General features: G+C 43.6%; 1 protein-coding gene across 1 annotated transcript; it reads right to left on the reverse strand.

Moving 5' to 3' along the window:
- Window positions 1–44967: 44967 nt before the first annotated feature.
- LOC141111699 (astacin-like metalloendopeptidase) lies at window positions 44968–89342 on the reverse strand. The gene is made up of 14 exons (XM_073603846.1): window positions 89271–89342; window positions 87276–87300; window positions 84405–84473; window positions 78287–78407; window positions 77814–77992; window positions 74193–74307; window positions 72954–73042; window positions 68842–68923; window positions 66036–66163; window positions 64175–64287; window positions 59541–59754; window positions 58924–59042; window positions 56304–56526; window positions 44968–46722 (listed from the first exon to the last, which is right to left on the reverse strand). Exons 1-14 carry the CDS (start codon window positions 89340–89342, stop codon window positions 46709–46711), a joined length of 1563 nt encoding a protein of 520 aa, XP_073459947.1. The 3' UTR covers window positions 44968–46708.
- Between the last annotated feature and the right edge of the window lie 54837 nt (window positions 89343–144179).

The raw sequence follows: 144179 nt of genomic DNA on the forward strand, positions 1-144179 counted from the left end.
CGCTCTCTGAATGGTCCCATGGTCTTCTGGGACCTGTGTGTCTCTCCCAGAAGGCAGCAGGGGGAAGGAGGAGGGGCCATAAATGACGTCGGTGACCTTACACGGAAGTGGGAGCGGGTACCTGTTTTTGACAGTTATTTGCTACCCCCCAAAAGGTGCCAAATGTGGCACCGGAGGGGTTGGGGGAAGCAGATAAGCTGGACTAGCACTTTTGGGTGGAACTTCGCTTTAAGGGTTACTCGCCACCAGTTGCCCCACCCAACCCTTACCTTGCGTCACCCCTAAACACGCTCTCGTAAATTATCTCATGAAATGACACTATTCAATGTTTTAGGCAGAATTAACTTACAAAAATAAATATTAACAACAACAACAACTTTAACAATATTAACATAAAGTATATTTAATTGATCTGACTGTGATAAATAAAATAAGGATAAAATATGATTGGCTACTAGAAGCACTGTACACATCATTGCTGCCTTGTTAAGTAAATATTTTAATACCTTATTAAATATAGCATTAAAAAAATTAAAACCAATGAATGACACTTTCACTGGTTTAGGATGCAGAGAGACTTACAGCGGAGCACAGCACTGGACAGGGCAGCGGGAGCTGCCAAAGTTAAAGCGGAAGTTCCACCCATTTAAAAGTCAGCCTCCGCGGCACCGGCATTCTAACTGTGGGCGTCCGGCTTTGGCTTCACATCCGGGTGCGCACTGTGCATGCGCAAACCGCGCTGTGCGCTGTGATTGGCCGGGACCTGTGACGTGTCCCAGAAGACTGCAGTAAGGGAGGGGGGAGAGGTGATCTTCCTTCCGGTGCCACGGAGCCCCGGGAGAAAGTGGGAGCAGGGTGCCTGTAAAAACAAGGTACCGGCTCCCCCCCCCCAAAAAAAATGACATGCCAAATGTGGCATGTTAGGGGTCACCAACACTTAAAACGGAAGTTCCATTTTTGGGTGGAACTCCGATTTAACTTTTCCTATTGACAAGCTGGTGATTGGTTGCTAGGCTGTCCAAGCAACCAATCACCAGCTTGTTAATAGAAAAAGTAAACTTTGGCAGCTCCCTTCTAACCCCTCTCCATGCCCCGGCTCCACCTCATCTAGTTCTTTGCCGACTCCCACTGTATGCCAGGCCCTGCTAAGAGAATGACAGGGGGCAGAGGCTGGGAGGAAAATTGGCTCCTGTTCAATGCCGCCTGCTGGTGGCATCAGCCCCCCCCCCCCCCCCCCCACTTCTGATGCAGCTCCACACTCGTCCTCAGCTTATGTCCACTCGCCTAATGCGAGAAGATGAGTGGAAATTTTGCGGGCTGCTTTAAGGTCAACTGCGGCGCAATTATTCTTCCTAAGACATAGACATTATCCAACTGTTTATTATTTGTATGGAAAAGAGATTAGAGAGTAATCTTGACATTACCTTTATTTGCTTGTGCTATTTGATCAGAAATTGTCATGTCACCATCTTTAAAGGAAGTTTTGTGAGCATCTGCTAAAAAAAAAAAAAAAAAAGTAATATTTTTTCCTAAGGATAGCTTTTCTCTCATGTCTGTGGGTATATTTAATATATGAGGGCAAGTTTGTCATTAATCCTTATAACACACCAAACATAAAACGGACTAACAAGATTTAACTGAAAGTGAGCCAAAGACAAGCTTATATAGCCGGTAAAATTCGGGGCTGTTAAAGTGAACCTGTGCCCAGAACATGCAACTAAAATATTCACAAAGCCTGAAAGCAGTAAAAGTATTTTAAAACAAGCCCTCATTCCTCTCTGTATCTATAAGCATTGTGGAGAAATACATTTTCAAAATTCACTACACAGGCATTGAAATATCAGCTCTTTCTCTCTATTACAATTACAGGAAGTTCCAGTCTCAGCTGTTAAATGGAGAAGTCAGCTGTCAATGAACCAGCACATATTGGATGAAAGCACAGCTGTCTGTAATGTAACTAGGAGGGTGACCACATTCCTGAAGAAATGGGAGCTATTAAAGGAGGCTCAAGAGAGAGCAGAATCTGACAAGATCAACAGGTATTTTTTAGATAAAAGGGGACAATATATATAATTTTATCATTTGGATAAACATATACAACATAAACATATACTTTAATCGCCTGCTGACCGTGTACTGTAGATATACGGTGACAAGGTGGCTCTCCTGCACAGGATCCCATACCTAGGACGTGATCCTGCACTTCCGGGTCCGGGGCGCGCGCCGCCGCCAGTCTACTCCCACTGTGATTAGACACAGCAGGAGCTGATTGGTGGGTACGGCGGACTTAATGTCTTCCGGCACCCACGGATGCTTCCATACACAGGCAGATCGGCAGTCTGCCTATGTAAACAAGGCAGATCGCTGTTCTGTCACTACAGAAGACATGGATCCTGTTTTTGCTAAGCAGAGGGACCAATCCATGCCTTCTCTTAGTACAAGCACCTCCCTCACAATAGTAAAGCACTGGCCAGGCACACATTTAAGCTTTTTATCACCCCATAATGTTAAAGTGGTTGTAAACCCTCGTGTTCTTTCACCTTAATGCATCCTATGCATGAAAAAACACCTGGCAGTCACCGGCCCCCCATTTTACTTACCTAAGCCCCTTCATCTCCTCGGCGGAGACGCTCTGTCCCTCTCTCCACGGAGTCCCGGCTCTTGATTGGATAGTATGATAGCAGCGCAGCCATTGGCTCCCGCTGCTGTCAATCAAATCCAATGACGCGGGGGCCAGGGGGCGGTGTCGAGTCCGACATTTGTGTCTGTGGAATGCTAAACTCGGGAGCGCGCCCGCAAGGTAACCCCCCTCGGGAAAGCGCTTCTCCTAGGAGGTTATCTGATGTGAGGAGGAGCCGCAAGAGCCACCGGGGGACACCAGAAGAGGATGTTCGTGGCCACTCTGTGCAAAACGAGCTACACAGTGGAGGTAAGTATGATATGTTTGTTTTTTTAAAAAATAAATAACGATCCTTTACAATCACTTTAACCCCTTCCCTACCAGTGTCACTAGTACAGTGACAGTGCATATTTTTTTAGCAGTGATCCCTGTAGTAGTGTCACTGGTCCCCAAAAAGTATAAAAAGTGTCAAAGTCCCGCTATAAGTTGCTGATCACTGCCATTACTAGTGAACAAAAAAAATATATCCCATAGTTTGTAGACGCCATAACTTTTGCGCAAACCAAACAATATACGCTTTTTGGGATTTTTTTTTTTACTAAAAATATGTAGCAGAATACTTATTGGCCCAAATTGATGAAGAAATTCAATTTTTTACATTTGTTTATTGGATGTGTTTTATAGCAGAAATTAAAAAATAGAGGTCTTTTTTTTCAAAATTGTTGGTCGTTCTTTGTTTATAGCGCAAAAAATGAGGTGATTAAATATCACCAAAAGAAAGCTCTATTTGTGGGGGGGAAAAGGACATAAATATTGTTTAGTTACAGCGCTGCATGACCGCGCAATTGTCAGTTAAAGTAACGCAGTGCCGTATTGCAAAAAATGGCCTGGTCTGGTCATGAAGGGGGGTAAACCTTCCGGAGTTTAAGTGGTTAAGTATGATGCCAATGCCTTACTTGTTTCTTTTTTGGGGGAAAAAGACAGGACTAATAGGAGGAAAACATGCATTCTTAAACCCAGGACCATAGCTCTGTAAGTGCAAACCCAACACTGCCCTACTCAAGTAAAACTATTTAATACATTTTCTGAATTAATATATTTATTATAATTTTTGTTTACAGAACAAAGTTTTTTAAAAGAAATGCCTAAATTCAGTATAAGTATTATAATAGGATATATTCTTGTACTTACCAATGCTGTTATGCGGCTGGACAGTCTGTAAGAAAATCATATGCGTTAGTGTGGACAATGCACCTAAAACATGCAGATGGAAACAAAACCTAATGGTGTCCACACACGCAACAAAATGAATATTAAAACAATCATGCAAACAACAGATCCTCTATTCAATCTAGTGAGCTCTTGATCCATTTTGACTCCGCCAAATTAAATCACCATGACAAAATTTTATTTAACATTTTTGATTGACTGAACAAATATCTGCATGAGAACCAATTAAAAAGCTTGCCGTACACACTGTAGTCTGATTTCACCACCTCTGCATAATGCCATTTAGATATTCTAAAATCATGTACAGTAAAACCTTGGATTGCGAGCATAATTCGTTCCAGAAACATGCTTGTAATCCAAAGCGAGTTTCCCCATAGGAAATAATGGAAACTCAAATGATTCGTTCCACAACCATTTATTCCTAAATCCTTCAGTTTATAGTCCATATAAAAAGATCATAGCAATGTGACCAAGTTGTGTAACCATAAAATGTCCATCCACAAATGGAAGCCTCCACAAGGGGATTAGAAGCAAAATCCAGCCGGAGCTACAGAGTATAAAAGTGAAGGGAGGCGCCTCTAAGTGTGGCAATATGTTGCTAAACGTTTTACCTTCATTAAATGTAACCATATTGCTACACTTAGAGGCGCCTCTCTTCTCTTTTATACTCAGTTGTGACATGACGCTACTTGTATGTCAAGACATCGCTTGCAAAACGCTTTCAAACCAAGTTACTCTTAAACCAAGGTTTTACTCTAATATGAGGATCTACGTAAACTTGCAAATTTGTTTATATACATCCAAGCTGACCCCTATAGTACACTGTGGTTAGTAGATATAAAGGAGCTTGTACATTTAGAATAAAGGGCAAACCATTGTGTGGCACTTACCGGAATCGGCACTGTCAGTCCCAGGGACAAGAACGAAGCGGAGATAAGGAGGAATAAAGTGGTGGGTGCCATGTCTTCTTAGCCTCAGTCACTGGAGGTAAGATAACTGACCATGGGGTGAGACTGGTTTATAAACATCTAGAAGGGCTGAGCTTATCCAATAAGAATACAGTATCTGGATTTTGTTTGGAAATTCCACTCTTGGTTCCACCCCAAAACCACGACAAAGGGAGAGTTCCAGAGGCAAGGATCACTATTGTGGTATTGGGATGCCGCATTTGCATCTGCTAAGGAGAGTAAATAGACAAAATGAATTATAAATGCTGCTGACAACCATTAAAGCAAAATCATTAAGACATTCATGGCTTATACAAAATGAAAAAAAAAAAAATAACATGAATTTTTTTATATTATTTTATATATTTTCATCCTTATTTCAAAATATAGTAACAATTAACAACTGTCATATTTCAAAGCTCTCAATGATTATGTTAGTTTTAAAAGAATTCCCCTCATTCATCCCTATGTATTATTAAAATGTTTAATATTTGTAGATGGGTATTATACTTTTTGGGCATTCCTCAATTTGTGGAAAAATATAGAATATTGGTGCTGTACCGCTGGAGCCATTATGTAATACTCTATAAATGTTATGTTAAATATAATGGAACAGTGCTTAATAGTGCTGATGTATGAAGGTGCAAACAATGGTGATCAAATATTATGCAACTTTACAAATCAATATCTAAAAAAAAAAGCGTAAGAATTCATATAATCACATAACCAATAACACTTTGTAGTGCTGATTAGGGATGAGCTTCCTGTTCGAGTCGAACCCATGTTCGACTCGAACATCGGCTGTTCGATCGTTCGCCGAATTGCGAACGTTATGGGCCGTTCGCGCTAAATTCGTGTGGCGCGTCACGGCCCATAATTCACTGCGGCATCGCAGTGCATTGCTGGCTGATGATTGGCCAAGCATGCACTATGACCCGCATGCTTGGCCAATCACAGCGCCGTCAGTAGAGAGAGCTGTAATTGGCCAAAGCCAGGGTGGCTTTGGCCAATTATGGCTCAGGGGATTTAGTACACACCCCACACTATATAAGGCCGCCTGCACGGCGGCCCTGTGTAGTGTGTGTTCCGGTGTGCTGAGAGATAGAGAGAGAGAGAGACAGTGTCATTTGATTTGAGTTAGATAGATTAGGCAGAACAGTCAGTCAGTTAGCTGCACTTACAGTGTATTGTGTATATATATGCATCCCAGGTGTTGCATATATATATATACACTGTATTCAGTTTAGCTAGATCCGTTCCTGTTATCTTCTATCTAGACTATTTACATTTAATGCAGTGCGTCCTGCTCACAGTGTTCAGCTAGATCCGTTCCTGCTATTTACATTTAGTGCAGTGCGTCCTGCTCACAGTGTTCAGCTAGATCCGTTCCTGTTATCTTCTAGACTATTTACATTTAGTGCAGTGCGTCCTGCTCACAGTGTTCAGCTAGATCCGTTCCTGCAATTTACATTTAGTGCAGTGCGTCCTGCTCACAGTGTTCAGCTAGATCCGTTCCTGCTATTTACATTTAGTGCAGTGCGTCCTGCTCACAGTGTTCAGCTAGATCCGTTCCTGCTATTTACATTTAGTGCAGTGCGTCCTGCTCACAGTGTTCAGCTAGATCCGTTCCTGCTATTTACATTTAGTGCAGTGCGTCCTGCGCACAGTGTTCAGCTAGAGCCGTTCCTGATATTTACATTTAGTGCAGTGCGTCCTGCTCACAGTGTTCAGCTAGATCCGTTCCTGTTATCTTCTAGACTATTTACATTTAGTGCAGTGCGTCCTGCTCACAGTGTTCAGCTAGATCCGTTCCTGCTATTTACATTTAGTGCAGTGCGTCCTGCTCACAGTGTTCAGCTAGATCCGTTCCTGTTATCTTCTAGACTATTTACATTTAGTGCAGTGCGTCCTGCTCACAGTGTTCAGCTAGATCCGTTCCTGTTATCTTCTAGACTATTTACATTTAGTGCAGTGCGTCCTGCTCACAGTGTTCAGCTAGATCCGTTCCTGCTATTTACATTTAGTGCAGTGCGTCCTGCTCACAGTGTTCAGCTAGATCCGTTCCTGTTATCTTCTAGACTATTTACATTTAGTGCAGTGCGTCCTGCTCACAGTGTTCAGCTAGATCCGTTCCTGTTATCTTCTAGACTATTTACATTTAGTGCAGTGCGTCCTGCTCACAGTGTTCAGCTAGATCCGTTCCTGTTAAATTCCTACTGACAGGCAGGCTTGTCTGGTTACAGTATATAAAGCTACCTGAAGAAAATTACAGGTGTTCTATTTGATCCTATTAGTACCACGGTCAGGCAGCTAGACTATTTACATTTAGTACAGTGCGTCCTGCTCACAGTGTACAGCTAGATCCGTTCCTGTTATCTTCCTACTGACAGGCAGGCTTGTCTGGTTACAGTATATAAAGCTACCTGAAGAAAATTACAGGTGTTCTATTTGATCCTATTAGTACCACGGTCAGGCAGCTAGACTATTTACATTTAGTACAGTGCGTCCTGCTCACAGTGTTCAGCTAGATCCGTTCCTGTTATCTTCCTACTGACAGGCAGGCTTGCCTGGTTACAGTATATAAAGCTACTTGAAGAAAATTACAGGTGTTCTATCCCAGCTTAGTGCAGCTACAGGCCATTAGTATGTCTGGAAGGCCAAGAAGGAGAGGCAGACAGTCACAAGCCAATAAGAGAGGGCAAGCAGGCTCTGTGTCTAGTGCTGGTCGTGGAGACGGTGCATCCTCATCAGCACGTGGCCATGGGACACGCTTGGCCTTTTTTTCGGCAGCTGGCCGTGTTGAGCTGCAACATGCGGAAGACTTGGTCGAGTGGATGACCAAGCCGTCCTCATCCTCCTCATCCTCTCTCACCCATGCCCAGGGTGCTTTGTCTGGCAAAGCAGCGGCCTCTTCCCTCAGCTCAATGTCATCAGTGACTCCTTCCCTAGCTCCACCATGTCCTCATGAGGATTCCCTCGAACTGTTTGACCACAGTGTTGGGTACATGCTCCAGGAGGATGCCCAGCGTTTGGAAGGCTCTGATGACGATACTGAGCTCGATGAAGGCAGTAACATGAGCGCGGACAGAGGGGGTGCCCAAGAAGGACAGCAATCTGGCAGTCATGCTCCCCCTGCTGCAGCATACTGCCAGGTTTGCTCCAGTGATGAGGAGGGAGGGGATGATGAGGTCACTGACTCAACGTGGGTGCCTGATAGGAGAGAGGAGGAGGAGGAGGAGGAGGCGGCAGCACATCACCAACGAGGCAGGATGCCCTCCAGGGGCCAGCCTAAGGGCAGCACATTGACTGCATCACACCCCAAAGCTCCACATGTGCAGGGCGCTGCAGTCTCTGCGCGTTATTCAAAAAGTTCTTTGGTGTGGGCCTTTTTTGAGACGAGTGCATCAGATCGCACCGCTGCTATTTGCAACATATGTCTCAAGCGTATCTCGCGTGGCCAAAACATCTCCCGCTTGGGTACCACATGCTTGACCAGACATATGTTGACCTGCCATGCAGTTCGTTGGCAAGCGTATCTAAAAGACCCACACCAAAGAACAAAGAGGATCTCTCCTTGCTCCTCATCAGCTGAGATTTCCAACCCCACTAGACCTTCAGTCCTCTCTGAGACCTGCAGTGAGAGGAATGAAGGTGTAGAATTAGGTGTGTCACAGCCAAGTACTTGTGGGCAATCTGCTTTTGGTACACCGACGTCAGATTGTACCAGGCAAATTTCCCTGCCCCAGCTGCTGCACCGCCGAAAGAAGTTTGCTCCCAGCCATCCACATGCCCAGCGGTTGAATGCTAGCTTGGCAAAATTGCTAGCACTTCAACTGCTGCCTTTTCAGTTGGTAGACTCTGCCCCCTTCCGTGAGTTTGTGGAATGTGCGGTTCCTCAGTGGCAGGTACCCAAACGCCACTTTTTCTCACGGAAGGCGATTCCGGCTCTCTACCGGCATGTGGAAGGCAATGTCCATGCCTCGCTGGACAGGGCGGTCAGCGGTAAGGTGCATATTACCGCTGACTCATGGTCCAGCAGGCATGGACAGGGACGTTACCTAAGTTTCACGGCGCATTGGGTGACTCTGCTGGCAGCTGGGAAGGATGCAGGACAAGGTGCAGTAGTGTTGGAGGTTGTTCCGCCACCACGCCTCCAAAATGCTGATTGTGACACACCTCTCTCCTCCACCCCCTCCTCTTCTTCTTCCTCCATGGCCTCTTCCTCGGAACCAGCGGTGCTCCGTAGGCGTTCAAGGGGCTACGCAAGTACGCAGGCCAAAAGATGCCATGCGGTGCTTGAGCTGGTGTGCTTGGGGGACAGGAGCCACACTGGGGCAGAGGTTCTGTCAGCTCTGCAGGGGCAGGTTCAGAGGTGGTTGACGCCACGCCAACTTAAGGCAGGAATGGTGGTTTGCGACAATGGCACCAACCTCCTCTCTGCCCTCCGACAGGGACAAATGACCCATGTGCCCTGTTTGGCTCACGTCCTTAACTTGGTGGTGCAGCGGTTCTTGGGCAGGTACCCGGGCTTACAGGATGTCCTGAGGCAGGCCAGGAAAGTCTGTGTGCATTTCCGCCGGTCATATAATGCCAGTGCTCGGCTGACGGACCTCCAAAAGGAGTTTAACCTGCCCAAGAACCGCCTAATCTGTGACATGCCCACCAGGTGGAACTCAACGTTGGCCATGCTGCAGCGGCTGCACACGCAGCAGAGGGCCATCAATGAGTACCTGTGCGACTATGGCACCAGGACAGGGTCAGGGGAGCTTGGTTTTTTTTCCCCACGCCAGTGGGCCATGATCAGGGATGCATGCACTGTCCTGTCACCATTCGAGGAGGCCACGAGGATGGTGAGCAGTGACAGTGCATGCATCAGTGACACTGTCCCCCTTGTCCACCTGTTGGAGCACACGCTGCGTGGAATAATGGACAGGGCACTTGAGGCAGAACAGAGGCAGGAAGAGGAGGACTTCCTTAGCTCTCAAGGCCCCCTTTATCCAGACAGTGTTCCTGCGTGCCCGCCGATCACACAGGAAGAGGACGAGGAGGAAGAGGAGGAGGAGGAAGATTGTGTCAGTATGGAGGTGGAGCCTGGCACTCAGCATCAGCAGCAGTCTTTAAGGGATCAGTCCCAAGAAACACATGGACTTGTACGTGGCTGGGAGGAGGTGGCTGCGGACCATGTCATTCTTAGTGACCCAGAGGACTCCGGACCGAATGCCTCAGCAAACCTACGCTGCATGGCCTCCCTGATCCTGCAAAGCCTGCGTAAGGATCCTCGTATTCGTGGTATCAAGGAGAAGGACCAATACTGGCTGGCAACCCTCCTTGATCCACGTTACAAGGGTAAGGTTGCGGACCTTATCTTGCCATCGCAGAGGGAGCAGAGGATGAAACATCTTCGGGAGGCCTTGCAGAAAGGTCTGTGCAACGCGTTCCCAGAGACTGGGAGGTTACAAACTCCTGTTTCTGGACAACGTGTTGCTGAGGCTTCGGTCAGTCAAAGAAGGAGCGGTGGAGAAGGTGGCCGTCTGACCGATGCGTTCAGACAATTTTTTGGTCCGCAGCCCCAAGGTATGATCGGTTCCAGCAACCATCGCCAGCGTCTGTTTTACATGGTGCAGGAATACCTAGGGGCAAGATCAGACTTGGACACCTTTCCCACCGAAAATCCTCTGGGTTACTGGGTCTTGAGGATGGATCACTGGCCAGAGCTTGCACAGTATGCAATTGAGCTACTGGCCTGTCCTGCATCCAGCGTTCTTTCGGAACGCACATTCAGTGCTGCTGGAGGCGTGGTAACCGATCACAGGGTGCGTCTGTCCACCGACTCGGTCGATCGGCTGACCTTCATAAAAATGAATGAGTCTTGGATCACCACCAGCTACCAAGCACCTGATGCTGATGTAACCGAATAATTTTTTTTGAAATCTCAGATCCCTTCAAAGACTGCCTATGCTGATGCTGAGTGACTATCCCTGAGTAATTATCCTCTTCCTCCTCAATCATCACGCTGATAGCTTGTAAGAACATTTTTGGTTCTGGGCGCCACCACCAGTGCCTAAGGCACAATTTTTCAGCCCCTGTTTAACAGGGGCGTGTAATTACAATTTTTGATGTAATACTTTGCAGCAGGGCTCGTTCCTGCATTCCAACTAGAGTGTCTGTGAGGGGTTGCAGTGTTGTGGCACCAGCACCAGTGCCTAGGGCCCAATTTTTCTGCCCCTGTCTAACAGGGGCGTGTAATTACAATTTTTGATGCAATACTTTGCAGCAGGGCTCGTTCCTGCGTTCCAACTAGAGTGTCTGTGAGGGGTTGCAGTGTTGTGGCACCAGCACCAGTGCCTAAGGCCCAATTTTTCTGCCCCTGTCTAACAGGGGCGTGTAATTACAATTTTTGATGCAATACTTTGCAGCAAGGCTCGTTCCTGCGTTCCAACTAGAGTGTCTGTGAGGGGTTGCAGTGTTGTGGCACCAGCACCAGTGCCTAAGGCCCAATTTTTCTGCCCCTGTCTAACAGGGGCGTGTAATTACAATTTTTGATGCAATACTTTGCAGCAGGGCTCGTTCCTGCGTTCCAACTAGAGTGTCTGTGAGGGGTTGCAGTGTTGTGGCACCAGCACCAGTGCCTAAGGCCCAATTTTTCTGCCCCTGTCTAACAGGGGCGTGTAAAAACAATTTTTGAAGCAATAATTTGCAGCAGGGCTCGTTCCTGCGTTCCAACTAGAGTGTCTGTGAGGGGTTGCAGTGTTGTGGCACCAGCACCAGTGCCTAAGGCCTAATTTTTCAGCTCCTGTTCAACAGGGGCATGTAATTACAATTCTTGATCTAATATTTCACAGCAGGGCCCTGTGAGGGCTTACAGTGTTGTGGCCACAGCAACACCTAAGGCCCAAATTTCTGCTGAGTATATAGGGCAGGACCCTACTTTCAAACATCTAACTTACAAACGACTCCTACTTGCAAACGGAAGGAGACAACAGGAAGTGAGATGAAATCTACCCCTAGGAAGGGAAATTCTCTCCTGTAAGAGTTAATATGGGAAAACAAGTTCTCCTTTCCACTGATGCTTTCCAATCCTTGTTCCACAAAAAAACCCAAATTTTCAAAAAACATTTTTCATTGGGACAAAAAAGTGAGGTGAAATCTTCTGAAGAGGAGGAAAGACAGCAAAACAAATGTCACAGGGGTGATAACCCTTCCCTATGTTTTCCAAAAAGCTTAGAAAAGATTTTTTGGCTGGAGCTAAACACGTTAAAAATGTTCAAAATTACAAACAGATTCTACTTAACAACAAACCTACAGTCCCTGTCTTGTTTGCACCGCCTGTATACTGCTGTTCAGAGTATATAGGGCCTGGTGGCCCCACACCTTTCCTTATTTTAATTTGGGTGCGGGGTTCCCCTTAATATCCATACAAGACCCAAAGGGCCTGGTAATGGACTGGGGGGTACCCATGCCGTTTGTCTCACTGATTTTCATCCATATTGCCATGACCCGACATGACATTAAACCCGCAAGCAGTTTTAAATGAGATTTTTTCCTTTAAAAATGACATTTGGTGCAGGGACTGTTCTAAACATGGGAAACACGCGTCACTTTACAGGCATACTATAGACACCCCCCAGGTACGATATTTAAAGGAATATTTCACTTTTTTTTTTTTTACTTTAAGCATCATTAAAATCACTGCTCCCGAAAAAACGGCCGTTTTTAAAAGTTTTTTTTGCATTGATACATGTCCCCTGGGGTAGGACCCGGGTCCCCAAACCCTTTTTAGGACAATACCATGCAAATTAGCCTTTAAAATGAGCACTTTTGATTTCGAACGTTCGAGTCCCATAGACGTCAATGGGGTTCTAACGTTCGTGCGAACTTTCGGTCCGTTCGCGGGTTCTGGTGCGAACCGAACCGGGGGGTGTTCGGCTCATCCCTAGTGCTGATGTATCAGGGTGCAATAGAATAATCAAAAAAAGTGCAAATTCGGCAAATAAATATATAAAAACTTAGGAATTCATCTATCAATATTCAGTGACTGGTGTGAAGACAGCATAAAATTAACAGTAAATTAAAACATGATGAGTCCATGAAAGGAATCGTGAATAATCAAATCAAAATCACAATTAATATTAGTATAAAAAAATATATTTTTTTAAAAATTGTCAATCTTTTTTGTTTATAGCACAAAAAATAAAAACCGCAGAGGTTCACAGATACTACAAAAAGAAAGTTCTACTTGCGTGACAAAAGGGACAAAAATTCTATTTGGGTACAACTTTGCACGACCGCACAATTGTCAGTTAAAATAATGCAGTGCAGCATCGCAAAAAAAAGGCCTGGTCATGAAGGGGGGTAAATCTTCTTGGTCATGAAGGGGGATAAATCTTCTGGAGGTCAAGTGGTTAAGGCTTGTTAACCTAATAAGGTAGTAAGTTTATATATTTACCCCAACCTCAACCAAACAACAATAAATTACCCCGATGTCAGCTGCTCACCTCTAATAAATTATAAAATTGTGTCAAAATAATAGCACTCAGCTGAACAGATACAAAAAAAATGTGCATAACTATACTATATAATATGGAAGAGCCCTGGGGCCATCATAAAAAAATAAACTGAATTCTGACTTTGAAACTCAGAATTCTGAGATTGAAATTCAGAAACTCAGAATTCTGACTTTGAAACTCAGAATTCTGACTTTGAATCTCAGAATTCTGACTTTGAATCTCAGAATTCTGACTTTGAAACTCAGAATTCTGGCATTGAAACTCAGAATTCTGACTTTTAATCTCAGAATTCTGACTTTTAATCTCAGAATTCTGACTTTGAAACTCAGAATTCTTTCTTTTAATCTCAGAATTCTGTAGATTTTTTTTTTTTTAAACTCACGATTCTGACTTTGAATCTCAGAATTCTGACTTTCAAACTCAGAATTCTGACTTTGAATCTCAGAATTCTGACTTTGAATCTCAGAATTCTGACTTTCAAACTCAGAATTCTGACTTTCAAACTCAGAATTCTGTAAAAAAAAAAATTTTTTTTTTGCAAACTCATAATTCTGTATTTTTTTTTTATGATGGCCCCAGGGCTCTTCCATAGGGGTGGAATTACTAACACTGGAGAGTGCAAAATCTGGTGGAGCTCGGCATACAAACCAATCAGTTTCCAGGTTTTTTTTTGTTAAAGCTCAATTGAACAAGCTGAAGTTAGAAGTTGATTGGCTACCATGTACAGCTGCACCAGATTTTGCACTCCCCATGCATAAAAGTGCAAATCAAATATCAATTTATATTCCACAGATTAGTTAAAAAAACATAAAACATTTGACTGTGCAAGTCAAATATCCATGTATATTCTAGCAATGAATGACTTCAATGAAAGAGACCTAGATCTTCCTCATTGCTTTGTGCAGTGGTGTGCAGTCATGTTGGAACAGGAAAGGGGCCATCCCCAAACTGTTCCCACAAAGTTGGGAGCATGAAATTGTCAAAAATGTCTTGGTATGCTGACACCTGGAACTAAAGGGCCAAGCCCAACCCCTGAAAAACAACCCCACACCATAATCCCCCTCCACCTAATGATTTGGACCAGTGCACAAAGCAAGGTCAATAAAGACATGGAGAAGCGAGTTTGGGGTGGAGGAACTTGACTGGCCTGCGCAGCGTCCTGACCTCAACCCGATAGAACATCTTTGGGTTGAATTAGAGCAGAAACAGCGAGCCAGGCCTTCTCATCCAACATCAGTGCCTGACCTCACAAATGCATTTCTGGAAGAATGGTCAAACATTCCCATAGACACACTCCTAAACCTTGTGGACAACCTTCCCAGAAAAGTTGAAGCTGTTATAGCTGCAAAGGGTGGGCCAACTCAATATTGAACCCTACAGACTTATGCCCCGTACACACGGTCGGATTTTCCGACAGAAAATGTGTGATAGGACCTTGTTGTCGGAAATTCCGACTGTGTGTAGGCTCCATCACACATTTTCCATCGGATTTTCTGACACACAAAGTTTGAGAGCAGGATATAAAATTTTCCGACAACAAAATCCGTTGTCGGAAATTCTGATCGTGTGTACACAAATCCGACGCACAAAGTGCCACGCATGCTCAGAATAAATAAAGAGATGAAAGCTATTGGCCACTGCCCCGTTTATAGTCCCGACAGTTTACAGTGGTAAGTGACAAGCTGCATTATCATGAGTTTAATTATTTCAATACATTTTACAATGTAATAATAGAAATAATGTGCTTCAATGATCCTGACACCATATCACCCATGGTGTCGGGATGATTGAAGCGCTAACACCAAATCAAACCACCTTGAACCCTCCTCCCCAGCCCGTGGAAAAATCTTCTTCCACAAATCCAGTCCCTGGGGACCACTGATTTATAGCCTATAGCTTCTACGTCAAATAATTCTGATGAGTGTTGATCCTATAGGTGGAGGGTCACATCACGGTGTAGTGTGGCACACTCTGGGAAAAGATGTCTGTTATAAGGAAGATCGGGATCATTTTCACTGAGGTTACTACATGGTGGAAGATATATAGATATATGACTTAGACCAACTAGGGTTCCTCCAGTGGTTGCTAGGGGTTCCTTGAGCAATGAGCAATTTCCGCCTCTCAGATAAGTTCCCACTGACACCTTTAATTTTTTTTTTAGCTACTGTCTGTAAGAGAGTAATTCTTCCCAATGGCCACAAATGTAAGGAGCATTCTTCCCACTGACCATCACACTAACGTATCATGAGTAGATATAGTAATATTTAGCAGGGGTTCCTTGAGACCAGAAAGTTATTTCAAGGGTTCCTCTGTCTTGAAAAGGTTGAGAAAGGCTGACTTCACCTGTCACTCTTTTTTTTGATAATTCGTGGTATACGTATATATATATATATATATATATATATATGTATATATATATATATATATATATGAACCTCTTTTTTGGACTGTTTTTTCTTTGTTTTCCTTAAAGGGTAAGTTCACCTTTGGGAACATTTTACATGTTCCACTTAGGGTGGAACATGTAACATGTTCCCCATCCTGCAGCTGCTCGGCAATCCCCCCACACCGTGACATCAGTACGAAGAGAAGTTCCCTGTACTAGCTGTCACTTTTTTGAAAACAGCGCGTCCGTGCATGGCTCTGCCCACTTTATTTTCGTTTTCGTTGCGACAACAGTTCGATATAGATAGGAGATTCGACATGACGCTGACAATAGCGATCTGTGTCCATCGAACCTGTGGTCGAATGTGCCTAACCTTAGCTCTATTAGTCCAAGATTATTCGACATAGAGAGAAAAGATTCGACATGAAGATTCGACAAAGCAGTCGCCACGAGTGGACATTTATGGTCAAATGCTCCGCCCATAGGCTATAGAAGAATTCTAATGTTGGTTGACTAGTAGTGATAATTAATAAATATAATTATTACTAGTATCATACAACATTACAATTCCACTATAGCTTGTAGGCGGTACATTCGACCGGAAATGTACGATTGTGGCGTCGTACAGTTTAGCTTCTCCGTCGAATCTTCTTAGAACATTCGACAAACACCATAAGCCTTCAATGACAGATTCGACCTTAATTATTTTGGATTTTCGGACGAATGCATTTTTTAACGAAACAAAATAAATAAAAACGAATTTCGGGAGTAACTAAATAAATGTATTTTTCGGACGAAAACGAAATTCCGAAACAAAATATTCCAGTGTGCACATGTCTAATTCCTGGTGCAATGCTTTACAGCGCAAAAAATGTGCATTTATTATTTATTTTTTTAAAGTGAGCTTATCCTTTAAGTTTTTTTTTTTTTTTTTTTTACATTATCACTATATAGTTATACACAACATTTTGTTTGATTGATCGCTACCAAAATTAGCTATTATTTTGTCACCACTTATAATTTATTTATAATTTATTTATCAAAGGTAAGCTGCTAACACCAGGGTCATTTATTGTTTGTTGGAGGCTTATCAGTCTAACAAGCCTTACAAGTAGGATTGAATGAGCGCCCAAAGATTAGCAATGCAAAACCAAAATACTAAAACCCTAATGCCATTATTAAATTTATGTCATTGTACTGATGCTAATTTTGGATGGTCAGGGTTCCGTTTTTCTGTTTTTTCTGCATCCATCACGAATAGACCAAAACTCTGCAGCATGAAACTGAAAGGTGTCCATTCACTCAATAAAGAAAATGCTAAAATATTCCTGCTTGCACATGACTGGATGATAAAAGCCAATAGAGTTTCACCTCATTCACTAAGTGAAGGTAAAATTCCCTTATAAAGTAAAAATTCACTTTGCTAAGTGAGCAGCCTATGTGTAAATCAACCTCATTGTCCTCAAGAATCTAGTAAACACAAGCGAAAACATACAAAAATTTGCAACAAAATTAGGCTGCCTCTCAGTTCGCAAAGTCAATGCGACAAACAGGTTTATTTTTAATTGGCACCAACCGAATGACACGTTTTGTTGAATGTACTGTATGCAATGACAAATAAAGCATCTTTCTTTATCTTATCCTTATCAAATAAACTGGACTTAAGCTGAGTGAAATTAAAAGTTGATAGAGAGATCACACAGATATAACTCGACCTATGGATACGCAATGATAGCACCTATTGGGATGCCTACCTTTACACGCACATATACTGTAATGGCATCCCAGTCCTAGTCCGTAGGGTTCAATATTGAGTTGGCCCTCCCTTTACAGCTATAACAGCCTCAACTCTTCTGGGAAGTCTGTCCACAAAGTTTAGGAGTGTGTCTATGGGAATGTTTGACCATTCTTCCAGAAGTGCATTTGTGGGGTCAGGCACTGATGTTGAATGAGAAGGCCTGGCTCGCAGTCTCCGCTCTAATTCATCCAAAAGGTTTTCTATCGGGTTGAGGTTAGGACTCTGTGCAGGCCAGTCACGTTCCTCTACCTCAAACTCGCTCATCCATGTCTTTATGGAACTTGCTTTGTGCACTGGTCTAAATAATTTAGTGGAGGGGGGATTATGATGTGGGGTCATTTTTCAAGGGTTGGGCTTGGCCCCTTAGTTCCAATGAAGGGAACTCTTAAGGCGTCAGCATACCAAGACATTTTGGACAATTTCATGCTCCCAGATTTGTGGGAACAGTTTGGGGATGGCCCCTTCTTGTTCCAACATGACTGCGCACCAGTGCACAAAGCAAGGTCCATAAAGACATGGATGAGTGAGTTTGGGGTGGAGGAACTTGACTGGTCTACATAGAGTCCTGACCTCAACCCGATAGAACACCTTTGGGATGAATTAGAGTGGAGGCCTTCTCATCCAACATCAGTGCCTGAGGGTGGTGTATGTACCGAGGGTTCTGTACCTGGGTGGGTCAAAAGTGAGCATAAGGGTCCATCTGTACTGAAGGGTCTGTGCTGGGGTGGGTCTTTCTGGGCACAGTTTGTACTGAGGGATTTGTGCTGGGGGGGTCTGTACTGAGGAGTCTGTGCTGGAGAGGGGTCTGTACTATAGGGTCTGTGCTACGGTGGGTTTCTACTGAGGGGATTGTGTTGGGGGGGTCCATCTGTACTGAGGGGTTTGTGTTGGGGGGTCCATCTGTACTGAGGGGTTTGTGTTGGGGGGTCCATCTGTACTGAGGGGTTTGTGTTGGGGGGTCCATCTGTACTGAGGGGTTTGTGTTGGGGGGTCCATCTGTACTGAGGGGTTTGTGTTGGGGGGTCCATCTGTACTGGGGGGTTTGTGTTGGGGATTAGTTTGTGCTGGAAGAGGAGTCTGTACTGAGGGCTTTGTGCTGTGAGGGTCTGGGCTGGAAGAGGGGATTTAGGAAAGTTAGAAAATCAAAGCAAAAATTCAAAATGAACTGCAGATTGCAAAAGAGAGTAGGACAAACCCCCCAAAAATCTTCAAATATATTCATACTAAAAAGATCAGGTCTGAGCATGTAGGTCCTTCACAAAATAATCTAAAGTGGGTGACTGCGGACAAAGAGAAGGCAAATGTATTAACCACTTCAATATAGGTCACTTATACCCCCTTCCTGCCTAGGCTAATTTTCAGCTTTCAGTGCTGTCGCATTTTGAATGACAATTGCGTGGTCATGCAACACTGTACCCAAACAACATTTTTTTAAAATTGTCCCCACAAATAGAGCTTTCTTTTGGTGGTATTTGATCACCACTGGTGTTTTTTTTTTTTTGCTAAACAAATAAAAAAGACCGAAAATTTTGAAAAAAAAAGTTTTTCTTTGTTTCTGTTGTAAAATTTTGTAAATAAGTAAGTTTTCACCTTCACTGACGGGCACTGATGAGGCTGCACTGATGGGTACTGATGATGAGGCACTAATATGCAACATTGATGGGCACTGATAGGCAGCACTGATATGCAGCACTGATAGGTGACGTTGATATGCCTCAATGATGGGCACTGATAGGCACTTATAGGTGGCACTGATGGGCACCTATAGGTGGCGCTAATGGGCACTGATAGGTGGCACTGATAGATGGCACTTATAGGCATTGCTGATGGGCACTGATTGGCATCTCTAATGGGCACTGATAAGCATCCTTGATGGGCACTAATTTGCATTTCTGGTGGAAATCCCTGGTGGGCTGCACTGATAATCAAAGAGATGATTATCAGCACAGTCCCCCCTTTCAGGAAAGCCACTGATCAGTTCTCCTCTACCCGCGCCTTGTCAGCGCAAATAGAGGAAAAGCCGATAAACTGCACTTCCTGGTTACGATGTGACCAGCTGTGATTGTACACAGCTGATCACATGGTAAACAGCCTACGTCATAAGCTCTTTACCAAGATCAGAGATACGGTTTGTCAGAGTGACACACCGCACCACCGTACGCCACGCTGCGCGCCCCTCGCAGGCAACTTATCCTGCTGGACATCATATGACGCCCAGTCAGGATAACTTAACCACTTTGCAGCCGTCTTTCTGCTACATGGCGGGCGGGAAGTGGTTAAATATCTTCTTCAGCTCTGTGTATACAAAGGAGCATAGGGGAGCTCATGTACATAATGAGGATGATATTGATAAAGCCCCAAATTAACCGCTATGGCTCAAAATTGATATGGTCCAGAAATATTTAGACAGAATAAAGGTGAAAAAAGCACCTGGACCAGATGGCATCCACCCATGGATACTAAAAGAATTGTACTCTGTTAAAGCCATTGTTTCTCATTTCTAGGGACTTTGTTGACTGGAATAGTACCACTGGAATGGCGTAAGGCCAATGTTGTGCCTATATTTAAAAAGGGGTCAAAATCTTTGGCAATTACATTTTTGTTAGTTTAACTTCTATAGTTGGGAAGATACTGGAGAGTTTAATAAAAGATCATATAGATGAGTTCTTGCTGAAAAAAATATTTTAAGTAACAGACAGAATGGATTCATGAGGAGGTAAGTAAAACCTTGGACAGAGGGGTGGCGGTGGACGTGGTATACTTGGATTTTGCAAAAGCATTTGTCAAAGTTCCCCACACACGGCTCATGTGTAAGGTAAAGTCTACAGGCCTGGACAATCAGTTTGTAAATGGATAGAAAACTGGCTAAAAGACATTATTCAGAGAGTAGTGGTTAATGATTCTTACTCTGAATGGTCTAAGGCAGTGGTCTCCAAACTATGGCACAGGGGGCCAGATGCGGCCCATTGCTTGCTTTTATCTGGCCCTTGGGGCACTATTTCATCCACTAATACCAACAATGGTAAATATAACTGAGACCAGTGAGGGGGCACAATTCCTCATGACGACACCAAAGATCGGGCAATACCACCCAATGACACCAACAATTGGGCCCAATGACATCAATAATGGGGCACAATGCCTCCCACTGACACCAAAGATGGGGCATTGTTTTTCCCTCTGACCTTTTCTACTCCCAAAGGTCACAGTCCGGCCCCTCTAAAGTCTGAAGGACAGTAAGCTGCCCCCCTGTTTAGAAAGTTTGGAGACCCCCGGTCTAAGGTTATCAGTGTTGGGACCCTTACTTTTTAATACCTTTATAAATGATATAGGGTCTGGGATTAAAAGCAACATTTCTGTCTTTGCAGATAACACCAAGCTATGAAGTGGAATAACGTCCTTACAGGATGTCTCCAACTTACAAACTGACCTCAATGCACTGTTTAATTGGGCGACTAAGTGGCAAATGAAGTTTAACGTTAATAAATGTAAGGTTATGCACTTGGGGGCTAAGAAGATGCATGCATCATATATACTAGGGGGAGTACAACTGGGGGAATCCATTGTGGAAAAGGATCTGGGTGTTCTGGTAGATCATAAGCTTAATATTGGCATGCAATTTTAAGCTACGTTTTCCAAAGCGAGCAGAATGTGTTTTGGGGCGTAATGGCCTATAGCAGATGGACGACCGGGTGGGACTCTCCTCCTTCCTGGTGGATGTCATATGATGTCCTCCCAGTCACGCTGCTCATGCACGCCCCCAGGGGCACGCAGTGATCAAGGGTGAGCCATGTGAGCCATCTCCCTTAGATACATTTCATCACCGATAAGGATAAAGAGACAATTACATTGGCTCTTTATCATGTGATCAGCTGTGCCCAATCACAGCTGATCCCATATAAACAAATGCCGGTTATCACCATTTCCTTTCTTCCCTTTCTGATAACCAGTTTTCCTGTGACAGCAGACATTACACTGATTATCAGTGCAGCCCCATCAGTGTCCATCAGTGCAGCATATCAGTGCCCATCAGTGCCACCTTACCTCTGCAGCCTCATTCACCAGTGCCCATTAGTGCAGCTTATTAGGGCTGCCTCATCAGTACCCATCAGTGCAGCCTCATCAGTGTCATATCATCAGTGCCCATCATTGCAGCCTCACCAGTGTCACCTCATCAGTGCCCATCAAGGCAGCCTCATCGGTGCCCATCAATGCAGCCTCATCAGTGCAGCCTCACCAACACACATCAGTGAAGAATTTTTATTCAATGAAAAATTTCATAACAGAAACGAAGAAAACTTTTTTTTCTCAAAATTTATGTACGTTTTTCGTTTGCTTAACCACTTGACGACCGCCTCACGCCGATGTACGTCGGCAAGGTGGCACGGACAGGCAAAATCACGTACATATACGTGATTTGCCTAACGCGGGTGGGGGGTCCAATCGGACCCCCCCCGGTGCCCGAGGCGGTCGTCTTTTGTCCCACGGCGATCGGAGATGAGGGGGAGGCCACCTGTTCGTGGCCCCCCCCTCGCGATCGCCGTTGGCCAATCGAATCATTCCTTTGCTGCTGTATGCTAAACAGCAGCAAAGGAAATGATGTCATCTCTCCTCGGCTCGGTAATTTCCGTTCCGGCCCGAGGAGAGAAGACAGGTATGTGAGTGCACAACACTACACACACACAGTAGAACATGCCAGGCACACAAAACACCCCGATCCCCCCCCAATCACCCCCCCCCCCGTCACAAACTGACACCAGCAGTTTTGTTTTGTTTTTTTTGTTTTTTTTTCTGATTACTGCATTGGTGTCAGTTTGTGACAGTTACAGTGTTGGGACAGTTAGTATTACCCCCCTGTAGGTCTAGGATACCCCCCTAACCCCCCCTAATAAAGTTTTAACCCCTTGATCACCCCCTGTCACCAGTGTCGCTAAGGGATCATTTTTCTGATCGCTGTATTAGTGTCACTGGTGACGCTAGTTAGGGAGGTAAATATTTAGGTTCGTCGTCAGCGTTTTATAGCGTCCCCCATATACTACCTAATAAATGTTTTAACCCCTTGATGGCCCCCTAGTTAACCCTTTCACCACTGATCACCGTATAACTGTTACGGGTGACGCTGGTTAGTTTGTTTATTTTTTATAGTGTCAGGGCACCCGCCGTTTATTACCGAATAAAGGTTTAGCCTCCTGATCGCCCGGCGGTGATATGCGTCGCCCCAGGCAGCGTCAGATTAGCGCCAGTACCGCTAACACCCACGCACGCAGCATACGCCTCCCTTAGTGGTATAGTATCTGAACGGATCAATATCTGATCCGATCAGATCTATACTAGCGTCCCCAGCAGTTTAGGGTTCCCAAAAACGCAGTGTTAGCGGGATCAGCCCAGATACCTGCTAGCACCTGCGTTTTGCCCCTCCGCCCAGCCCACCCAAGTGCAGTATCGATCGATCACTGTCACTTACAAAACACTAAACACATAACTGCAGCGTTCGCAGAGTCAGGCCTGATCCCTGCGATCGCTAACAGTTTTTTTGGTAGCATTTTGGTGAACTGGCAAGCACCAGCCCCAGGCAGCATCAGGTTAGCGCCAGTAGCGCTAACACCCACGCACGCACCGTACAGCTCCCTTAGTGGTATAGTATCTGAACGGATCAATATCTGGTCCGATCAGATCTATACTAGCGTCCCCAGCAGTTTAGGGTTCCCAAAAACGCAGTGTTAGCGGGATCAGCCCAGATACCTGCTAGCACCTGCGTTTTGCCCCTCCGCCCGGCCCAGCCCAGCCCACCCAAGTGCAGTATTGATCGATCACTGTCACTTACAAAACACTAAATGCATAACTGCAGCGTTCGCAGAGTCAGGCCTGATCCCTGCGATCGCTAACAGTTTTTTTGGTAGTATTTTGGTGAACTGGCAAGCACCAGCCCCAAGCAGCGTCAGGTTAGCGCCAGTACCGCTAACACCCACGCACGCAGCATACACCTCCCTTAGTGGTATAGTATCTGAACGGATCAATATCTGATTCGATCAGATCTATACTAGCGTCCCCAGCAGTTTAGGGTTCCCAAAAACGCAGTGTTAGCGGGATCAGCCCAGATACCTGCTAGCACCTGCATTTTGCCCCTCCGCCCGGCCCAGCCCACCCAAGTGCAGTATTGATCGATCACTGTCACTTACAAAACACTTAACGCATAACTGCAGCGTTCGCAGAGTCAGGCCTGATCCCTGCGATCGCTAACAGTTTTTTTTGTAGCTTTTTATTGAACTGGCAAGCGCCAGCGGCCTAGTACACCCCGGTCGTAGTCAAACCAGCACTGCAGTAACACTTGGTGACGTGGCGAGTCCCATAAGTGCAGTTCAAGCTGGTGAGATGGCAAGCACAAGTAGTGTCCCGCTGCCACCAAGAAGACAAACACAGGCCTGTCGTGCCCATAATGCCCTTCCTGCTGCATTCGCCAATCCTAATTGGGAACCCACCGCTTCTGCAGCTCCCGTACTTCCCCCATTCACATCCCCAACCAAATGCAGTCGGCTGCATGAGAGGCATTTTCTTTATGTCCTCCCGAGTACCCCTACCCAACGAACCCCCCCAAAAAAGATGTTGTGTCTGCAGCAAGCGCGGATATAGGCGTGACACCCGCTATTATTGTCCCTCCTGTCCTGACAATCCTGGTCTTTGCATTGGTGAATGTTTTGAACGCTACCATTCATTAGTTGAGTATTAGCGTAGGGTACAGCATTGCACAGACTAGGCACACTTTCACAGGGTCTCCCAAGATGCCATCACATTTTGAGAGACCCGAACCTGGAACCGGTTACCGTTATAAAAGTTAGTTACAAAAAAAGTGTAAAAAAAAAGAAAATATATAAAATAAAAAAAATTAGTTGTCGTTTCATTGTTCTCTCTCTCTCTATTCTCTCTCTCTATTGTTCTGCTCTTTTTTACTGTATTCTATTCTGCAATGTTTTATTGTTATTATGTTTTATCATGTTTGCTTTTCAGGTATGCAATTTTTTTATACTTTACCGTTTACTGTGCTTTATTGTTAACCATTTTTTTGTCTTCAGGTACGCCATTCACGACTTTGAATGGTTATACCAGAATGATGCCTGCAGGTTTAGGTATCATCTTGGTATCATTCTTTTCAGCCAGCGGTCGGCTTTCATGTAAAAGCAATCCTAGTGGCTAATTAGCCTCTAGACTGCTTTTACAAGCCGTGGGAGGGAATGCCCCCCCCCCCCCACCGTCTTCCGTGTTTTTCTCTGGCTCTCCTGTCTCAACAGGGAACCTGAGAATGCAGCCGGTGATTCAGCCAGCTGACCATAGAGCTGATCAGAGACCAGAGTGGCTCCAAACATCTCTATGGCCTAAGAAACCGGAAGCTACGAGCATTTTATGACTTAGATTTCGCCGGATGTAAATAGCGCCATTGGGAAATTGGGGAAGCATTTTATCACACCGATCTTGGTGTCGTCAGATGCTTTGAGGGCAGAGGAGAGATCTAGGGTCTAATAGACCCCAATTTTTTCAAAAAAGAGTACCTGTCACTACCTATTGCTATCATAGGGGATATTTACATTCCCCGAGATAACAATAAAAATGATTAAAAAAAAAAAAATGAAAGGAACAGTTTAAAAATAAGATAAAAAAGCAAAAAAATAATAAAGAAAAAAAAAAAAAAAAAAAAAGCACCCCTGTCGCCCCCTGCTCTCGCGCTAAGGTGAACGCAAGCGGCGGTCTGTCGTTAAACGTAAACAGCAATTGCACCATGCATGTGAGGTATCGCCGCGAAGGTCAGATCGAGGGCAGTAATTTTTGCAGTAGACCTCCTCTGTAAATCTAAAGTGGTAACCTGTAAAGGCTTTTAAAGGCTTTTAAAAATGTATTTATTTTGTTGCCACTGCACGTTTGTGCGCAATTTTAAAGCATGTCATGTTTGGTATCCATGTACTCGGCCTAAGATCATCTTTTTTATTTCATCAAACATTTGGGCAATATAGTGTGTTTTAGTGCATTAAAATTTAAAAAAGTGTGTTTTTTCCCCCAAAAATGCGTTTGAAAAATCGCTGCGCAAATACTTTGTGAAAAAAAAAAATGAAACACCCACCATTTTAATCTGTAGGGCATTTGCTTTAAAAAAATATATAATGTTTGGGGGTTCAAAGTAATTTTTTTGCAAAAAAAAATAACTTTTTCATGTAAACAATGAGTGTCAGAAAGGGCTTTGTCTTCAAGTGGTTAGAAGAGTGAGTGATGTGTGACATAAGCTTCTAAATGTTGTGCATAAAATGCCAGGACAGTTCAACCCCCCCCAAATGACCCCATTTTGGAAAGTAGACACCCCAAGCTATTTGCTGAGAGGCATGTCGAGTCCATGGAATATTTTATATTGCGACACAAGTTGCGGGAAAGACAATTTTTTTTTTTTTTTTTTTTTTGCACAAAGTTGTCACTAAATGATATATTGCTCAAACATGCCATGGGAATATGTGAAATTACACCCCAAAATACATTCTGCTGCTTCTCCTGAGTACGGGGATACCACATGTGTGAGACTTTTTGGGAGCCTAGCCGCGTACGGGACCCCGAAAACCAATCACCGCCTTCAGGATTTCTAAGGGCGTGAATTTTTGATTTCACTCTTCACTGCCTATCACAGTTTCGGAGGCCATGGAAAGCCCAGGTGGCACAAAACCCCCCCAAATGACCCCATTTTGGAAAGTAGACACCCAAAGCTATTTGCTGAGAGGCATATTGAGTCCATGGAATATTTTATATTTTGACACAAGTTGCGGGAAAGTGACACTTTTTTTTTTAATGTATTTTGGGGTGCAATTCCACATAGGTCCATGGCCTGTGTGAGCAATATATCATTTAGTGACAACTTTTTGTAAATATTTATTTATTTATTTTTTTTTTGTCATTATTCAATCACTTGGGACAAAAAAAATAAATATTCAATGAGTTCAACATGCCTCTCAGCAATTTCCTTGGGGTGTCTACTTTCCAAAATGGGGTCATTTGGGGGGGAGTTGTACTGCCCTGCCATTTTAGCACCTCAAGAAATGAGATAGGCAGTCATAAACTAAAAGCTGTGTAAATTCCAGAAAATGTACCCTAGTTTGTAGACGCTATAACTTTTACGCAAACCAATAAATATACACTTATTGACATTTTTTTTACCAAAGACATGTGGCCGAATACATTTTGGCCTAAATGTATGACTAAAATTTAGTTTATTGGATTTTTTTTATAACAAAAAGTAGAAAATATCATTTTTTTTCAAAATTTTCGGTATTTTTCCGTTTATAGCGCAAAAAATAAAAACTGCAGAGGTGATCAAATACCATCAAAAGAAAGCTCTATTTGTGGGAAGAAAAGGACGCAAATTTCGTTTGGGTACAGCATTGCATGACCGCGCAATTAGCAGTTAAAGCGACGCAGTGCCAAATTGAAAAAGACCTCTGGTCCTTAGGCAGCATAATGGTCCGGGGCTCAAGTGGTTAAATAAAAAAATAAAATAAACCCAGTGGCGATTAAGTACCACCAAAAGAAAGCTCTATTTGTCTAAAAAAAATGCTAACAATTTCATATGGGTACAGTGTAGCATGACACAGTATTCATTCAATGTGCTGAAAGCTGTAAATTGGTCCGGGCAGGTTTGGGGTAAAAGTGCACAGTAGACAAGTGGTTAATTGACAACATTGTGTATAAAAAAAAAAAAAAAAAAAAAATTTTTCTTTTTGTTTCTGCATTTTCCAAAAATGGCAAAAAATTACATTTTCAAAAGACTCATTATGTCACTTGAAAAATACCTTAGTTTGTGGTTGTTTCTACTGCCCTGGGGCTCCATGGTCTCCAAAATTGTGATAGGCAGTAAGGAAATTAGATGCTTAAAGCGGTAGTAAAACGCAGCAAAAAAAAAACTGGGCCCCTGGTAGTTTAAGTCAAAATGTGCTCCTCCCTCCCTCCCTGGTCTGGGTGGAAAGGGGGTATAACAATCTGGTCTTGAAGGGATTAAAGGGTCAGCTCATTCAAAATATACATTTTTGATTTTGCAGAGGGAAATAATTTTATTTTTCTACAAATGTACCCAAGGTTGGCCTTTAGGCCTCATGCACACTGGATGTTTTTACGGGTGCTGTTTTTGGCTTCAGGCATTTTTTTTGGAAGCCAGTAAACTCCCCAGCATGTTATCCTATGTGTCCATGCAAAACAAATGTGTTTTTCAGCTGTAGAAACACTCTAAAGCCCCGTACACACGATCGGACTTTCAGACGGGAAATGTTCGATGACAGGCTGTTGTCGGTAAATCCGACCATATGTACGCTCCATCGGACAATTGTTGGCTAGCAGGTTTTCTAACTTTCCGCGGACAAATTCGTGTTGTCGGATTTTCCGAGCATGTGTACACAAGTCCGTCGGACAAAAGTCCAAAGTACAAATACGTATGCTCGGAAGCAAGGACAAGCCAGAAGCGGTCGGTCTTATAAACCAGCATTCGTAATGGAGATTTAACATTCGTGACGTGGCAAATTATGAAATCTTGAAATGCAGCGCACAATTCTCTTCTTTAATGGAATAATAATGAAGCTGCTTTGCTGGTGATACTGATGGAATTATTACAAACACATTTTCAAAGGCTTTTTTTTTCTAGTGATATCAAGAATAATATTATTATGCCTTTTTTATTTTTTTTATTTGGGCAAGTTACCACAACACCATTATCCCGTAGTTTTTAAGAACAAAGATACAACTATGTTGGTGTCCCTTGTCAATTTTACATTGTATTTTTTAAAATTATAACTGCCTATTCCCAAAATGTAATTTGAAGTAAAACACATAGCCAAGTATTATTCTCCACAATTTTTTTATTGTGCAAGAATAATATTATTATGCTTTTTTTTTTTTTTTTTTTATTTGGGCAAGTTACCACAACACCATTATCCCGTAGTTTTTAAGATCAAAGTTACAACTATGTTAGTGTCCCTTGTCAATTTTACATTGTATTTTTTAAAATGTAACTAACTGCCTACTCCCAAACTGTCATTTGAAGTAAAAAACATAGCCAAGTATTATTCTCCACAAATTTTTTATTGTGCATTAAAAAACAAATAAAATTAGACATGCTATCTGCCAATAGAACTTAACCAAAAAGTGCATTCTATGCATCCAAAAATATAGAAAATATAACAAATCAAATCATTATTCAACCAAAAAAATTATGTCAAAGCAATAACTCCAAGGCCAATAATAAATAACACGTTATCTCCTCCGATTCCGCAACATGTATGGTTGACGAACGGCCGTTCAGAAACGAACTGAAAAGTGCGTAATGAAAAGTGCGATTTGAATAGCGCAAAATGAAAAGCGCGAAATGAAAAGCGCAAATCAACACTCACCAAACTTCTACTAACACGCAATTAGCAGAAGGAGCCCAAAGGATGGCACAAAAGAGCTGAAAAACCACCTAGTTCGTCTAGTACGTCACTACATTCGTAATTGTTGGCCAACAATTGTGTGGCCGTGTGTATGCAAGACAAGTTTGAGCCAACGCCCTTCAGACAAAATTCCACAGTTTTGGCGAACAATCCGAGGCTTAACTCTATTCCTCACAAGGTTCATAAAGACATGGATGAGAGAGTTTGATGGAACTTGACTAGCCTGCACAGAGTCCTGACCTCATCTTGATAGAACGCCTTTGGGATGAATTAGAGCGCAGACTACGAGCCAGGCCTTCTCGTCCAATACACTTCTGAAAGAATGGTTGAAGATTTCCATAGACACACTCCTAAACCTTGTGGACAGCCTTCTCAGAAGAGTTTGAAGCTGTTATACCTACAAAGGGTGGGCCAACTCAATATTGAACCCTACGGACTACGACTGGGATGCCATTAAAGTTCATGTGTGTGTAAATGTGCGTCCTAATACTTTTGGTAATATAGTGTATATCTGGAAATTGATCAACCCTGACGTGCTGAGGGTCCAGGCAATGAGAGGGGGTCCAGAGGTAGAGATAGTCAGCGCAGAACATAGTTCAGAGGGTAGTATTGAGGGCATTAGTGGTAAGTTGACTAAAGCACATTACCCAAGGTAAGTTCAGTATCAAGTCCTAGTTGCAATCTCGGAACACCCAATAAGAGGATAGTATGCGACCGGTCTAAACTACGTGGCATGTTCACCAATGCCAGGAGTAGGGATGAGCTTCGAGTTCGACTTGAACATCGGCTGTTTGCTAGTTCGCCGAACAGCGAACAATTTGGGGTGTTCGCGGCAAATTCAAAAGCTGCGGAACACCCTTTAAAAGTCTATGGGAGAAATCAAAAGTGCTAATTTTAAAGACTTATATGCATGGTATTGTCATAAAAAGTGTTTGGGGACCTGGGTCCTGCCCCAGGGGACATGGATCAATGCAAAAAAAAGTTTTAAAAACGGCTTTTTCAGTAGCAGTGATTTTAATAATGCTTAAAGTGAAACAATAAAAGTGTAATATTCCTTTAAATTTCGTACCTGGGGGGTGTCTATAGTATGCCTGTAAAGGGGCGCATGTTTCCCGTGTTTAGAACAGTCTGACAGCAAAATTACATTTCAAAGGAAAAAAAGTCATTTAAAACTACTCGCGGCTATTAATGAATTGCCGGTCCGACAATACACATAGAAGTTCATTGATAAAAACGGCATGGGAATTCCCTACAGGGGAACGCCAAACCAAAATTTTAAAAAAAAATGGCGTGGAGGTCCCCCTAAATTCCATACCAGGCCCTTCAGGTCTGGTATGGATTTTAAGGGGAACCCCGCGCCAAAATTTTAAAAAAAAAAGGCGTGGGGTCCCCCCAAAACTCCATACCAGACCCTTATCCGAGCACGCAACCTGGCAGGCTGCAGGAAAAGAGGGGGGGTGAGAGAGCGCCCCCCCTCCTGAACTGTACCAGGCCACATGCCCTCAACATTGGGAGGGTGCTTTGGGGTAGCCCCCCAAAGCACCTTGTCCCCATGTTGATGGGGACAAGGGCCTCATCCCCACAACCCTTGCCTGGTGGTTGTGAGGGTCTGCAGGCGGGGGGCTTATCGGAATCTGGAAGCCCCCTTTAACAAGGGGACCCCCAGATCCCGCCCCCCCCGTGCGAAATGGTAAGGGGGTACTTTTGTACCCCTACCATTTCACCAAAAAAGTGTCAAAAATGTTAAAAATGACAAGAGACAGTTTTTGACAATTCCTTTAATTAAATGCTTCTTCTTTCTTCTATCTTCTTTCTTCTATCCTCCTTCGGTTTCTTCCTCCGTCTTCTTCTTCTTCTGGTTCTTCGTCCGGTGTTCTCGTCCCGGCATATTCCTCCTCGGCGTCTTCTTCCCTTCTTCTTTTCGGGACCTCTGCATCCATGATGGGAGGCTCCCGCTGTGTGATGCTTCTCGTCTTCTGACGGTTCTTAAATAACAGAGGGCGGGGCCACCTGGTGACCTCGCCCCCCTCTGACACACGGGGACTTGACGAGGGCTTCCCTGTGGCAGGTGATCCTGCCCCCTCTGACGTCACAGGGAATGCCACAGGGAAGTCCCCGTCAAGTCCCCGTGCATCAGAGGGGGGCGGGGTCACCTAACCAAAACAGCAGTCCTTATCCTCATGACACATCACAGGAAGCACCCTCACCCTCATGGCTAACAGAGGACTGAATTAGAATTATACCTGGGAAACTTAACATTAATAACCCACGGGACCAGGCTTGCACCCGAGGGTACTTAGGGAACTCAGTCAAGTAATTGTCAGACCATTGTTCCTAATTTTTATTGACAAACTACTGACTGGAATGGTACCAGCGGATTGGAGAAAAGCCAATATAGCACCAATATTTAAAAAGGGCCCAAAATACATCCCTGGGAATTACAGACCAGTTAGCCCAACATCAATATTATGCAAGCTCTTATGCCCTGTACACACGGTCGGATTTTCAGACAGAAAATGTGTGATAGGACCTTGTTGTCGGAAATTCCGACCGTGTGTGGGCTCCATCACACATTTTCCATCGGAATTTCTGACACACAAAGTTTGAGAGCAGACTATAAAATTTTCCAACAACAAAATCCGTTGTCGGAAATTCCGATCGTGTGTACACAAATCCGACGCACAATGTGCCACGCATGCTCAGAATAAATTAAGAGACGAAAGCTATTGGCTACTGCCCCGTTTATAGTCCCGATGTACGTGTTTTACGTCACCGCGTTCAGAACGATCGGATTTTCCGACAACTTTGTGCGACCGTGTGTATGCAAGACAAGTTTGAGCCAACATCTGTTGAAAAAAATCCATGGATTTTGTTGTCGGAATGTCCGATCAATGTCCGACCGTGTGTACGGGGCATTAGAGGGGATGATAAGGGACTTTATACAAGATTTTAGTAATGAAAACGGTATCATTAGTAGTAATCAGCATGGATTCATGGAGAGTCGTTCTTGCCAAACCAATCTATTAACCTTCTATGAGGAGGTGAGTTGCCATCTAGATAAAGCAAGGCCTGTAGACGTGGTGTATCTGGATTTTGCAAAAGCATTTGACACAGTTCCCCATAAACGTTTACAGTACAAAATAAGGTCCGTTGGCATGGACCATAGGGTGAGTACATGGATTGAAGACTGGCTACAAGGGCGAGTTCAGAGGGTGGCAAAAATATGAATGCAATCTATACACTAGGGGGAGAACCTCTGGGGGAATCTACGATGGAAAAGGACCTGGGGGTCCTAGTAGATGATAGGCTCAGCAATGGCATGCAATGCCAAGCTGCGGCTAACAAAGCAAACAGAATATTGGCATGCATAAAGCGATAAATCTCCCACTCTACAAACTCTGGTCCGGCCGCACCTGGAGTATGCTGTCCAGTTCTGGGCACCAGTCCTCAGGAAGGATGTACTGGAAATGGAGCGAGCACAAAGAAGGGCAACAAAGCTAATAAAGGGTCTGGAGGATATTAGTTATGAGGAAAGGTTGTGAGCACTGAAATTATTCTCTCTGAAGTAGAGACGCTTGAGAGGGGATATGATTTCAATTTACAAATAACGTACCGGTGACCCCACAATAGGAATAAAACTTCTTTTTAAGGTAGTTTAATAAGACACGTGGAAAATTAGAAGAAAAGAGATTTAACCTTAAACTACGTAGAGGGTTCTTTACTGTAAGAGCGGCAAGGATGTGGAATTCCCTTCCACAGGCGGTGGTCTCAGCGGGGAGCATCGATAGTTTCAAAAAACGATTAGATAAGCACCTGAACGACCACAACATACAGGAGTATACAAGGTAATACTGACATATAATCACACACATAGGTTGGACTTGATGGACTTTTTTCAACCTCACCTACTATGTACTGACAGCCTATCTCATTTCTTGAGGCCTGAAAATGCCAGGACACATATCCCCCTAATGATCCCTTTTTACAAAGTAGACAGTCCAAGGTATTTAGTAAGATGCACGGCAAGCTTTTTGAAGTTGTCATTTTTTTGTCACAATTTTGTGGAAAATGAAGAAAATCAAAAAATATGTTTTTACAAACTAAAAACCTTTTTTACAAACTGTCATCAGCGCAGTACAGTGTCATATAACTGGTGTGGCTGTGATCAGGGACACTGACTGGTGATGATATGTTAAAAAAAAAAAATAATAATAATAATTTTTTTTTTATGTTTTTTTTTTTTTTTTTACATACAGTGACCCGAACAATACATTGTTACCATTAGGATGGTGATCGGGATTTTTTACATTTTTTTACACCATATGATTGCTTATAAGCTATTTTGTTAGTGTGTAAGCGTTTATAGTATTGTCAGTCTTATGGCTTGTATTACTGGAAAACAGCTTATGCTTTAGGGGTGGTGGTATATGATATACCCAAGTGGTATTTTTTCTACTGGTTGAGGATGCTTCACTGGACACTGGGCAGTACCCCACACTACAGGAGCTCTCCCTTTACTGTCCCTTATCATTGGAAATCTAGGTTTCATAGCCAGCATGTACCTGTCTCTGACCACACTATATATATATATATATATATATATATATATATATATATATATATATATATACAGTATCTCACAAAAGTGAGTACACCCCTCACATTTTTGTATATATTTTATTATATCTTTTCATGTGACAACACTGAAGAAATGACACTTTGCTACAATGTAAAGTAGTGAGTGTACAGCTTGTATAACAGTGTAAATTTGCTGTCCCCTCAAAATAATTTAACACACAGCCAATAATGTCTAAACCGCTGGCAACAAAAGTGAGTACACCCCTAAGTGAAAATGTCCAAATTGAGTCCAAAGTCTCAATATTTTGTGTGGCCACCACTATTTTCCAGCACTGCCTTAACCCTCTTGGGCATGGAGTTCACCAGAGCTTCACAGGTTGCCACTGGAGTCCTCTTCCACTCCTCCATGACAACATCACGGAGCTGGTGGATGTTAGAGACCTTGCGCTCCTCCACCTTCCATTTGAGGATTCTCCACAGATGTTCAATAGGGTTTAGGTCTGGAGACATGCTTGACCAGTCCATCACCTTTACCCTCAGCTTCTTTAGCAAGGCAGTGGTCATCTTGGAGGTGTGTTTGGGGTTATTATCATGTTGAAATACTGCCCTGCGGTCTAGTCTCTGAATGGAGGGGATCATGCTCTGCTTCAGTATGTCACAGTACTTGTTGGCATTCATGGTTCCCTCAATGAACTGTAGCTCCTAGAGTGCCGACAGCACTCATGCAGCCCCAGACCATGACACTCCCACCACCATGCTTGACTGTAGGCAAGACACACTTGTCTTTGTACTCCTCACCTGGTTGCCACCACACACGCTTGACACCATCTGAACCAAATAAGTTTATCTTGGTCTCATCAGACCACAGGACATGGTTCCAGTAATCCATGTCCTTAGTCTGCTTGTCTTCAGCAAACTGTTTGCAGACTTTCTTGTGCATCATCTTTAGAAGAGGCTTTCTTCTGGGACGATAGCCATGCAGACCAATTTGATGCAGTGTGCGGCGTATGGTCTGAGCACTGACAGGCTGACCCCCAACCCTTCAACCTCTGCAGCAATGCTGGCAGCACTCATACGTCTATTTCCCAAAGACAACCTCTGGATATGACGCTGAGCACGTGCACTCACCTTCTTGGTCGACCATGGTGAGGCCTGTTCTGAGTGAAACCTGTCCTGTTAAACCTCTGTATAGTCTTGGCCACCGTGCTGCAGCTCAGTTTCAGGGTCTTGGCAATCTTCTTATAGTCTAGGCCATCTTTATGTAGAGCAACAATTCTTTGTTTTAGATCCTCAGAGTTTTTTGCCATGAGGTGCCATGTTGAACTTCCAGTGACCAGTTTGAGAGCGTGAGAGCGATAACACCAAATTTAACACACCTGCTCCACATTCACACCTGAGATCTTGTAACACTAATGGGTCACATGACTCAAGGGAGGGAAAATGGCTAATTGGGCCCAATTTGGATATTTCCACTTAGGGGTGTACTCATTTTTGTTGTCAACGGTTTAGACATTAATGGCTGTGTGTTGAGTTATTTTGAGGGGACAGCAAATTTACACTGTTATACAAGCTGTACGCTCACTACTTTACATTGTAGCAAAGTGTCATTTCTTCAGTGTTGTCACATGAAAAGATATAATAAAATATTAACAAAAATGTGAGGGGTATATTCACTTTTATGAGATACTGTATCTATATATATATATATATAGAGAGAGAGAGAGAGAGAGAGATCTATCTCTATATATAGAGATAGATCTATATCTATATATGTATATCTATATACTATATATATATATTTACACAGCTCTTTACAATGTATATTGGGGACAACACAATTACAGTACAGTTCAATACAAAAAGGTACAGGAGGGCCCTGCTTGTAGAGCTTACATTCTAAAGGGAGGGGGTGGTGGTACAAAAGGTAATAGCTGCAGAGAATAATTTGATGGGGATATATATATATATATATATATATATATATATATATATATATATATAGTCCCTCGCCAAGATGGCTGACTGAGATCTCAAAAAATTTCAGTGTCCAATCAGACAACTGTCCTCCCTAAGAAGACTGATGGAGTTTATAAGGAGACAACTCCCTTAAAGTGGTACTTTACACACTCAGTCAATATTAAAGGAGAAGTACAGCCAAAGCTGGTTTGGCTGTACTTCTCCTGTGACCCATTTTCAGCTGACAGCGGGCTGAAGTCCTCTGGCTGCTGGCGTCACAGAGCCGGTCCAGGCTCGGGCAAGATCGTGACAATGAAGTCAGGATCCACGCACATGCCTGGACCGAGCCGCTGGGCGCCTGAGCTCGCCCCTTCCACAGCCCAATGCTCCAGTGAGTGAGGAGGGGCGAAGCAGACAGCGGTGACTGACAGTCAGCAGCTCTCTGCTCCAGTGAGCTCTGAGAATGGAGCGATCTGTGGTGCTTGATCGCTCGGTTATGTTCCTAAATACACCACTTAGGTTATACCAAAGAGTGAATAAATATTATAAGACAGTGAAAAATTATCATAAGTGCAATATGCCAGTGCCTCCTCAAATCATTATATGATACACCAAAATAACATCACTTAAGCCTCCAATCAATGTGGGAAGAATAACTCAAATCAGTAAAGAAGAAAATATATAAAATATCTATAATACATATTAATAATAAATCAATCAGTGTACAGTGTTGCTGCTGGTTTAAATGTGCCAGCTAATTAATTAATCCCGCTGCAATCTCTCCACTGTGAGTGAACTATTCCTGTGCACTTTTATCCTACATCCGTGATTTCATGTGACTGATCCATCAATTTAGTGACAACACCACCACCACATGGATTGGCCACTCACCAGATATTGGTATAAACACGCCTTTGGTTCATTAAAAGGGATAACCACTCCGCTCATGGTCTTGGTCTATGCTGCTCCCAGTAAAATAGGTACAAGAGGTATCCGTCCTCATAAAAAATAAACAGTAATCATTGCGCAGTATATATGTACCATTTATTTTATAAAAGGGTTAAAAAGGACTATAAAACACACATTTTCATGTGCCCATAAGTCGGCACCAAACTTGTCCAGTGGTTTAGATGGGTGACGGTATCGCCGTGTATCTCCTATGCCGGTGTGCATCTCAAGCCTCGCTATCACCCGGTAGGAAGTGACGTAGTATTTTTCCCAGCAGCCTCTAGGCGTTTCACAAATAAAATTGCATCATCAGGAAGCTTCAGGAATTTTTCTAATTCTTGTGGGTTTTCTCCTTTAAGTAAATGTTTGCTATGCCTAAAGTCGCCACCGGGGGGGGCTGTCAAGAGCACGTACCTGTTCCATGCTGGTCAGTCTTGCTTAGTGTAACAAGCTGCACACTTCCTTCGGGCCCAAGCTCTAGGTAGGATGTGGGAAAGGTTTTTTTTTCTGTTTAGGAATGTCCCTCCACAGCTTCTCCTCCCGGTTAGAGGGCATGGGGCAGTTGGCGGTATGCTGCACCGCTCCCGCCGCAATTACGTCGGCTCTCCATCCACCTGCCCTCTTCTCTCCTCCACCCCAGCCCCCCCCCCCTCCACGTGCGATCCAGTTGGATCGGAGCCCCTGCTCGCGCGGGAAAGTGGTCTTTTTTTGAAAAAAGATGAGGGGGGGCGGAAGGGGTGGTCAGAGGAGGGGGGGCAGGGCATTAACACAGCGTCGGCGTGGTTCAATGCCCAGAAGCGCGGGCCATGCTTAGCTATAAAGGTGCGCTTTTTGTAGGTGCACACAGCTAAAAGGAGGGACACAGAGCAGATTGATTGCATGTGAGAGTGGTTGACACAGGCATTCCCTCTACAACACCCTGAAAAACCTGGGGAGGCTGGTCAGAGTGAGCCGTCTGGGTTTGGGGTTCTGGCATTTCAGCCCCTCTATATATTTTACTCAGGAGGTTTTTTTTCTCAGCCATGAGTGGATTAGAGGAAAGATTAGTGACCTTAATCGCATCTTCACAAGTAGAAAAAAACGCATTAAGGCCCCTTCTATCACCCAGGACCCTCAAACAGAGAAACTCTGGGAGAAGGAAGATGATCCTCCTAAGAGGACCAGGAAGAGACTGATGACTCCTCTTCTGAGGAATCAAGTGGGGAAGGACCCTCTTCAGCCTCACAGGCTGAGAAATTGCTAGTGCAATCTCTTACTGAAATGGTCGCTCCACATTTAAGTTACCTGTAACTGAGTCAATTGAAAAGCCCACTTCTGGTTTGGGTTCACTGAAGCCTCCTCAAGATGTGCATGCCTTTCCTGTTCATTCATTGCTGGGAAAGCTTATTTATTCTGAGTGGGATCACCCAGATAAGCATTCTTTCCCTCCTAAAAAAGTTTTCGACACTTTATCCTATGGAGGAAAAAAATTACTAAGAGGTGGAGTATACCGGCACTTGACGCTGCTATTTCCTCGGTAAATTAAAATTTGACTTGTCAAGTTGACAATGTTCAAATGCTTAGGAATCCATCTGATGAAAAATTGTAATTCCTGTTAAAAAATATTTTCTCTTTGGCAGGTTCAGCAGCTCAACCTGCAGTGGCGGCAATTGGGGTATGTCAGTCCTGGAGAGACCATTTAAGACATGTGCTCAAGGTTTTCCCTAAACAGCTAGCCGAAGATTTAGCCAAGCTCCCAGAGGCTTGGTATTTTGCAATTGACGCAATCAGAGATTCTAGTCTGCAAAACTCTCGCTTTACACTTGGGGCATATCCGTAGAATCTTATGGTTGAAAAGTGGTCAGCCGAAGCGCCATGCAAATCTCCTGGCTGTTTTTTTTCCTTTCTGCAGTGAAAGGCTGTTGGGGATGGGAAAAGATACCCTTTTGCCAGTTAAGAAAAGGAGTAAAACGTTCTTCATTTAAATGGGCTCTTTTCTCCAGTGCCAGGGGTGTCGCGATGGCCTCCACCGTCAGGTTCAAGAGGACCTCAGGGTCAACCCCAGGAACAAAAGAGGTCCTGGGGGGGGGGACCTACAAAACAGAACAATAAAGCCTCTTATGAAGGGGCGCCCCCGCTCGCTCGAGTGGGGGGGAAGACTTCTGCAGTTCTCAAGGATCTGGCAGGTGGAGTTTCGAGACAGATGGATGGTCTTCATAATAGCTCTATTCTACAAACTAGAGTTCCGAGATTTCCCGTCTCCTCTTTTTCCTCAGGGCAAAGGTCCATAGATCCAGAGAAAAAAAAGGCTCCTTTTTTCAAGCATTAGTCCGACTTTTGTCTCAAAAAAGGTCATGGCGGTCCCCACGATGGAGAGGGGGTTGGGGTTTTTTTCAAACCTTTTTACAGTGCCAAAGACCAAATTGGGATGTCAGACCCATGCTAGGTCTTAAGGATCTAAATCGGTTCCTGAAATATCCACTTTTTCCACATGGAATCAATCTAATCTGTTGTCTCCATCCTAAAAGGCGGAGAACTTCTGGCATCAGTCGACATCAAGGATGCATGCCTGCATGTGCCTATTTTTCCCCGCTCATCAAAAAATATCTGCGTTTTGAAGTAGAAAAACTTCACTTTCAGTTGTAGCATTGCCTTTTTCGGTCTAGCTACTGCACCTCGGGTGGGTACAAAATTTCTGGCCCTTGCTTTGGCCAGATTAAAGACTCAAGGTATAACAATTGTAGCATACCTAGATGACCTGCTCTGAATAAACAGGTCGGTAGCCCGCTTAGACCAAAGCATGGTCTCCACAATCGGCTACCTGGAATACCTAGGTTGGGTCATCAACCTAGAGAGGTCTTCTTTAAAACCATTAAGAAGTCTAAGAATGCTTGGGTCTGGTTATAGATGCAGCCGAGAAGAGGGTGGCTTTTACCCCAGGCAAAGATCAGTTCCGTAAAGGAGCTGGTTCAGGTTGTCAGGGCAAAGAAGGGTCCTTCTATCCACCTTTGCATAAGGTTGTTGGGAAAGATGGTGGCTTCATTCAAAGCGATTCCCTATGCTCAGTCTCATTCAAGACTGCTGCAAAACAGTATCCTGTCTACCTGGAACAAGAAGGTCCAAGCGCTAGATTTCCACAGAGTCAGCCTCAGTTGGTGGAAGATATCCAAGAATCTGCAGAAGGGGAAATCCTTCTTACCAGTTACCTGGAAGATGGTAACAACAGCTGCCAGCCTTTCAGGTTGGGGAGCAGTCCTGGAAGAGGCGACTGTCCAAGGGAAATGGTCCAGAATTGAAAGGAACTTGCCCATCAACATTCTAAAGATTTGGGCAGCACACCTAGCCCTAAGGGCCTGGACATTCAGGTTGCCGATTTGCCCTGTCAGGATTCAATCCGACAATGCCACAGCAGTGGCTTATGTCAATCACCAAGGGGGTACCAGAAGTCATGCAGCCCAGGGAGAGGTAAACCATATCCTAGCCTGGGCAGAAAAGCAGGTGCCGCAGGTATCGGCAATCTTCATTCCAGGGGTATAGAATTGGCAGGCAGACTACTTGAGTCGCCAGCAGTTGTTCCCAGGGGAGTGGTCCCTTCACCCCGAAATCTTTCTGCCTATATGCCAAAGATGGGGGACTGTGGACGTAGGCCTGTTTGCGTCCAGGTTCAACAAAAAAGTAGCCAACTTTGTGTCAAAAACAAGGGATCCACTCGCATATGGAACAGATGCGTTGATGACCCCGTTGGATCAGTTCTCATTGATTTATGCATTCCCTCCTATTTTGCTACTACCACGACTTCTTCGCAGGATCAAGCAGGAAAAGAAGTTGGTGGTTCTTGTGGCCCCATCTTGGTATGCAGAGATCGTAAAGATTGCAGTAGGGGAACCATAGACCCTACCACCATGTCCAGACCTGTTCTCGCAGGGACCAGTATTCCATCCTATCTTACAAACGCTATATTTAACGGTTTGGCTATTGAAACCCACATTCTGAAGAATTGTGGGCTTTCAGGCTCAGTGATATCTACCTTGGTTAATACAAGGAAGCCAGCTTCCAGAGTCATTTATTATAGAGTCTGGAAGGCATATGTCCTGGTGTGAGTCCAGGGGTTGGCATCCTAGAAGGTATATTCCTTGCCTTTCTGTAATAGGATTAGAAATGAAGCTGGCATCAAGGGCCAGGTGTCGGCCTAATCAGTATTATTCCAACAACCACTTGCTTCGCATTCCCGGTGACACAGCTTAATCCGCCGGTTAGGTCACCCTTAAAACCTTGGGACTTGAATTTGGTTTTGTCAGGTTTACAAAGACAGCCTTTTGGGCCGATACGACATACTCCCTTGATCCTTGTGACAAGGAAGTTGGTTTTTCTGGTTGCCATATCTTCTGCAAGAAGGGTATTAGAATTGGCTGCTCTTTCTTGTAAAGAGCCATATTTAATTATTCACAAGGATAAGGTGGTATTGCTTCCTTATCCTAGATTTCTGCCGAAGGTGGTTTCAGGTTTTCATTAGACGTGCATTCATTTTCGTCCGAATGCATTTTCATCCAAATTTCAGGTATTTTCGTTATCGTTTTAACAAACGATAACGAACGTGCAGAATCCGAAAACCGCAAGATCCGACATAAACAAATGCTTTATTTTCGTTTTCGTTGCGACAACAGTTTGATATAGATAGGAGATTCGACATGAGGCTGACAATAGCGATCATTGTCCATCGAACCTGTGGTTGAATGTGCCTAACCTTAGCTCTATTAGTCCAAGATTATTCTACTAGAGAAAAAAGATTCGACATAGAGAGAAAAGATTCGACATTATAGAGACAATAGCAAAAAAGGTTGAATGTGCCTAACTTAACTCTATTAGTCCAAGATTATTCAACAGAGAGAAAAGATTTGACATGAAGATTCGACGAAGCAGTCACCGCGAGTGGACATTTACAGTAAAATGCTCCGCCCATAGGCTATAGAAGAATTCTAATGTTGGTTGACTAGTAATAATAATTAATAAATATAATTATTACTAGTGTCATACAACATTAGAATTCTACTATAGCTTGTAGGCGGAACATTCGACCGGAAATGTATGATTGCGCCGTCGTACAGTCTAGCTGCTCCGTCGAATCTTCTTAGAACATTCGACAGAAACCATAAGCCTTCAATGACATATTTGACCTTAATTATTTCAGATTTTCAGACGAATGCATTTTTTAATGAAACAAAATAAATAAAAACAAATTTCGGGAGTAGCTAAATTTATTTTTCGGACGAAAACGAAATTCCGAAATGAAATATTTCAGTGTACACATGTCTAGTTTTCATCTAAACCAGGATATTGTTCTACCTTCATTTTTTTCCAAAACCCTGTTCTAATGGAAAAAAGGTCGTTACATTCTCTTGATGTAGTGAGAGCAGTCAAAGTCTGAATTTGAAGACCACTACTCAGATTTGAAAAAAAAAAATCGGATGTTTTTGTTTGTGTTGCTTGAAGGTCCTAGAAAAGGACAGGCAGAGTCGAAATCTACTATTTCTAAGTGGATCCGGCAAGTAATTATTCAAGCTTATGGTTTGAAGGGAAGGTTCCACCTTTTCAAATCAAAGTGCACTCCACCAGGGCTGTTAGTGCTTCATGGGCAGTGCATCACAAAGCCTCCATGGCTCAAATCTGAAAGGCCGCAACTTGGTCTTCAATCCATACATTCACCAGATTCTATCAGGTGGATGTAAGAAGGCATGAGGCTATCGCCTTTGGGCGCAGTGTACTGCAGGCAGCAGTATAGGTCCTCAGGCCTGAAGGCACCCTACTTTTGTTTATGTCTCCCTCCCCTCAGTTGGCATTGCGCTGGGACATCCCACATAGTAACTACTATGGCTCTGTGTCCCGTGATGTACGATTAAGAAAATAGGATTTTTATAACAGCTTACCTGTAAAATCATTTTCTTTGAAGTACATCATGGGACAAAGAGGTCCCACCCCTCTTTTTGGGTATACACGTGTATTGCTTTGCTACAAAACTGAGGTACTCTCTGTAGGGGGAAGGGTCATATAGGGAGTTGAACTTCCTGTTTAGGGTGTGCCAGTTTCCATCACCTAAAGGTGGCCTATATAACCCACATAGTAACTACTATGGCTCTGTGTCACGTGATGTACTTAAAAGAAAATGATTTTACAGGTAAGCTGTTATAAAAATCCTATTTTTAAACCTTAAACCAGTAGAGCTCACCCATACACAATTCCGCTTACTTATCCAACTTATCACTGTGACCAAACAAACTACAGGCATACCCCACTTTTAAGTACACAATAGGGTTTATTTACTAAAGCTGGAAAGTGCAAAATCAGGCTCACTTCTGCATAGAAACCAATGAGCTTCTAACCTCGGCTTGTTCAATTAAGCTTGGGTAATAAAACCTGGAAGCTCATAGGTTTCTATGCAGAAGTGAGCCTGATTTTGCGCTTTCTAACTTTAGTAAATAAACCCCATTGTGTATTTAAAAGTGGGGTATGCCTGTATAGCCAAAGCATGGAAATCTCAGACCTTAGTTGTGGCTGAAGCCAAACATAGGATGAATTGAGCCCTTATCTTTGCTAAAATGACAGCCATTGAAACCGATACAGTGAAGAAATTTGAAAAAGTATGGCAACCTTGGGTTAAGCACTGCCTAATCCCTGACTTCAACAAGTCCTTACTGTTGCCTTGGTAATTTTTCTACACCTTTACCTGATTAGAAAGTTTCCTGTTTGAGGGCCGTGCCACCGTGTTGAGAGACCTCCCCCCTTTCCCACTTTCTCTACCCCCTCTCACTCTCTTTAAGTCTGACACACCCACAGCGGGATGTATACGGAGGAATCCTGTGCCTCTATCCTTTAGTGGTACCCTAAACTGGCACTCACCCGCTTTTCCCTCTTTCACACCACCCCCCATTTTCCTACTCTATCCTCAATCCTGCAGTGCATTTTTTATGGGATAGCCTTTCACTCCCAAGTTATTAACCGTTAATGAGGTTGGACACCTACTGATTCACCTTATGTGATCAATTGATACTTTTACACCCTAAACCGTTACATACTGATATGTGATTGTACTTGTGGCATGCCTGCCCAAACCTTTGCATCTTGACCCACACTTGTCGTTTGCAAGTCCGTTTATATGATTGTTCCGTTAGACACTTGCTTTGTGTGGGTTCCCTGTTAACTCTGTAGCCAAATGAAAAAGAGTCGCACACTGGAAGTCCAAAATCTTGCTTGAATATATTATTTATTGTCAAAACTTTGTCAGACAAATACAGGGATTGCTGTTGACACAGTTCACAAGCAAGTAGCTTGCTTGTTCACAACAACGTTGTTGTGAACAAGCAAGCTGCACGCTTGTGAAATGCGTCAACAGCAATCCCTGTATTTGGCAAATTTTTGACAATAAAGAATATATTCAAGCAAGATTCTGGACTTCCAGTGTGCGACTATTTTTCATTTATTATCCATTGTGGATGGTGGTGGAGGTCTGCACCTGGTACCTATCTTTGTACCCCAAGTTAGCCTAGAAGCGGTGTGTCTTTTCCTGACTTTCCTTAACTCTGTACCCACGTGCCTCTTGTGCCACACTTGCATTTTTAGACTAGTCCTGAATCGTAACTTGTCGGAGGTGCCCCTACCCATCCACAGTTTGTTCCCAGTAGGGGATGGTCAGGTGGAGGCATAGTCGACATTTCTTATGGACTATTGGAATCCCTCTGTTCTAGTAGTTTTGAGATCCAACTGTAGGGATGAGCTTCGAGTTCGAGTCGAACTCATGTTCGACTCGAACATCGGCTGTTCGCCAGTTCGCCGAACAGCGAACAATTTGGGGTGTTCGCGGCAAATTCGAAAGCCGCGGAACACCCTTTAAAAGTCTATGGGAGAAATCAAAATTGGTAATTTTAAAGACTTATATGCATGGTATTGTCATAAAAAGTGTTTGGGGACCTGGGTCCTGCCCCAGGGGACATCTATCAATGCAAAAAGAAGTTTTAAAAGCGGCTGTTTTTTTGGGAGCAGTGATTTTAATAATGCTTAAAGTGAAACAATAAAAGTGTAATATTCCTTTAAATTTCTTATCTGGGGGGTGTCTATAGTAGGCCTGTAAAGTGGCGCATGTTTCCTGTGTTTAGAACAGTCTGACAGCAAAATGACATTTCTAGACATTTCTAAAGGAATAAAAGTTATTTAAAACTCGCGGCTATAATGAATTGTCGGTCCGGCAATACACATAAAAGTTCATTGATAAAAATAGCATGGGATTCCCCCACAGGGGAACCCCGAACCAATAATAGGCCCTTCAGGTCTGATATGGATATTAAGGGGAACCCCGCACCAAAATTTTAAAAAAAAATGGCGTGGGGGTCCCCCTCAAAATCCATACCAGACCCTTCAGGTACGAAATTTAAAGGAATATTACACTTTTATTGTTTCACTTTAAGCATTATTAAAATCACTGCTCCCGAAAAAACGGCTGTCTTTAAAACTTTTTTTTGCATTGATACATGTCCCCTGGGGCAGGACCCGGGTCCCCAAACACTTTTTATGACAATAACTTGCATATAAGCCTTTAAAATTAGCATTTTTGATTATTCATGTTTGAGTCACATAGACTTTAATGGTGTTCGCGTGTTTGAACAAATTTTTTGCCTGTTCGCATGTTCTGGTGCGAACCGAACAGGGGGGTGTTTGGCTCATCACTATCCAACTGTATCAACCCATTATTGATAGTTTTGTTCAAGTTCAACCAATTGTACATAATCTTTCCTTTATTAATGTTCATTATGTACTTATCCCATTTGAATTATTGTATACATACTGTCATAATCCTGAAAATTTCAATAAAAACATTAAACAAAAGATACAATGCACCACAAAAAAGTAAATAGACCAATGTCACAAGCATTCGCCTAGCTCTCACAAATTTTGTCCGTATTTTGCCTAATATATTTCTTTCCTATGACCATCAGCTCCATCTAGTGGTCATTTGCCTAACTGAGGTATTTTAGGTAATTATCTATTGCAGACTTTCTCAACCCTTTTTTTTTTTTAACATGGAGGAACCCTTCAAATAACTTTCTCAAAGAAACCCTGGTAATAATTACCCCATCTATCGCTCACTGTACATTAGTGTGATAGTCAGCGGGAAGAATTATCCTCACAATTGTAGTCAGAGGGAAGAACCCCCCTTACAGAACCCTAAAAAGATCATTAGTGCCATTGGCAACATAGAAATTGGTCATTGATCAAGGAACCCCTAGAAACCCCCGAAGGAACCCTGGTTGAGAAAGGCTGATCTATAGTATGGTCACTGAGGATCAAAGGAAATCAATATATTAGGCAAATATGACTAGAATTTGTGAGGGCTAGGAGAATACATGTGCCATTTTTTTTATACATATTCATCTTTCCTGACAGCTGTAAAGTATTTCCAAAGCCAAAACTGTTTTTTGTATAGAGCAGGTAATAGTTTAAACCCCAAACGGTGTATTACTGATGCACAGCAATCAAGAAATTAGAAAAGTTGATTGAGATATATATGTGAACTTTTGTACATTCTATTTATTATGGACATTTATTGATTATGTTTTTACTGTGTTTAGATTTAGGTTTATTTATTTGAATAATCACATGAGAGCGAGCAGCGCTGCACTATTTATACAATAAATATTTTAGTTGGTGGAGTGATACACTGGAAGTGTTCAGCAGCTGTAGAAATTTAGTTTAATTTATATTGATTGTACACTTGCATAACAGTTTTTATTGTATACTTATTTATTTAGCACATAGCACTTTGTGTGGCGCTGATTGACTTTTTCACAATAATAAATTAAACCCCATCAGGTTTTTTTGTTGCCATCTATGTTGTAGTGAGAAGATGCCCCTTTGCTTCCTTCTCCTGTAGCCTATGACCATCAGCTCACACCAGGAAGTGAGAATTGTCAATGCAATATGGGTCTCCAATGGAATATTTTCATTCTATTCCTGATCTAGTGCCAATCAAAAATTTTGGATTTTCCTCTTCCCTTTTTTCTCTAGTGATAATGATCACCAGGACAAATAGAAAGATGAATCCCCCCAATGGGGACACAGACAGCAATAAGAACCTGACAGGGATTCTAATCTTAGCCTACTCTTTCCAAAGCTAATAGAAAAGTTTTAGGGTTTAGCTATATTATGAAGGACTGACAGTGGAAATGGAGTTATCAGTGATGCGTCACTCTACATTTGTGTAGACCAAGAAATGGGAATCTGCATTAACTGCTGCGGCTGTCCAGTTCCCTTTGTTCAGTTGGACACTTCACCTCGAGGACACTGAAATAAGAATTGTAAAATACATTTTTAGATGTGCTGGAAAGACAGGAAATTGTAGAAGAAAATGGAGGTGACATTACATAAAGATAAGATTGAATATAAAATATATTTTATAAATTAAGGCTTTACAATTGATTGGAACTTTATACACATTTGTAATTCCAAAGTACATGTAAACCCAACTTATTAAAATCTCTTAAACTCAACATGCTATTATAAATTCAAAAAAAAATTTCAATACTTTCCAATGTGCAGCTTTCATTAACCACTCCCCGCCCACCGGCCGTCAAATGACGGCTGGGCGGTAAGGCTCTCGTTCTGGGTGGACGTCATTTGACGGCCCTCCAGAATGACCACTCTCGCGCGCCTGTGGGGCACCGCAGTGATTGGGGGTGCGGGGTGTCAGTCTGACACACCGCTACACCGATCCCTGTAAAGAGTCTCTGACGGAGGCTCTTTACCATGTGATCAGCCGTGTCCAATCACGGCTGATCACGATGTAAACAGGAAGAGCCATTGATCGGCTTTTCCTCACTCGCGTCTGACAGACATGAGTAGAGGAGAGCCCATTGGCTGCTCTTCTGAGAGGGGGGTCTGTGCTGATTGTTTATCAGTGCAGCCTCCCCTCGGATGCCGACCCAGGACCACCAGGATGCCGCCAGGACCACCAGGTATGCCACCCTAGACCACCAATCAGTGCCCATCCCCAATGCCTGCCAGTGCCATCAGTGATGCCTATCAATGTCATCTATAAGTGCTGCATATCAGTGCTGCCCACCAGTGCCCATCAGTGCCGCCTCATCAGTGCCCATCAGTGAAGGAGAAAACTTACTTATTTACAAAATTTTATAACAGAAACATAAGAAAACCTTTTTTTTTTCTTCAAAATTTTAGGTCTTTTTTTATTTGTTCAGCAAAAAATAAAAAAAGCAGTGGTGATCAAATACCACCAAAAGAAAGCTCTATTTGTGGGAACAAAATGATAAAAATTCTGTTTGGGTACAGTGTAGCATGACTGCGAAATTGTCATTTAAACAGTGCTGAAAGCTGAAAATTTGCTTGGGCAGGAAGAGGGTGTAAGAGCCTGGTATTGAAGTAGTTAAAATAAATATCTGGTTATCCTGCCATGAAAGTCCCCATTCAGGCACTTCCTGATATAGGGTGACAACATTCTACCCCTGCCTCCAAAATCTGCTCTTTCTTTGTCACGCAGGCTTCCAATGGAGACTACAAGTGATCATTTCAACACACATTATGAAGACGTGGGGGTTCATTTACTAAAACTGGAGCGTGCAAAATTTTGTGCAGCTCTGTATAGTATCGAATCAGCTTCCAGATTTTTTGTCAAAGCTTAACTGAATAAGCCAAAGATAGGAGCTGATTGGCTACCATGGACAGCTGCACCAAGTTTTTACTCTCCAGTTATAGTAAATCAACCCCTCGGTCTATCGTTTTCACCATCTAAAAAGCCATGTAGACAGGGCAATAACTTCTCATGACAGTAATACTTGTGATGACTTGTGATACATGAGATAATAAAATAATGGGGTGGGCAACTACATGGCAAATTAAGTTTAATGTTTAAAAATGTAAAGTAATGCTCTTGAGGGACTAAGATTCTGAATGCAAGTTACTCACTGAGGGGAGAACCTCTGGGGGAATACAGGATGGAAAATGATCTGGTGGTCCTAGTAGATGACAGGCTCAGTAATGGCATGCAATGCCAAGCTGCAGCAAGTAAAGCCAGCAGAATATTAGCATGCATTAACAAAGGGTATTTACACAACAGATAAAACAATAATCATGCCACTTTATAAAACTCTAGTTTGGCCACATCTGGATTATGCCATCCAGTTCTGGTCTCCAATCTTCAGGAAGAATGTGCTAGAACAGGAGAGAGTCCAGAGAAGGGCAATACAGTTAATAAGGGGTCTGGAGGACCTCAGATATGAGGACCAAGTACAAACATTACACTTATTCTCTCTGGAGAGGAGATGCTTGAGAGGAGATATGATAGCAATATACAAATATCTCAATGGTGATTCTAGCATAGGGAATAAACTATTCAGTCTCAGGATTATAAGACACGGGGCCACTCAATGAAACTGGAGGAAAAGTGGTGTAATCTTACATTGCATAGGGAGTTTTTCACTGTCAGAGCGATAAAAATGTGGAACTCACTTCCACAATCGTTGGTGTCAGCAGAAAGTATTGATAGTTTTAAAAAACTCTTAGATGGATATCTTAGTGAGCACAATATGCAGGGATATGGGATATGATTTTATCTTTTTTTTTACATTAACACACACAGTTTGAACTGATGGACTGGTGTTTTTTTTCAACCTTAACTATGTACCTATGTAACTATGACATTGCTGGGATTCAAGCAGAGGGGAAGGGAATGCGAACCCATAACAAAAAGTGAAAAAGGGTTTTGACATACTTTAAGTTTGAATAAAAATTAAAAAATATAAGGCTGGCCATTACACCAGTAGAATTTTGGTCAACAATTTTAGTTGGCAAAACATTTTCTTGATTCTTTAATAGTTAGTGGGGTCAATTTTTTTTTTTTTAATTAACAAAGGTTTTTATTAGGTAAAAATGATGCATACAAATATACCGCATTATTAGTATACATAGATTGCATAATAAATTCCATAAAACAAATGGAGTATTCAATACAGATATAGTCAGTATTAGAAAGAACATATGCTTATGTGTTTCTAGGTAAATGCATCCATGAAGTACTGCTAGTATAGTGATTGATTGCCCATTTATGTGTCTTTTTTCCTCCCCCCCATTGAACATAGGTTTTATTTGAATACAGATGATGTGTATATGAAAAGTGTAGCGTTTACATACATAACGCGCATATTAAGGTCCATGAGATGAATATTACATTCAATACAGGTATAACCATTATTATGAAATGGCATATGCTGCTTTATATTTTGATCTGTGCATTCACTATACATATCAGGTATAAAGACTTAATTAAGAGGATCTAAGTTTTGTATTACTGAGCAGGCTCATAATTAACTGCAAGTTTCTGGTTCCTTTAACCAACGTTCCCAAATCTGATTGTATTTGGCCGAGCAGCCTCTATTAATGTATATATATTTTTTGTACGGTAAGGTTGCGTTGACTTCTGTCTTCCATTCAGTAAAGCTAGGAGGAGATGTTCTCATCCACTTTCTTGCAATTATTTTCCTGACGGAAAAGAGAGTCTCGTGAAGGAATACTTTAGTAAATTTATCTACTGTATCTGAGAATATCCCTAGAAGACATTGTTTTGGTTCTAGCGCTATGGGGGAACCCATGGTGTCGTGCAAGAAGGTTACAACCTGTTTCCAGATTTGTTGAATTTTAGTGCAGGTCCATATTAAATGGTAGAACGTGCCCGTTTCTTGTCCACATAGTAGACAAAGGGTGGACTGGTTGCGCTTATATCTGGCTACCCGAATAGGAGTGAGGTATGTTCTGTGTGTTATATAAATCTGGGACAGTCTATCTGAAAGTCTTGGTGATACCGCTTTACATGTCTCAAGAGCCTCCTCCCACTCTTCATTCTCCATGGGGCCCACTTCTCTTTCCCAACGTGGCTTCAGGTCAAATGATATTTTAGACGAGGTGGGGACCAAAAGCATGTTATAGAATGCGGATATTAGGCCACATGGGTCTGTGTTCTTCACTATAGCCATGATGGGATGGAGCATGGGTGGTGTGTGAGCCTGTGGAAATTGCACTTGGGCCGCATGTCTCACTTGTAGGTATCTGAAAAACATGCAGTTTTGGAGTGAGAATTCCTCTTTAAGCGTGTTATAAGTTTTGAGGGTTCCATCGGAGAACAAGTGATGTAGATAGTATACACCCTTAGATTCCCACAACTCTGAATCTGGGATATGTAAAAATTCTGTTATATCTCTATTGTGCCATATTGGCGTGTGGTCGTTGTATCGGGGTATTCCTAATTTAGTGGAGGCAAGGTCCCAGATGCGTCTGTAATGATACACCAGGGACTTCGCATCCCCCCTCAGCTCAGTATTCCTGGAGTCCGCCGATATTGCATATAGTGAGTCACCGGTAAGCTGCACTCTTTTTGAGCAGTAAGTAGGATCTGAAAACGTAGGTTATCTGTCTTGTCTATGTGGAATAATTGTGACAGTTGAGATGCAATATAAAAAGATTCAAATCTGGTAGGGCCGTTCCCCCCATATCTGTTGGATTTTTAAGCGCCTGCCAGGCGATTTTATGTCTGCTGGTCCCCCAGACAAAGGGTTTAAGAAGGGCTCAAGAGATTTAAAGTATTTTAATGGAAGGTAAATTGGGGTGTGCCATAATACATAAAGGATTTTGGGGAGAAGGACCATTTTTATCAAATTTATACAACCCCATATCCCCAAAGGTAGGCGGGCCCATACGCGTATTTTGGCTCTGACTAGTGAAAAGAGGGGTTCAATATTGAGGGAGATGTACTCGGCCGGGTTCCTAGATATGTAAATTCCTAGATACTTGATGGTGTCTACTCTTTGAAGCAGGGTCTCCGTCCGGGATTCTGATGGTGGGAAACTATCAATTGGAAGAATTTGGGACTTTCCCCAATTGATCTTTAATCCAGAAAATGTTCCGAAACGTTCAATCAACTGGAGTGCAGCCTGGAGGGAGGGGCCTGAGTCAGCAAGATACAATAAGGTATCGTCTGCGTATAGGCTAATTTTTTCAATTAGGGGTCCCATTTGTAGACCCACGATCTCAGGACTTGCACGGATGGACACGGCCAAGGGTTCTGCGGCTAGGGCATATAGAAGTGGGGAAAGGGGACAGCCTTGCCTCGTGCCTCTGCTGAGGCTAAATTCTTGAGATGGCCATCCATTCACCACCACTTTAGCTGTAGGGGCTTGGTAGAGTAACTTAACCCACTTGAGGAACCTGGGGCCAAAACCATAGCTTTCCAGGCATCTCCACAGATAGCCCCACTCCACAGAGTCAAACGCCTGTGTCCAGCGTCACAATCACCCGGGATCCTACATTTTCATGCGAGGCCTGTAAATTAATAAATAATTTTCGCAAACTGAACGAGGTATTTCGACCCGGCATGAACCCTGCTTGGTCCGTGTGGATCAGTGAGAGTATAACTTGATTGAGTCGGATAGAAAGTACTTTGGCTAGTATTTTGACATCCACCTGCAGTAGGGAGATGGGGCGATAAGATTCGGGATATCCAGGATCTTTCCCTGGTTTGGGTATGAGGACTATTGTCGCCTCTCTCATAGAGGCAGGGAGTGTGAATGTCTCGAATAGATGGTTATATAAGGCTAAAAGTTTAGGAATCAGAGTTTCCCTGAATTGGGAGTAGAGTTCTATAGGTAGGCCGTCTGAGCCTGGGGACTTGGATCTGGCAAATCCGGCAATAGCCGCTGCTATTTCCTCCTCGGTGAGAGGTGCCTCAAGGTGGTTGACCTGGTCTTTTGTCAATTGGGGAAGTACTGTCTCCTCCAGAAAGGAGTTCATTGAGCCCATGTCCTCAGGACTTTTAGATGTATAAAGGTCAATGAAGAAGTCTCTAAACATAGAGGTCACTGTGCGAGGATTGGTAATATATTGACCATCAGGGCCATGCAGGAAAATTACCACTGGGGGTCTATCCTCGCAATGGACCAGGTATGCCAAGAGCTTGCCAGCCTTTTCCCCATGCTCAAACAATTTTTGTTTGGCAAAGAACATTTTTTGCCTCGCTTTCCCGTATTGAAGTTGGTTCACCACTCTAGTCTGGAGCTTAAGTGTGCTTGCGTTTGTGGGAGAGGGGTCATCCACATAATTTTGTTCTGTGAGGGACAGTTCTGTCACTGCTCTGTCTCTAGCAAAGTCTAGTTTGATTTTGTTAATGCGAGATGTGAGTATCATGCGAACATGTGATTTAAAAGACTCCCAGATTGTCGCCGTGGGGGCAGATCGGTCATTGTCACTGAAGAACAGCTTCCATTCATTAGTAAGTTCATCGTCCTCAGGGAGCAACGAGAGCCAGAACGGGTTTAATCTCCACTTCCGCATTGGTTTGTCAGTGGGCACGCTTAAGGTGAACCAGTAAGGGCTATGGTCAGACAGCAACCTTGGGGAGAAAGCTGTCTCTAGTAGTCGTGGTGTAAGACTTTGTGATATTAGTATGAGATTGATTCTAGACATAGAGTTATAAGCAGAGGAGAAACAAGAGTATGCTCGCCTGTGGGGGAAATTATGCCTCCAAGAATCCACAAGGTGGAAGGGGGAAATCAGTTTGGAGAATTTGGTATCTTTGTCGGCTCCCGATTGTAGATTCGAGAGCTGAAGCCTATCTAGCGAAGGGTTTAGTGTGGTATTAAAATCCCCCAGCCAAACTGCTTGGCCTGTGGGATATTTTGCCATAAACGTAAATCCCTCTAGAATTATGGGTATAGAGAATGGGGGGGAATCTAGAAAGCCAAGATAAGAAAAGGTTCCCCATATAATTTAGCAGATAGGAAGACATATTGCCCCCGTGGGTCCGTGGAAACCTCATTGAGTTCAAATTGTACAGTTTTGGCCACCAGTACGGATACCCCTCGTGCGTGGGACGTGTATGTCAAGTGGAATGCCCATCCAACCCAGGGACGACGAAGGATCATCTGTAATCTCCCCTCCACATGAGTCTCTACTGAGACTATGATATCAGCGTGTTGTTTTTTGAGGAATGTGAGAGCTGCCGAGCGTTTTATCTTCTCACGCAGACCTCGCACATTCCAGGTGAGGAATTTCAAGGACACCATGGGCTCTCCTCCATACAATAACTTGCTCTGGCTACGTTATGTCTGTCAGCTCCCTTGGTTAGTGTTCTCAGGGATCTATGCAATATAGTCAGCATACACAATATTAAGTAGAACATGGCAATTAATACCTGAGTCATCGCTAATGTACTTTGCTTTGTATGTGGTCGAAATACACCATTTGCAAATCTGTTCAACGGGTGAATTATCCCCCCCGCCACCCCCCACCCCCCCCTACAACCTCTCCAACTGTTGCGGGCATCATCCCCAAACCAATTGAAAATCCCCAACAAGAGAAAAAAGAACTTAACATGGTGTAACCAAGAACGAGTGAATATTTGGGGCCACTGCACTGGAGAACAGTGTCGGAGTAGGCTCCGCATTATGTAAGTGGCACAGGTTTGTTCATTGTAGTGGTGCCCAACCTCACAACCATATTCTCTGGTGTCAGGTGGGGGAAGGTCTCGCTGCACTTTGCGATTAGGGGGTAGGACTGTGTCAATTTTGGGGCTCCGTCCATCAAGAAAGCATAGTGAGCCACTTAGGACCACAGGAGAAAACAAGTAAAAATAAGGGGAAAAAAAAAAAAGGGGAAAAAATACACAAGCCCTCTCAAACTGTTGACATTAAAGTCCCAACTTGACTCTCGTCGCAAATTATTTGTATCTGGGCTCCTTATCTGCTCCATCTTCAGGCATGATCAACAAAGCAATGGGCTAGTATGAGAGGCATTTAAATCAGAAATTTGGTTCTGTGTATGCCCACTTCAGTGCTCAATACGAGGCGTATAGGCTCCAAACAGGCCTGTAACATGCGCTGAAGGTTGCACGCTGTACTGTTCATAGTAAGGAGTATCAAGAAATGTACTTACAGCGGTGTCAGTCTGCTCTCTCCGGTGCTGCACGGCGTTCTAGCCAGGTTATCACCTCCTCAGGGTCCTCGAAGAAGAAGACTCGGCCATCTTGCTAAACTCTGAGCCGGGCCGGGAACAGCATGGCATATTTGATGTGTTGTAGCCTCAGCCTGCGTTTGGCCTCAGTGAACCCTTCTCTGCGGCGTTGGACCTCTGTCGAGAATTCCGGGAATATGGCGATTTTGTTGTTTCCCAGCTGGATATTACCTTTTTCTCAAGCCATTCTCAAGGCCGCATCCCAATCCTTGTAATTAAGGAGCTTGGCTATGAAGGTGCGTGGAGGTGCTCCCTGCGGGGGTGGTCTAGCAGACATGCGGTGGGCCCTTTCCACTGCGAGCAAGGGAGAGAAGGCCTCCTTGCCATAGGTTGTAATGAGCAGCTGCTCCAGGAATGTGGTGGGGTCCTTATCCTCTGCGCCCTCAGGGAGGCCAATAAGTCACAGGTTGCATCTCCTCAGCCTGTTCTCCATGTCGTCCTGCCTGGAGAACAGTTGTTGGATCTGACGCTGCATGCGGCCTGTTCCCTCTTGCAGGGGCGGGATGGCATCCTCCACAGTGCTAATTCTGGTCTCTGCTGTTTTAACCCGGTCCCTGGGTTTGTGTAAATCTTGCCTGATAAGGGATATATCCACCTTGACCTCCTCTATTTGTGCTGTAAGTGAGGTTCGGCAGAAGGTGATTGCCTCGAGGAGCCGCTCTGTGTCTCCCGCCGCTCGTTCCCCCTCAGACTTCTCCGCCGCGCCATCTTCCTCCATCTCCTCTCCCTCCTGCCAACGGAACTGGGCTAGCTTCGCCGCCGTTGCGGCTTTCTGCGCCTTTGTGGGAGACATCGTGACCGGATCCTCAGTGTGCACGAGAGGGAAGCCGGCAGACGTGATTAGAGTAGTCTGTGGGCACAGGATAGGTTTAAAGCAGGAGTAATATACGGGGCTCCTCGTGAAAGCGTCCTACTCCATGCGCTGTCAGGCCACGCCACCCAGTGGGGTCAATTTGACGTTCATTTTCAACCGTAGTGATAGGAAAAATCTCAATTGAACAAAAATTCTACCTGTAGATGATGTTTTCAATCTCTTTCTGGAAAAATTGTACAAATTGTAAGGACACCTGTTTAATATGTCTGAGATTCTATTTAATTAGCATGTCTGGATGAAATATTAATGGCTTTAGATGAACCATTTCTCAGAAAATCTATACAAGCAAAAATCTAACCAGCTTGCCAGCTTAAGAATTATTTTTGCAAAGTACAGTATTTAATAAGATCTCTGTGAATCAATAATAAATGTGTATTTTTGGCATTTTTGTTGGGCACGGACCAATTTTTTCCAGACTATGTACAGTTATTTCAGACAATTTGGCCTTCATCATTGCCATGTATATAGCTATCTTTGGAATAATTGGCTATGCGATTTTAGGATAAATTTGCATTATACACCAGCGGTCCTGGCTGTGTATTTGGCCATTGGGCTGTTGGGAAATATCTCTGTCTGCTCTACTGAAATGAGAAATAATCCTTTTATTTGTGGGAATGAAACATATGAATACCTTCTGTTCTAGGAAGGCTTTACTGAGCTATGCACTAATTCAGTTGGAGGGCTTTTGGATCCCTTTAGTCCTTTCTCATCATAACATGTATGGTGATCCTGTGCCATTATTGCATGTTAAAATGCACTACACACCACACAAAGAATAGGAAAACTGCTCTCATGCTGAATTTTGGAGGAGCATAAAGTGTATTATTAAGGAAATGTATATGTATCATTTCTTTTTCTGCTCTCCTACTGGGAAGATTTAGGCAAGAATCATGATTTTTGGTGTAGTTCATCTTATTAAATCACTATATATATATATATATCTATACATATATATACATCTAAAAGGATGTCAACTTACCAAAGAAATAATTTGCACTGAACCCTATTCCATTGATTTTGTTGTTGCTGGAGAACTGGAGAAGTACCATTGGCCCGCTGGATTGTACCGTCATGTTGCGCATTTGTCCGCAGTAAACACCAAGGAGTGACGCATTATGGTTCCCACCATCTCTAATCTCTAGGTAGTCATTGGAGCATTGCGGAGATGACTCTAAGCCAAAGTCACTGAATGTCAGCATTACCTGGAAAATATTCATTATTTTAAGACTGAGTAATTTAAATAGCAGTATATGTAACATTCACCAATAATTCACTGCCAATGTATCTTTCTGGTGTGTGTGTGTTGTACATTTCAGTGATTGATTGAACTGCTATCAATGTTTAGTGAATGTCCCATTCCTGGCTTAATAAATACGCCCCAATCATGAAGTCACATTTCATACAGAATATTTACAAAGTAGCACTAAAAAACAAGTTATAGTTAAGCCCATATCACACTTGATAAAATGTGAGGAGAATTAAATAAGGACTTCAATGAATTCAAATGAAACTGTAATCATCAAATGGATCCATATTTGTAACTGCTGATTACATTGTTAGAGGTGCAATCCAAAAAATGTTCTACAAATATCCAATATAGATCCATTTAGTTATGTTTACATTTAAAGGGGGACATTTGTTGACCCCAAATGTTTGTATTTGATGGCTAGCGTGAAAGTGCTGGGAACCTCCATATATATATATATATATATATATATATATATATACACACACACACACACACTGTATATAACTTTTTGTTTAAAAAATTAATAGTTACATAGTTAGTTACAAAGTTAGTTTGAAAAAAGTCACAAATCCATCTTGTTCAACCAATAAAATAAAAAAAATACACATATCCCATATACACAATCCTTCACCCACAGTTGAGCCAGAGGAATGGCAAAAAACCCGAGCAAAGCGCGATCCAATTAGCTACAGCATGGGAAAAAAATTACTTCCTGATCCCCTGAGAGGCAATCGGATTTTTCCTGGATCAACTTTACTTATAAATGTCAGCACCCAGTTATATTAAATACATTTAGGAAAGAATCCAGGCCTTTCTTAAAGCAATCTACTGAGCTGGCCAGAACCACCTCCGGAGGGAGTCTATTCCACATCTCTTACTGTGAAGAAACCTTTCCGTATTTGGAGATTAAATCTCCTTTGCTCTAATATGTGACAAAGGATTCCCAGAGCAACTTGTACAGATATGAACTCTTTAATTTGAGTTCCACCCAATTTCCTGCCTTACCATTTGGTTCATAAATATAATGAGCAGACTTACTGACCAACAGTAAGGCTCCACATCAGAAGTAATAGTTGGTATTTACATAAAAAGCTACAGAATATAATGCTGATGCAACAAATCGTAGTTATCCACCAAACAGGATTCTTATTTTTTCCCTTTCCCTTTGAAGGCTCTTCCACAGTTACACTTAAACTTTGTTTTAGCACATTTTGGATAGAGCCAAGATGGGGCTAGATTCTCTGCCAGGCTTTTATTTTCATCTGTGTTACTTGAATATTCTTTCATTTCTTATTTAAGACAGAAAAGGGAGATTTCCTAAAACTGGTGCACTCAGAATCTAGTGTGCCTGTGCATGGTAGCCAATCAGCTTCTAACTTCAACTTGTTCAATTAAGCTTTGGCAATAAAACCTGGAAGCTGATTGGTTTCTATGCAGAGATGCATCAGATTTTGCACTCTCCATTTTAGTAAATAACCCCCAAAGTGACTGGAAATCACTCCAAAGTAACACAGACAAACCAAAAAACACCTTGTTAGTAGAGTAAGGAAGGGTTTGACATTGCAGTCAGTGCCATCTGGTCCATGGAAAAGTTCTCTCTTTTCTAGTACAGGCCTCAAAAGGACAGGAAGTGAGGAAAAAATTCCCCAAAGTGGTCACAGAGAGAAATAAAAACTTGATAGAAATTTTAATTAATTCTAACCAAAATGAAAAAAGTTTTTGATTTTATTTGTGGTTTTAGCTTTTGTTACTATATATTGACTCAAAGTTCTAGTCACAGGATGCTGATTTATCAAGCGTGGTATATAAATAGTACTGGGGTACATGTTAACAGACTTTATTGTCTAAAGATTTTTTTTTTTTCATTCGAACGCATGCAACTGTGTTTGAATAGAAAATGCAGTGGTTGACAAGTAAAGGTTGAATTGGACCTGTTTTGACTGCAGTTCAAACATTCATGTTGCATCGCATGTGAACACCCATGCGATCCGATTCCAGACCAAAAAAAAGGGTCCCGCGCCATTTTGGTCCGAATGCAATGCAAGTTCAGCCATACAATCTGTATGGCTGAATTCGCACAGACAGCGCATGTGATCTGCACAGCAATGCGGTGCGAATCACATGCGATGTCTGGCATCGCACAAGTGTGATCTCAGCCTTAATGTTAATAGGATTTTGCTGAATTGTATTGAGGCGTGTTCCAAAAGCAAATCAAACTCATGGAAGCAAGGCCTATGGTGTGTTGTGACCCATTGCTTGATTGTATTAATATATTGGAAAGTCAAAAATACTGCAACAAAAGGTCATTTGACATGTTGGAAGAAGTCGATAATGTCTCTGATACACTTACTTGATTTTGTGGAGGAGCAATGATGATATAAGTGCAATTTACATTGTTTGGGTAGGAGGAGGGGTAATTTGGGGACACCACAGTCCCGCCATTTGTGGTAAAAGTACCGCCATATGTCACTGTAAATTAAAGAAAAAAGTGGGCATTAGATACAAAGCGCAGCATCATAGTTTTAAGAGTTACTTTTATTAGACTGCTGCCTCTCTCAGATGTATTTGGAAAGTCTTATAATTATTTCCATGTTTTAGCCACCTCAATACCAGCATGTTTCTTAATTTACCAAAAAACTGTTTTCGTACTATTCTGGCAATTTTATTTGATATGTTTTAGAATAGTAAGTAAAAGTTACTTTTTTTAAACTGCTGTTTTTCTCCCTTTATAAATAATTTTAAAAAATGTAGTATTAAATACAATCAAAAGAAATTTCCAAGAAATGATATAAAATTTAATTTGGATACACTTTTCCATAATGCAGTAATTATCTGTTAAATTGCTACAAATTGATACTTGGTCTGTCAATGATGGAGTATATACTGTACAGACTGGTTCACAAGTGGTTAGGGCACAATGAATAAATGCTTTCGACCATATAATACATACCAAAGTTGGATACATACCTGAGCTATAAGATCCATTGAAACTGCTCAGAGTAGATGGGTCGGTGATATATTCCAGCAACATGAATCTGCCGGATGAGATCAGCACTGGTAGAGGCTGATCAGCCCTGATCGTGGCCAGCAGAGAGCTGTTCTTGCTCACCCCGTCGTACACATTGATATTAGCACTACAATTGGTGGACGAACAAACAAACGTGCCAAACTGCAGCAAGATCTGTAAAATGATACATGTTCAATAACTTAAAGGGAATCTCCACTTGCATAAAGAGATTTAAAAACAAAAACACTCAGATCAGCCAAGCCTGTTTCCAGGAATCCAGCAAAATCTTATTTGCAAATTCAGCACACTTGCTGAAATATTTCAAGATGAGTGTGAATGTGTGGCTACAGAAAATGCTTCCGTGTGTGCATTTTAGCATGGATTCATTAAAGTGTAAGTGTAGCGAAAACTATAATGCCCTGTACACACGAACGGTTTTCCCGTCGGAATAAACTCTGAAGGTTTTTCTGACGAAGTTCCGACGGAATTCCGCTCAAGCTGTCTTGCATACACACGGTCACACCAAATTCCACCCCCAATTCCACCAATAGCTTTCGTCTCATACTTGCTTCAGAGCATGCGTTGTTTTTGGTATGTTGGAACAGCATACAGACGATCGTTTTTCCCGATAGGGAAATAGATAGAATGTTCAACATTGAATGCATGGGCTAAGCTCATGCAATACCACTTAAGGACCGAGCCTCCTTCTGAGATTTAGTGTTTACAAGTTAAAATCATTTTTTTTTTTTGCTAGAAAATTACTTAGAACCCCCAAACATTATATATTGTTTTTTTTTCTCACACCCTAGAGAATAAAATGGCGGTCGTTGCAATACTTTCGGTCACACCGTATTTGCGCAGCGGTCTTACAAGCGCACTTTTTTTTGGAAAAAATACACTTTTTTGAATTAAAAAAATAAGACAACAGTAAAGTTAGCCCAGTTTTTTCTATATTTTGAAAGATGATGTTACGCCGAGTAAATTGGTACTCGGCGTAACATCGGCTTCAAAATTGCGCCCGCTCGTGGAATGGCGACAAACTTTTACCCTTAAAAATCTCCATAGACAATGTTTAAAAAATTCTACAGGTTGCATGTTTTGAGTTACAGAGGCAGTCTAGTGCTAAAATTATTGCTCTCGCTCTAACGATCGCGGCCATACCTCACATGTGTGGTTTGAACACCGTTTTCATATGCGGGTGCTACTCACGTTTGCTTCTGCACGCGAGCTCGGCGGGACAGGGTGCGTTAAAAATGTTTTTTTTTTTCTTATTCATTTTAACTTTTTAGTTATTATTTTTACACTGTTCTTTAAAAAAAAAAAAATGTTGTCACTTTTATTCTTATTACAAGGAATGTAAACATCCATTGTAATAGGAAAAAAGCATGACAGGACCTCTTAAATATGAGATCTGGGGTCAAAAAGACCTCAGATCTCATATTTACACTAAAATGCAATAAAAAAATTAAATTAAAAAATTTGTCATTTGAAAAAAAAAAAAAATGTCCCTTTAAGAGCTATGTGCGGAAGTGACAATTTGACATCGTTCCGCCCTGCAATGGTATGGAGCTGGGTGGGGGCCATCTCTCTCTCCACCGATAAAAGTGATCTCACAGCGAATCCGCAACAGAGACCACTTTTATCTGAAATCAGACCGCTCACTGAAGAAGAGGATACTGGGGTTATGACAGTTAGCTGCTGCCATAACAACGATATCCCTCTTCAAAGTGCCGACGTATATCGGTGTGAGTCGGTCCGGAAGTAGTTAAAATGGTAGTAAAGTCTGCTTTGTGACTTTTCCTACAGGTGCCGTTCCTTCAGAGCGCTGTGCCATGGCTGTGATTTCCGTGTGCATGCGTGGGAGTGATGTCACTGCGGCTCAGCCATTCATACAGCCGGAGCCCGCGAACCCGCAAGGAAGGGTGAAGATGGAAGCCCTGTCAGTAGTGACAGCGCAACCGCTGGAGAGCTTCCTTCTTAGGCAAGTATTTGATAATGTGCTAGTATGCAACATGTACTAGCACTTTATGCCATTGCCTTGCAGGGGATTATTTTTTTTCAAGTGCTGAGGTTTACTACCGCTTTAAAGGCAATCTTCAGCCAAAACTAAAAACTCCCAAAGGGGACCCAGGCAACAAAGAAAACCTGACAGGGGTTCTACTCATCTACTCATTCTCCACTTTACTTACAATAGTCATTTTATTGCTGTCTGTTTCTGAGGATTTGATCACCTACAGTACTAATGTACTGTACTAAATACACCGGAAATAAGGCAATGAAGATACAAACAACACCTAAAATCTGACAGAAGTTCCAAACATTCAAGACTACATCCAAAACAAGACTTGAGTTGGTCATAAAAGTGTATCTAAGTGTCCATTCACACCAATGCAGTGTGCTACCGCAATATAATAGCTTACTCTACATGCATTAGTGTGCTCAACGCAACTTCCCAGCGCACCTGTGCAGTGGGGCCAAGCTTTTGTGAATGGGCCCTAAAGACAATTTTTTTTGTAGTTTTGGATAGTGTGATGAACGTTTAAAACATTTCGCATTTTTTATTGCAGTCTGTGCCCTAAGTAGTCTAAGTAGGTTCACCCTCTCTATTTGTCCTGGTGATCACTGTTATTAAAACTGAATCAAAATCCAACATTTTGAGTTGACACCAAACAGGAATAGAAAAGTATTCTTCCAATGCTGACACCTGTTCTGGTTGCAATTGTCTTGGAGTTGGAAAAAAGAAAACTAAAGCACTGATGTGGATTCTCTATAAAATAGCAAAACACCAAAAAGAAATGTGTGAGCTGCAACCAACCAATTAGTGCTGTGACACCTGTTGCTATAAATCAATATAAAATATGTTGGTGCGCTTATCAAACTATCCCCATTTGTTGGAGTGGTGCTTATATATAAAATCCTAAACCATAAAAACACCCTGATATAATCAGTAAAGTGAATACGTGCAAATAAATATTCAATCAATAAAGTGAATAAATGCAAAAAAATGCAAAAAAAAAAAACATATACCCTGATATCACAATCAGTAAAGTGAATAGGTGCAAATAAATATAGCAATCAATAAAGTGAATAAATGCAAATAGATGCATCAAAAAACATATAAGGGAACACACATCCCTAGATATATGTAAATGGGAAAAAAAAAAAAAAAAGCAATAAATAGTGTCTGTTTGTGTTGATCCAGCTGAGGTCTGAATGTCCAATCACTTGCCTTTGTATTTTAATTCTCACAGATCACAGTTGCATGATGAATTACATTTGAAAGGTGATGATTCACATAAAGATAAAAGAAAAAACATAAATGTGCAGTGTTTTTAAATGCTACAAGACTGGGCAAACAATGTAATCCACTCACATATTTGCAGTAGCTGAATCGCTTTTGTTATAATGGTCAGACAGCTTCACCGCTCATATAGCTATCGCTGTGTTTGCCGAACACTATGCGAAGACGTCACTGACTCCTTCTCCCCACGCGTATCATCACATGTCACGTGACTTTCTCAAGGGTCATATTTATTTGCACTTATTCACTTTACTGATTATATCAGGGTGTTTTTATGGTTTAGGATTTTATATATAAGCACCACTCCAACAGATGGGGATAGTTTGATAAACGCACCAACATATTTTATATTGTCTTGGAGTTGGGTTTCCTCACTTTAGAGCAAGCCAATCTCAACTAGTGTTCTTTGGAACCATAGGGTTTCTACTAGGGTTGCTAGGGCTTCATTGAACAATGGCAGCTTGACCACATATTTGAATGTGCCAGCATAATTCCAGTGCCAATTTGTTTTGACAGTGTCTGTGGCGTAACACCAATAATCTCTTCAAGAGGACTTACCACCGACCACAAATGTAATGGGCATATTCCCTCTCACTAACAATCATGATCCCCAGAAATGGTGCATTCCTTCCACTGGCCTCCAAATAAATGGTCCACTCTTTCCACTGACTCCCGCCAATGATGCATTCTTTCCATTAAACCCCAATGTAAGGAGAATGCTTTCTTTCTTAAGGAGACACCTCTCCCACTGACCAATAGTGTAGGAGAGCCATTTACCCATGGAAGGAGGCACGTCTCCACTGACTACTAATAGAAGGAAGTCTGTCTGTTTCTTTTTTAGATAATAATAAAATAGTAATATTATTCATTTTAATTTTGCTATTAAAATTATTTTAACATATAGAGCAGAAGGTGTTGAAAAATAACCCACCTTCAAATCAAATCCCATCAAATACCATAGTTTAGCCACATTCTATTTTTTTTCTTTATTATTATTTCTATAAACGTATTGATCTTGCTAATGTACTGTGAGCAATACATATAGGGGGGGGCGATTTACTAAAACTGGAGCACTCAGAATCTGATGCAGCTGTGTATTGTCGCCAATCGGCTTCTAACTTCAGCTTGTTCGATTAAGCTTTGACAATAAAACAAGATCAGACAATCCAGGAGGTACCAGCTAGGACAAGATTCTTTTTGAGCATTAGCAATCAAATAAGCAGTTCTGCTTAATTTGAGCTGCACTTTGGCCATATATCTTAATACAGAATGAATGACATGCTGAATAATTACCAGTTTTGATGGAGCATGTAGGAGCCATAGACAATTGTCACGCATGTCGATGGGAGTAGCATCACTGGAAGAGAAGTCCCCGGAGGCACCCAGCAACTTTGTTCTGCATAGATCTGCATGAAAAAACAACAACTTCAAACCAGCCTTATCAATTTCCACAAATTTCAGGCACAGAGAAAAATAACATTTGCATCCTCAGGGGTGGAACTAAGACTGTAAAATATTTTTGCACATATACCTTCCTTCATGCAAAACTGTGCTGTGCCCATTCGGGGTAAGGCAACAGGTTTGCTTTAATTTCCCCCCTCCGGGAGCACATACTGTACATACTCATTGCTAGGGATAGGCCGAACACCCCCCCGGTTCGGTTCGCACCAGAACATACTGAACAGGCAAAATATTTGGCAGAACACACGAACATGAATAATCAAAAGTGCTCATTTTAAAGGCTTATATGCAAGTTATTGTCATAAAAAGTGTTTGGGGACCCGGGTCCTGCCCCAGGGACATATATCCATGCAAAAAAAGGGCCTGGTATGGAATTTGGGGGGACCCCCACGTAATTTTTTTTTTTAATTTTGGTTCGGGGTTCCCCTTAATATTCATACCAGACCCAAAGGGCCTGGTAATGGACTGGGGGGGGGGGGGTCCCATGCCGTTTTTTTCAATGACTTTTATCTGTTTTGCCGGGACCGACAATTCATTATAGCAGCAAGTACTTTTAAATGACTTTTTTCCTTTAGAAATGTCATTTTGTGCAGGGACTGTTCTAAACACTGGAAAAATGCGCCACTTTACAGGCATACTATAGACACCCCCCAGGTACGAAATTTAAAGGAATATTTCACTTTTATTGTTTCACTTTAAGCATTATTATAATCACTGCTCCCGAAAAAACGTCCGTTTTTAAAAAAATTTTTTGCATTGATCCATGTCCCTTGGGGCAGGAACCGGGTCCCCAAACACTTTTTATAACAATAACTTGCATATAAGCCTTTAAAATGAACACTATTGATTTTTCATGTTAATGTCCCATAGACTTTACCGGTGTTCCGGCGGCTTTCGAATTTGCCCCGAACACCGCATATTGTCCGGTGTTCGCAGAACATCCGAACAACCAAAGTTCGGCCCGAACTTATGCTCGGGCTGAACCGTTCGCCCATCCCTACTCACTACTACTAAACTACTTACTTTGTTCAACCTCCAAAAGCAAAGAGAATACTTGATCATTTATAATATAGAGGAGCAAGCGACTAACTCACATCACTGTCACATGAGGGTGTAGAGACATTCAGCTCTGTTTAAACTTCAGTTTAAGGGACTTTGGGGCTTTCTCTCCCCACTCCTTACAGCTAAATGGACAGCAGGGGAACAAAGGAAGGCGAGTATGTGTAGCTGGGGAAGGCATGCATTAATGTAAAACCTGGTGCTTTCCCAATTCCAAATTTTGATTTTAGGTAACAAGAAAAGCCAGAGATGTGAAACGTTGTATGCTAAAAATCTGTACATGCCTCCAAGGATCATTTTCCCCCACTAAAGGCAGGCTGATCACTATTAGATCAGTTTTCACTTTTAAATCACAGCACAGCCGGGTCGGTGGGCACGCGCCCCTTCCCGGAACTGCAGAATAATGTCCATATACGTGATTCTGCACAGAGCGCCTGCCCTGTAGCAGTAAAGTTGCAATGGCCAGCTGAAGACTAGTTACTCGGATATACTAGTTCCTATAGAGTGTTATTATTTTATAGGGTTGCTGTCAAGTAGCACCTCTTAATTCTGGTAGTGAACATAAGGGAGAAATTGGTCTTGTTTAGAAGGTTTGGGAACCCCGGAGTTAGATAAATTGTTTCCAAAAACGTACTGCAATTATAGAGCACATTTATCCTCTTCACATCCAGGCTGCTCAGCCCAATTGTCTGACCAATGGGAACTTTGGGATTTGGTATCGGCACGATTGACATCACCCCAGATTTATTTGAATATGTGTACCTGGAAGTATAAAAACCATTTAGATTCAGGTTTAGGACACAGTAAAAACCACTGCAATTCTATTGCGTAATTATTTTATTTCAAACTAATGTTAGCTTGTGTCTTCCGAGTCAGCACGCTGTCTGTTTTATGTTCACAACTATTCTTTACCTGTGCAGAGCAACAAAACAAGCAAAAGTACTCCTAACAGTCTTCTGCCTCCTTTCTGCATCCCCTTCCCTCTACAGTTCTGTTGTATATTATAGTCACAGAGGTGGCCAGAATTGGGGAACAAAAAAATGTATCACAATTTGGCAGTTTTCAGGGTTGTGCTGCCCATCCTGCCCTGCTGTTCTAGGCCATGGCTCATGAGTGCTATTGAGGTAAATACCGCCCTACAAAATGTGTGCATATCCTGTTTTCTAGTGCAGAGTAGTCTATTGGAATCACCAGGCACCTTTTTAAAACTTTTAAAACCAGCTTCATCCTTAATCACTTGCCTACAGGGCACTTACACCCCATTCCTGCCCAGGCCATTTTTCAGCTTTCAGCGCTGTCGCACTTTGAATGACAATTGCGCGGTCATGATACACTGTACCCAAACAAATGTTTTATCATTTTATAGATAGAGCTTTCTTTTGGTGGTATTTAATCAATGCTGGGTTTTTTTATTTTTTACTAAAAATTTTTTTTAAAAAAGACCAAAAATTTAGAAAAAAAAATATTTTACTTAGTTTCTGTCAGTAAATTTTGTAACCAAGTAATTTTTCTCCTTCACTGATGTGCACTGATGAGGCGGCACTGATAGGCTGAACTGGTGGGCATTGAAGAGGTGGCACTTATGGGCACTGATTAGGTGGCAGTGATGAGGAGGCACTAACATGCCGCACTTATGGGCGCCGGTAGGCAGCACTGGTGGGCACTGATAGGCGGCATGGATAGACGGTACTGAGGGGCACTGATGGACATTGATGGGTGGCACTGATGGGTGACACTGATGGGCATTGATCGACAGCAGTGATGGGCAGCACTGATAGCCAGTACTGACTGGCATCGCTAATGGGCACTGATTGGAGGCACCTGTGGGCAGTGGTGGGCACTGATTCCTGTCACTGGTGGGCAACAGTAAGTACTAATTGGTGACACTGTTGGCACTATATTGTAATCAGGGCACTGATGATCAGTGCCCTGATTACATGTGTAGATGTCCTCCTGCGTGGAGATGCCGCTGATCGTCTCTCCTTGCCACACACTCTGTCAGTGTGAGGCGAGGAGCGCCGATTACCGGCATCTCCGTGTTTACATGTGAACGACTGTGATTGGACACAGCCGATCACATGTGTTAAAAAGCCGCGGGCACAGCTCTTTACAGAGATTGGGGTCATGCCGTGTCCTAGGGGGCACGCGAGAGCGGCCGTTCTGGGACACGTCCCAGAACCAGAGCTGCACCGCCCCGCTGTCATTTGACGGTGGGCGGGTGGCAACTCGTTAAAGTGGTTGTAAATCTAGTTACACCACTTTTACCTACAGGTAGCCTATATAAGCCTATAATAAGGCTTACCTGTAGGTACTGGAAATATCTCCTAAACCTACAGGGTTTAGGAGATATCTACCATATACTCTTGCGCCGATGTCATCGGCGCATGCGCACTGAATAAAGGGCATGATCGTGCCGTTTCTAAAGGGCCTGTGCTGTGTCCAGCGGCTCCCACGCCCATGCGTGGGAGTGACATCACCCGACTCCAGCCAATCATAGAGCCGAAGTCCACGGCCCCAGAAGGAAGAGGGGTGAAGATGGATGTGGCCACCAGTGGGGACATCGCGGGCTTCCTTTGCAGGTAAGTGCGATGCAAAGTAGCCCATTATGCTTTTACTTTGAAGGGGAAAAAAAGAGGATGTAAAACCCATCAGGGTTTACTTTCTTTTTAAGGGGGTTGCCACATTCCTTGTTGGGTATTCTTATTTTATGCTATAGAAAGAACAACAGTTTGTCCCATGCACTTAACCCTGTGGAAAAACACTCTTATATTGCTCAAAGACCATCAGATGCAGCTGTCCGAAAATGTCAACAATAACAAGGACAAAAGAAACTAGATGTCCACTGGGACTTGAAAAAGCGCATAAGCATGAAACGCGTTGTCACGGCAACATATCCTGCCTGAACTCCAAGCTTGTTTGAATGGAGTCCTTCCTTGGTTCTAGATTTCTGCCCCTGTAGCTGCAGTGACGTCATCTTAGATTGCCGATGGAACCCAGCTAGTCTCCCGTATGGCTGTATCTCTCGCACAGTGTTACACCATACCCAGCTACATGATACCCTTCCATCACCTGGCACCAGACCCAGCGGAGGTTAGCCCATCCATACCCATCAACACCAGCATAATATTGTACAGGCTTTTAATGTATTTTATCTCTGAACAAGATCAATAAAACTATTGACTAGCTTTTACACCTGGCTCACCTTGCCATACATTTATGGTCCTGTTACAGCATACCAATTCAGTGAGTGCTGTCCTTCTTTTGTTTCTTTTATGCTGTGACTTTTCCTGCTGCATCAGGATGTGTGAGACTCCATAGCAGAAGGGAGAATCTACTGTTGCTATTGACATGTACACTATGAGATATATAGGGATTTCATTTGCAATTCAACCAGACACCAAATAATAACTATAGACTGATTCTTTGGGGTATTCTCTTACCTGCCATAATGCATCACAGAAGTATAGTCATAAGGAATATTGGTAGTGTTCCCACGATCCGGCACAAAGAGCCCTCTATTTTCTGTAAAACACATCGCCTGTACATGAGCTACATTTGGCCAATGAAAAACATCATAAATGTCCCATACTCCTACACCCCTCCTCCCCTCCAACCTACCCAAAAGTAGGATTTTTATAACAGCTTACCTGTAAAATCCTTTCCTTGGAGTACATCACGGGACACAGAGCACCACAGTAATTACTATGTAGGTTATAGGTCACCTTCAGGTGATGGACATTGGCACACCCTAAACAGGAAGTTGCCTCCCTATATAACCCCTCCCATACTGGAAACACCTCAGTTTTTGTACCAAAGCAATATACATATACATATACCCCAGAAGAAGAGGGGAGGGACCTCGACTGTGTCCCGTGATGTACTCCAAGAAAAGGATTTTACAGGTAAGCTGTTATAAAAATCCTATTTTCTTTATCGTACATCACAGGACACAATGCACCATAGTAATTACTATGTGGGAAGTCCCATAGCAATGCTATTTGAGGTGAGGGAGACACAACCCATAGGGTGCCAGCAGACTTGAGGACCTATACTGCTGCCTGCAGCACACTGCGCCCAAAGGCAATATCCTGGTAAATGTATGGACTGTAGACCGAGTTGCGGCCTTGCAGATCTGAGCCATGGAGGCTTGTGATGCACTGCCCCAGAAGCACTAACCGCTCTAGTAGAGTGCACTTTGACATGAAAAGGTGAAATCTTACCTTTTAACCATTAGGCCTGAATTATAACTTGCCGAATCCACTTAGTAATAGTGGATTTCGACACTGCCTGTCCCTTCCTAGGACCCTCTGGCAGCAAAATAAAACAGTCTTTAGGACCTGAGCAGTCGTCTTTAAATAGACCTTGACCACTCTCACTACATCAAGACAATGTAGTGAGTTCTCTACCCTAGACCCTGGTTTTGGGAAAAAAAAACTACGGTAGGACAGTATCTTGGATTGGGTGAAAACTTTAGGCCAAAATTTATATTGCTACATATCTTTGGTAAAAAGTAACCCAAATCAGTGTATATTATTTGGTCTTTGTGAAAGTTATAGAGTCCACAAGCTATGGTGCTAATCTCTGAAAATTTATCACATCTGAAGTACTGACGGCCTATCTTATTTCTTGAAACCCTAACATGCTAGGAAAGTACAAATACCCCCCAAAGGACCCCTTTTTGGAAAGTAGACATTCCAAGGTATTTAGTAAGAGGCATAATGAGTTTTTTTAAATTGTAATTTTTTCCCACAATTCTTTGCAAAATCAAGTTGTTTTTTTCTTTTTTTTTTCCACAAAATTGTCATATTAGCAGGTTATTCCTTACACACCGCATATACATACCACAAATTACACCCCAAAATACATTCTGCTATTACTCCAGAGTATGGCGATACCACATGTGTGAGACATTTACACAGCGTGGCCACATACAGAGGCCCAACATGTAGGGAGCACCTTCAGGCATTCTGGAGCATAAATTACACATTCAATTTCCTGACTACCTATTACACTTTTGAAGGCCCTGGACAGGGATGGACTGACCATCGAGACTACCGGGAGTTTCCCGGTGAGCCGAATGGCTCAGTGGGCCGGTTTCAGCGGCTGCCTATTGTGTCTACGATTTACCCGTCAATCGCCGACATGTGAAGAAAACAACAAGTAAACGCTGTGCCCTGAATGTACCCTAAATGTGCCCTGAATGTACTCCATGTGCCCTGATGTGCCCTGATTGTACCCCATGTGCCCTGATTGTACCCTGATGTGCCCCATGTGCCCTGATGTTCCCTGAATGTACCCCATGTGCTAGCCCGAAGGAGCGGATCTTCAGGAACTGATTTAGATTTTTTAGATCTAGAATGGGTCTGACATCTCCATTCGGTTTTGGTACCATAAAGAGGTTTGAATAAAACCCCAAATCTTTCTCTTCTGTGGGGATTTGTATGATCACCCCCTGAGCCAGTAATCGGTATAGTGCCCGAAACAGATTGCCTTTTCCCTGGATCTTTGGGAATATTTGACCTCAGAAAACGAGACGTTGGAAACTCCCGAAATTATAGTTTGTATCCTACAAACTATAGAGACACTGTGGAGATGACCCATCTGTCTTGAATTTCCTCTTGCCAGACTTCTGAGTATTGCAGAAGTCTTCCCCCCACTCTGGCGAGGGGGGGCGCCCCTTCATAACGAGGCTTTAGAATTCTGCTTTGCAGTTTTCCGCCCCAGGACTTCTTTTGTGCTTGGGCCTGACCCTAAGGCTTTCCTCTAGAGTGACGGCGGAGGCCGTCGCCACTGTCTAGAGGCGGATGCCCCTGGCGCAGGAGAAAGAGTCCGCTTAAATGAAGGGCGTTTATACTTTCTTTTGACTGCCAAAAGAGTACTTTTCCCACTAGAAATCATTTGTATGTATTTGTCTAAGCCGTTCCCCATGAAAAGGAAAACCAGTCAGGAGCCTTTTGCATGGTGCTTCGGCTGACCAATTTTTTAACCACAGCATCCTACGCATGTGTAATAGCACAAGCGCAAGACAGGACGCCTGGTGAATAGAATCTTTCATGGCGTCTACGGCAAAACATGCTGCTTTTGGTAGTTCGGCCAAATCCCAGGCTTGTTGTCCAGGAACCTCCTTTAGGGCCTGTCTAAACTGTTCCTTTAAGGACTGACAGATTCCTATTGCAGCGACTGCAGGCTGAGTAATGGCACCTGTCAAGGAAAAAGAGGATTTTAACAGGAATTCCAACCTTTTAACTGTTGGATCCTTAAGCATTTGTGCATTGTCTACTGGACAAGTTAGACTTTTATTCACACTGGAAATCGCAGCGCCAACTGCTGGTACATTCCATTTTTTGGTGAATTACTCCTCCATGGGATAGAGAACTGAGAATCTCTTTGGAGGGTAAAAATGCTTATCCCGGTGATCCCATTCAGCATCAATAAGCTTTTCTAGTAATGCATGGACAGGAAACGCATGCAAAGGCTGTGAAGGTTTTAAGGAACCCAAGGAAGAACTCACACTTTCAGAAGACTCCGTTAGGGGTAGCATGAAAGTAGAACGAACCACTTCCGTAAGAGATTGTATCAGCAACTTCTCAGATTGCGAGGCTGAAAAGGGTTCATCTACCGTTGTTTCCTCCACTGAGGAGTTATCGGTTTGTCTTTCCTCCTGATCGCCTGAGGGTAACACCTCATCCTGTGCCCAATGTTCCCCTTGCAAAGGGTCTAAGGTGGGGGAGGGGGATCTAACACGCTTCCTATCCATTTGGATGGAGGATGCGATTAAAGCCGCTAATCTTCTCTCTAGGCCCTGCAGGGCGGAGGAAAAGGCATCTTCAGTCACGTATACAGGGGCTGAGATGTGAGAAGCAGCTGCGCCACCAATTTGTTCCAATGACTCACCCTGGCTTGCCATATCTGGTATTTCAGGCGAGGATAACAGAGTTGAGGCACGACTGGAGTTTCTAGTGCCTGGGGGTGTGTCCTTTGGTACCTTTTTGGTCTTTGTGGTGTCTCTTTTGGTACGCATAGTCCTAAGCACAAATGCAAAGGCACTACTTAAATGCACTAATTGCTGAACATAGTCTGACAGTGTAATGCCGCTATACAGGTTCAGCCTAGGGCTGGGAAAAATGTCCATTCCGTATTAGGAATGCCCTTTGCAGCCCTTACGTGCCCCACCGCTCCTGTGTCCCGAGTGTAGCCAGGCTTGCTTCTCCTCAGCCGAGGAGAGACTGCTCCAGTGAAACTCTTAAGCCTGCCACCCTTCACACAGGGCCGTGCCTAGGCCTGCCTCCTCCGTCAATCCGCCCCCCCCCCCCCTTTCATTTTAATTTTCAAAAAAAAATGTTCCTGTGCACGCTGCGGGCGGCCTTCGAGTCCGCAGACCCAACAGGGGGGGGGGGGGGGAGGCAGAGTCCAAGCAGGAAGAGAAAAAACACATGTGGAGCGAAACCCGGGACCTCCGGGAATGGGCTATTGCAAGGGGAGTACAACAATTGCTGATTCCCTAAACCTCCTGGTCCCTGCAGGGGGAAGAAAAGCATGGCAGATCTCTTACCTCGTGAGGAATCCCCCTGTGCAAGCTGCTGCAGCCACACACTGACACTGAGCAGAAGTGAAGACATCAGATTAAGGTATGTGCACATACTCCCTCTAGTGGAGAATTAAGGCAGTCGGGAGATGGGAGAAAGTGGTAGAAAGTCAACCATCACTGCAGCCCTCCACCAGTCGGGGCTTTATGGCAGAGTGGCCCGACGGAAGCCTCTCATCAGTGCAAGACACATGAAAGCCCGCATGGAGTTTGCTAAAAAAACACCTGAAGGACTCCAAGATGGTGAGAAATAAGATTCTCTGGTCTGATGAGACCAAGATAGAACTTTTTGGCCTTAATTCTAAGCGGTATGTGTGGAGAAAACCAGGCACTGCTCATCACCTGTCCAATACAGTCCCAACAGTGAAGCATGGTGGTGGCAGCATCATGCTGTGGGGGTGTTTTTCAGCTGCAGGGACAGGAGGACTGGTTGCAATCGAAGGAAAGATGAATGCGGCCAAGTACAGGGATATCCTGGACGAAAACCTTCTCCAGAGTGCTCAGGATCTCAGACTGGGCCGAAGGTTTACCTTCCAATAAGACAATGACCCTAAGCACACAGCTAAAATAACGAAGGAGTGGCTTCACAACAACTCCGTGACTGTTCTTGAATGGCCCAGCCAGAGCCCTGACTTAAACCCAATTGAGCATCTCTGGAGAGACCTAAAAATGGCTGTCCACCAACGTTTACCATCCAACTTGACAGAACTGAAGAGGATCTGCAAGAAGGAATGACATAGGATCCCCAAATCCAGGTGTGAAAAACGTGTTGCATCTTTCCCAAAAAGACTCATGGCTGTATTAGATCAAAAGGGTGCTTCTACTAAATACTGAGCAAAGGGTCTGAATACTTAAGACCATGTGATATTTCAGTTTTTCTTTTTTAATAAATCTGCAAAAATGTCAACAATTCTGTGTTTTTCTGTCAATATGGGGTGCTGTGTGTACATTAATGAGGAAAAAAAATGAACTTAAATGATTTTAGCAAAATGCTGCAATATAACAAGGAGTGAAAAATTTAAGGGGGTCTGAATACTTTCCGTCCCCACTGTATATATGTGAGCCTAGAACGCTAACGGCGTCTCCAACACGTGGATGTGTTAGCTGCTATGGACATTTTAAACCTATTTTTAACTCAAATTCTTTGGAATAAATTGTGACATACTTCACCATGGAAGCCCTTTTTATTTTTTATTTTCCACTAACCCTTGGATAGCTGCTATGGTTATGAAAAATCTTTCATCCTGAGATTTCCCACAAGCGTCCGTGATCACCTGCCGATCGATTCCTGATTGACCATATATTTGGATCAGTGCTGTGGCTGTGAGGAATTTTGCATTTGTATTATATACAGGCGCATATGACTACGTGTAATGGGTGTCATGGGATTTCGGTGAGTAGGATGTGTGGCAGGTAATGGTGGTGGAAAGATCTATTCCTTGTTATATACCAAGATTCGGAAGATTAACAAGAATTGAATTAATTTTTTGAATATTATATTTTTTGATCACATATTTGATTTAATTTTGTGGTTGTCGTACACAATTCACATATTTTTACATCACATGTTTGATATGGTTGTTTGTTTTGGTCTATGCTATTAGAGCGTTTGCATTTTAAATCACTTTGGAGTATTATATCTTGGAGAGAGAGCAGTTCCAATTAATACATTTTTAATTAATTTTTTCACATTTTCATCTGCATACAACAAGCTGCTCTAACTATCACTGTTTTATTATTATTATAGTAATTTGTCATTTGCGCAGGTTTAGTGGTATTTTCACATACATAAATATATATATATATATATATATATATATACACACACACTATATTAACAAAAGTATTGGGATGCCTGACTTTACACACAATGAGCTTTAATGGCATCCTTAGCCCGCAGGGTTCAATATTGAGTTGGCCTGCCCTTTGCCACTATAACAGCTTCTGGGAATACTGTCCACAAGGTTTAGGAGTGTGTCTATGGGAATGTTTGACCATTCTTCCAGAAGCGCATTTGTGAGGTCAGGCACTGATGTTGGATAAGAAGGCCAGGCTCACAGTCTTAGCTCTAATAAATCCCAAAGGTGTTCTATCAGGTTGAAGTCAGGACTCTGTGCAGGCCAGTCAAGGTACTCCACCCCAAACTCGCTCATCCATGTCTTTATGAACCTTGATTTGTGCAATGGTCCAAATCATTTGGTGGAGGGGGGATTATGGTGTGGGGTTGTTTTTCAGGGGTTGGGCTTGATTTCTTAGTTCCAGGGAAGGGAACTCTTACGGCGTCAGCATACCAAGACATTTTGAACAATTTCATGCTCCCAACTTTGTGGGAACAGTTTGAGGATGGCCCCTTCCTGTTCCAACATGACTGCGCACCAGTGCGCAAACAAGGTCCATAAAGACATGGATGAGCGAGTTTGGGGTGGAGGAGCTTGACTGGCCTGCACAGAGTCCTAAATTCAACCTGATAGAACACCTTTGGGGTGAATTGGGGGGAGATTGTGAGCCAGGCCATCTCATCCAACATCAATGCCTGACCTCACAAATGCTCTTCTGGAAGAATGGTCAAACATTCCCATAGACACACTCCTAAACCTTGTGGACAGTCTTCCCAGAAGACTTGAAGCTGTTATAGCTGCAAAGGGTGGACCAACTCAATATTGAACCCTACAGACTAATGCCCCGTACACACGGTTGGATTTTCAGATGGAAAATGTCCGATCGGAGCGTGTTGTCGGAAATTCCGACCGTGTGTGGGCTCCATCGGACATTTTCCATCGGATTTTCCGACACACAAAGTTGGAGAGCAGGAGATAAAATTTATCGACAACAAAATCCGTTGTCGGAAATTCCTATCGTGTGTACACAAATCCGACGGACAAAGTGCCACGCATGCTCAGAATAAATAAAGAGATGAAAGCTATTGGCCACTGCCCCGTTTATAGTCCCGACGTACGTGTTTTACGTCACCGCGTATAGAACGATTGGATTTTCCGACAACTTTGTGTGACCGTGTGTATGCAAGACAAGTTTGAGCCAACATCCGTCGGAAAAAATCCTAGGATTTTGTTGTCGGAATGTCCGAACAAAGTCCGACCGTGTGTACGGGGCATAAGACTGGGATGCCATTAAAGTTCATGTACAGTGGGGACGGAAAGTATTCAGACCCCCTTAAATTTTTCACTTTTTGTTATATTGCAGCCATTTGGTAAAATCATTTAAGTTCATTTTTGCAGATTTATTAAAAAAAGAAAAACTGAAATATCACATGGTCCTAAGTATTCAGACCCTTTGCTGTGACACTCATATATTTAACTCAGGTGCTGTCCATTTCTTCTGATCATCCTTGAGATGTTCTACACCTTCATTTGAGTCCAGCTATGTTTGATTATACTGATTGGACTTGATTAGGAAAGCCACACACCTGTCTATATAAGACCTTACAGCTCACAGTGCATGACAGAGCAAATGAGAATCATGAGGTCAGAGGAACTGCCTGAAGAGCTCAGAGACAGAATTGTGGCAAGGTACAGATCTGGCCAAGGTTACAAAAAAATTTCTGCTGCACTTAAGGCTCCTAAGAGCACAGTGGCCTCCATAATCCTTAAATGGAAGACGTTTGGGACAACCAGAACCCTTCCTAGAGCTGGCCGTCCAGCCAAACTGAGCTATCGGGGGAGAAGAGCCTTGGTGAGAGAGGTAAAGAAGAACCCAAAGATCACTGTGGCTGAGCTCCAGAGATGCAGTCAGGAGATGGGAGGAAGTTGTAGAAAGTCAACCATCACTGCAGCCCACCATCAGTCTGGGCTTTATGGCAGAGTGGCCCGACGGAAGCCTCTCCTCAGTGCAAGACACATGAAAGCCTGCATGGAGTTTGTTAAAAAACACCTGAAGGACTCCAAGATGGTGAGAAATAAGATTCTCTGGTCTGATGAGACCAAGATAGAACTTTTTAGCCTTAATTCTAAGCAGTATGTGTGGAAAAAACCAGGCACTGCTCATCACCTGTCCAATCCAGTCCCAACAGTGAAGCATGGTGGTGGCAGCATCATGCTGTGGGGGTGTTTTTCAGCTGCAGGGACAGGACGACTGGTTGCAATCAAGGGAAAGATGAATGTGGCCAAGTACAGGGATATCCTGGACGTAAACCTTCTCCAGAGTGCTCAGGACCTCAGACTGGGCCGTAGGTTTACCTTCCAACAAGATAATAAGCACACAGCTGAAACAACAAAGGAGTGGCTTCACAACAACTCTGTGACTGTTCTTGAATGGCCCAGCCACAGCCCTGACTTAAACCCAATTAAGCATCTCTGGAGAGACCTAAAAATGGCCGTCCACCAATGTTTACCATCCAACCTGACAGAACTGGAGAGGATCTGCAAGGAGGAATGGCAGAGGATCCCAAATCCAGGTGTGAAAAACTTGTTGCATCTTTCCCACAAAGACTCATGGTTGTATTAGATCAAAAGGGGGCTTCTACTAAATACTGAGCAAAGGGTCTGAATACTTAGGACCATGTGATATTTCAGTTTTTCTTTTTTAATAAATCTGCAAAAATGTCAACAAGTCTGTGTTTTTCTGTCAATATGGGGTGCTGTGTGTACATTAATGAGGAAAAAAAATGAACTTAAATGATTTTAGCAAAATGCTGCAATATAACAAGGAGTGAAAAATTTAAGGGGGTCTCAATACTTTCTGTGCCCACTGTACATGTAAAGGCAGACGTCCCAATACTTTTGGTAATATAGTGTATATTTCATGTCTTCTGTCACAGGAGGTTTGACACATGGACACCATATCACATTTATATTTGACCAATTCACTTACGTGGTGAGATATACTGCCAGTTGATGGCCACATACTTGTCTCTGTCTAATCTGTTGTGTTCATGATGGAAACCCAGTGAGTGCATAATTTCATGTTGGATTACACCATAGCTCATACAGAAGTCTTTATCGATGCTCACCGTCTGTCCGCCATTCACCTTCCCAGTAAAGGACCAGCAACTGCACATAAACAAATACAAATACAATTCGTAAAACATGCATACCTGGTAAAGGACGCTCTTTCTATTTTCCCGTGGCTCTTGGCCAAGGACATTTTCTTAGATAGGCACCAGCCCTCTATTTGCAAGTCAGAGGCAAACATACTCCCTGTCCAAACTAAGCTTTGTACAATTGGCCCCAAAGAACAATCCACATGATACAGGATAGAGGAGAGTACACCCATTTTATTGACGATCGACCCCCTGTAATGGAGCCATTATGAAACATAAAGCTACTAACAATCTTGATACTTACCCTCCTCCTTTATCTTCAAAACTGAGGTAGTTGGGCTCTGTGGTCCTCTTTTGGAAGTGCACGCAGGTCATTGTTGCAAACTCTAGTGTGGCAGATATAATCAAATCTCTACTTGAATTGGCTGTTGAAAAGAAAGCAGTTTAGGGGCCCATTTACAACTATTAATTTTATCATGGGCATTGTAATGCAAAGTAAGGCACATGCAGGATATGGCCATTCTTTTTAACCTCCCTGGCGGTATGATTAGGTCAAATTTTTGCGTCTCAAAGCGGTACATTGTTTCAAATGGAAATTTGGCGTTTTATACCGTAAGCCTGTAATTCTTAGGAATAACTCACTTAAATCTGTCCAAACAAGAGTCTAGTAGACATCCCGGGTATGATAAAGTTTAAAACACAACATTGTAAATTATAATATAATAAATAACTATAAATCATTCTAACAAATAATAATATAATAATAATAAAATGTATTCAAAAATGTAATCAAATCAAAAACACTGAAATTTGCTCAGTTGCAGAATTGTCGCTGTCATTACCTTCAGTGTTTGATGACGAATTTCCCCACAAATCACTATCGCTCAATTCTGCAAGTGATTCTTATTCACTATCACTGTTTTCTAGCTGCTCTAAAACCACTTTAGACGTAAAGGGACACTTTCTGGTTGCTATGGACATTCTCAACTTTCCAAACAAAAAGAACAGTATATATAATATAAAACTGCATGCAGGGCACTGGACAAAGCACTGGGGACAAAAGGGAGGTGAAATAATTTGATACAGTAATGTAATCTGTAAGATTACAGTGCACTGTTTGTGTTATGTTATTTTTCACTTTTTAAATTTTCCGCTGGGCTCCATCCCTGTGTGTCGCGACGCAGGAAACGGAGCCCGGCACATTGATAGATTGAGCGGAGTCTACAGCTCGCGGACACAGCGGGGAGACATTGCAGGATCCTGGGGGCAAGGCAAATAATTTTCCCAGGATCCTGCGATTCGATCCTGAGTGTGGCTTGAGGTTACCGCATTTAGTAATGAAAATTCACCACGAGCCACACTTGGGATTACCGCCAGCGAGGTTAATGGTGCCAGGTTACAGCTGTGCAATGCATTGACATACAGTATGTTGGTCCAAAAAAGTCAGTTTTTTTATCCATATCCATTTATCCCGATGCATGAAAAATCAGTGTTTTAGTACAGGTGGAAGGCACAGGTACACATTCAGCCTCACTGTTGGCAGCCTATACAATTCTATAAGAGGCTGAAAGCTGCTCAGGTCAATGGGGCCCCACTGCAACCACAAGCCAAGCTGTTGGCACGTAGTTACGGTGTGGTCCGGCAATAAAAAAAAATGCTGCTTTTTTGTTGGGTAGAGTAGAGTAAGGCCGGCCATAGATGGTTCAAATCCTGAGATTTGAACAGTGTGTGGGCAGGCTGAATGTACCAAGTTGATCGATCGATCAACTTGAGTACAACCAGCCTGCTCATACAGCCGTTAGAAATAATCATTATTTTCTCCCAGCGAGGACGGCTTCCCTCACCCACCTCCGGGAGCAGACAATTGCTCAGCAGGAGGGATTCCTCTGTCACGCTGTTTGTGTTGATCGGGGAACTGTGTGAGTTTATTTCCTGCACCTCGTGGTTCTCTGCGCTATGTACACTCTGTGCTGTGTTCTGTCTATGGACCAATCACCTTCACTTCCTGGGTGTGTAGTCACTCCATAGACACTGCACCCCAGTGGGGGCACAGGAAGTGACATCACCTTTCCCTCACATAATACATATGGATAAGGGCTAATAATGTCCTATAAGGTGATAAAAGATCTAATAGTTCGATCTATAGTGATACTATATACTATATATACTATAATTGGAAGAGATGACATAGGGGACTATAGCGATTCCTTGTTTTGATTTTCCCCACTGACAGGAGTTACATATCATTGCACTGCGTTGGTCCTTCAATCTGATGTCACCATTGAGAAGAAAAACAGGGGAACCTGAAAGGATACAAGAAGAATTTATGTCTCACTTTTATCGTTTAGAACTTTAGATGATAACTACAATGTTTTTTTTTTTTCATATTCTGTGTTTCTGATGCTCGGTATAATTCTGGAGCAGCTTTGCATATAAACCAATCAGCTTCCAGGTTCTTTTTTGTCAAAGCTTAATTGAACAAGCTGAAATTAGAAGCTGATTGGTTTCTATGCACAGCTGCACCAGATTTTGCACTCTCCAACTTTAGTAAATCAACCCCATTAAATTATTCCCATTATAACAGGTTAATATAAAATACCGAATGTGATGAGTTCATATTTAACATTTTGCAGCCAGTAGGTTGAGTTCTTTGCAAGTTTAATGCTTGATGAAGGCTTTTCATGGTGCTATATGTTGCAATAGGTATATATTTATGAGATACATACACACAAACACACACGTGTGGAAAATGCCAAGGTAAGAAAAAGCAATTGGGGAAGGGGGTTTAGCTCAGCATAATTTAGGGGTCTAGGGAGGGGGTGGGAATATTTAGGGCAAATTCAGCAATTTGACCTTTAAGGCAGGGCTCATTTCAATTTCAAGTCCTGAGCTACAAGCCAGGCCTTAAAGCGGAGTTCCAGTCTGCATTAAAAAAATTTAAAAGTCAGCAGCTAAAAATACTTTAATATAAGGACGCTTACCTTTCCAGGTATCCCATGTCCAGGTGTTGGCACCCCTAGCCGATCCGTTCATTGGCTTCGGGTGCAGGTGCTGGTGTTCTATTAGATTACCGCTACTCATCAGATTGTGACATTCCGTCCAAACAATACTTACTGCGTATATGTGCGATGCGTTCCACGACGCCCTATGCATTCCACACACTTTTTGATCTGACGGGTAGCGGTATTCTGAGAGAACACCCATGCGGACATCTTAGTACACCCAGCTACGTCTTGAATTGCAGAGTGTATTTATCAGCATATAACACGCACAGGCATATAACAAGCACCTTAATTTTAAGAGGGAAGTTTTAGGAAATTTTTTTTTAATTTAAAATAAAGAATTTTGAAGCAAAATGAGGGTCAGTGCCCATCTGCAGCTTTGCCATTGCCCATCATTGCAGCCTATTCAGTGCCCATCTACAGCCTTGCCGATAATTGCAGCCTGAACAGTGCCCATCTGCAGCCTTGCCCATAATTGCAGCCTAATCAGTGCCCATCTGCAGCCTTGCTCATCATTACAGCCTAATCCGTGCCCATCTACAGCCTTGCCCATAATTGCAGCCTGATCAGAGTCCATCTGCAGCCTTGCCCATCATTGCAGCCTAATCAGTGCCTATCTGCAGTCTTGCCCATCATTGCAGCCTAATCAGTGCCCATCTGCAGCCTTGCTTATCATTACAGCCTAATCAGTGCTGATCTGCAACCTTGTCCATGATTGCAGGCTGATCCATGCCCATCTACAACCTTGTCTATAGACAGAGCCTGATCTCCTGTGTACTCGGCTTGGCTCGCAGTCACACCCAGTCACACCCAGTCCCGCCCCTTCGCTCCTATGATGGACATAACAGCGGTCCAATGCCGGGACATCAATACTAGGAGCTGTCCAGGGCGTGACTGCAAGCCGAGCAGAGCCGAGTACTCAGGAGATTGCGGCTCTGTGTTTCGGCGGCGCTCGTTCCTTCCTTCCCCTCTGTGGCAGCCTATAACGAGGTATCACACGCACACACAATTTCCCCCCTATCACAGATATCAATTTACTATTTATTTAAATACGCTCACTTTATTGCTAAAATTACTCTTAGAAATTCAATTAGAAATGGAAAACTACAAAAAATGTGACTTTGAGGGCACATAAGTAATTCAACTATGAAAAAATAGAAATTAATTTTGAAGTTTTATTAGCTTAAAATTGCAAAATTGGACATTTAAAAGCAGTACATACTACATATATTGGTAGAGTTACAACCATATCAAATGGGCACTTCCCTGCATTGGTATCTTAAAGCGGAGCGCCGCCGAAATTTTTTTTTTTAAAAGTCAGCAGCTACAAATACTGCAGCTGCTGACTTTTAAAACATGGACACTTACCTGTCCTGGGCGCCCGCGATGTCGGCACCCGAGGCCGAACCGTCTCTCCGTCCTCGGGTGCTGCCGCCTCCATCTTCGGTAAGGGAATCAGGAAGTGAAGCCATGCGGCTTCACTTCCCGGTTCCCTACTGCGCATGCGCAAGTCGCGCAGCGCAATACGGATGGTCCCTGCTGCCTCTGGGACCCGTGTGTTTCCCAGCAGGCAGCGGGGAGGGAGCAGGAAGTGGCGTAAATAACCACAGATTCTGCGGCTATCTATGCCGGAAGTGGGTACAGATACCTGTAATATACAGGTATCTGTACCCCCCTCCCCCCTGAAAGGTGCCAACTGTGTCACCGGAGGGGGGGAGGAATCTGATGAGTGGAAGTTCCACTTTTGGGTGGAACTCCACTTTAAAGTCCTATTAGTGATATAAACATTCCAATATATAATCATAAAAAAGAGAGAAGAAAAAACTTCCCAACGTGCAATCATAGAGACTGTATCAACGTAGATAAGTTGAATTGCAGGTGCAGTGATCCATTTGTGGATGTTCTCAATATACTTATATACTCATGCTCAACATGTTTCGCGTTGCAGAATGCTTCCTGAGTGAGGAGCTAGGGGTAATTCATTTGAGGTTGAGAAAAACACAATTACATCTGTCCCAGTATTGGTGATCAGGTGAATATTCAGATATTTAACACAGGCAGAGTTGAGTATGTGTGTAGGGGACGTAACAGAGGCCTCAGACAGTTCCAGTCTCCAAACAATAAGTAGCCCTGGACAGCCTTGTAGATAAGTGATAATTGGCACAGGCTGAGGTTCTGTGTTTGCTGAGGAGAACGTGCGGAGTCCGATGTAGCCTCTGAGTGGGGGGTAAGTGGACGCTACCCCCCCCCATTTAGAGGCCACATCGGCCATAAATTACTCAGGTCACCGCGGCGACCTTACACAGAAGTGGGAGCGGGTACCTGTTTTTGACAGTTATTCACTCCCCCCCAAAAGGTGCCAAATGTGGCACCGGAGGGGTGGAGGAAACTGATAGCTGAGCTAGCACCTTTGGGTGGAACTCCGCTTTAAGGGTTACTCGCCACCAGTTGCCCCACCCAACCCCTACCCTGCACCACCCCTAAACATGCTCTTGTAAATTATCTCATGAAATTACACTATTCAATGTTTTAGGCAGAATTAGGTTACAAAAATAAATATTAACAACAACAATTTTAACAATATTAACATAAAGTATATTTCATTGATCTGACTGTGATAAAGAAAATAAGGATAAAATATGATTGGCTACTAGAGGCACTGTGCACATCATTGCTGCCTTGTTAAGTAACTATTTTAATGTTCTATTAATCAGCCCCGGAAGAATTTACTCCACTCCTGACCAGAGCAGTTTTTGCGATTCGGCACTGCGTCGCTTTAACTGGCAATTGCACGGTCGTGCGACGTTGCACCCAAACAAAATTGGCGTCCTTTTTTCCCCAGAAATAGAGCTTTCTTTTGGTGGTATTTAATCACCTCTGCGGTTTTTATTTTTTGTGCTATAAACAAAAATAGCGATAATTTTGAAAAAAAACGCATCATTTTGTACTTTTTGCTATAATAAATATCCCAATTTTTTTTTAAAAAAAAGCTAATTTTTTCTCAGTTTGGGACGATACGTATTCTTCTACATATTTTTTGGTAAAAAAACCCGCAATAAACGTATATTGATTGGTTTGCGCAAAAGTTATAGCATCTACAAAATAGGGGATAGATTTATAGCATTTTTAGTAATTTTTTTTTTTACTAGTAATCGCGGCGATCTGCCATTTTTATCTTGACTGCGACATTATAGCGGACACATCGGACAATTTTGACACATTTTTGGGACCATTGGCATTAATACAGCGATCAATGCTATAAAAATGCATTGATTGCTGTAAAAATGTCACTGGCAGTGAAGGAGTTAACATTAGGGAGTGATCTAGGAGTTAACTGTGTTCCCTGGGAGCTGATTCTAACTGAGCAGAGGCTGGGAGGAATATTGGCTCTTGTTCAATGCCGCCTGCTGGTGAAATTACCTTCATTAGCTTGTGCTATTTGATCAGAAATGGTCCAGTCATCATCATCAAAGGCAGTTTTGTCAGCATCTGCTAAAGAAAAAAAAAGTTAAATCTTTCCTAAGGATAGTTTTCCTCTCATGTCTGTGGGTATATTTAATATTTGAGGGCAAGTTTGTACTTAGAAAAAAATGTTCATCCTTTTAACACAGCAAACATAACACGGACTAAAAAAATGTAACTGAAATGAAATGAAATGAGCCAAAGACAAGCTTATATTTTCGGGGCTGTTAAAGTGAACCTGTGCCCAGAACATGCACACTAAAATATTCACAAAGCCTGAAAGCAGTAAAAGTATTTTAAAACAAGCCCCCATTCCTCTCTGTATCTATAAGCATTGTGGAGAAATACATTTTCAAAATTCACTACACAGGCATTGAAATATCAGCTCTTTCTCTCTATTACAATTACAGGAAGTTCCAGTCTCAGCTGTTAAATGGAGAAGTCAGCTGTCAATGAACCAGCACATATTGGATGAAAGCACAGCTGTCTGTAATGTAACTAGGAGGGTGACCACATTCCTGCAGAAATGGGAGCTATTAAAGAAGGGCCAGGAGAGAGCAGAATCTGACAAGATCAACAGGTACTTATTAAAGCGGGGGTCCACCTATCTATCGTTTTTTTTTTTTTTTGAGTTCATTCACAAACTTTTCTTCTCAGCATTACATACTCACATATTGTGTGTAATATGTCCGCCTGCGTCAGATTTCATCAGAAAGAATAACTTATATTATTCACTGCAGGCGGTTTCCATCTTCATTGTGGGCATTTGAAGCCCACAAGCATTTATTTCCTGGATGTGGTGAATGCTGTGCTCCCAGCATTCACCGCTCGTTCCCGCACATGCTCAGTGGCATCCTGGGAAGCCTGAGACTAGCTCCCAGGAGTCTGGGAGAGGCTAGAAACACACCTACTCCCACGGGAGGATAACCAGGAAGTGCAAAGAAGAATAGAAAAATAAAAGGTAATTACGGCGATTTAAATTTTTTTAAACGGCATGTCAGCATCTAGGCAAGGAAGAGAATACATACAGATATTGTTCAAAATTTGGGTGGAACCCCGCTTTAAACATTTTACTCAAAAAAACCTTACATCACTAAATTTTTTTGATAAAAAGGGGACAATCTGTATCATTTGGCTAAACATATACAACATAAACATATACTTTAATCGCCTGCCAACCGTGTACTGTAGATATACGGTGACAAGGCGACTCTCCTGTGCAGGATCATGTACCTAGTACGTGATCCTGCACTTCCGGGTCTGGGGCGTGGACACAGCGGGAGCTGATTGGTGGGTACGGCGGACTTAATGTCTTCCAGCACCCATGGATGCTTTCATACACAGGCAGAACGGCAGTCTGCCTATGTAAACAAGGCAGATCGCTGTTCTGTCACTACAGAAGACATGGATCCTGTTTTTGCTAAGCAGAGGGACCAATCCATGCCTTCTCTTAGTACAAGCACCTCCCCCACAATAGTAAAGCACTGGCCAGGCACACATTTAAGCCTTCTATCCCCCCTAATATAAAAGGGGTTGTAAACCCTCGTGTTCTTTCACCTTAATGCATCCTCTGCATTAAGGTGAAAAAACACCTGGCAGTCACCAGGCCCCCATTTTACTTACCTGAGCCCCTTCATCTCCTTGGCGGGGACGCTCTGTCCCTCTCTCCACAGAGTCCCGGCTCTTGATTGGACAGTATGATAGCAGCGTGGCCATTGGCTCCCGCTGCTGTCAATCAAATCCAATGACGCGGGCACTGGGGGGGGGCTGAGTCCGGCATTCGTGTCTGTGGAATGCTGGACTCGGGAGCGCGCCCGCAAGGTAACCCCCCTCGGGAGAGCGCTTCTCCTAGGGGGTTATCTGATGCAGAGAGGAGCCGCGATGTTCGGGGCCACTCTGTGCATAACGAGCTGCACAGTGGAGGTAAGTATGATATGTTTGTTATTTAAAAAAAAAAAAAAAAAAGATCCTTTACAATCACTTTAACCCCTTCCCTACCAGTGTCATTAGTACGGTGAGTGCATTTTTTTTAGCACTGATCCCTGTAGTAGAGTCGCTGGTCCCCAAAAGGTATCAAAAGTGTCAAAATGTCCACTGCAATACTGCAGTCCTGCTATAACTTGCTGATTGCCGTCATTACTAGTAAAAAAAACTAGAAAAAAAAATCCCATAGTTTGTAGACACTATAACTTTTGCGCAAACCAATCAAAATATATTTATTGGAATTTTTTTTTTACCGAAAATATGTAGCAGAATACTTATTGGCCTAAATTGATGAAGAAATTAGATTTTTTACATTTGTTTATTGGATGTGTTTTATAGCAGAATGTAAAAAATATTTTTTTTTTTCAAAATTGTTGGTCGTTCTTTGTTTATAACGCAAAAAATGAGGTGATCAAATATCACCAAAAGAAAGCTCTATTTGTGGGGGGAAAAAAGGACATAAATATTGTTTAGTTACAGCGCTGCATGACTGCGCAATTGTCAGTTAAAGTAATGTAGTCCCTCATCGCAAAAAATGGCCTGGTCTGGTCATGAAGGGGGGTAAAGCTTTCGGAGCTGAAGTGGTTAAGTATGATGCCAAAGCCTTACTTGTTTCTTTTTTTTTGGGGAAAAAGACAGGACTAATAGGAGGAAAACATACATTCTTAAACCCAGGACCATAGCTCTGTAAGTGCAAACCCAACACTGCCCTACTCAAGTAAAACTATTTAATACATTTTCTGAATTAATATATTTATTATAATTTTTGTTTCCAGAACAAAGTTTTTAAAAAGAAATGCCTAAATTCAGTATAAGTATTATAATAGGATATATTCTTGTACTTACCAATGCTGTTATCCGGCTGGACAGTCTGTAAGAAAATCATATGCGTTAGTGTGGACAATGCACCTAAAACATGCAGATGGAAACAAAACCTAATGGTGTCCGCACACGCAACAAAATGAATATTAAAACAATCATGCAAAGAAGAGATCCTCTAATCAATCTAGTGAGCTCTTGATCAATTTTGACTCCGCCAAATTAAATCACCATGACGAAGTTTTGTTTAACATTTTTGATTGACTGAACAAATATCTGCATGAGAACCAATTAAAAAGCTTGCTGTACACACTGTAGTCTGATTTCACCACCTCTGTATAATGCCATTTAGATATTCTAAAATGATGGAGTACGAGGATCTACTTAAACGTGCAAATTTGTTTATACACAGTATCTCACAAAAGTGAGTACACCCCTCACATTTTTGTAAATATTTTATTATATCTTTTCATGTGACAACACTGAAGAAATGACACTTTGCTACAATGTAAAGTAGTGAGTGTACAGCTTGTATAACAGTGGAAATTTGCTGTCCCCTCAAAATAACTCAACACACAGCCATTAATGTCTAAACCTCTGGCAACAAAAGTGAGTATACCCCCTAAGTGAAAATGTCCAAATTGGGCCCAATTAGCCATTTTCCCTCCCCGGTGTCATGTGACTCGTTAGTGTTACAAGGTCTCAAGTGTGAATGTGGAGCAGGTGTGTTAAATTTGGTGTTATCGCTCTCACTCTCTCATACTGGTCAATGGAAGTTCAACATGGCACCTCATGGCAAAGAACTCTCTGAGGATCTGAAAAAAAAAAATTGTTGCTCTACATAAAGATGGCCTAGGCTATAAGAAGATTGCCAAGACCCTGAAACTGAGGTGCAGCATGGTGGCCAAGACCATACAGCGGTCTAACAGGACAGAATCCACTCAGAACAGGCCTTGCCATGGTCGACCAAAGAGGTTGAGTGCACATGCTCAGCATCATATCCAGAGTTTGTCTTTGGGAAATAGACGTATGAGTGCTGCAAGCATTGCTGCAGAGGTTGAAGGGGTGGGGGGATCAGCCTGTCAGTGCTCAGACCATACGCCACACACTGCATCAAATTGGTCTGCATGGCTGTTGTACCAGAAGGAAGCCTCTTCTAAAGATGATGCACAAGAAAGCCTGCAAACAGTTTTCTGAAGACAAGCAGACTAAGGACATGGATTACTGGAACCATGTCCTGTGGTCTGATGAGACCAAGATAAATTTATTTGGTTCAGATGGTGTCAAGCGTGTTTGGCGGCAACCAGCTGAGGAGTACAGTCAAGCATTGAGGGAACCATGAATGCCAACATGTACTGTGACATGCTAAAGCAGAGCATGATCCCCTCCCTTTGGAGAGTGGGCCACAGGGCAGTATTCCAACATGATAACCACCCCAAACACACCTCCAAGAAGATGGACTAGCCAAGCATGTCTCCAGATTTCAACCCTATTGAGCATCTGTGGGGCATGCTCAAACGGAAGGTGGAGGAGCGCAAGGTCTCTAACATCCACCAGCTCCGTGATGTCGTCGTGGAGGAGGGGAAGAGGACTCCAGTGGCAACCTGTGAAGCTCTGGTGAACTCCATGCCCAACAGGGTTAAGGCAGTGCTGGAAAATAATGGCGGCCACACAAAATATTGAGACTTTGGACCCAGTTTGGTCATTTTCACTTAGGGGTGTACTCACTTTTGTTGTCAGCGGTTTAGACATTAATGGTTGTGTGTTGAGTTATTTTGAGGGGACGACAAATTTACACTGTTATACAAGCTGTACACTCACTACTTTACATTGTAGCAAAGTGTAATTTCTTCAGTGTTGTCACATGAAAAGATATAATAAAATATTTACAAAAATGTGGGGGTGTACTCACTTTTGTGAGATACTGTACATCCAAGCAAACCCCTATAGCACACAGTGGTTAGTAGATATAAAGGAGCTTGAACATTTAGAATGAAGGGTAAACCATTGTGTGGCACTTACCGGAATCGGCACTGTCAGTCCCAGGGACAAGAATGAAGCGGAGATAACGAGGAATAAGGTAGTGGGTGCCATGTCTTCTTAGCCTCAGTCACTGGAGGTAAGATAGCAGATCATGGGGTGAGACTGGCTTATAAATGTATAGAAGGGCTGAGGTTGTCCAACAAGAATACAGTACCTGGATTTTGTTTGGAAATTCCACTCTTGGTTCCACCCCAAAACCACGACAAGGGGAGAGTTCCAGAGGCAAGGATCACTATTGTGGTATTGGGATGCTGCATTTGCATCTGTTAAGGAGAGTAAATAGACATAAGGAGAGAGTTTGGGACTTTGTGTGAAGCAGAACAACATGAACAAAGAGTGACTGGTGGGTATACAATGATAAATAGCCTAATCGCATAGTGTTATGGCATGTACATAGTAACATAGCATGAACCAATTGCATGATTATATGATTTAATTACATATGAATCACGTAGTAAGAAGATAACATAGTAACCTGGTAACATGAAAGCACATGACATTAACAACATGATAAAAGGGAAACCGCCAGACTCTAAAATCTACGTTCACATAATGTAACAGGTCCATGACACCTTGCTATAGGCCAATAAAACCAACACGATTTTAATGTACATATTGTTTGATACCACTCTTGGATTAAAAACGTAATGAAGGCATCTATATAGCTCAACGCGTTTCATGGGTAACCTCCAATCTTCAGGAGCAGATGCAACAATCTATATACATAATGTGAAATTAATTGATGTGACTGGCCAAATGGGGGGGGGGAGGGAGGTGGAAGAAAAATTGGTATAACTAATGAGGGTGATATCCATGAATCACCCATAGCTAACTTACAGATAAGCTGTGAGTGTAGGTGACAGCGCCATGGGCTGAGACCAACTGAGGGGGGGGCATCATCAGTCCCGGGAGCTGAGGCAGTAAACCCCAAGGGCAATTGGTGGAAGGCCAGCAGGGAAAGGACATTCCTGGGGAGCAGTGACCCATATGACCTAAGGTGTAACAATAATAAAAGCAATTAAATAAAGTTTGATTGAAAGATGTGTGAGTGATTAAAAGTAAGATCACATGGTAATCCATAGTTGCAAATGTGTACTATTATCGATATAGGTAAAAGTGTTGTAGATATGGGTGAACTTTTAATAAATATGAGAGATAAGTAAAGAATGTGACAATGTAGCCTAATTGGGAAGAGTATGTGAAGAAAAGCTGCAAACGAACCACCAAACGAAATTGTGTAGGGAACAAACCAAAATGTATCAACCACAACGTTACCTAGATATCCCATGTTCTCCTATGTAGTCTAACTGGTGCGTAATGGCCATTGACATCACGCTAGACAGGGCAAGTCTAATCCAGCTAGGAAGAGTATAAGTACTCCAATATAGCCAATGGGTAAGCACCAACGTCACGTGGAAGGCTAATTAGAGGGAGGGCGCCCCCATCTGAGCAGAGCTAGCCACTTGGCAGTTGGTGCCATGATTCCCTTATCAAAGCCGCATAGATCATTACTCAACGTAGGCGCAATGACGTCAAGATTGACGTCATACACGCAAGACTGCTTCAAACACGGGCTTGGGACACGGAGACTGTAAAAGCGAAGAGGGCAGGGGAAAAAATAGAGAAGCACCCAGCCACGTCCGGTGCAGTTCCAGTTTTAATAAGTAACAAAGTTTAAAACAAATTAAATGCACTCACATGGTGCTATATCAAGGTTTCTAAACTCCAGTCCTCAAGGAGCCCCAATAAGTCACGTTTTCAGGCTTGCCATTATTTTGCACAGGTGATTTGATCCGTTTCACTGCCTTAGTAATTACCACAGACGTTTTATCTGAGGGAAATCCTGAAAACATGACCTGTTGGGGCGCCTTGTGGACTAGCCATGAGAAACACTGTGCTAGATGAGTGAAGGCATTTCAGGTTGAAGCTGCGGAGAAAGCCGAGGTTGATGTCGGCAGCCGGCACTGTGTATCAGTTGGGGCTGAAGCCTCGGGGAGGTCTGCAGGCCACCAGTCTGGAGGCTTCAGCATGCATTAAAGTGCGTGTGTCCGTGCAGTAGAGCGAGTGTGTACATGCATGAGATTGAGTGTGTGCAAGTTTGACAGTGTGTGCATGCATGAGAGCGTGCGTGTTATGTGAATGGTTGCATGCTTTAAAGTGAGTGCGTGTGTGCGTGCATTTAAATGAGTGTGTGCATACATAAGATTAGATTTGCAGCACTATAATAGCATATTAGAAATACATTTCTGAAGCATATTTCAGCTCAAGGCACAGAATAGTTTAGTAGAACACAATTTCTGCAGCATATTAAAGTTGAAGCAGGTGCCCGTGCATTAAGGGCGCACGGGCACCGCCCCCTCTATCCTTGCCACCCCCCTACATGGTTAATGGATAGATTCATGCATTGCATTTTCGGCGCACGCTGATGTACGTCAGCAGAATGGCATGGACCGGCAAATGGGCATACCTGTACGTCCCTTTGAATTTGCGCGCGCACCCGTCGCAAGCTCCATCAGCTCCGACCACGGGTCCCGCGGACTCTATGTCCGCGGGGATACCCGCGATCGTCCCACGGAGAGGAAGAATGGGAAAATGCTAATGTAAACAAGCATCTCCCCGTTCTGCCTAGTGACACTGTCACTGATCACCGCTCCCTGTGATCGGGAGCTATGATCAGTGACGTGTCACACACAGCCCCTCCCCCCTACAGTTAGAAACACTCCCTAGGACACACTTAACCCTTCCCTAGCCCCCTAGTGGTTAACCCCTTCACTGCCAGTGTCATTTTACAGTAATCAGTGCAATTTAATCGCACTGATCGCTGTAAAAAAGGCAACGGTCCCAAAAATCAGTCAAAATTGTCCGATGTGTCCGCCATAATGTCGCAGTCACGATAAAAATCGCAGATCGCCGCCATTACTAATTAAAAAAAATTATTAATAAAAATGCCATAAAACTAACCCCTATTTTGTAGACGCTATAACTTTTGCGCAAACCAATCAATAAACACTTATTGCGATTTTTTTACCAAAAATATGTAGAAGAATACGTATCGGCCTAAACTGAGGAAAAACATGTTTTTTAGATATTTTTTGGGGATATTTATTATAGCAAAAAGTAAAAAATAATGTGTTTTTTTTTTCAAAATTGTCACTCTATTTTTGTTTATAGCGCAAAAAATAAAAAGCGCAGAGGTGATCAAATACCACCAAAAGAAAGCTCTATTTGTGGGAAAAAAAGGACGTCAATTTTGTTTGGGAGCCACGTCGCACGACCGCGCAATTGTCAGTTAAAGCGACGCAGTGCCGAATCATAAAAAGTGCTCTGGTCTTTGGCCAGCGAAATGGTCCGGGGCTGAAGTGGTTAAGAGGCTCCCTGTCTAAGGAATTGGGCTCCCATGGAATAAACCTGGGCACCGTCTCTTTGGTTTTCTGACAGTTGTGCCAACTGGAATGAGTGAGGATGCTCTTTTTCTTGGGAGCATTCAGTGCTTTGCAGTTCTGTTTGTACAGCAGCCATGCATTGATCACAGCTAGGATGATGGTGTACCAGAAGATGGAAATATACCAGCGGCGGGATTTCAAAGGAAATTTATATTTTGCTGCAAATGAGTCCAACGTATCCACACCACCTATGAATTTGTTATAGACACCCAAAATGTAAGGCCTCTCAAATTCAACATATCTTTTGCTGGCTTTGTCCCATTATTGAAACTTCTCCACCAGTTCTGGGCCAGCAAAGGATTTTTATTTTATTTATTTTTATTCAGTGTCCTCGGAGTCCATCTCAAAGTCACTGTCCCCATTTTGGATGGCATCAATGACATGAAAAACATTGTGGACATTGTCCTTGGCTGGTGGCAGTGGTGGCCTGTGCCGCTCCCTCTCTCCTGCCACCCCCTCTGTGCACTATGGATAGATTCATGCATAGCATGCATCTATCCATGGCCGCCGTGGCCACCCCCCATTCAGGCGACCGACCTTTTTGGGCACCTGGATTACAGCGGCGGGGGTGTTTTTGAAGCACCTGATTTGAGCCATAGGATTTAATAGGCGTCAAAAACGGTGACCTCAGCTGTGTTAGGAAAGCACATGAATATTCGCTTTCCTAACACTGAACCGCCTTTCCGCTAATCAGGTGCTCGGGTCTGTTACCTGTCACCTGATTGGCTAAAACGACAGGCGATGTGATTGGACGCCTATCAGGAGGAGAGGACGGGAGTCGGGAGATGAGGATAGCAGAAGACACTGGCTTGAAGGACCCTGCTTGTCGAGGGGGGTCACACTGGCGGCATTTGATGGGCACACTGGCTGCAATTGATGGGCACACTGGCTGCAATTGATGGGCACACTGGCAGCATTTGATGGGCACACTGGCTGCAATTGATGGGCACACTGGCTGCAATTGATGGGCACACTGGCAGCATTTGATGGGCACACTGGCTGCAATTGATGAGCACACTGGCTGGAATTGATGGGCACACTGGCAGCATTTGATGGGCACACTGGCTGCAATTGATGGGCACACTGGCTGCAATTGATGGGCACACTGGCAGCATTTGATGGGCACACTGGCTGCAATTGATGGTCACACTGGCAGCATTTGATGGTCACACTGGCAGCATTTGATGGTCACACTGGCTGCAATTGATGGGCACACTGGCAGCATTTAATGGGCACACTGGCAGCATTTGATGGTACAGTGGCTCGTTTGATGGCACAGTGGCTGCAATTGATGTTTTTTTTTTTCAGAATTTTTCAGTTTGTTTGCGTGCCCCAAAAATTTTGAGTACCAGCCGCCACTGGCTGGTGGCATTCTGAGATGGAAACACTGATTATTTTCCAGGCTAAACAATCTCAATGTAAATGAATCCTAGTCATACATAAACATTCAAAAGACGTAACACATTCCAATCAGGTAACACAATCCACAGAGGGCACACAATACTGTCTGCTTATTATGCGATTAGCACCTGTACCCCCTCCATAAGACCCCTTTCACACTGGAGGCGTTTTTCAGTGCCTGTAAAAAGCCTCAGCTGCAAGCCCAGCCCGAGTGCTTTCACACTGGGGCACTGCGCTGGCAGGGCATCACAAAAAGTCCTGCAAGCAGTTTCTTTGCAGCGCCATAGGAGCGGTGTATTCACCGCTCCTACAGCGCCCCTGCCCATTGGAATCAATGGGCAGCAGCGCGGTAGCGCCGACACCCTGCCGCTGCAGCGGCGTTTTTTTTCCCCCACTAGTGGGGGTTAAAATCACCCCGCTAGCGACCGAATAGCGTCGCTAAAACGACGATACAGCGGTGCTAGAAATAGCGCCGGTATACTGCCGACACCTGGGTGCTTTTCAAAAGGCCTCTAACAGAACACGTCCCTGTCCCCCATGTAGCAAGCAGATATTTAGGAAATGGCCAGAAAACACATGACCAGTTAAAGTGGAGTTCCACCCAAAAATGGAACTTCCACTTTTCGGAACCATCCCCCCCCTCCGGTGTCACATTTGGCACTTTTCAGGGGGGAGGAGGGAGCAGATACCTGTCTAATACAGGTATTTGCTCCCACTTCCTGGCATAGATCACCGCGGTGATCGCGGTGACCTACGCCACTTCCGGCGCCTACTCTGTCCTCCCCCGCACACACAGGTCCCAGAAGACAGCAGGGGCATGCGCACAGCTTCACTTCCTGATTTCCTTATTGAGGATGGCGGCAGCAGCAGCCGAGTGCTGACGGACAGATCGCCTTCGGGTGCCGACATCGCGGGCTCCCTGGACAGGTATATGTCCATATGTTAAAAGTCAGCAGCTGCAGTATTTGTAGCTGCTGGCTTTTAATATTTTTTTTTTTTCGGCAGACCTCCGCTTTAAGTATATACATACATTAAAAGATAATAATAATAAATAATAAATAAATAATAATAATATAATAAATAATGCATTTTTTTATTTAAACTTGAATTTTTCAAGTAGTAACCCTTACATTTTGATCTAATCTCAAGCTGGAATTGTGAATGATCTAAAACCGTATTTCTATGGCGTTTGTTACCACTCGGAACAGGTGAAAACTGCGAGGTGCACAGGCAAATCCTGCTACTCCTTTAACCCAACGTTGTAAAATTACAACACAGACATAACAAGCTCAAAATCTAATATGATCGATGCATTGAACTGTATCTTGATATATGCATGATCCAGACATGTTATTAATCACAGAAAAAAATATTTCAGGAAGTTTGCTTAGTTTAATCTTCATTTTATCAAGTTGTTACTTCAAGGCAAGTTCACAGGTTGACTGACTCCATGTCCGGGTAAACAGGCTGAACAATAGGATCTACTACTTATGTAAGTCTGGTCTTTAGGTGAAAAAAAAAACAAAAAAAACAAAAACACGCTGGTTACTTTTAGTAGAGTTAAAATTGATGCTGTAATATTACAGCGCAGGGCCTTACAGGGTTAAAGGGATGAGGTGGCAATCCTACATGTGCTGCTTCATCCACATACAGTGAGCAGAATATACTTACCAGGCTTGCCTGTTCTCTGTCTCTCTCAGACAGCTAGGAACCGAAACAATAGTGATGTCCATTTCATGAACGATTCTTTTCAGTGAACTGGATGAATCGATTCATCTGACTCAACTGATCCGTTTGATACAGTTCACTATGGACTCAACAGCAGAGCGAAGCAGGTCTGGTAATATGATCCTAGAGTGAGAGCTCAGCCTCTCCCAGCAGCCAATCAGCCGGCTCACAGCACACTGAGAATCATAAGAGTTACCGAGTCAAAGAATCATACGAGTTACCGAGTCAAAGAATCATACAAAGTCAAAGAATCATACGAGTTACTGAGTCAAAGAAGCACACAAGTTACAGAGTCATAGAATCATACTAGTTACCGAGTCAAAGAAATCATACGAGTTACCGAGTCAAAGAATCATATGAGTTATCGAGTCAAAGAATCAAACGAGTTACCGAGTCAAAGAATCAAACGAGTTACCGAGTCAAAGAATCATAAGATTTATAAGTCAAAGAATCATACGAGTTACCGAGTCAAATAATCATGCGAGTTACCGAGTCAAAGAATCATAGAGTCACGAGTCAAAGAATCATACAAGTTACCGAGTCAAAGAATCCTACGAGTTACGAGTCAAAGAATTATACGAGTTACTGAGTCAAAGAATCATGTGATTTACCAAGTCAAAGAATCATGCGAGTTACCGATTCAAAGAATCATGCGAGTTACAGAGTCAAAGAATCATACGAGTTACAGAGTCAAAGAATCATACCAGTTACCGAGTCAAAGAATCATACGAGTTACAGAGTCAAAGAATCATACCAGTTACCGAGTCAAAGAATCATACGAGTTACCGAGTCAAAGAATCATACGAGTTACCGAGTCAAAGAATCATACGAGTTACCGAGTCAAAGAATCATACGAGTTAGCGAGTCAAAGAATCATAGTCAAAGAATCATATGAGTTACCGAGTCAAAGAAAGAATAATATGAGTTACTGAGTCAGGGCTGATTTACGAAACGCTTGCGCCATGAGCTGAGGCGCACGGCGAGGAACAACGCACATTTTCATATTTAAGAAACGTTTGCGCTGGTAACAGAGCGCTAATCCCCATTTACTATTTCGATCTCGGCGTACGGGAGAATAAAATCTGAGCGCCACTATGGACATGGCGCACGACATCTTCAATTCAATATTAACAGAAGATGAAGGTGCCAATATTATGGGGTGATGTGAGGAAGTTTAACAACTGCTCAAGTAACAAGTATGTCCAAAATAGAATGAGAAAGTAACTTTTTCTGAGCAAGCCTGCTGTACCTGCAAGTGCGTTTAGAACCGCGTGAGATCAATTTAACCACTTAGGCCCCGGACCATTTGGCTGGCCAAAGACCAGAAGACTTTTTACAATTTGGCACTGCGTCGCTTTAACTGCTAATAGCGCGGTCATGCAATGTTGTACCCAAACAAAATTTGCGTCCTTTTTTTTCCACAAATAGAGCTTTCTTGTGATGGTATTGGATCGCCTCTGCGATTTTTATTTTTTGCGATATAAATGGAAAAATACCGAAAATTTTGAAAAAAAATGATATTTTCTACTTTTTGTTATAAGAAAAATACAATAAACTCAATTTTAGTCATACATTTAGGCCAAAATATATTCAGCCACATGTCTTTAGTAAAAAAAATGTCAATAAGCGTATATTTATTGGTTTGCGCAAAAGTTATAGCGTCTACAAACTAGGGTACATTTTCTGGAATTTACGCAGCTTTTAGTTTATGACTGCCTATGTCATTTCTTGAGGTGCTAAAATAATGACAAAAAAATAAATAAAATTTTTTTTTTTTTTACAAAAAGTTGTCACTAAATGATATATTGCTCACACAGGCCATGAGCATATGTGGAATTGCACCCCAAAATACATTCAGCTGCTTCTCCTGAGTACGGGGATACCACATGTGTGGGACTTTTTGGGAGCCTAGCCGCGTACGGGGCCCCGAAAACCAAGCACCGGCTTCAGGATTTCTAAGGGCGTAAATTTTTGATTTCACTCTTCACTGCCTATCACAGTTTTGAAGGCCATAAAATGCCAAGATGGCACAAACCCCCCCAAATGACCCCATTTTGGAAAGTAGACACCCCAAGGAATTTGCTGGGAGGCATGTCGAGTCCATGGAATATTTTATATTTTGCCACAAGTTGCGGGAAAATGACAAACTTTTTTTTTTTTTTTTTTTCGGGGCCCCAAAAACCAATCACTGCCTTTAGGATTTCTAAGGGCGTAAATTTTTTTTTATTCTTGGGGGATGTTGGGTGGGGTATTTTTGCTGGGATGAGGAGCTATGCTGGGATATGAATTTGTGGGGTGGAAGGAGATTTGTGCTGGGAAGGGGGATTTTTTTTTTAGGGAGAGCTTTGCAGAGACTGAGTTGATTCAGAGAGGAGTGCGCTGTGAAAGTGTGTGGGGGAGGGGGATATGTGCAGAGAGGTAAAGTTTGTGTGCGTTTAGCAGAGGGGAGAGCATTGTACACAGAGGAGAGCCGGGGGGAACTTGTGATGAGAGATGAGCTGAGAAAGTATGTGTGTGGAGATGGAGGGGGAGGTCAGCAGAGAGGAGAGCTGGGGTCTTTGTGATGAGAGGAAAGCTAGGAGGGGATTTGTGATGAGAGGAGAGCTAGGAGGGAATTTGTGATGAGAGGAGAGCTGAGAGGAGATTTGTGATGAGAGGAGAGCTAGGAGGGGATTTGTGATGAGAGGAGAGCTGGGGGGTGATTTGTGATGAGAGGAGAGCTAGGAGGGGATTTATGATGAGAAGAGAGCTGGGGGCGATTTGTGATGAAAGGAGAGCTGGGGGCGATTTGTGATGAGAGGAGAGCTGGGGGGGATTTGTGATGAGAGGAGAGCTGGGGGGTGATTTGTGATGAGAGGAGAGCTAGGAGGGGATTTGTGATGAGAGGAGAGCTGGGGGGGGATTTGTGATGAGAAGAGAGCTGGGGGGATTTGTAATGAGAGGAGAGCTAGGAGGGGATTTGTGATGAGAGGAGAGCTGGGGGGCGATTTGTGATGAAAGGAGAGCTGGGGTGATTTGTGATGAGAGGAGAGCTGGGGGGGATTTGTGATGAGAGGAGAGCTGGGAGGGGATTTGTGATGAGAGGAGAGCTGGGGGGCGATTTGTGATGAGAGGAGAGCTGGGGGGATTTGTGATGAGAGGAGAGCTAGGAGGGGATTTGTGATGAGAAGAAAGCTAGGAGGGGATTTGTGATGAGAGGAGAGCTAGGAGGGGATTTGTGATGAGAGGAGAGCTAGGTGAAGATTTGTGATGAGAGGAGAACTAGGAGGGGATTTGTGATGAGAGGAGAGCTAGGAGGGGATTTGTGATGAGAGGAGAGCTAGGAGGGGATTTGTGATGAGAGGAGAGCTGGGGGGTGATTTGTGATGAGAGGAGAGCTAGGAGGGGATTTGTGATGAGAAGAGAGCTGGGGCGATTTGTGATAAAAGGAGAGCTGGGGGCGATTTGTGATGAGAGGAGAGCTGGGGGGGATTTGTGATGAGAGGAGAGCTGGGGGGTGATTTGTGATGAGAGGAGAGCTAGGAGGGGATTTGTGATGAGAGGAGAGCTAGGAGGGGATTTGTGATGAGAAGAGAGCTGGGGGGATTTGTGATGAGAGGAGAGCTAGGAGGGGATTTGTGATGAGAGGAAAGCTGGGGGGGATTTGTGATGAGAAGAGAGCTGGGGGGATTTGTGATGAGAGGAGAGCTAGGAGGGGATTTGTGATGAGAGGAGAGCTGGGGGGCGATTTGTGATGAAAGGAGAGCTGGGGGTGATTTGTGATGAGAGGAGAGCTGGGGGGATTTGTGATGAGAGGAGAGCTGGGAGGGGATTTGTGATGAGAGGAGAGCTGGGGGGCGAATTGTGATGAGAGGAGAGCTGGGGGGATTTGTGATGAGAGGAGAGCTAGGAGGGGATTTGTGATGAGAAGAAAGCTAGGAGGGGATTTGTGATGAGAGGAGAGCTAGGAGGGGATTTGTGATGAGAGGAGAGCTAGGTGAGGATTTGTGATGAGAGGAGAACTAGGAGGGGATTTGTGATGAAAGGAGAGCTAGGAGGGGATTTGTGATGAGAGGTGAGCTGGGAGGGGATTTGTGATGAGAGGAGAGCTGGGGTGATTTATGATGAGAGGAGAGCTGGGCTGATTTGTGATTAGAGGAGAGCTGGGAGGAGATTTGTGATGAAAGGAGAGCTGGGAGGGGATTTGTGATGAGAGGAGAGCTAGGAGAGAATTTGTGATGAGAGGAGAGCTGGGGGCGATTTGTGATGAAAGGAGAGCTGGGGGTGATTTGTGATGAGAGGAGAGCTGGGACAGGATTTGTGATGAGAGGAGAGCTGGGGGGCGATTTGTGATGAGAGGAGAGCTGGGGAGATTTGTAATGAGAGGAGAGCTGGGGGGCGATTTGTGATGAGAGGAGAGCTAGGTGAGGATTTGTGAAGATAGCAGAACTAGGAGGGGATTTGTGATGAGAGGAGAGCTGAGAGGAGATTTGTGATGAGAGGAGAGCTAGGAGGGGATTTGTGATGAGAGGAGAACCAGGAGAGGGGCTTTGTGATGAGAGGAAAGCTAGGAGGGGATTTGTGATGAGGAGAGCTGGGGGAGATTTTGGGGAATTTGCCTTATGTGATACACATTACATACACACATTAGTTCTAAGCCTTAAAGTGGATGTAAACCCAACATTTTTTTTTTTTTATATATATATCATAATGTAGAGTATAAGATTTCCTATCATTTGAGCCCAGTCTTGCCACACAGAGTTAATCCATCTCTGAGCAATCCTCTTTTATTGTTCAGTGAAATAAATCTTGACAAACAGAGAAAAATTTTGTCAAATCCTCCCCCTTGCTGTGAGTGACAGGTGATTTACATATCTCGTGCACTAGCCTAAGACACAGGCATTATTTTTTAATTCCCTCCCCCACTCCTTTCTTCAGCAGCTCTGCAAGGATTGGCTGTTCCACACCTCAGCATGATTTGGCATGCTGAAGTCATGTGGTTACTTTCCTGTCTTTTCACTGGATGTTAGAGATCATAGCAGAAGTTCAGTGTTAGAGATACACAGGAGAAAATGCATATTGACAAGGGGAGGGTAGAGGTGGGCGGGGAGTCTACTGACATCACGACTCCACCCACCGAGCTCCAGACAACAGACCCGCCCACCGAATCTGCAGTTTTTCGGGTCTAATAACAGACAGAGGGGAGACATTTGACAGGTAAAGATACATGCAGGAGGCATGTATATGATTATAGATAACCCCTATGGCAGTAGTTTAGAAAGGATGACATTGGGTTTACATCCACTTTAACTCATTACAATTTTTTGGCGCCGCTGTAAATCTCTCCTCTAAGGAAAGTGTGACTGGGGGCGGGGTTTGGGTGTGGCTGGGGCAGAGAGTTGGACAGAGAAGGTGGGTTCTTGCACCTTTTCTCTGAGAAAAAAAGCCCTGGTTCTAAGTAATGTCTAGCAAAAGAAAAAAAATGATTTTAACTTGAAAACAACAACTGTCAGAAAAAGGTTTAGTGTTTAAGTGGTTAAACGTTCCTAGTTTACATACAGAAGTCTATTCCTTTGATGTAAAAGACAAATTGATACAATGTTTAGACTTAACATTCCACTGATAGAATGTTTTAAAACTTGGCAGACTGCCCAGACTTTGACTTTTGAGGGCAGAGAGAAAATTCTCTGCATACCAAAGATCGGGAAGATCAGGAAACCCTTTGTCAAGATCGCAACGGGAAGAAATCGCGACAACGATTCTTGACGATTAATCGTGCAGCTCTACCCTGGATGTCTCATTAAAGAGAACCTGTCAGCTAAAAATAATCGCATGGGGGACTTTTTGCCCCTTATGTGAATAGAGAAAAAAAAAAAGAAGTATAAAAAATAGTTTTTGCTTGCAAAAAAATTAAGTTACACTCAAGCACATTAAAATTCCCCCCAAATTTTTTTGAGGCCCCCCACATATATGCATCAGGGGCACCTCTGCACGAAACATGTTACATATTGCCGCACATGCTGAAGTGAGAGCAATAATTTTAGCACCAGACCTCCTCCGTAACACTAGCTTGAAGCGTCACCTATAGAAAATATAGGGTACTAAAGTTTGTCACCAGTTCGCGGGCGCACACAAATTTAAGGTTTGACATGTTGGGTATCTATTTACTCGGTGCAAACTCGTCTTTTATATTTTACCGAAAATGTGGGTAGTTTGTTGCATTAGTTTGCCCTTAAATTCACTTTAGTGTGTTTTTTTACTGAAATTTTGCGTTTCCTAGACCTTTGCAGTAATAAAATGTGACATAAAAATTTGGAACTACCACTATTTTATTTTCTATGGTGTCTGCTTTCAGAAAATATATAATAATTGGACGTTTTGTGTAATCTTCAGGCCTAAAATAATGTTTTAATTATGTGTGCACAAAAACGGCTCTGGCAGCAAATAGGTTAAGGGCTGTCCAAAATACGGGCTGGAGTCCACTACAAAGTTTTATCCAATCCACAGCTGCTGTGCACGGTCTGTGACCCCTCATTCCACCAGGTGATGTGCACAGTCTGTGACCCCTCATTCCACCAGGTGATGTGCACAGTCTGTCTCCCCATCTCTATGGGGGGGGGGTGTTATATAAGGGGAGACTAATGGAGACCTTGAAGTGAGGGAGAAGTCTGATGTAAGAGGACTCTGATGCAAGGGGATGGGGGGAGGGATTGGGACTCTGATGGGGACCTTAATAAAAAAAAGGGGGACACTGATGAGAAAAGTGCAGTGTGACATGTTTGGTATCTATTCACGCGGTGCAAAATTGTCATTTATATTTTACAAAAAAATGGCTTATATATTGTGCATTTTTTTTTCTTTTCTTTTTTTTTTTTTTTGCGTTAAAATTTCCCCCAAAAAATTGCATTTGAAAAACTGTTGTGCAAATACCATTGCAACACCCATCATTTTATTTACTAGGACCTCTGCTTTAAAAAAAATGTATAATGTTCTAAGTAAAATTTCTAGTCAAAAATATGGATTTTTACATATTAATAAAAAGTGGCAGAAAAAGGCCTGAAGCTGAAGTCAATATGAGCGGTTTTTTTTTTGTTTGTTTGTTTCTTTTTCTGCCAAGATAACTGTGGAGTGTGCATGGAGCCTTAAGAACTTCATTACTAGGCACTTTTACCCCCTTCTTTCCCAGGCCAATTTTCAACTATCAGCGCTGTCACACTTTGAATGACAATTGCGCGGTCATGCAACGCTGTACCCAAATGAAATTTTTATCTTTTTTCACTCAGATAGAGCTTTCTTTTGGTACTTAACCACTTAAGCCCTGGACCAATTGGCTGGCCAAAGACCAGAGAGCTTTTTGTGATTCGGCACTGCGTCGCTTTAACTGACAATTGCGCGGTCATGCGACGTGGCTCCCAAACAAAATTGACGTCCTTTTTTCCCCACAAATAGAGCTTTCTTTTGGTGGTATTTGATCACCTCTGCGGTTTTTATTTTTTGTGCTATAAACAAAAAACAGCGACAATTTAAAAAAAAAACGCAATATTTTTTACTTTTTTCTATAATAAATATCCCCAAAAAATATATAGAAAAAACTATTTTTCTCCTCAGTTTAGGCCGATACGTATTCTTCTACATATTTTTGGTAATAAAAAAAAAAAAAAAAAAAAAATCGCAATAAGCTTTTATTGATTGGTTTGCGAAAAAGTTATAGCGTCTACAAAATAGGGGATAGTTTTATGGCATTTTTATTAATAATTTTTTTTTACTATTATTGGTGGCGATCTGCGATTTTTATCGTGATTGCGACATTATGGCGGACAGATTGGAAACTTTTGGCGCTATTTTGGGACCATTCACATTTATACAGCGATCAGTGCGATTTACTTTCATACACTCTATGCACAAAGGTCAAAAACCTTCTGTATGCAGCAGTCCCCCCTAGCCCCCCTTATACTTACCTGAGCCCCCTCTCGATCCATGGATGTGCACAAAAGCATTTACTCTCCGGGGATTCTACCTCCTCATTGGCTGAGCCAATGTCTCCCACTGCTGTCAATCAAAGCCAAACAGCCAATGAGGAGAGAGAGAGGGGGCAGGACCAAGCCTCAGCTCCGTGTCTACATGGACATGCAGAGCAGCGGCTTGGGGGCCCATCTGCTTGGGTGCCCCCATTGCAAGCTGCTTGCTCTGGGGGCACTCAGAAGGAAGGAAGGGCCAGGAGTGCCGGCAGGGGACCCAAGAAGAAGAGGATTTGGGCTGCGCTGTGCAAAACCAATTACACAGAGCAGGTAAGTATAACAAGGCACTGCATGTGTATTCCCTGTTGTTATTGTCAGCTCCATGCAATGGCCATAATGCGATCATTTCCCAATTGCCGCTTGTTAAGTAAATACTGAATTACAGCCACTAGATGGAGCTGACAATTATAAGAACTTATATTAGACACACTGTGGCAGGGGTATCAAATTAAAATTCATGGCGGTCCGATCACTAAATTTCTCTTCCAGCAGAAGTCCAAATCGCATGTTTGTGCAACAACTCAGGTCCTTCACATCACTGCCCCCCCCCCCTCCCTCCTTCCCATATCACAATCCCGTTCTTACATGTTCAGTACCCCTGCATATCACAATTCACACCAAATTCGCTCATCCGTGTCTTTATGGACCTTGCTTTGTACACTGGTGTTCAGTCATGTTGGAACAGGAAGGGGCCATCCTCAAACTGTTCACACAAAGTTGGGAGCATGAAATTGTCCAAAGTGTCTTGGTCTGCTGACGCCTTAATAGTTCCCTTCACTGGAACTAAGGGGCCAACCCCTAAAAAACAACCCCACACCATAATTCCCCCTCCACCAAATGATTTGGACCAGTGCACAAAGCAAGGTCCATAAAGACATGGATGAGTGAGTTTGGGGTGGAGGAACTTGACTGACCTCAACCCAATAGAACACCATTGGGATGAATTAGAGGGGAGACTGGGAGCCAGGCCTTCTCGTTCAACATCAGTGCCTGACCTCACAAATGCGCTTCTGGAAGAATGGTCAAACATTCCCATAGACACACTCCTAAACCTTGTGGACATCCTTCCCAGAAGTGTTGAAGCTGTTATAGCGGCAAAGGGTGGGGCAACTCAATATTGAACCCTACGGACTAAGACTGGGATGCCAATAAAGTTCATGTGCGTGTAAAGGCAGGTGCCCCAATACTTTTGGTAATGTAGTGTACGAATGGATGGTTATCATTGGAAAACATGGGGAATGACTTGTCATGCGACTTTGATGTCCAAAGTTGCATGACAAGTCTCACAAGTGTGAATGGAGCCTGACTTGGATCCGACATTACAGGAAGATTACCCAGGCGTTCCCTGAAGTCGCACTGAAGTCAACTGGCAAATTTGCACTTTAAGAGCCTAAAGCAGCTAATTATTCCAAACAGCAGTTCTGTCTATTGTCCTCTGGGTGGCAGTATTGCTGCACACATAATTTGCTTCGCTGAATACACAACCCTATTTTTTTTTTTTTGATGATTTCTTAACTTGTAATGAACAGTTCACATACACAGCTGCCTATTGAAAAAAACTCCTTGACTGACTGTTCTTTAAATACTACTTGATTGACCTTCACCCCACTGTCTGCATGTAAGATCACTTTGCATTTCGCAAACTGTCACAAGCCAGTACATTGTTATTTATTGCCGCTATTATTTATTTTTGTAGTAATATTCATATTTTCATTAGAGTTTTAATAGAATATATTAATAATATAGTATTGTATTGTGATTATTATTGTTACTGTAGTAGTGGTAATAAAAATAGTAATAATACTAATACATTCAATTCATATTAAATTTGATAAAATATTATCAATAGTAATGATATCCTTTTTTGTTTTTGTTCATTGCTAATAAAAATAAAAAAATGTAAGTGTGTGTATAGAGAAAAATCTATCTATCTATCTATCTATCTATCTATCTATCTATCTATCTATCTATCTATCTATCTATCTATCTATCTATCTATCTATCTATCTATCCTATCTATCCTATCTATCTATCCTATCTATCTTGAATATCAGGTGTGCTAGAAGCACAAGGGAATAGAAGGAAGAATCATCATTAGTCTGCTGGTCCTTAAAGTGATATTAAAACCAACAATGTATTATATTGTAGCTTACCAATCATTAGATGTGGTGGCTGCATTCCTTTTCTTTTAAGGCTTTTTTTCCCCTTTGTTATTACCTGGTGACCTGGCCAGTAACACACCTCTTGTGTAATGCCGCGTACACACGGTCGGACTTTTCGTCTACAAAAGTCCGACAGCCTGTCCGACAGACTTCCGGCGGACTTTCGGCGGACTTGCAGCAGACTTTCTAATGAACAGACTTGCCTACACACGACCACACAAAAGTCCGACGGATTCGTACGTGATGACGTACACCGGACTAAAATAAGGAAGTTCATAGCCAGTAGCCAATAGCTGCCCTAGCATGGGTTTTTGTCCGTCGGACTAGCACACAGACGAGCGGATTTCGGGTCCGTCGTAGTTACGACGCAAAGATTTGAAGCATGTTTCAAATCTAAAGTCCGTCGGATTTGAGGCTGAAAAAGTCTGCTGAAAGTCCGGAGAAGCCCACACACGAACGGATTACCAGCCAGCTTTAGTCCGTCGGCGTCCGTTGGACTTTTGTAGACGAAAAGTCCGACCATGTGTACGCGGCATTAGAGCGCCCCCCCACTCTGGACAATGGAGCACAGGAGGTACAGTAGACAACAGCCTTGTCAGTCTGGGGGAAGAGGACTGTTTAATGCATTGGAAGATTTAAATACACTAACAAATTGAAGCCAAACTCCAGCTCACACTTTATAATTAGTTACAGCAAGCCGTTTTTTTTTCCTTCTGGGATAAAGGTTTTATATAAATAAATAAAAGCTGATCATTTGTAAGCACGGTTGTCGGTGGAAAATGGATGGTCTCATCCATGTAACTGATACATTCTGCTGGAGAGCTTGTGCTTTTGAAAAACAGATTTACTGGCTGGATCAATAGATGAAAATAGAAGAAAGAGCCTAAAAAAGAAAACGAATGCAGCCATCACATCCTAAGAATTGGTAAGCTGCAATATATTAAATGTTTGTTTTTTTATGTTTAATACAGCTTGAACTGTCCAGTCGCAGGCTGGGGGGAGGGAGGGTGACCAGGCATCATTTACCTAACTGTGCTTTGGAAAAGGCAGGTCGCCAATATGGCAGTGCTTGCGACCCGAATGGCTCACCTCACTGTAGCTACAGTGGATATAAAAAGTCCCCTTTTACACCCCTTTTAAAATGTCAGGTTTCTGTGATGTAAAAAAATGAGACAAAAGATAAATCCTTTCAGAACTTTTTCCACCTTTAATGTGACCTATAAACTGTACAGCTCAGTTGAACAACAAACTGAAATCTTTTAGGTCGAGAGAAGTAAAACTAAAAAACTAAAATAATATGGTTTCATAAGTGTGCACACCCTTAAACTAATATTTTGTTGAAGCACCTTTTATTACAGCACTCAGTCTTTTTGGGTATGAGTCTATCAGCATGGCACATCTTGACTTGGCAATATTTGCCCACTCTTCTTTGCAAAAACATTCCAAATCTGTCAGATGGTGAGGGCATCTCCTGTGCACAGCCCTCTTCAGATCACCCCACAGATTTCACAGGGATTCAGGTCTGGGCCATTCCAAAACTTTAATCTTCTTCTGGTGAAGCCATTCCTTTGTTGATTTGGATATATGCTTTGGGTCGTTGTCATGCTGAAAGGTGAAGTTCCTCTTCATGTTCAGCTTTCTAGTAGAAGCCTAAAGGTTTTGTGCCAATATTGACTGGTATTTGGAACTGTTCATAGTTCCCTCTACCTTGACTAAGGCCCCTGTTCCAGCTGAAGAAAACCAGCCCCAAAGCATTATGCTGCCACCACCATGCTTCACGGTGGGTATGGTTTTTTTTTGGTGATGTTCAGTGTTGTTTTTGCACCAAACAAATCTTTTGGAATTATGGCCGAAAAGTTCAACCTTGGTTTCATCAAACCATAACATATTTTCCCACATGCTTTTGGAGACTTCAGATATGTTTTTGCAAAATTTAGCTGGGCTTGGATGTTTCTCTTTGTAAGAAAAGGCTTCTGTCTTGCCACTCTACCCCATAGCCCAGACATATGAAGAATACGGGAGACTGTTGTCACATGTACCACACAGCCGGTACTTGCCAGATATTCCTGCAGCTTATTTAATGTTGCTGTATTCCTCTTGGCAGCCTCCCTGACCAGTTTTCTTCTCGTCTTTTCATACATTTTGGAGGGACGTCCAGTTCTTGGTAATGTCACTGTTGTGCCATATTTTCTCTACTTGATGATGATTGTCTTCACTGTGTTCCATTGGATATTTAATGCCTTGAAAATTCTTGTGTACCCTTGTCCTGACTGATATCTTTTAACAATGAGATCCCTCTGATGCTTTGGAAGCTCTCTGCAGACCATGGCTTTTGCTGTAGATTGCGACTAAGAAAATGTCAGGAAAGACCTACTAGAACAGCTGAACTTTATTTGGGGTTAATCAGAGGCACTTTAACCGGTTCAATACCGGGCAATTTCACCCCCTTCCTTCCCAGGCCAATTTTTAGTTTTCAGCACTGACGCATTTTAAACGTCAATTGCGCGGTCGTGCGATGTTGTACCCAAAAGAAATTGATGTCCTTTTTTTCACTACAAATAGAGCTTTTTTTTGGTGGTATTTGATCGCCTCTGCGGTTTTTATTTTTTGCGCTATAAACAAAAGAAGAGCGACAATTTTGAAAAAAACACAATATTTTTTACTTTTTGCTATAATAAATATCCCAATTTTTTTTTTTAAAAACACATTTTTTCCTCAGTTTTGGCCGATACGTATTCTTCTACATATTTTTGGTAAAAAAAAAATCGCAATAACCGTATATTGATTGGTTTGCGCAAAAGTTATAGCGTCTACAAAATACGGGATAGATTTATGGCATTTTTAAAAAAAATATATTTTTTATTTTTTTTAGCGGCGATCGCGATTTTTTTTGGTGACTGCGACATTATGGCGGACACATCGGACACTTTTGACACATTTTTGGGACCAATCACATTTATACAGCGATCAATGCTATAAAATTGCATTGATTACTGTGTAAATGTGACAGGCAGTGAAGGGGTTAACCACTAGGGGGCGGGGAGGGGTTAATATGTTTCCTAGGGAATGATTCTAACTGAAGGGGGAGGGGACGCACTAGGGGAGGAGACCGATCTGTGTTCCTCCATTCTGGGAACACAGATCGCTCTCCTCAGAGCTGACAGGCTGTGGATCTGTGTGTTTACACACACAGATCCACATGCCGCCCCGGTTAACGGGCAATCGCGGGTGCCCGGCGGACATCGCGGCCGCCGGGCACACGCACCGGGTCCTGAGGAACGCGGCAGGCGCGCGCGCTCCCGGCGGCGCGCGCGCGCCCCCTAGACGGCCGGGAATCCCAGGACGTCATATGACGTCCACCCAGGATGGGAGATCCCATCTGTGGACGTCACATGACTATGGGCGGGTAGGGAAGTGGTTAATGATGGCAGGTGTGTACTGACTATTTAATATGAGTTTGAATGTGATTGCTTAATTCTGAACACAGCTACAATCCCAGTTATAAGAGGGTGTGCACACTAATGGAATCACAATATTTTAGTTTTTAAATTTTACTCCCCCCCCTTAAAAGATTTCAGTTTGTTTTTCAATTGAGTTGTACAGTCTATAGGTCACATTAAAGATGGAAACATTTCTGAAGTGATTTATCTTTGTCTAATTTTTTTACATCACGCAAACCTGACATTTTAACAGGGGTGTGTAGTTTTTTTTTTATACATCCACTGTACACCCAGATATACACTTGTCATACAGCTCTTGCTGCTGGTGGAGCAAGGTACTATGGGACATGTAGTCCCTCGTTCAGTGCACCCCTGTTTTCATTGAAGATGCTGTTCGCCTCGGCTCCCCACCCATCATTGTTAGATGGGGGGAAATACTGGAACGGTCAGGTCCTTGTGGCCTGAATGGCTCACCTCCGCGTGGCACTACCTGGACGTGCAGCTGTTGCATTTCTCTCATTGCTGGTGGCACAAAGCACTATGAGACCTGTAGTCTCTGGTTCAGCAGGCTCCTCTCATCATTGGGGAAGCTGCTCCCTATCCATTACCGGCTATGTTAAAAGGAGGAAAGACTGGAACGACCACGTCCTTGTGACCTGAATGGCTTTCCTCGCTGTGGCTACACTTGTCGCATGCTTATCACTGCTGATGGCCCAAGGCACTATGGGACATGTAGTCCCTTGTTCAGTGTGCCCCTCTCTCTTCTTTGAAGAAGCTGTTCTCTGCTGCTTCCCTCCCATTGGGGGATATCTAGATGGGGGATAGACTGGAACAGTCAAATCCTTGTGGCCTGATTGGCTCACCTCACTGTGGCTACACCCAGACACATACTTGTCACAGGTCCTTTGCTGCTGGTGGCACATGGCATTATGGGACACGTTAGTCCCTTGTTCATGGCTATAAAATGACATTTTCAAAAGACTCATTATGTCACTTGGAAAATACCTTGGGTGTATGCTTCCTAAATTGGGGTTCATTTGTGGTTGTTTCTACTGTCCTGGGGCTCCATGCTCTCCAAAACTATGATAGGCAGTAAGGGAATTAGATGCTTAAAGTGTGTTAGGGTTTAAAGGGATGAGGTGGCAAAAAGCAGCGTCAACCCTGCTTATGTCATAGGTTTGCTAATCTGACAGAAGTTCGCTGCTTTCAAAATTCAACATGTAACCAGTCAGACGTAGTTCTAAATACTGTATTTCACTATATAAACTCAGTTTACTGTTACAAATAAGTGTAAAATGCAAAACTCCGGTGGGTGTAAGATGTCCGCTTTCCCCTTCTCAGTGTATCCTTACTATTGAGGAGCGCAGGATGTAGCAAGATGTCGGCGACGGAACGTCACTTCCGTTACACATTCTGACGGGTCGCCTAATCTGACGAAACAACAGTGTCGGAACGCATATGGCAGCGTCGCGCATGCGCACTCCAGTGGGTAGCCAAATGTGATGGATCGCCATTTGTGAGGAAATACTCCCGTTGCTTTGTCGAAATGAAGCAGGATACCATGTGACCAGGAAGAGAGCTGAGTGCCATGTGACCAGGGGGCGTGGTGTTGGTTTCCTGAGGCGCCATCTCTAGTGCTGGCAGGAGTAATAGGCATTGTGTGGCAGAGTGAGGGCAGAGTGGAGGCTCAGCACTGTGTGTGTGAGAAGAAGGGTGAATGCTGGTTGAGGTGACAGATGTCCTCCCCTCTGCCCTCCATGGATTCACCAATAACATTAATCATTGTAAATAAAAGTTTTACTCCATGGGCAGCCATCGCACCTCCAGGTATAGCATACCTCCCAACTTTTTGAGATGGGAATGAGGGACACCTATCAGCAAAAGTATGCAGGCATAGGACACACCTCCTTAAAGGAGAATTTTACAAAAAAACAAGATTGGTTAAACCCACAAGTGTTTTTTTACCACTACTATTCCTTTATATTGGCTTTTGGAATTTACAAATACAGCAATTTAGAATGTTGATGAAAGGTTTAGCGCTGGAAAACACTTTTTGATAGATAAAAAGTGCATTTTATATACATCTATATAGATCAGACCAAAATGAGGGACAAATGAGGAGGAATGAGGGACAGAGGGACATTGCTCCAAATCAGGGACAGTCCCTCGAAATCAGAGACAGTTGGGAGCTATGGGTATAGTGTATTTATAGTGTAAAACACTCCTTCCACTGTACAGATCACACCATGGTTCTGATCTCAGGACCCAGAAGTCATGGCACTCTCAGATTTCTGTCCCCCACCTGTCTTATGGGTGACACCCCCCCCCTTCGCTCTGCCCATCCCCCCCTCTTCCGTCCATACTACATGGGGTGTCTTCCATTAGTCTGTACAGATCAGCGCAAGTTCACCGCTGAGACACATAGAAAACACTCCGCCTCATATCACCCCCTGGTCACATAGGAATGAATGAGATGCCATCTGTGACATTTAAATAAAGTTTATAAAAAAGTTAAACAGTGCTTTGTGAAGTAAACGTATATATATAAAAAAACCTCACACTAAAATAATTTATAAGAGACTGCTACACTTAAAAATTCCCTGAATACTGGAGAGTTAGTTTCATTTTTATTAGTGTTTGGTGAAGTAACAAGGTGAGTAAGGAGGGATCCTAGCTACTGGGAGGCACTTGGGATACTTAAACTGGTTCTAAAGCCTTAAAGCGGAATTCCACCCAAAAGTGGAACTTCTGCTTATCTACTTCCTGTTTTTGACAGGTCCCCTTCCCCACTTCTGGGAGACTGTGCCGCGACGCCGTCCCTCAGAAGTTCATCCACCACCAGCAGGCCAGTTAGAAAGCACAGTGCGCTTCGCACATGTGCAGTAGGGAACCGGCTGTGAAGCCAAAATGCTTCACTGCCGGTTTCCCTTACAATGAATGGCACTAGATCTGTCAGCTGATACGAAAATTGGCTGGGGTGCCGACCTCGCGGGCTCCCTGGACAGGTAAGTGTCCATATATTAAAAGTCAGCAGATACAGTATTTGTAGCTGCTGACTTTTAATTATTTTTTTTCCCCAGGCGGAACTCCTCTTTAAGATTTTTCACCTTCATGCATTCTATGTATTAAAGGGGTTGTAAAGGCAGAAGGTTTTTTTTTTTTAATCTTAATGCATTCTATGCCTACGAGTGTCTCAGCCGTTCGAGATCCTCCTGATTGGCTGTGACACAGCAGCGGGGCCACTGCTGTCAATCAAAGTCAGCTAGCCAATCAGGGGAGAGAGGGGGGCGGGTCAGGGCCCTGTGTCTGAATGGACACAAGGAGCTGTGACTCGGCTCAGGTGCCCCCATAACAAGCTGCTTACTGTACGCATACTGAACAGGAGGGAGGGGCCAGGACCACAGAAGAGGGACCCGTCAAGATGAGGATCTGGGCTGCTCTGTGCAAATCCATTGCAACAGAGCACGTAAGTATAACATGTTTGTTATTTGTATAGGGGAAAAAAAAGAGACTTTACAATCACTTTAAGGTAAAAAAAAAACGTTCTGTGCTGCAGCCCCCCCCCTTTTTCTTACTTGAGCCCAATCCGGTTCAGCAATGTGCACGAGTGCAGCAGCTCCCGCCGCGGTCTCCCTCCTCATTGGGCAGCTTGATAGCAGTGGGAGCCAATCAAATCTTGTGACACAGGAGTGGGGGGTGGGGCCGAGTCCCACTGTCTGTGGCAATGAACGCAGCAGCGGGACTCGGGAGCGAGTACGCACGGGTGCCCCCAGGGAAAGCGGCTTTACCTGGGGGCACCTGCAGAAGAGGAGGGGCCTGGAGCACTGGCGGGGGACCCCAGAAACCTTGCACAGAGCAGGAAAGCATAAACAAAGGAAGGTTATTATTATTATTATTATACAAGATTTATATAGCGCCAACAGTTTACGCAGCGCTTTACAATGTATAAGGGGGGCAACACAATTACAGTAAAGTTCAATACAAAAGGTACAGGAGGGCCCTGCTCGTAGAGCTTACATTCTAAAGGGAGGGGGTGGTGGTACAAAAGGTAATTGCTGCAAAGAATGATTTGATGGGGGTGGCTCAGGGACAGTTATGTGGGTGTGGTATAAGCTTCCCTGAATAAATGATTTTTTAGGGATTTCAAGGTTCAATAACACTTTATAAGCACAACTGAAGTTCAAAACAAAATACCTTGGGGTGGAGGATGAGGAATGTGAGTTTCTTGGTAGATTGGATTTTTCATTTCTTTTCTGCCAAAAAAAAAAAATTTCATTTTTTCTAGCGTGTAATATATATATATATATATATATATATATATATATATATATATATATATATACACACTGTATTCAGTTTAGCTAGATCCGTTCCTGTTATTCTCTTCCTACTGACAAGCAGGCAGGTGTTTTTACAGTATTTACAGCTACCTGAAGAAAATTGCTGATGTTCTTCTGATCCTATTAGGACCACAGGCAGGCAGCTACAGTATTTACAGTTAGTGTAGTGCGTCCTCTGCACAGTGTGCACCTAAAGCTACCTGAAGACAATTGCTGTTGTTCTGATCCTATTAATACCACAGGCAGGCAGCTGCAGTATTTACAGTTAGTGTAGTGCGACCTCTGCACAGTGTGCACCTAAAGCTACCTGAAGACAATTGCTGTTGTTCTGATCCTATTAGTACCACAGGCAAGCAGCTGCAGTATTTACAGTTAGTGTAGTGCGTCCTCTGCACAGTGTGCACCTAAAGCTACCTGAAGACAATTGCTGTTGTTCTGATCCTATTAATACCACAGGCAGGCAGCTGCAGTATTTAAAGTTAGTGTACTGTGTCCTCTGCACAGTGTGCACCTAAAGCTACCAGAAGACAATTGCTGTTGTTCTGATCCTATTAGTACCACAGGAAAGCAGCTGCAGTATTTACAGTTAGTGTAGTGCATCCTCTGCACAGTGTGCACCTAAAGCTACCTGAAGAACATTGGTGGTGTTCTTCTGATCCTATTAGTACCGCAGGCAGCTGCAGTATTTACAGTTAGTGTAGTGCGTCCTCTGCACAGTGTGCACCTAAAGCTACCTGAAGACAATTGCTGTTCTTCTGATCCTATTAGTACCACAGCCATGCAGCTGCAGTATTTACAGTTAGTGCACTGTGTCCTCTGCACAGTGTGCACCTAAAGCTACCTGAAGACAATTGCTGTTGTTCCGATCCTATTAATACTACAGGCAGGCAGCTGCAGTATTTACAGTTAGTGTACTGTGTCCTCTGCACAGTGTGCACCTAAAGCTACCTGAAGACAATTGCTGGTGTTCTCATACTAATAATACTACAGGCAGGCAGTTGATTCTGCTAGCTGCAGTATCAGTATATATATATATATATATATATATATATATATATATATATATATATATACACATCCCAGCTTTGTGCAGCTACATCTCACTGCAGGCCATTAGTATGTCTGGAAGGCCAACAAGGAGAGGCAGACAGTCACAAGCCAATAAAAGAGGGCAAGCAGGCTCTGTGTCTAGAGGCAACAGTGCTGGTTGTGGAGACGGTGCATCCTCATCAGCACGTGGCCGTGGGACACGCTTGTTCTTTTTTTCGGCAGCTGGCCGTGTTGAGCCGCAACATGCGGAAGACTTGGTAGAGTGGATGACCAAGCCGTCCTCATCCTCTCTCACCCAGGCTCAGGGTACTGTGTCTGGCAAAGCAGCTGCCAACGCGGCCTCTTCCCTCAGCTCAATGGCATCAGTCACTCCTTCCCTAGCCTCACCATGTCCTCCTGAGGAGTCCCCTGAAATGTTTGACCACAGTGTTGGGTACATGCTCCAGGAGGATGCCCAGTGTTTTGAAGGCTCCGATGATGGTACCCAGCTAGAGGAAGGCAGTAAAGTGAGCCCAGAGAGAGGGGGTGCCCAAGAAGGACAGCAATCTGGCAGTCATGTTCCCCAAGCTGCAGCATACTGCCAGCTTTGCTCCAGTGATGAGGAGGGAAGGGATGATGAGGTCACTGACTCCACGTGGGTGCCTGATAGGAGAGAGGAGGAGGAGGCACATCTCCAACGAGGCAAGATGCCCTCCAGGGGCCAGCTTAAGGGCAGCACACCGACTGCATCACACCACAGAGCTCCGCATGTGCAGGGCGCTGCTGTATCTGCGCGTTATTACAAAAGTTCTTTGGTGTGGGCCTTTTTTGAGACAAGTGCATCAGCTGCATCCCACCGCTGCTATTGGCAACACATGTCTCAAGCGTATCTCGCGTGGCCAAAACATCACCCACTGGGGCACCACATGCTTGACCAGACATATGTTGACCTGGCAAGCATACCTAAGAGACCCACACCAAAGAACAAAGTGGACCTCTCCTTGCTCCTCATCAGCTGGGATCTCCAACCCCACTATACCTTCGGTCCTCTCTGAAACCTGCACTGAGAGGAATGAAGGTGCAGAATTAGGTGTGTGACAGCCAAGTACTTGCGGGCAATCTGCTATCGGTACACCAACGTCAGATTGTCAAATTGCCCTGCCCCAGCTGCTGCACCGCCAAAAGAAGTTCGCTCCCAGCCATCCACATGCCCAGCTGTTGAATACTAGCTTGGCTAAATTGCTAGCACCTTAATTGCTGCCTTTTCAGTCGGTGGACTCTGCCCCCTTCCGTGAGTTTGTGGAATGTGCGGTTCCTCAGTGGCAGGTTCCCAAACGCCACTTTTTCTCACGGAAAGCGTTTCCAGCTCTCTACCGGCATGTGGAAGGCAATGTCTTGGCCTCGCTGGACAGGGCGGTCAGCGGTAAAGTGCATATTACCGCTGACTCATGGTCCAGCAGGCATGGACAGGGACGTTGTATGAAAAAAAAAGGGGAAAAAACTAATGCTCATCCAAAGATAGTCTTGGTAAGATAGGTATCAGAGATATATGTAATAGTACATTTACATCACTGACTGTAACAACCTATATCATAGTCTATAGATACCGTCACCTGGAAATAATGGAACTGGGACCTCCAGGATTTTTATTCTCTGAATATTAGGGCATCTCATTAAGACTTTCTTTGTCTTAATTTTAATTAACTGTGTTGGAGGAGGGTATTTATACTTATTCATAATATTTTTTTCTATTTAATTAATATATGGTGGATATTCAATAAAAATTATTAGTCCTTAAACCGGTGTATCCTCTTTGAAGAATATCTTTGGGAATCTTTCTTGATTTTTTGTTTATATGCCCTTATATTCAGAGGATAAAAATCCTGGAGGTCCCAGTTCCAATTATTTCCAGGTGATGGTATCTATAGACTATGATATAGATTGCTACATTCAGTGATGTAAATGTACTATTACATACATCTCTGATACCTATCTTACCAGGACTATCTTTGGATGAGCATTAGTTTCCTTTTTTTCCCCTTTTTTTCATACAATTTGCTTGGGATTATACTTCCCTTCGGGAAATCAGCTCTCCATATCCACGTTCATATACTCCTCCAACTCATTTATTTTATTTTGCAGTCTGTGGTTGACCATCCATTGCCTTAATACACATTGAATACGGGAGTCAAGAACTGCGATTTATATCCAACCCCTTCAGCTAATACTATCAATTTGAACGGTGGGATTGAGGCGAAGTATGGCCTATCTTATTGATGAGGAAATCGATTTAGAAATACAATCAGGATTTTCTCACGACCCGCCAGTAAGTAATAATGGCGATGATTGCATAAAGAAACTTCTAAAAAATCATAAAAAATTAACTATCAAGTTCCTCAACAGGAAGTGGGACATCTCGTCTCTAAAATCCCATAATGAATATAAAGTTATTCCAAGAGGTCTGCGGGAAAGAGTCACCCCTGCTGGCCACCTACACACTCCACGATTCTTGGAAGTGTGGAAGAAAAGCTGTTTAGAATGAGGGTTGGAGATTTTACAAATGATAGTTGATGAAGAACAACTACAACTTGATTAAATTAAAAGTGAAATAGACAATAGTGTACAATTATTAGAACCTTTTAAAACTGATCCAAATTTTCAGAAGAGTAATGAACTTCTGAAAAAAGAAGTTGAAAAAATACAAAAGAGCTTAAAAACTAGTAAACAGGAGAAATTCAAGCAAGTTTCAGTTTTCAGAGGTAGAAGCAGGTCACGAAAAGGCAGAAGAAATAAATCTATCACTGTCCATGAAGTCCATTCATCCACGGACGGTGAATCTGAACATCAGGAAAAGTCTGTCATTTGTTTAGAGAAGGGAGAAGACAGTGGAGACAAATCTGCCCCCAAAAAAAGCAGGCACAAACCGGCTCCTCGGGGGGAGCACAAACCCCCGATCTCAGACCATTGAATAGGGAAGAGAAAAAGAAGGGCAAAGCCAAAGAGAACTCAGATCACCACAGAGGCGAACATAATGGATGGCTTACACAATCTCAACACTGACCCTATTACTAACTGCAATCGAGATATGAAGGTGGTTAATTTAACAGACTTTCCTCTTAACCATCTCCCTATTACAGAAGGGTCTGTCATTTTCACCGAAGGCGGTGATGAATGAATTTGAAGTTTTCAAAAATGTCAACCTTTTCCTGCAGAAGGTGGTTTTCAGTTACTGGCACTCGGAGTGTAAGAACACCAAAGAAATCCCAGCTGAATACAGCAGGGAAGAACGCAAGTCTTTAGAAGCTCTGGTTGCCCTTCTGCAGGAAAACCCTGACTTTGACTCTGATCCTGAACCCTCTACACAGCTACAAATCAATCCACGTAGATCCAATCTAAAAATCAGACCCCACTTCACTTGCCTCCACTTTCTAAGCATAAGTGGATTAAGCTGTTCCTTGAACAGGTTAAAAAAGATCTAGCCAAAGTGGATTGGCAAGGGAGAGGGATAGATAATTTAACTAAAGAAGAGAGGAGGGCCTGTAGGGAATTGGAGGAAGCTACTGATATTGTTATAAAAAGTAGTGACAAGGGGGGCAATACTGTTCTACTCTCACAGACCATGTATGAGGGAGAAACATTGCGCCTCCTACAGGACGAAACTACATACTGGAGGCTTCCATCCAATCCCTTTCGAGAGATTGTAGTTGACTTAAATTTCAAATTGAGCATGGCTTTGGAAGAACATCTTATTACACGTAAAGAATTTGACTACTTGACTGTTCACAAATGTAATATCCTGATGTTTTATATGATCCCGAAGCTTCATAAATCTATGATAATTCACCGGGAAAGCCGATTGTATCGGTCATAAAAGGCCCACTAGAAAGGATCGGAAAATATGTATACACATTGATAAAAGAACTGGTGCAAGAGCTTCCATCTTTTGTCCAGGATACACGCGATGTTCTATGCAATCTTGAGAATTTCTCTTTTCCACCAGGGGCCCTACTCGTGGGGATCGACGTTGAATCATTATACACCTCGATCCCGCATGGGTGGGGCCTCAAACAGTCTACCATTTTCTTGAATGCAAATTCCCCTTACTTGCTTCACAGAATGAGTTTATTGTGGACATGCTGAAGTTCATGCTTGAACCTAACTATTTTCAGTTTTTTGGTATTACCTATCAGCAGATAAAAAGTACTGTGATGGGGGCCCCTTGGGCTCCCTTTTATGCATGCCTGCATCTGGGACTATGGGAGGAGGACCTAGTTTACCCCTCGTCGAAGTACCTTGGCCACTGTCATCTGTGGCTGAGGTACATCGATGACGTGTTTATGGTCTGGGGGGGACACCCCAAGACCTGGCTCTATTTATTGAGGAACTGAATAGCAACAATAGAAACATCCGGCTGACTTTTTCTTATGACCCGGCGGCTTTGCCCTTCTTGGATCTCACTATATATGTGAAGGATGACAAATTAAAGACAAAGACATTCAGGAAAGGAACTGCACAAACACGTTATTGCTAGCCTCAAGTCATCACCCAAAGTCGCTCATACAGGGGATCCCGGTCGGACAGTTCCTCCGTATCAGAAGAAACTGTTCAGACATGGATGATTTCAAGAATGAAACACATGAACTATATGGGAGGTTCCGAGATAGGGCTATTCCCATGCCTCTATCAGAAGGGCAAAAAAAAGGGCCTTTAAAACTGACAGGAGGGAACTTCTGGCCAACAGTGAAGCGAAAACTTGAGAAATTACCAAATCAACTCCAATAAGGATAATCACCAGATATGGAGCACAGTGGGAGCAGGTAAAAAATATTTTGAGCCATCATTGGCATATTCTAGCTGAGGCTCCTATTCTTGGTGACTTTGTTGGAGAAAGACCTTTGCTGACAGCCAGAAGAGCCTCTAACTTAAATGACAAGTTGGTCCATTCTGAGTATCACAGACCTAAAAAACACAATTGGCTCACTGACCTCCCACAACTAAAAGGCATGTATCCATGTGGCAGATGTAATATCTGCAAGTATGTGGACAAGTTCAACGACTACGATGGCAGTAAACACTATAAGATTAATAATTTTATTAACTGCTCCACAGATCGTGTTATATATATGCTAACTTGCCCATGTGGATTGATCTACGTGGGAAAGACGAAAAGATAGCTCAGAATACGAGTTGATGAACATGTCCAAAGTATAATCAATAAGGATGATTAACGTCCACTTCCATTACATTTCCTGAAAGTTCATGGAGGGAAACCAACTGGCCTTAAATGCAAATGAATCTATAGGTTCAACCTACCCCCAAGAAGGGGGGACTTTGACAGGATACTGTACCAGAAAGAGAAAATGTGGATCTTCAATTTTAAAAGTATGCAACCCGCGGGGTTGAACAACGAGTGTAATTTATCAGTATTTCTAGAACAGTAATGAGCCTAATATGATATGGTCTTTTAACATTCAGGGTTCTTTTGATGTTTGCTCTGTTCCTTTAAGAGATGATCTGGGTGTAGTGTTTAACATCCTAAAATATCCCCCAGATCTAGGAACATGCTTTGTTCTTTTCTCCCTTTCCCTCTCTCTTTTTACCATCATTTATTGAGATAATTATCTACCGAAACTTTGCCCCTTGCCTTTTGCGGTCTGTATTTTGTTTTTTTGTTTTCTCTTCTTTGTCTTTTGTCTTTTTATTTTTGGTTCTGTTTTATCTTTTTCTATTCAAGTCTATTTATTAATTTATTTCATTTGGCTGCTAACTTATTGTCTTTGTTTTTTGCTTTTTGTTTTCTGTTTTTGTTTTTTATCTACTGACAATAATTACGGTATGTGATACTAAAATCATTGCTTTGCTATGTCCAAAACAGATCTAACAACTATGTGCCCCCTCCTATGCAAACCTGTACCTGGGGGGGTGGGAACGAGATCTTTTCTTTGATGAATCTAAATCAGAGTTTATTGGCAAGATTGTATCATGGCATCGTTACATAGATGATGTTTTTATGGTGTGGGCAGGATCAAAAGAACAACTATTAGAATTCCTGATTGGTCTACAGGTAAACACATACAATCTGAAGTTTACATATACATTCAACCAGTCAAGAATTACTTTCCTAGACATAGAGATCTTTATCAATGAAATGGGGATGCTCTGTTCAACATTATATAGAAAACCTTCAGCAGGAAATAGCTTACTGCATGCCAGCAGCTCGCACCCTGAAAAATTAATCAAAAGTATCCCTTTCAGTCAATTCTTGCGACTGAAACGCAATTGTACACTGGATACAGACTTCCAAAAGGAGGCAAATTTGCTACGCGATCGCCTCCTAGCCAGGGGGTACAGTACAACATGTTTGAAAAAAGCCTTTAATAGGGTCAAAAATCAGAATAGACAACTTCTATTGTACAAGCCCAGACGTGATAAAGCATCAACATCAACAAGAGTGATTACTAAGTATAGTAGACAACATGCAAGGGTGCGACATATCTATAAAAAGTTCTGGTATCTATTGGCAGCCGATCAAAAAATCTCTAAGTTCGTTAAACCCTATCCAGAAATCACCTTTAAACGCTCTCGCTCTTTGAGAGATACTCTAGTGAGTAGCCACCATCGTAATCAGACCACGCTAAAGTCTAAATCACCAGGCACCTACCCATGTGGCAGGTGCAACTATTGTCCCTTCATTTTAAAAGGGAACAATGTCACCCTTCCCAATAATAACATCTGGACCCCCAAATATAGAACCAACTGCCAATCGGTTGGCTCTGTATACTTAATGAAGTGTCGCTGCGGGGCATTTTACATGGGAAAAACAAAGCGCCCACTTTTTTGTAGAATCAGGGACCATGTGTCCCTTATCTCCAAACATAGGATGGAAACACCCATTAGCCGTCATGTGGGGCTATACCACAATTTTGATCTAAAAGCCATTGGCTTTTTCAGTCTCGAACATATTCCGGAGCATGAACGAGGCGGTGATATAGACAATAAACTTCTCCAATTGGAGATGAGATGGATCTACTGTTTACAGGCTACTCGGTCCCCTGGCCTCAATGAGGGGATTAGCTACAAGCCTTTTCTATAAACATCACCCCTTACTAAGTTTTGCCACTCATGTCCTTTTGGGAGAATGTGCCCCATTTTTGATTGATTCATCTGACCATATAGACCAGGATATCAATTGCGAAGCGTGGCTTTTCCCTCCCCCCTCTTGTCTTTCCCTTCCTCTGTTCTTTCTCCTTCTCCCGCTTTGGCAATATTCACCACGTTTGAACATTATGGGATTGCCAGACGTTTATTTTTATCGCAACCAATTCCGGGTTAGCTGTTTAGGCCAGGGTTGCCTTTATTAGAAATAATATATCTTTCGAAAAAAGGAATAATAACATACATGGAGTTAATCATAATGATGTGTATATCAGTGTAAGCTTCTACATGTGGTGGATGCAGATTAGGGGTGCATTATTGTAAATGAATTATTGTAATGTGCAGTCATGACCATATCCAAAATTTGTGGTCCCATCTTTTTTTTTTTTTTTACCCCCCGGGCTCTGTTTTCCCTCGTTTTTACCCCCCCAGTCCAGTGCCATTTGATCCTGGTATGGACGTCCAAGGGTGTGCACTAGGTTGGGTACACATCCCCCTCTGGCTCTTTCCTTCTGGGGGGGGTGCCAACCCGGTACACGCCCGCCATGAGGTCTCCTCATGGCCCATGGCATCCCGGTTAACCGTATCCCAAATAGCCACTACACCATCTGTCCAAGTGTTTCCACTCTCTTGGTTCAGCACTGTCTCCAATGGGAGTCATAGTGCTGTTTCTGGCAACCGGAAGTAGTTTCTACTTCCGGTTTGTTGTTTCCGGTTCCGGGTACTCAGTCCATGGACCTGGAACTTCCCCTTTGCGTCCGCTTGGCGCCGGTGCAGCGTGATGACATATGCAGCATTTTGGCGCCATGGGGAGGGATATTTAAACCCCACACATCTAGATGCTTGTCAGCAGTTTAGGAGCTTATGCTAAACATGGACGCCGGCACCAGGTAAAACTTACATTGACCGTTAGTAGGTCCAGCACTTTGCGATATATTCAACTGAAAACTAAGCACTATCTTTGGTGCTCTATCTGTTTCTTACTCCTTTTTTTTTTTTTAAATATAGGAAGTGATTACCCTTTGTGATCCATCATCTTTGGGGGTCTCTTCAGTAGCACTAATAGAAACGTGACTTAGCTTTTCAGCTTTCCACACAACGGTGTGATACTTTTTCAAGGTGAGCAGGTGCTCTTGAAGATTTAAAGATGCAGTCTACACATATATATATGCTTTTTGTTATATTGAACTTTAATATGGGCACATGCATCTTTATATATGTCTTTTCAGAAACTATGGAGTAGCTCTGTCCCCTTCCGCATAGGTGCCTTTGTATAATTGATTCTGTGCCATCAGTCCTCATGAGCTCCCAATATAAATATTTTCCCATATCCTGGGGCGTCGGTGAGTATGGTCCACTGTTTAAGTTTTTGTTGTGGACTTTTTCTCCCCTCACCCGTAATGTGCGTGTATTTTTACTACCTATGATATATGTTACAGATACTGTAATAATTTTCTCTGTCTGTGATGGTCTTCATCTATAAGAATACACATCCCTCCCTACGGGTGATCAGGCATTTTTCTGGACTACAGGGGGGGGTGTCAACTCTGGGGGTACCCCTCCTCCCCTCTCCTCTCACTTGACACCTCGGGTCCTGCGACTTCCCCGGCACTCTTTATAGAAGTATGGAGTTGATGTAGGGGTTGTGTTGGTTGGGAGTACTTGGGAGGGGGGAGGGTGAGAGCCTGTGTTAGGGCTGTGTGTGTGTGGGGGGGGGGATGGGGGTGGTGTGGACGGGAGGGAAGAGGGGGAGGTGGGGTTGGTGCATTTTTTGCAATTTTTCCAATTTTTGTTTTTTGTTTTTGGAGGGGGGTTTTGGTGGAGTCATGGTTGCACAAGCTAAAGAGCTTTCAAGTTGTATAAATGCAAATGTTTTATGTATCTTTTCCATGTATTCACTTTTTTGTTTTCTTTTTTGAACATCCAAGGTTGATTTTATCATGAATATTGTTGTTGAATAATTGAAAAGCCTCGTCCATTTTTCTGATGAAGCCTTCCTGGCGAAACATGTTGAAATTTGTGGACGTGGTTATGATCAGACTTCTTTGTGACTACAGCTCTTTCCCTTCATTTGTCAATATTAGGTTGAGGATGTTTACCTTTGACTATGAATGTAAAACTGTTTTCACATTTTACTGTTCTTTTTTGTAAAACTGTATTAATAAATATCTGGTATAATTTTTAATTGACAGTGCTTTTTCTTACACTAGGTGTACCTTTAAAATCCCACTTCTCACATATTTTTTTACTTTAGATCTAACAACTAGTCTACTATCTATGTGTAAAAAGCTGGCAATGAGTGATCACCTTGGGAGAAAGTTATGTTCACACTATGTGAGAATGAATGTTGAATTAGCTGCAGTATAATCAAGGTGCCTGTACTAGTTACATATTATCTAATTAAGTCTATTGATACTTAAGGACACCTTGTGAGCAACTGCGCATGCTCTGAGGAAGCTTGGTTACAAGCGAAACATGTAAGCAAGACACTATCATGTCTTCTGGGGTGTGAGCACCAGTCTGTCCGCCTATACAGCAAACTCTACTCAACCATCCCGAGTCCTTGTCAAAATACATCTCCAGTCCTTGGACGGGTAAATCGGGATTGGACAGCTCTGCATTGCTTGTTTGGTGTGTGGACTAACCTGTGATACTACTACAAGGCAATCCATTTGGAGAAATATCTGGAGAGATACACAGTTCACTCATGTAGCAAAGACTTGTCAGGAATTATTCTGGTTATCTCATCTCTATACCCCACCGTTGAAGTGGACCACACATATGGACTTGAAATAAAAGGAAAGCAAGACACAGAACAAGATGTTAAAACGGTTAGCTGTATCGGCCCCCCTCCAAATATAAGGGGAAGTCTTTTCAGAGTTTATACCGCTTTGTTTCCTTGACTGTTGTCACCTTCATATTAATCCATTTGTGATCCAAATCCACATATATGACAAGTATACAATAAGTGTTTCTTTGCTAACACATTCCATGAATGGACTTCCTCCTTCCTTTGCCTCCCGTCGTCCTGTTTTCATTTTCTTTTTGGCTAAATGTTTAATGCCTGAATGAAAATCAGATAAACCATACAAAGCATGTTTTTCTCAAAACTGAGTCAACAAACTCTCAACATAAAGAAGCTGTGTATATGCAGGCTAATTACTTTTTTCACTTTTTGCGTTTTGTAGATCCAGCAAAGAGTTTATATACACTTTTTTCTGGCTAAGTGAAGCCTTTAATCATCAAACACACCTTTTTGAGAAGATTTGTTTGTATGGGATGGATGAGATGAATGTATGGCTGATTGTGGTGGACACCGGTGTCTCATTAAGACTTTCTTTGTCTTAATCTTAATTAACTGTGTTGGAGGAGGGTATTTATACTTATTAAAAAATAGAAATTTCCTGCGAGCCACAAATGGATCAATGCCTCTAAGGGGTGACAATCATTAATTAATTAGCAGCAAACACTCAACCACGTTTCATACCGTGTAATATAAAGCATAAAAATAATTGTGCCTGCGCTGAAAAATAAGCTAAAATAACGTGCAAAATCGGTAACTTAATCCACTATAAATAAGTTGTAAAACCATATATGTGTAATATAATAATTGTATATAAAAGTGCAATATATAGCCTCAAAGTGCATATAACATTGTGCAAAAAGCAATATAACCCATTGAAAGTGCACCATACATAAGTGAAAAACAACAACAAGTGCACAGGTATCCTGTGTATTGCAAGTGTCCAGCTCAATCCACGGGTTAAAACCTAAAAAAATGTGTACAAACAGTGTCCATAAAATAGAAGTTCCTCAGAAATCTTCTGAAAGGTGCTCAAATCACAGCAAACAATACGTGCTCTCCCGTGACACCCCACATGTGCTTGCGCTCACCTCTGCTTGTGTGACCCAGTAACTAAACTGTGTCAAACACGCAATGGGGCCACTCCTGGGCTCCCTCAGGATGGAATGATATGAATACAATCCTCACAGGTGCAGTCAGAATCCACATGTATAGGAGAGAAGTAAGAACTCCATAGTGTAATAACGCAGGGATATTTTATTTATTTAAAAGAAAATCCTCCAGGAGGGTACTCACATTGAGTGGGTGCTCCAGTGCACCAAACTTTAACAAGCGTAAAAAACTGCAATGGGGAAGTCTTTTCAGAGTTTATACCGCTTTGTTTCCTTGACTGTTGTCACCTTCATATTAATCCATTTGTGATCCAAATCCACATATATGACAAGTATACAATAAGTGTTTCTTTGCTAAAACATTCCATGAATGGACTTCCTCCTTCCTTTGCCTCCCGTCGTCCTGTTTTCATTTTCTTTTTGGCTAAATGTTTAATGCCTGAATGAAAATCAGATAAACCATACAAAGCATGTATTTCTCAAAACTGAGTCAACAAACTCTCAACATAAAGAAGCTGTGTATATGCAGGCTAATTACTTTTTTCACTTTTTGCGTTTTGTAGATCCAGCAAAGAGTTTATATACACTTTTTTCTGGCTAAGTGAAGCCTTTAATCATCAAACACACCTTTTTGAGAAGATTTGTTTGTATGGGATGGATGAGATGAATGTATGGCTGATTGTGGTGGACACCGGTGTCTCATTAAGACTTTCTTTGTCTTAATCTTAATTAACTGTGTTGGAGGAGGGTATTTATACTTATTCATAATAACTTTTTCTATTTAATTAATATATGGTGGATATTCAATAAAGATTGTTAGTCCTTAAACCGGTGTATCCTCTTTAAAGAATATCTTTGGGAATCTTTCCCGATATGGACAGGGATGTTACCTATCTTTCCCACGCACTGGGTGACTCTTCTGGCAGCTGGGAAGGATGCAGGACAGGGTGCAGTAGTGTTGGAGATTGTTCCGCCACCACACCTCCAAAATTCTACTAGTGGTGATTCTGCCACACCTCTCTTCTCCACCCCCTCCACTTCTTCTTCCTCCATGGCCTCTTCCTGTGCTGATTTGTCTGGAACCAGCGGTGCTCTGTAGGCATTCAAGGGGCTACGCAAGCATGCAGGCAAAAAGATGCCATGCGGTGCTTGAGCTGGTGTGCTTGGGGAACAGGAGCTACACTGGGGCAGAGATTCTGTCAGCTCTGCAGGGGCAGGTTCAGAGGTGGTTGATGCCACTTCAGCTTAAGGCAGGTATGGTGGTTTTTGACAATGGCATCAACCTCCTCTCCGCCCTCCGACAGGGACAACTGACCCACGTCCTTAACTTGGTGGTGCAGCATTTCTTGGGCAGGTACTCGGGCTTACAGGATGTCCTGAGGCAGGCCAGGAAAGTCTGTGTGCATTTCCGCAGCTCATATAATGCCAGTGCTCGGCTGGCTGACCTCCAAAAGAACTTTAACCTGCCCAAGAACCGCCTAATCTGTGACATGTCCACCAGGTGGAACTCAATGTTGGCCATACTGCAGTGGCTGCACACGCAGCAGAGGGCCATCAATGAGTACCTATGCAACTATGGCACCAAGACAGGGTCAGGGGACCTTTGTTTTTTTTCCCACACCAGTGGGCTATGATCAGGGATGCATGCACTGTCCTGTCACCATTTGAAGAGGCCACGAGGATGGTGAGCAGTGACAGTGCATGCATCAGTGACACTGTCCCTCTTGTCCACCTGTTGGAGCACACGCTGCGTGGAATAATGGACAGGGCACTTGAGGCAGAACAGATGGAGGTAGAGGAGGACTTCCTTACCTCTCAAAGCCCCCTTTATCCAGACAGTGTTCCTGTGTGCCTGCCGATCACACAGGAAGAGGACGAGGAGGAGGATTGTGTCAGCATGAAGGTGGAGCCTGGCACTCAGCATCAGCAGCAGTCTTCAAGGGATCATTTACAGTCTGAAGAAACCCATGGGCTTGTACGTGGCTGGGAGGAGGTGACTGTGAATCATGTCGTCCTTAGTGACCCAGAGGACTCGACCCAGAGGACTCTGGACTGAATGCCTCAGCAAACCTACCCTGCATGGCCTCCCTGATCTTGCAAAGCCTGCGAGAGGATCCTCGTATTCGAGGGAACAAGGGCAGGGATGATTACTGGCTGGCAACCCTCCTTGATCCACGTTACAAGAGTAAGGTTGCGGACCTTATCTTGCCATCGCAGAGGGAGCAGAGGATGAAACATCTTCGGGAGGCCTTGCAGAAAGGTGTGTGCAACACGTTTCCAGAGCCTGGGAGGTTACAATTTCCTGGTCCTCCTGGACAACATGTTGCTGAGGCTTCGGTCAGTCACAGAAGGAGCGGTGGAGAAGGTGGCCATCTGACCGATGCGTTCAGACAATTTTTTAGTCAGCAGCCCCAAGGTATGATCGGTTCCAGCAACCATCGCCAGCGTCTGATTCACATGGTGCAGGAATACCTAGGGGCAAGATCAGACTTGGACACCTTTCCCACCGAAAATCCTCTGGGTTACTGGGTCTTGAGGATGGATCACTGGCCAGAGCTTGCACGGTATGCAATTGAGCTACTGACCTGTCCTGCATCCAGCGTTCTTTCAGAAAGCACATTCAGTGCTGCTGGAGGCTTTTTAACCGATCACAGGGTGTGCCTGTCCACTGAATCGGTCGATCGGCTGACCTTCATAAAAATGAATCAGTCTTGGATAACCAGCTACCAAGTACCTGATGCTGATTTAACCGAATAATTTTTTTTTTAATGTGAGATCCCTTCAAGACTGCCTATGCTGATGCTGAGTGACTATCCTGTTATGCTGAGTGACTATCCTCTTCCTCCTCAATGTTCATGCTGATAGCTTGTAAGAAGATTTTTGGTTCTGGGCACCGCCACCAGTGGCTAAGGCCCAATTTTTCTGCCCCTGTTTAACAGGGGCCTGTAATTACAATTTTTGATGCAATACTTTGCAGCAGGGCTCATTCCTGCGCTCCAACTAGAGTATCTATGAGGGGTTGTAGTGTTGTGGCACCAGCACCAGTGCCTAAGGCCCAATTTTTCTGCCCCTGTTTAACAGGGGCATGTAATTACAATTTTTGATGCAATACTTTGCAGCAGGGCTCATTCCTGCGCTCCAACTAGAGTATCTGTGAGGGCTTGCAGTGTTGTGGCACCAGCACTAGGGATGAGCCGAACACCCCCCGGTTCGGTTCGCACCAGAACCCGCGAACGGACCGAAAGTTCGCACGAACGTTAGAACCCCATTGACGTCTATGGGACTCGAACGTTCGAAATCAAAAGTGCTCATTTTAAAGGCTAATTTGCATGGTATTGTCCTAAAAAGGGTTTGGGGACCCGGGTCCTACCCCAGGGGACATGTATCAATGCAAAAAAAACTTTTAAAAACGGCCGTTTTTTCGGGAGCAGTGATTTTAATGATGCTTAAAGTAAAAAAAAAAAGTGAAATATTCCTTTAAATATCGTACCTGGGGGGTGTCTATAGTATGCCTGTAAAGTGACGCGTGTTTCCCATGTTTAGAACAGTCCCTGCACCAAATGTCATTTTTAAAGGAAAAAATCTCATTTAAAACTGCTTGCGGGTTTAATGTCATGTCGGGTCATGGCAATATGGATGAAAATCAGTGAGACAAACGGCATGGGTACCCCCCAGTCCATTACCAGGCCCTTTGGGTCTTGTATGGATATTAAGGGGAACCCCGCACCCAAATTAAAATAAGGAAAGGTGTGGGGCCACCAGGCCCTATATACTCTGAACAGCAGTGCAAACAAGACAGGGACTGTAGGTTTGTTGTTAAGTAGAATCTGTTTGTAATTTTGAACATTTTTAACGTGTTTAGCTCCAGCCAAAAAATCTTTTCTAAGCTTTTTGGAAAACATAGGGAAGGGTTATCACCCCTGTGACATTTGTTTTGCTGTCTTTCCTCCTCTTCAGAAGATTTCACCTCACTTTTTTGTCCCAATGAAAAATGTTTTTTGAAAATTTGGGTTTTTTTGTGGAACAAGGATTGGAAAGCATCAGTGGAAAGGAGAAATTGTTTTCCCATATTAACTCTTACAGGAGAGAATTTCCCTTCCTAGGGGTAGATTTCATCTCACTTCCTGTTGTCTCCTTCCGTTTGCAAGTAGGAGTCATTTGTAAGTTAGATGTTTGAAAGTAGGGTCCTGCCCTATATACTCAGCAGAAATTTGGGCCTTAGGTATTGCTGTGGCCACAACACTGTAAGCCCTCACAGGGCCCTGCTGTGAAATATTAGATCAAGAATTGTAATTACATGCCCCTGTTGAACAGGAGCTGAAAAATTAGGCCTTAGGCACTGGTGCTGGTGCCACAACACTGCAACCCCTCACAGACACTCTAGTTGGAACGCAGGAATGAGCCCTGCTGCAAAGTATTGCTTCAAAAATTGTAATTACACGCCCCTGTTAGACAGGGGCAGAAAAATTGGGCCTTAGGCACTGGTGCTGGTGCCACAACACTGCAACCCCTCACAGACACTCTAGTTGGAACGCAGGAACGAGCCCTGCTGCAAAGTATTGCTTCAAAAATTGTAATTACACGCCCCTGTTAGACAGGGGCAGAAAAATTGGGCCTTAGGCACTGGTGCTGGTGCCACAACACTGCAACCCCTCACAGACACTCTAGTTGGAACGCAGGAACGAGCCCTGCTGCAAAGTATTGCATCAAAAATTGTAATTACACGCCCCTGTTAGACAGGGGCAGAAAAATTGGGCCTTAGGCACTGGTGCTGGTGCCACAACACTGCAACCCCTCACAGACACTCTAGTTGGAATGCAGGAACGAGCCCTGCTGCAAAGTATTACATCAAAAATTGTAATTACACGCCCCTGTTAAACAGGGGCTGAAAAATTGGGCCTTAGGCACTGGTGGTGGCGCCCAGAACCAAAAATGTTCTTACAAGCTATCAGCGTGATGATTGAGGAGGAAGAGGATAATTACTCAGGGATAGTCACTCAGCATCAGCATAGGCAGTCTTTGAAGGGATCTGAGATTTCAAAAAAAATTATTCGGTTACATCAGCATCAGGTGCTTGGTAGCTGGTGGTGATCCAAGACTCATTCATTTTTATGAAGGTCAGCCGATCGACCGAGTCGGTGGACAGACGCACCCTGTGATCGGTTACCACGCCTCCAGCAGCACTGAATGTGCGTTCCGAAAGAACGCTGGATGCAGGACAGGCCAGTAGCTCAATTGCATACTGTGCAAGCTCTGGCCAGTGATCCATCCTCAAGACCCAGTAACCCAGAGGATTTTCGGTGGGAAAGGTGTCCAAGTCTGATCTTGCCCCTAGGTATTCCTGCACCATATAAAACAGACGCTGGCGATGGTTGCTGGAACCGATCATACCTTGGGGCTGCGGACCAAAAAATTGTCTGAACGCATCGGTCAGACGGCCACCTTCTCCACCGCTCCTTCTTTGACTGACCGAAGCCTCAGCAACACGTTGTCCAGAAACAGGAGTTTGTAACCTCCCAGTCTCTGGGAACGCGTTGCACAGACCTTTCTGCAAGGCCTCCCGAAGATGTTTCATCCTCTGCTCCCTCTGCGATGGCAAGATAAGGTCCGCAACCTTACCCTTGTAACGTGGATCAAGGAGGGTTGCCAGCCAGTATTGGTCCTTCTCCTTGATACCACGAATACGAGGATCCTTACGCAGGCTTTGCAGGATCAGGGAGGCCATGCAGCGTAGGTTTGCTGAGGCATTCGGTCCGGAGTCCTCTGGGTCACTAAGAACGACATGGTCCGCAGCCACCTCCTCCCAGCCACGTACAAGTCCATGTGTTTCTTGGGACTGATCCCTTAAAGACTGCTGCTGATGCTGAGTGCCAGGCTCCACCTCCATACTGACACAATCTTCCTCCTCCTCCTCTTCCTCCTCGTCCTCTTCCTGTGTGATCGGCGGGCACGCAGGAACACTGTCTGGATAAAGGGGGCCTTGAGAGCTAAGGAAGTCCTCCTCTTCCTGCCTCTGTTCTGCCTCAAGTGCCCTGTCCATTATTCCACGCAGCGTGTGCTCCAACAGGTGGACAAGGGGGACAGTGTCACTGATGCATGCACTGTCACTGCTCACCATCCTCGTGGCCTCCTCGAATGGTGACAGGACAGTGCATGCATCCCTGATCATGGCCCACTGGCGTGGGGAAAAAAAACCAAGCTCCCCTGACCCTGTCCTGGTGCCATAGTCGCACAGGTACTCATTGATGGCCCTCTGCTGCGTGTGCAGCCGCTGCAGCATGGCCAACGTTGAGTTCCACCTGGTGGGCATGTCACAGATTAGGCGGTTCTTGGGCAGGTTAAACTCCTTTTGGAGGTCCGTCAGCCGAGCACTGGCATTATATGACCGGCGGAAATGCACACAGACTTTCCTGGCCTGCCTCAGGACATCCTGTAAGCCCGGGTACCTGCCCAAGAACCGCTGCACCACCAAGTTAAGGACGTGAGCCAAACAGGGCACATGGGTCATTTGTCCCTGTCGGAGGGCAGAGAGGAGGTTGGTGCCATTGTCGCAAACCACCATTCCTGCCTTAAGTTGGCGTGGCTTCAACCACCTCTGAACCTGCCCCTGCAGAGCTGACAAAACCTCTGCCCCAGTGTGGCTCCTGTCCCCCAAGCACACCAGCTCAAGCACCGCATGGCATCTTTTGGCCTGCGTACTTGCGTAGCCCCTTGAACGCCTACGGAGCACCGCTGGTTCCGAGGAAGAGGCCATAGAGGAAGAAGAAGAGGAGGGGGTGGAGGAGAGAGGTGTGTCACAATCAGCATTTTGGAGGCGTGGTGGCGGAACAACCTCCAACACTACTGCACCTTGTCCTGCATCCTTCCCAGCTGCCAGCAGAGTCACCCAATGCGCCGTGAAACTTAGGTAACGTCCCTGTCCATGCCTGCTGGACCATGAGTCAGCGGTAATATGCACCTTACCGCTGACCGCCCTGTCCAGCGAGGCATGGACATTGCCTTCCACATGCCGGTAGAGAGCCGGAATCGCCTTCCGTGAGAAAAAGTGGCGTTTGGGTACCTGCCACTGAGGAACCGCACATTCCACAAACTCACGGAAGGGGGCAGAGTCTACCAACTGAAAAGGCAGCAGTTGAAGTGCTAGCAATTTTGCCAAGCTAGCATTCAACCGCTGGGCATGTGGATGGCTGGGAGCAAACTTCTTTCGGCGGTGCAGCAGCTGGGGCAGGGAAATTTGCCTGGTACAATCTGACGTCGGTGTACCAAAAGCAGATTGCCCACAAGTACTTGGCTGTGACACACCTAATTCTACACCTTCATTCCTCTCACTGCAGGTCTCAGAGAGGACTGAAGGTCTAGTGGGGTTGGAAATCTCAGCTGATGAGGAGCAAGGAGAGATCCTCTTTGTTCTTTGGTGTGGGTCTTTTAGATACGCTTGCCAACGAACTGCATGGCAGGTCAACATATGTCTGGTCAAGCATGTGGTACCCAAGCGGGAGATGTTTTGGCCACGCGAGATACGCTTGAGACATATGTTGCAAATAGCAGCGGTGCGATCTGATGCACTCGTCTCAAAAAAGGCCCACACCAAAGAACTTTTTGAATAACGCACAGAGACTGCAGCGCCCTGCACATGTGGAGCTTTGGGGTGTGATGCAGTCAATGTGCTGCCCTTAGGCTGGCCCCTGGAGGGCATCCTGCCTCGTTGGTGATGTGCCGCCGCCTCCTCCTCCTCCTCCTCCTCCTCCTCCTCTCTCCTATCAGGCACCCACGTTGAGTCAGTGACCTCATCATCCCCTCCCTCCTCATCACTGGAGCAAACCTGGCAGTATGCTGCAGCAGGGGGAGCATGACTGCCAGATTGCTGTCCTTCTTGGGCACCCCCTCTGTCCGTGCTCATGTTACTGCCTTCATCGAGCTCAGTATCGTCATCAGAGCCTTCCAAACGCTGGGCATCCTCCTGGAGCATGTACCCAACACTGTGGTCAAACAGTTCGAGGGAATCCTCATGAGGACATGGTGGAGCTAGGGAAGGAGTCACTGATGACATTGAGCTGAGGGAAGAGGCCGCTGCTTTGCCAGACAAAGCACCCTGGGCATGGGTGAGAGAGGATGAGGAGGATGAGGACGGCTTGGTCATCCACTCGACCAAGTCTTCCGCATGTTGCGGCTCAACACGGCCAGCTGCCGAAAAAAAGGCCAAGCGTGTCCCATGGCCACGTGCTGATGAGGATGCACCGTCTCCACGACCAGCACTAGACACAGAGCCTGCTTGCCCTCTCTTATTGGCTTGTGACTGTCTGCCTCTCCTTCTTGGCCTTCCAGACATACTAATGGCCTGTAACTGCACTAAGCTGGGATAGAACACCTGTAATTTTCTTCAAGTAGCTTTATATACTGTAACCAGACAAGCCTGCCTGTCAGTAGGAAGATAACAGGAACGGATCTAGCTGAACACTGTGAGCAGGACGCACTGTACTAAATGTAAATAGTCTAGCTGCCTGACCGTGGTACTAATAGGATCAAATAGAACACCTGTAATTTTCTTCAGGTAGCTTTATATACTGTAACCAGACAAGCCTGCCTGTCAGTAGGAAGATAACAGGAACGGATCTAGCTGTACACTGTGAGCAGGACGCACTGTACTAAATGTAAATAGTCTAGCTGCCTGACCGTGGTACTAATAGGATCAAATAGAACACCTGTAATTTTCTTCAGGTAGCTTTATATACTGTAACCAGACAAGCCTGCCTGTCAGTAGGAAGATAACAGGAACGGATCTAGCTGAACACTGTGAGCAGGACGCACTGTACTAAATGTAAATAGTCTAGCTGCCTGACCGTGGTACTAATAGGATCAAATAGAACACCTGTAATTTTCTTCAGGTAGCTTTATATACTGTAACCAGACAAGCCTGCCTGTCAGTAGGAAGATAACAGGAACGGATCTAGCTGAACACTGTGAGCAGGACGCACTGCACTAAATGTAAATAGCAGGAACGGATCTAGCTGAACACTGTGAGCAGGACGCACTGCACTAAATGTAAATAGCAGGAACGGATCTAGCTGAACACTGTGAGCAGGACGCACTGCACTAAATGTAAATAACAGGAACGGATCTAGCTGAACACTGTGAGCAGGACGCACTGCACTAAATGTAAATAGCAGTAACGGATCTAGCTGAACACTGTGAGCAGGACGCACTGCACTAAATGTAAATAGCAGGAACGGATCTAGCTGAACACTGTGAGCAGGACGCACTGCACTAAATGTAAATTGCAGGAACGGATCTAGCTGAACACTGTGAGCAGGACGCACTGCACTAAATGTAAATAGTCTAGAAGATAACAGGAACGGATCTAGCTGAACACTGTGAGCAGGACGCACTGCACTAAATGTAAATAGCAGGAACGGATCTAGCTGAACACTGTGAGCAGGACGCACTGCATTAAATGTAAATAGTCTAGATAGAAGATAACAGGAACGGATCTAGCTAAACTGAATACAGTGTATATATATATATGCAACACCTGGGATGCATATATATACACAATACACTGTAAGTGCAGCTAACTGACTGACTGTTCTGCCTAATCTATCTAACTCAAATCAAATGACACTGTCTCTCTCTCTCTCTATCTCTCAGCACACCGGAACACACACTACACAGGGCCGCCGTGCAGGCGGCCTTATATAGTGTGGGGTGTGTACTAAATCCCCTGAGCCATAATTGGCCAAAGCCACCCTGGCTTTGGCCAATTACAGCTCTCTCTACTGACGGCGCTGTGATTGGCCAAGCATGCGGGTCATAGTGCATGCTTGGCCAATCATCAGCCAGCAATGCACTGCGATGCCGCAGTGAATTATGGGCCGTGACGCGCCACACGAATTTAGCGCGAACGGCCCATAACGTTCGCAATTCGGCGAACGATCGAACAGCCGATGTTCGAGTCGAACATGGGTTCGACTCGAACACGAAGCTCATCCCTAACCAGCACCAGTGCCTAAGGCTCAATTTTTCTGCCCCTGTTTAACAGGGGCATGTAATTACAATTCTTGATCTAATATTTTCCTGCGCCCACCAAGAGTAACTGTGAGGCCTTACAGTGTTGTGGCAAAACCACCACTCCGTCCACCACCAAAGGCCCAATTTTTCTGACCCTGTTCAACAGGGCCATGTAATTACTATTCTTGATCTAATATTTCACAGCAGGGCCCGTTCCTGCGCCCACCAAGAGTAACTGTGAGGGCTTACAGTGTTGTGGCAACACCAACACCTAAGGCCCAAATTTCTGCAGAGTATATAGGGCAGGCCCCTACTTTCGAACATCCAACTTACAAACGACTCCTACTTGCAAACGGAAGGAGACAACAGGAAGTGAGAGGAAATCTACCCCTAGGAAGGGAAATTCTCTCCTGTAAGAGTTCCTTGTTTCACTAAAAACCCCCAAATTTTCAAAATCCAATTGTCATTGGGACAGAAAGTGAGGTGAAATCTTCTGAACAGGTGCACAGACAGCAAAACAAATGTTACAGGGGTGATAACCCATTCCCATTTTCCAAAAAGCTTAAAAATAGATTTTTTGGCTGGTGCTACAAGTAAAAAATGTACCAGTTCAAAATTACAAACAGATTCTACTTAAGAACAAACCTACAGTCCCTGTCTTGTTTGCACCGCCTGTATACTGCTGTTCAGAGTATATAGGACCTGGGGGCCCCACGCCTTTCCTTTTTTTTATTTGGGTGCCCCTTAATATCCATACAAGACCCAAAGGGGCTGGTAATGGGCTGGAGGGGTGGTGTTTCTCAATAATTTTCATCCATATTGCCGGGACCAGACATGACATTAAAGCCATAAGCAGTTTTAAATTACTTTTTTACCTTTAGAAATGTCTTTTTGAGCAGGGACTGTTCTAAACACGGGAAACATGCGCCACTTTACAGGCATACTATAGACACCCCCCAGGCATGATATTTAAAGGAATATTTCACTTTTATTTTTTCACTTTAAGCATCATTAAAATCACTGCTCCCGAAAAAACGGCCGTTTTTGAAACTTTTTTTGCATTGATACATGTCCCCTGGGGCAGGACCCGGGTCCCCAAACCCTTTTTAGGACAATAACTTGCATATTAGCCTTTAAAATTCGCACTTTTGATTTCTCACGTTCGAGTCCCATAGACTTTAACGGGGTTCGAAAGTTTGCGCGAACTTTCGGTCCGTTCGAATGTTCTGATGCGAACCGAACCAGGGGGTGTTTCGCTCATCCCTACTATACAGTCTTTATTGTCAACTCCAAAAACAATCTAACAAAAAAGCTTATAAACAATCATACGGTGTAAAAAAAATAAAAAAATCCCGATCACCATCCTAATGGTAACAATGTATTGCTCTGGTCACTGTATGTAAAAAAAAAAAAAAAAAAAAACAGAAAAAAATGTAAAAAAGGTTTTTAGGTTGTGAAAACATATTTTTTTTATTTTCTTTATTTTCCACATAATTGTGACAAAAAAATACCTTAGACTGTCTACTTTGTAAAAAGGGATCATTTGGGGGATATGTGTCCTGGCATTTTCAGGCCTCAAGAAATGAGATAGGCCGTCAGTACATAGTAGATGAGGTTGAAAAAAGACACAAGTCCATCAAGTCCAACCTATGTGTGTGATTATATGTCAGTATTACCTTGTACATCCCTGTATGTTGTGGTCGTTCAGGTGCTTATCTAATAGTTTCTTCAAACTATCGATGCTTCCCGCTGAGACCACATCCTTGCCGCACTTACAGTACAGAACCCTCTACGTAGTTTAAGGTTAAACCTCTTTTCTTGGGGCTTGGCCCATAGAGTGAGAGGACGTGCATTGCGGCGGCTCACGGTCCTGTCGGCTTTCACGGGGCTCTACCTCCTCCATCACAGCCTGCAATAGCACCACGTTACACCGATGGGCAAGGGAAAGCCCAAGACACAATCTCACCCGATCGGCGGCCAGACACAGGGAGATTTAGGACGCTTTGTGACCCGATCTTCTGTGGCCTACATGCAGCATGGGAAGTCCTAGATGGCGCCGGCGCCTCCGTCTCCGGCACACTCTGAGCCAGCAGCCATCATGCAGGTAAAATCTAGAGTCCGCTCTGCCTCCCTTACTGAGCTTGAGCCCTCCCTGCATAGTCCACATAGCCTCTCACAGGCCTCCCTGTGCTCCGGGGATGGCTGGGACATGGAGTCACAGGTGCGATTCATGCACACATACATGCGATCCCTTCCCACAAAATCAGAGTTTGAACACTATGTCTCTCATATTGAAAAGGCATACAGACAAGAGATAACTGAACTTAAACAGGATTTGGGGGTCCGTATGGAGGTTGTTGAGAACACCACATATGGTATCTGCAATACATTGCGATCCCATGAGGAGATCCTCAATTCTCATACAGTTATGCTCCAGCAGCTCATGTACCACCAGGACAATATCGAGAATGGTAATAGGTGGAACAATATTAGGATCCGTGGCATCCTAGAGACTGTGGAACACAAAGACCTGGCAGCGGTAGTCACCGCCATCTTTAACCAGCTACTCCAGCAGCCCAAGGATACACACATCGAGCTGGACAGAGTGCATAGAACCTCGGGACCACGGAATTCTGATTCCTCCTTTATACGTGACACGCTGTGCAGAGTGCATTTCTATATAGTAAAGGAAGACATCATGCGGGCCGCCAGCACACAGGATTCCATTCGGCTGAACGACACCCCTGTTATGCTGTTCCCAGACCTCTCACGCCAAACATTGGCTATGAGGCGCGCTCTCAACCCACTTACATCTCTTCTACTGGAGAAGCATAAGTACCAGTGTCGGTTCCCATTTCAGTTGCGGGTCCATCATGAAGGCAAGACGGCCCTCTTTCGCACTCTGGGGGACTTACCGCGATTCCTGAGCACCTTGGAATTACCTCAGGTCTCTCTACCGGATTGGCCCCTCCTGCCTACCACCCCGGGTCTTCTATTCGACTCGCAATGGCAGAAGGCCAGCAAGAATAAGCGTTTCCGATCTACCACTTTGATGCCGCCTGACGGCTGACTCTGCCTTAACCTCGGCTAATTGCTCACCTCTTGTTTCCATATCCAGGACTATTTTGTTTTCTCTGCCCTGTTAATGGAGTATATAGCCCTACTTTCTTGTTTTTTTGGGACTAACATCCGTGACCACCTGTCTGGTGTCCCCATTTTTCCTGTTGCCCTTGTCAGGGAACTCCCCCCCCCCCCCTTTTTTTTTTCTCTCCCCATGATGCCCCAGTTTTACCATGCTTATCCTGCTCGGGTCAATTTTTCCTGAAAGGGTTTCCTTTTTTCCCCTTATATATATTTTTTATTTTTTCCCGGACTGTTTAATAATATTTTTCTTCCCCGGATATTTGGACACACAGAGATCTTCCTCCATACTGTGGACGGCCCTGGTCACTCCTATTTACTATCTCCTTCCCCCATGCCCCAGCTACGCCCTGCTTCCCATTGCTCTACTATTCTCCCCCTGGGTACGCCGTCCTACAGTATGAAGGAACATTTGTTCCGCATGGTGCTATTGTGCCTTACTGTTTATGATAAGTTAACTGTGATTATGTTGATGGTTATTCTTAGCTTTACATTTATCACTACGCCCCCCGTGGACCCCAGGACCGGGAGACACCTCGTGTGCTTCCCACGTACACCCCCCTATTGACTGACAGTGCTGGTACATGCACTGTAATTTTCTTAGTTTTTTGTTTAAGTAATGTTAAGCTATTTACTTCATGGTATACTACCGCCACCTTGTGGCCTGTTACTTCTTCTTCACTCTTTATCTTAGTGGTGGTTCCAGCTTGTTGCAAACCGAATTCCTTATCCTTCCCTGTCATGGGGGTGGATCCCACCCACTTCCTCAACTCTCTCCTTTTCCTATTTTCTTACTCTGTCTTCTCCCTCAACCTCACCTCCCCTTCCCTCTATTCCCTCCTCTCCCCGACTAGGCAGGCCTTGATTTTCGCATTATCTGCTGTTGGACTCATTTGGAGACTTGTTGTCCTCTCCCCCCCAGTTCCATCATGATGTCCCTTGACCATGTAACCTTGTCTTCCTATAACTGTAGGGGCCTCAACACCCCGGAAAAAAGGAGCCAGATATTATACCATTTTCACAAGGCCAGGACTCAAATTTTGCTCCTACAGGAGACTCACTTTAGGGGCATGGCTATCCCACTCCTCAATAACCCTTATTACCATCAATGGCAACGCAGTACGAACCTGCTGGCTAAATCAAGGGGTGTGTCCATAGCCTTCCACAAATCTTTCCACCCCAAAGTTTTAGATTCCCTCATTGACCCCCAGGGCTGTTTCCTTTTCCTTAAACTGAAAACTAATTCTTCAATTTTTACAGTGGCTAACGTATATGGACCAAACCAAGACCAGGGGAGTTTTGTATCCGCGGTGCTGAACAATCTGATCTCTTTTGGCGGCCCTTGCTTCATTCTGGGTGGGGACCTTAATGTAGCCCTTTCCCCGGCTGTGGACACTTCCTTGGGTAAGTCCTCTACACCACACTCCACTCTCACAAACATCAAATCACTCATACACTCTGCTCAACTTGTGGATGTCTGGCGGGTACAGCACCCGTTTGAGAGAGATTACAGCTGTTACTCTGTAGCCCACAATTCATACAGTCGTATTGACTATTTTTTGGTATCTCAATCGCTGTTGGATGTCCCGCTCAAAGCTTCCTTAGGTAACATTCTGTGGTCTGGCCATGCCCCCGTACATTTAAGCCTGGCCCACCCACCTACTGTAAATCCTTAAATTTATTAAAAGATAACCCTTGTGTTGCTGCTGTCGAGCAGACGATTTGGGACTTTGTTCGGGATCACCGGTCCGACAGCACCAACCCCCTTACTAAATGGGAAGCCCTGAAGTGCGTACTTTGGGGAACTTTCACATGTCTTTATTAATTTTTGTTTTTATTAATATTTTGATAAAGCAAAATAACATGACATGAGTGAGAAACAGGAGATCAGTACAGAAAGTATACTACATAGATCATATAGTAAACATGTGACAATAGATATCTCCGATGAGGGAGCAGATAGTCATCACTCTAGTCATACACTGAAATCGGAATGTATCACAAAACTAAACATTAGAACCAGGTGAAAGTATATCTAGGTATAAAATACAGGCATACCCCACTTTTAAGTACACAATGGGGTTTATTTACTAAAGCTGGAAAGTGCACAATCAGGATCACTTCTGCATAGAAACCAATGAGCTTTCAGGTTTTATTCCCAAAGCTTAATTGAACAAGCCAAGGTTAGATCTCAGTGGTTTTTATGCAGAAGTGACCCTGATTTTGCATGTTCTAGCTTTAGTAAATAAACCCCAATGCGTACTTAAAAGTGGGGTATGCCTGTAGAGAGGAACAGACGTAGGGTAGAGTAGAAAGAAAGAAAAAGAGAGGGTAGGGGAGAAGGGGTAAGGGGAAGAGGACAAGGAGGGGGAAGCAGGCTAGCTGCAGGAGAGGGGAGGGGACTTTCATACAACATGGTGCCCGCCTAAAGAAGGCCAGATCTGCTGATATCGCCCACTTGCTTTTCATGATCGCTACATTGGAACTCGCACATAAACAAACCCCAGACCCAACCCCTGTGTTGATCTTTCCAACGCCCGGCGAGATTTACTCGCCATATTAGACACCCACTTCCTTATAGCCAGAGACAGGGGCCGTAACCGGCACTATACTTTAGCCAACAAAATGTGGGCAACACTTAGCAAGAGACCTTCACCCTCCCCCCCCTCGCCGACATATCCAACCCATCTGCACCTCCGACCAACAAAAGATTAGTAACATCCAGGGTATCTCGGACGCCTTCCAAAGTTATTATTATCAGCTATGTAACCTTCCCCCGTGGACTCACCAGCGTTAAGGCTAACTTCCCTTTCCAAAGGCATATCTTTGGGGCGCCAAAGGCATATCTTACTTGGGGATAACGATCCCCTCTAATCTGTCGGATCTATACTCCCTCAACTACCTCCCCTTACTCACACGACTTAGGAAGGACCTAGACACTTGGCACTCCTCCCCGCTACCCTGGTTCGGAAGCATCAACTCCCTGAAAATGGACACTACCTAAATTGCTGTATCTATTTCAAACAATACCTATTTCTGTCCCTAAGCACTTTTTTTAACTCCCTCCGCTCCATGTCCATACGATTCTTTTGGCACCAGGGCCTATCCCGCATTCGCCACACCTTGCTCACTTATCTTAAAATTTGCGGCGGGCTGGGCCTCCCAGATTTTGAAATGTACCACAGGGCGGCACTGCTGTCCAGGGTCCTGGAATGGTTCCCTCACCTCTTTCCCAAAGCATCCACCTCGGTGGAACAAGACCTGTCCCACTTTGACTTACGGGCTTTACTCTGGGGCTATGGACAGAAACTACTACACTTACTTTCCTCATCCTCCCCCTTAACAGTCGCTGCCTTACATCTCTGGTACAAAAAGGGGAATGTCGTCTTTTCTATCCACAGACCCCTCACCCATTACCTCGTTGTTTGACCACCCCTCGTTGCCTCAAGGCATGGGGTCCAATACAATAGGCCCTCCCGATCAACCTGGCCGGTAGCGAGCTCATTTGTGGATTCCTCTTTGGGTACCCCCGTTATACCAGGCTCTCAAGGTAACTGGCACACAGCACACCGTATATCCTCCTTCTGTTCTGACTTGTTTTCCTCTTCCCAAATTCACAGACCTCTAATGGGATTCGAACAGCTGTGCTCTCTCTCAGAAACACCTAGACACCTACTCTCTTCTTTGTACTCACTACAACATGCACTGCTACACAATCAACCCCCCTCTTACACGAGGAAGTGGTCTACAGACCTGGGCAGGGATCTCTCTTTAGTGGATTGGCAAAAATGTTTCCACTTTACGCATAAATCCTCTATATCCTGCTATACCCAGGAAAAACATTTTAAACTCCTCTCCCGATGGTATAGGGACCCTCAAATTCTTCATAAAATATGTCCGTCCATATCTCCCTTATGCTGGAGATGCGGCGTAACGGAGGGAAGTTACCTACACATCTGGTGGGACTGTGCAGCGATACAACCCCTATGGTCGCAGGTTTTTGCTGTAAATAACAGCCTATATGGCCGAAAATTATCGCCCACCCCAGAAATAGCCTTACTATCCATGCTCCCAGGGTCGATAGCCTCTCAAAAGCTCTCCCTGTTTCGTTTTTTCCTATCAGCCGCTAGACAACTTATATCCCTGTTTTGTAAAACTACTACCACTCCACCCCTGGCAGTCTGGGTCTCCATGGTCAAAGACATCATGCGCATGGAGGAGATTATAGCTCTAGACAATGACACCTTTGACAAATTTAGGGCCCTTTGGATTATTTGGATCAACTACTCTACCTCTGACTCCCTGAAAATGAGATTGGCACCTCACAGCCAACCCGGACTTGTCTCCTGACTCCGTCACGCGGGTTTTTTGCACCAAGGTCTGCCCAGCACACCCCCCTTTCCACCCTCCCCTCTCCTGCAGCTAGCCTGCTTCCCCCTCCTTGTCCTCTTCCCCTAACCCCTTCTCCCCTACCCTCTCTTTTTTTCTACTCTACCCTATGTCTGTTCCTCTCTATTTTATACCTAGTTATACTCTCACCTGGTTCTAATGTTTAGTTTTGTGATACATTCCAATTTCAGTGTATGACTAGAGTGATGACTATCTGCTCTCTCATCAGAGATGTCTATTGTCACATATTTACTATATGATCTATGTAGTATACTTTCTGTACTGATCTGCTGTTTCTCACTCATATCATGTTATTTTGCTTTATCAAAATATTAATAAAAACATATTTGACTCTAAACCTCTTTTCTTCTAATTTTCCACGTGTCTTGTTAAACTGCCTTCTGGAAAAAATAAGTTTTATTCCTATTGTGAGGTCACCAGTACGGTATTTGTAAATTGAAATCATATCCCCTCTCAAGCGTATCTCCTTCAGAGAGAATAAGTTCAGTGCTCGCAACCTTTCTTCATAACTAATATCCTCCAGACCCTTTATTAGCTTTGTTGCCCTTTTTTGTACTCGCTCCATTTCCAGTACATCCTTCCTGAGAACTGGTGCCCAGAACTGGACAGCATACTCCAGGTGCGGCCGGACCAGAGTCTTGTATAGTGGGAGATTTATCGTTTTATCTCTGGAGTTAATCCCCTTTTTTAATGCATGCCAATATTCTGTTTGCTTTGTTAGC

Source organism: Aquarana catesbeiana, linkage group LG11, assembly GCF_042186555.1.
Source record: "Aquarana catesbeiana isolate 2022-GZ linkage group LG11, ASM4218655v1, whole genome shotgun sequence".
Classification (NCBI taxonomy): Eukaryota; Metazoa; Chordata; class Amphibia; order Anura; family Ranidae; genus Aquarana; species Aquarana catesbeiana.

Coding starts and splice junctions, on each gene's coding strand:
- LOC141111699 (XM_073603846.1), bottom strand. CDS start 89,342: ATGGCACCCACTACCTTATTCCTCGTTATCTCCGCTTCATTCTTGTCC. Junction 87,301..89,270: donor GACTGACAGTGCCGATTCCG/GTAAGTGCCACA, acceptor ATTTTCTTACAG/ACTGTCCAGCCGGATAACAG. Junction 64,288..66,035: donor AAATGTGCTCTATAATTGCA/GTACGTTTTTGG, acceptor TTTTTCATGCAG/ATCTATGCAGAACAAAGTTG.